The following is a 121,896-nucleotide window of genomic DNA, read 5'->3' on the forward strand; positions in this document are numbered from 1 at the left end:
GCAAGGTGGTTTGAAATTAATTATTAGTAATAGCTTCCAGGCTAAGTAAAATTAAAAAGGTAAAGGTAGTTCCCTGTGCAAGCACCAGTCGTTTTTGACTCTGGGGTGACGTTACTTTCACGTTTTCATGGCAGACTTTTTACGGGGTGGTTTGCCATTGCCTTCCCCAGTCATCTACACTTTCCCCCCAGCAAGCTGGGTACTCATTTTACCGACCTCAGATGGATGCAAGGCTGAGTCAACTTGGAGCTGGCTACCTGAACCAGCTTCCGCTGGGATCAAACTCAGGTTGTGAGCAGAGGGCTCTGACTGCAGTACTGCAGCTTTACCACTCTGCACCATGGGGCAGACATTTGTTTTTCTGTTTCTGCCCCACCACAACACCACCTACTCCAAAGACAAATTCCCCATTGCAAAAAGAGGAGGAACCCTCAGAATAATATAAAACTCAGTACCATTTTCTTTTGCCATTGTAAACATTAAAGACAAAAGACTCAAAACAAGAAAGAAGCAAAGGACATAAGGAACAAGATTACAGAAAAGAGCAGATTAGAATGAATTTGGTCAGGAAGGGTTTAACTGATTCATTTCCAAGTAATCTATGCAGCTGTTCCTTCCTTGAAAAGTTCCTTGAAAAACCTGCACATTTTCCCCTTACATTTCCACAATGAAAAGGTCCAGAGACTTTTAACATCAAACATGCGAATTCAGGAAGGATGCATGGCATATTTCTTGGGGGCCTTGCTCACATATGGCCTATACCTATTACCTATATGCCTGTGATTCCCATGACTTTCAGCCATAACAGATCTACCTTCCATGAATGTATCTGATGCTTTTAAATACCTATTATGTAAGGGGCACACTTGTAGCCCAACAAAATACATTTGGAGGGCTATTTTATATTCTAGTAGCCACCCATAGTCCCCATCTGCAGGTATTTAACTAAATGTTATTGTTACAGTGTGACTTGTAATCTGCCCTGAGCCCACTCCCAGGGAGGGTTAAAATAAAATAAAATAAATTTTTAAAAAATAGCTAAATCTGCAGATTAGGGCCATGCGGAGGATAAAGAGATTTTTTCAAAATAAAAAATAAATAAATACATAGGAGGATTTACCCCCCCCCCCCAATATAACTGTTGTCTGCACACACACAGACAATGCACTTTGGGAAACCACTTCAGCTGGCCACCGTGGTAGAAAAGGATATTAAATGTTTTTCTAGGCCTAGCAGCCGCAGACACCAACCACCACGGTGGGCTTGGTGGTGAAGGACAGTGGCAGCCACAGCAGACCAAGCCATAGCAAAAGTTTCTGGTAGCTGCTGTGGGCCTGGTCACCGCAGTGGTGGATGCTACCAGCCACTGCTGCCCCAGGATCAAGAGATGAAGACTCCAGCAGCCAACCTGGACACAAGCACCATGGCAGCAGACATCAACAGCCACTCTAGATCCAAATGTTATGGCAGCTGCCACCAGAAGCCAGGCCCAGCATGTAGGGTTCTGCTGCCCGAGGCAGAACCCCAACGCACCCCCCCACGAGTAAATTTCTTGCACACACACGAGGTGACATCATCATGAAGGACACTCAGTGCATCCCCTCCACAGCACTTGCTGAGTTCGGCAGGCACTGTGAAGTAGAAGCACCATTCTTTCTTGGCTTTAAGGGGTCGGGGGAGCTTTCCCTGACCTCTTAAAGCCAAGAAAAATACTCCCGGCACTTCCCCTCCCCAGCGCTCACCGAATTCAGAGGGCGCTGTGGATGGGAAGTGAGTCCGAGGTTTGAGACGGCACGAGCGGAGAGGCGGCACCCAACCCCCACCCCTGCTGGGAGTTGGCACCTTAGGCAGTTGCCTGGCTTGCCTACTTCCATGCACCGGCCCTGCCAGAAGCCACAATGGCCACAGGGGCAATAGCAACAGATGTTATCTGCCGGGCTCAGTGTTGGTTATGAGGTCTGGAGCCTCACTGGCTCAACAACAGGAGGTATGGGCTATTCCTTGTGAATCTCATGGGTCCTTCCTTACTCCCACTAATCAGCATGCTTCCCACTTTTATTTCTTTACTTTTAGGCATGCTTAGATCATGGCCTCCGCCCAGAAGTGATGGAAGTTGTTCCACAAAGCAACAGAACCTACCAAAACTGAACTAATGCTACAATTGCTGTTTCCACCCACCCCACCCTTAACAGTCATTGCTTACCAGTGCTGACCATTCCACTTAATTTGCACTGGCATCTACCACCATCTGCCTACATGTGCCTTGCAGCCAGGCCCGGTGCGTGGGAGTAGGCAAACTAGGCAATTGCCTAGGGCACCAGCTCCTGGCAGGGGTGGGGACGGGCACCCCCTCCCCGCTTGCGCTGTCCCTGAGCCCCACTCAGCCTTCCTGCACTGCCGGAAGGTTAAGGGGAGGCGTTTGCATGGAGGACTCCTCAAGAGGAGCCCTCTGTGCAGCCAAGGCCATCTGGCCCCACTCAGCCTCCTGTGCTGCAGGAAGATTGCGTGGGTGGGGGCGTTTGCATGGAGGGCTCCTTGAAAGGATCCCTCCATGCAAGCAGGGCCATCTGGCCTCACTCAGTCTCCTCACACTGCGGGAAGATTGAGGGGGGGGGGGGGGCGTTGGCATGGAGGACTTCTCAAGAGGAGCCCTCTGTGCAAACAGGGCCTGTTTGCACAGAGAGCCAGTTTGGTGTAGTGGTTAAGTGTGTGGACTCTTATCTGGGAGAACCGGGTTTGATTCCCCACTCCTCCACTTTCACCTGCTAGCATGGCCTTGGGTCAGCCATAGCTCTGGCACAGGTTGTCCTTGAAAGGGCAACTGCTGTGAGAGCCCTCTCCAGCCCCACCCACCTCACAGGGTGTCTGTTGCGGGGGAGGAAGGTAAAGGAGATTGTGAGCCGCTCTGAGACTCTTCGGAGTGGAGGGCGGGATATAAATCCAATATCTTCTTCTTCATCATCATCTTCTTCTGATTTGATCTGGCACTGGGGGCCCTCTCCCACTGGAGGGTGAGGGTGTGGAGCCTGCCTGGGGTGGCAAAAACTCCAGCAGCCGTCTTGCTTGCAGCACTGGGTGTGCTACTTTAGCAAGTACAATGTTTATTAAAAAAACAAAACTTCCATCCAGCAACATCATTCCAAATAGTTTCACATAAGTAGCCATGTTGGGCTGTAGTAGAACAGCAAGATTCAAGTCCAGAAGCACCTTAGAGACCAGCAGGGCCAGCCCGGCCACTAGGCAAATTGCCTAGGGCGCTGGCCTTTTGGGGGTGCCAAACTGGGTGCCCATGTGACTCAGTGAAATTACCAGAGCGGGGTGGGGGGTGGGAATCAGAGGTTAGCCTTGTCTAGGGTGCCAGACAGTCTAGGGCTGTGGAGACCAACAAGATTTCCAGGGTATCAGCTTTTGAGTCAAAGATCCCTTCAACATATATCCAAGCAAAGGAGATTTGATTGTCAAAAGTTTATACTCGGGAAGTTTTGTTGGCCTTTAAGGTGCTACTGGGCCCAAATCTTGCTCATCGTTCCAAATATAAATTTTGTAATCATAAGCCCTATGGTGCATGTGCCCAGAAACATTTAATACATGGAGAATAGGAGATTAAGAGTTTTAACAGCCTCAGAACATGAAAATGGTTCCTTTATAGCTTTTCAATCTATATTACTGTAAACAACATAACAAAGTTTGAGTTCAGTGGCCTCTTTAAGACCAACGAAGTTTTATTCAAGGTATAAGCTTTCATGTGCAAGCACTTCTTCAGATAGTGAAACAGAATTTCCTCAACCATTACATATAGGAAGAGAAAGGGTGGGAGGTGTTTAGTTGCCAGGAAGGGCCTGTTAGACACAAGACAGAGACAGAAACAAAAATGGAAATTACCAGTTTATACATATAGGTGAAGGGTGAGCAGTAAATTGCCATACAGCTTATTGAAGATGTTTAACAGACCCAGGGGTCAGACAAGAATAATATGAGAGCAAATTTTGAGACTAGCAGCACCTTTAAGATGAACGAAAGTTTGTTCAAGGTATGAGCTTTCGTGTGGAAGCCCACTTCTTCAGATTCATAGAAATGGAAGTTAACGTTTCAGAAATATATAGGCATATGCCTCTGCATAGGAGAACAGCAAATTAGCATACAGCTTAGTGAAGATGTGTTGATATATGCAAAAATGAAATAGTACTTATAACAAGTTAAGTTTATAATTCACAATATGGTTGGATTTAATTAAATCTTGCCATCCGTCTCTTCTCAAGCATGGAGGCGATTTTACAGCACATTCTTCTTTGAAGTAAGGCAATTGGCTGTGCAGATTTATATCCCCTTGTCCCCAGACCAGAGAAGTACATTCTGATTTTGACTATTAATTATGTTACATTACAATCTACTATTCTAATATATTATTACAAATAAGAGATACAATAAAATGGTCCTGTAAAAGCTGAATGGGGTTAACATATGTAGTGAGATAAGAATCCAATATCCCCATTACGTCCTGAGGATTCCATTGTTTTGAGTGTTGTAATAAGCTGCAACTCAGCAATTTCCCTTTCTAGTCTATTCCTGAAGTTCCTTTGCAATAAAACATCTACTTTGAGGTCACCCATTGAATTTCCTGGAGGGCTGAAGTGTTGTCCTACAGGTTTCTCAGTCTTGTGATTCATGATGTCAAATTTGTGTTCATTTATCATTTGGCATAGGGTTTGACTTGTTTGCCCTATGTAGAGAACAGAAGGGCATTGTTAGCATTTAATGAACCTACAATGTTAGAAGATGAGTAAGTGAATGAGCCTGAGATGGTGTAATTGATGTTGTTAAGTCCAGACCAGTTATTATATTGTCTGGGTTTATGTGGCAGCAAAGTTGGCAACTGGATTTATTGTAAGCTACATAGTATATTAAATGCTGTAGAAATCACCCAAGTACAGACCTACATGGCTGGCTGATTACAGCAGAGATAATATACTTAACAAGCTTCAGGTTGTATGCTCACTGTTTGTCTATGCAATATAGAGGGAATTGTCTCTTCTTTAGCCACAACGTATGTTGTTTTGTCTATGTAGTGAGCACATCAATATCCCAACTGCATTGGAAGCTTTGCACATGCTCTGTCTGACATTCTTGATTCTCATTCATCTGAGGAGACTGCAGTTTTAAGCACAGCGTTCTTGTAGCTGACGCTGCACAATCAGCAGAGTCTTTCTCAGACAGAGCCAAAGATCACTGCTATTTCCCATGAAACAGGGATACATGAGGCCATTTCCAAGGATTGTTTCTGGCTGGGTCTTTAACATGTGGAAGATGCCATTCCTCTTGCGTGACTGGCAATATATTTGCCTGGACAATAACTGGCAGCCGTAAATTTTAATTCAGGCCAGGAGACTGGCAACAGCAATGAATGTGCATGCCTCATTCATTAGTGTAATATAGGGGCTGTTGCTCTGGTGATCGCAGTAATGTTGTTTTCTTGGAGTACTTAGAGAAAATGCAATAGACAGAAATGGATTTTAGCACTTCGTCAGTGTTTGATCAACGTAAAGGTAAGCTGTTTGCTATTAATGCTGAAATACATTTAAGAACAAGCATCCTGATTGCAGTTGCCTCCTCAAGAACACCTTTCAGAACATTTCATGATTATAGGATGTCTCAGGCAACATGAATTCATCTCTGATTTTATCTGTCTGCACATGATGATTTTTTTTTAAGAGCAATTCCTATTCCATCTGTTTTAAGCGCAGCCATTGATATAGTACAGTCCATAGTTAACAGAAAGCATTAACTTGTTTTGAAAGAACTGGTTGTATTAAATGTTTTCCTCTCTGATGGGAGGTTCCAAATACAATAGCTTGCATACTGCCTTCTTTTGTAAAACAAAAATGAAAACAAAGGAATTATGTTGACTGGTTAAATAATTGATTATGTGGAATTATATGTCATACATATTTGGATGTTCTGCACCTGGAGATTTTCTTTTCCTTAAAGAAATCTTTATGTTGACTGAAGGAGTACTGAAATATTAAAATGCAAACCAATTCCTAAAGTAAAGGGGCATTTTCAGGAGGAAAAATTGCTATGGAAATAAAATTACAGACTCTGTTTAGAGATTATTGTATTTAAATTTCTATAACAATGACTTATTTGCCTGTTTGTTTGTGGTTTTCTGTTCAGTCTATCAATTTCCATACATGTAATTTGTGGACCCAATAAAGAAGGGAGCAACTCATATCAATCAGTCGTTCCTCTTGCAATGCAAGTCTTTATGCCCTCAACAGGGCTACAAAGCAAGTTGTTTGCAAGGTTGTACCTACGAAGTGTGAAAGCTGGTAAGAAAGCCCAGTCAGGCCTAAATCAAAGCATCGAACGTACAAAAAGCTAGTGAATTAAAATGCTTGCTCATTCTCTTTATCTTATCAAAAGCATCCGATTATCTATTCCTGTTCTCAGTGCCAGGACTCCAACCCTGTGATTTCTTGCAAATGCAGGGGCTGAGAATGGCCATGCAGAGTCTCTTCCGGTCTGTGCAACACGATGCCAAATTCCTTTCCACATGTGGAGATGCCCTTATTGTGGACATGAATGGGGATTGTGCTGCACTACAGTTGCCAGCTCTGGACTGGGAAATGCCTGGAGATTTGGAGGCAGTGCCTAGGGAAGGTGGAGTTTGAGAAGCCTCAGAGGGAGTTCAGCAGGGAAGTGATGCCATAGAGCACCCTCCAAAGCTGCTGCTGCCTCCAAGAGAACTGATCACTGTAATCTTCTGGAGATCAGTTGTTGTTAAGTCAGTCTTTTCCCTAGAAAGTCCATGGAAATATTGGACTGTTTGGGACAATAGCAGACACCTTGCAACCCCAACTCCAGCCCAGGCCCCATCTGAGGGTTAGCAGCCCTGTTGTACATGTATAAGAGCACTAGGAGATCAGATCAAAAGTCCACTTCATCAAACTTTCTGTCTCCTGCACAGAAACAGAGAAATACAGAGCTGGAAGGCTCTCCAAGGGTCATCTAGTCCAAACCCCTGCACAATGCAATAAATTCACAGCTACCTCCCCTCCCACTCCCCTAGTGACCCCTGCTCTATGTCCAGAACATGGCAGAAAACTTCCAAAATCCCTGCACCAACCAGGCCTGGAGGAAAATTCCTTCCTGACCCCTGACTGGCATCTGGGCATAAAAGAAAGGGCCATAAGAGTTGAGCATTGGCTCATTCCTTCGTGCTGTCCCTCTCACGATCTGCCTAAATTGATAGTGAGTCTTAGAATCAGCATTGCTTTCAAATGAGATAGTATCTAGCCTCTGTTTAAAAAGCTCCAATGGAGGAAAGTCCACCACCTTCCAAGTAAGCATATTCCACCGAGGAACGATTCTGTCAGGAAGTTCTTCCTAATGTTTATCTGAAAACTCTTGCTTTAATTTCAGCCAGTTGGTTCTTGTCTAACCCTCTGGGGCAACAGAAACAATTCCACTACATCCTGTAAATGACAGCCTTTCAGACATTTGAAGATGGTTTAGGGTTGCCAAATCCAATTCAAGAAATATCTGGAGACTTTGGGGGTGGAGCCAGGAGACTTTGGGGTGGAGCCAGAAGCAAGGGTGTGACAAGCATGACTGAATTCCAAAATGAGTTCTGGCCATCACATTTAAAGGGACCACACACCTTTTAAAATGCTCTCCTTCCATAGGAAATAATGGTCAATTTCGCACTAGACCTTTAACCCTGGTTTATCCCTGTCCCCAAGCTGACATTCTACACTAAAATAATAGAATCTAGAATCATAGAGTCACAGAGTTGGTTTCTCTGATTCTAATGTAGAATGTCAGTTTGGGAACAGAGTTAAACCAGGATTAAAGATCTAGTGCGAAATTGGTCAATGAAACATAGGGGCACCTTCTTTTGCGGCTCATAGAATTGAATTCCCTGGTCTAATCTTTTTGAAACTTGGGTATTTTGGGGAGAGGCACTGGATGCTATACTGAAACTCTGGTGCCTCTACCTCAAAAGACAGCCCCCCCCACCGCAGAGCCCCAGTTACCCATAGATCAATTCTCCATTATTTCCTATGGGAATGTCTCCATAGGGAATAATAAAGTTCCCAGTAGACATTTCCCTCCCTCCACCCTGCTTTCTGATTACCCTGATTCAGGGGGAGGGCCTCCAAATCGGGGGATACCCTGCCCCCACCTGGGGATTGGCAACCCTAAGATGGTTATCATATAGGGTTGCCAGGTCCCTCCTTGTAACTGGTGGGGGATGGTGGGGTCTTACCAGGCGTGGGAAGGAGGCCCAGGCAACATCGCTGGCAATGAGGCTATGTAACTTCCAACATATACTGGAAGTGACATCAAGTCATGACACTAGGGCAACGCTATGTTATTTGGGCAAAAGCTCTATGGTAAAAATGGCTTCTACCATAGAGTTTTTGCCCAAAACTAGAGCATTGCCTGGATGTCACCAACATGATGACATCACTTCCAGTGCATACCAGAATTAATGTCACCAAGATGCTTGCAACTTAGCCTAGGCCTCACTTTCTCTCTCTTTCTGTCTCCTAGTAAGTCCCCCTATTAGCCAACTGATCAGCGATGGGGGCACGGGGCCTGGTGGTAAGGGATCCCTGCCTCTACTGGGATTGTCTAGCAACCCTATTGTCATATTACCTCCCAGTCGTCTCCTCTCCAGGCTAAATATACCCAGCTCCTTCAGCCTTTCCTCACAGGATTCAGTGTCCAGATCCCTTAATATCTTTGTTCCCTGTTGTCTGCGGGAAAGCTCATAAACAGAGCACCAAGGAGAGAATTGTTCCCTGTTACTTGTTCCCAGCATCTAAAAACAGGCAAGCTGCCTCTGAATCAGGAAGCTCGATTCTTAGTTATTGAGCCCAATAGCCACAACAGGCTTGTCCTTTATTAATTCATCTCACTCACACTCATCAAAATCTCTGTGTATGTATCTTAATGAAATCAGAACTCTTGATCCTGGAAAAGTGCCTTTGAGAATGTGCAGAGTCCTTTTTCAAGTGCCCTTCAGTCTGAGAGTTTTCCTTATCATTCTAACTGGCTTGGCATTTTAAAAAAAGGCTGTGCTTTCATTTAGACAGTTACCAGCATTCATATACAGAGCTCAGTATGGTTTCTCATGACTTCCACTGTGCCATTTTCAAAGGATTTGAGAGTGTAAGAATTACACATTGTTCCTCATGTCACCTCATGATTAGGTTTCTGCAGGGCTGCCATTGCTGTTTGAGACTCTTGCACTGGACATAATTGTGGTACATGAGCAGGATGTAAGAATAAATGAGAGGAGAATCACATGCAAGTAGAAGCAAAGATCCCCTGCAGCAGTGACTAATAATGAATTCCATGATGGAGCCAGCATTTTAGAATTCTGCAGAGAGAAGGAAATATCACAAAGAGAATAGAATCATAGAACCATAGAGTTGGAAGGGTCCTCCAGGGTCATCTAGTCCAACCCCCTGCACAATGCAGGAAACTCACAAATACCTCCCCCTAAATTCACAGGATCCTCAATGCTGTCAGATGGCCATCTAGACTCTGTGTAAAACCTCCAAGGAAGGAGAGCCCACCACCTCCTGAGGAAGCCTGTTCCACTGAGGAACCGCTCTAACAGTCAGGAAGTTCTTCCTAATGTTGAGCCAGAAACTCTTTAGATTTAATTTCAACCCATTGGCTCTAGTCCTACCTTTTGGGGCCACAGAAAACAATTCCATATCATCCTCTATATGACAGCCCTTCAAGTACTTGAAGTTGGTGATCATATCACCTCTCAGCCACCTCCTCTTCAGGCTAAACATGCCCAGCTTCTTCAACCTTTCTTCATAGGACTTGGTCTCCAGACCCCTCACCATTTTTGTCACCCTCCTCTGGACCCATTCCAGCTTGTCTGTATCCTTCTTAAAATGTGGTGCCACAATACTCCAGGTGAGGTCTTACCAGAGCAGAGTAAAGTAACACCATCACTTCACATGATCTGGACACTATACTTCTGTTGATACAGCCCAAAATTGCATTTGCCTTTTTTAGCCACCACATCACGCTGTTGACTCATGTTCAGCGTATGGTCCACTAAGACTCCTTGATCCTTTTCACACATATTACCGCTAAGACAAGTCTCCCCCATCCTATAACCATGCACTGGATTTTTCCTACCTAAATGCAGAACTTTACATTTATGCCTCTTAAAATTCATTTTATTGGTTTCAGCCCAGTTTTCCAGCCTGTCAAAATCATCCTGTATCCTGTTTCTATCTTCTACTGTATTTGCAACCCCTCCCAATTTAGTGTAATCTGAAAATTTAATAAGCATTCCCTCTATTCCTTCATCCAAATAATTTATAAAGATGTTGAACAAAACAGGTCCCAGGACAGATCCTTGAGGCACTCCTCTTGTCACTCCTCTTCAAGAGGATGAGGAACCATTCACAAGCATTCTTTGGGTGAAATCTGTCAATCAGTTACAGATCCACTTAACAGTAACAGGATCCAAACCACATTTTACCAACTTGTCAACAAGGATAGTATATGGAATCTTATCAAAAGAATGGAAGACAAATGGTGTAGCATTACTGGCTAATTCTACAACAAATGACTTGAAAGCACCAGCACTGCCCTTGTGGCAAAAAAGCTGTTCCAGTGTTCTTTGGTTAACTGCAAGTTAACTACATACATGCTTTAAAAAAAAAAAAATTACTTTTCTCCCCAGTGGTGACTCAAAGCCCTGATCACTGCAATATCACTCTCTTCTCTTCCATTGTATCCTCATAGCAGTCATGTGAGGCAGGTTAAGCTGGGAGTATGTGACTGACCAAGGCTACCTAGCAAGCTTCCATAGTAGAGCAGAGATTCAAACCTGGATCGCCCAGATCCTACTCAAACACTCTAGCCACCATCCATGCCATCCACTAAGATGCTAGACAAATGGTAGAACTATATATGGAAACATGGCCTAGATAAGCTAATGGAGACTTTTCTGTTTGACCAAAGCAGTGGTGAAGAGAATGCCCTGCACTGTCTTCTGTCATGTGTATGAATACTTGCTTTACCTGTGTTGTTCATCTCGTTCATTCCTAACTATTAAAACAAATAGAAATGTTTTAATGATTTTATTGTACCTTGATTTTAACATTATGTTGTTTTACTTGTTAGCCGCCCTGAGCCTGTTAGGGGAGGGCGGGATATAAATGCAATAAAATTAAATTAAAATAAAATGTTACTATACAGTCCTAGTGTGTGGCTGTGTCCAGGAGTCCCCCGGGTCAAAATAGGCCGAGCAACAGAAATCCCAAGAACAGATCATCCAGCAGATCTGAGTAATAGGGTGGCATGCAGGCCATTGCACACTTGGGCCATTGCATGCTAAGATACTGGCCAAGACCAGCATACTTGCTCAGTTGCTTGTCTCTGCTTATTGATTCCTGGCATCTCAATATACTGATATTGCTATGTGATTACTGTTGCTACATCCCACTCTAAATTGCTGGTAGAGGGCATGTGATTCCCCATGTGCTGACCAAAGGCTGCAGCACAAATGAATAATTTCATTTGAAGCGAGGGATAATCCGTTGCCAAGCAACCTTTTGGTTTACCAGCAAGAAATATACCGAGTTGCTTGACAGTTGGAGCTGGTGGTGGCTGCAATCATGTAAATTGGTGAGAGAGGAGAGATGGGATTGGGATAAATGTTACTGATGTTACAATAGCAGTGGCTTTCTCTTATGCAGCTGTTCTGGACATTTGGGTAATTTTCACTGGTAGAAATCACAGGAGGACCAAACCCAGATGATTACCTCTACCTCCCTTTGAGCTTCCTGATAGCTTCTATTCTGCCAAGGCCAACAAAGCAGTTCAGAAAGAGAATGAAGTCATGCAGTCTTAGCAAACAGTTTACATTTACTAAAGAGAGCAGTCCCAAACTAGTCTAATCAAAATCTTACTCAGGTCTTTGCAGTGGGGGTATTATCAGGCAGTGGTCTTAGTATTGCAATGTAAAAGACTAATTCACTATGTCCAGAAAGCATCCTAGGACGTAAGAAAGTCTTAAGAAAATGACTGTAGGGGCTACAGTTGGGGACCTGATCTTCAGGAGATTTCTGCTTCAGAAATGAGTCAGGTTCCAAAATGGTTCAGACACTACCTTTAAGTGGAGCAGATGTTTCAAAGCCAGTTCTTAGTAGGAGTATCCTTCTACCACTGGGGGTTTTTTAAAGCAAGGTTGCTTCCACATTAGCCATTTACTCTGGAATGGATATCACATTGTTGCCATTCTGATGTATTCTTTTTCTGTGTTATTTTCCTATCTTTTCCATGTCTTGTTTGTGTCAATTTTGTTCAAAACTTACTGTGCAATTGCGGTGCCAGCCTCCTTGGCATGGATTGGCCATGGAGACTTTCCAGGCTAATGTACCTTTAAATTGTGCTCTTTCTCTTCTTTGTTGTTTCTGTTTCTCATTTAAATTAATCCCTTCCTGTTAACTGCCTGGAAGCAGCATTCCTCACTCAGTTCTTCATAGGTCAGAGATGTTCAGAGGTGGTTTGTCAATGCCTTCCTCTTCATAACCACCCTGGACTTCCTTGGAGATCTCACATCCAAATACTAACCACGGCTGACCTTGCTTAGCTTCCAGAATCTGATGAGACGGAGCTAGCTCGGGCCACCCATTATATTAAAAATATGAGATTATATTAGAGATTGCTGATACTTTGCAAAATAGCCTTGTCTGTCTCTGTCTCTGTCTCTCTGACTCTGTCTCTCTCTCTCCCTCCCTCCAGTCATCATGTTTCATCTTGGGGGGGGGGGGGAACAGTTCTGTGTTAACCTTTAATACACCCACATACCATGGCCTTTACTCTTATGTAACTATCTGCACAGGTGATACAGCTGAAGAAATTGACCTGACTCTGGTATACCAAGCAGCAGCCAACGGGGACGTTAATACCTTGACTGCTGTCATTCGTGAAGATCCTTCAATACTAGAATGCTGCGATAGTGAGGGTAAAGTTGTTTATCTTGCTTCTAGTTGCTGTAAGGCAAAGGTGACCAAACTTGCTTAATGTAGAAGCCACACAAAATAAATGTCCACTGTTTGAGACAGGAAGGCAGCCTGGCAAATAGATGGGGGGATAGAGAGAGGTGGAAAGAAAGCAACTTTAAATGCAAAGTAGTAAATAAATGCATTCTCCAAGCTGTTGGCAGGCTTGTCCTGGAGAAGTGATTTAAAGAAAGAAATGCCTTCTCCAAGTGGGTGGACAGGGTGTTGGGGGCTTCAAGAGCCTCACAATATGTGTGAAAGAGCCACATGTGGCTCCCAAGCCACAGTTTGGCCACCCCTGCTATAAGGTGTAACCAGTTGCTGAAGTTTACTGGTTTACTATCAGTTTCAACATGATCATTTGATATAAGTTCCTTCCTTAATATTGTTCTCATCTTCTCCATTCCAGAACTCTTGATATATGTGCAGTCATTTGCTTACACCTAAGTGAGACATACCCACTGTAATGCTGGCAATGACAACCATAATTATATTCTAAAGGCAGCAACTTTGACATTTATTTAGGGGAACTGTATATCTTCAGAATGAAAGTGGAAGACATTGATGTTTTGGAAATCTGAATACTCCCCCAACTGAAAACTTCCACCTATGTAGGACATGAGCAAGAAAAGGGTTTCCAGCCTAGCTTTGTCTCTGTCGTGCTGGCTTCCCAGTTTTACCTTGGCTGAGCTTTAAAAGACACAGTCTATCATCTGTATACCTGCTGTGGGTGGTTGTCTCTTAAAAGGAGATTTCTCTCAGCATTCATATTCTCAGATGCTCATTTATACATTTCTGTGTTCCATGTTTATGAGAAGAGTCTAGCATGCACAAGAAGGATGAAACTAAAAATGAGAATCATATTGCTTCCTCATGTCTGTGCTGGGTCACATCTTGGAAGAACCTCAGATATGGAACTAGTGCTTGGTTCCCACCTAAGGGTTGTTACAGAAGCTTTGTCAGTGTCTCAACAGGCCCTTTCTAAAGAGAAACTAATGAGGCCAGCATTTAAATAATGAGACAGTCTCAGCTCCCATCACTCAGCCTGAGCAGAGAGATGGGGTGACTCAGAGCCCTGAGTCCCCTCTAACACCCAAACCCCGGCAGGGGGGAGGAGTTCATAATCTTATACCGCTGAGGAGCTATGAACATTATAGGATCACTAACAGCAAAAAGAAAGATCCTGCCATATCAAAGTTGTACAGAACCACAAAATGTTTTAAATTGTATTTTATGATTTTTAAATTGTACTATAGAACTGATTGTTAGCCGCCCTGAGTCCACTTGTGGAGAGGGCGGGATAGAAATTTAATGTAATAAATAATAATCAAGAAGACATAAAATGTGGGTCCTCAGCTGAGACACCCAGTAGCTAACTTCCTCTGCTCAGCGTAACTTGTATAAGGGTCCAAAAAATGCAGAAAGAAACCTCCCTCTAAGACCACTAGAAAAGACCAGGGGCATAGTGGGAGGTTAAAGTGTCCCAGGTGTGAGCCAGGACAAGTAGTCCCTGGAGTGTCAAAAGGGCCACTTGGATCAGGCCTGGGTGGCAGTAGCAATGATGCACTTGGCTCACCTATTGCCTCCTCCAGGACTATTTCTAGACACTTCTTGGAGTGAGAGTACTTGGTGTTATGGTGGCTGGACATTGAGCTTTCCTCTCTCCCTTGTTCAGGTAAGAGTTTTAGGGTTGTGTCATTTGTTAATTGCATGCGCCTTGCTCAAGAAACATTGTTTCCTGGAAAGTGGATTAGAAATTTTCTCGACAAATATAAAAATAAAATAGTAATTATGGAGAAAGAATCAGGACTTTTTAGATAGGTGTCTAGGTTTTCAAACAGCCACATTGATGTGCAGCAGCAACAAAAATATCTCTTGCTTGTGCCTTGAATACATTAAATTCCTCCCCTTTTCCTTTCCAAGGCTGTACACCACTGATGCATTCTGTCTCAGGACGCCAATTGGACACAGTGAAACTGTTGCTGAAGATGGGAGCAAACATCAACACCCAAGATGCCTGCGGACGCACCAGTCTTTCTTTGGCCACTTACCTGGTATAAACATTTCTTTCTTTTAGACTGCATTCAGAAGTCATGACAAACTGTAGTTAAACAGATGTTTAATTAATTAAACAGAGCACACATATCTGCTGTGCTCACACACGTCTTGCTCCTCCCTCCCTCCTCCTCTCCACATCACCTGACTGAGTAGTTCTCATTTTGATCAAACTCCAGTTTGCTATGATGTTTGAGTGCAGGGACATCAGCAAATTGGAGTTTCTTTCCCTCACAAATTGGTATTCTAAACTTCTGTTAAATCCCAGTTTAGTATCTCAGCTTTGGAAACAGGCAGCAATCTGTCACAGAATCTATGTTAGATCGAAGTCCAGTCAAGTTCTCTATGCTAGAGGAAGAGGAGCATGCAAGCTCAGTCAAAAAGCTGAAGTCAGCAACTCTCTGTTTAATTCAGTTCTTTAATTGTTTAATTTAATTATTCTTTTTTTGGGGGGGTCACACATCTCTTCGAGAATCTGTGGAAAGCTATGTACCCCCTCCCCAGAAAAACACACTAAGGCATAACATTATGTGTGCAATCTATTTTAATTAATGGCCACTTGAGGGGGCGGGGAATGAAATAAATTCAAATCAATCAAACAAAATTTTTGTTTGGGGGACAGAAACGATTAAAAGTGGTGTTGAGACATTTTAATTCTGCTCAAAGGTAAATTTCGATGAGAAGGCTGCTATTGTTTGGTTTGCATAATAAACTGAAATTGTGAAGTAGTCTTTGACATGGCAGCTCACATGTCATCTTGACACCCAGTCGATTTTGATTTTCCATTTTGATGGTAGCAAGTGCTGAAAATCCTGACTCACAAAGGTATGTAGTAGAGAATGGAATCAGAGCTTTCACAGTTCACTTTGCCAAACAAGTATATATTTGTATCATGGACCAACAGAATTTTCCAAGACACTTCGACTAGAATTCATGTTGCACCATAAAGAAGATTTCCCTTCCCTCCTCCTCCTCACAAATAGCAGGAAGGAATTTGAAGGGGGTGAGAAATCCCTCTTTTTGCCTGATTCATGGGTATCCTGAAGCCCATCCTAGGGGCCCATGGACCACAGGATAAAACCCCTTATTTAAGTTATATGTTGATGTCTGAATACATATAGCCTTAGTGAAGAGTTAAATAAAAATAAATATATGGAGGGCAAAGCTGATCAAGTGCAAAGGTAGTTTAATGAGAAAATCATCACACTGGGTTTTGAAAATTTTCTTCAAAGGCATTTATGTAGTAGTAAAATCATCTTACAGTTTCCAGTTCTCTTGCCCTCTGCTTGCTCCATTGGCCCCAGGCACTAGATTGGCTCAGTACGGCTCATTCAGTGATGAGCTGTCTTATGGGCCCTGGTAGATTCTGCCTGACTAGTCCCTTGATGCCAGCCCTCACTCAGGGTCAAGCTAAGGAGAAACTGATCGTAAAATTTGTTGTGAATAATTACCTGTGCCTGTGACCTACCTGCCCGTTTAGAGTGGTTTTGTGGACTGTTTATAACTGATTGTGTTTTTTTTATTTTAAAAAAACCAGAAAACATAACATTCAAACAAATAAACTTATATGCACGGGGTGGGGAGATTTTTTTTTATAAAGGAAGACATCTTGCTGAGTCTTGAGTGGACAGGGAAATGCTTTCAGCATTTCATATGCCAGATGTATTTCTGCTTGGCATTTACATTGTAAAAGTAGGAGGTAACTGGACCATCCTGCAGGGAGGAAAATGACAGCAGCTTCTATTTTAATGTTAAATTTAGACCTTAATCACCCAAGCCTTAGAGATTTAAGAGGTTTTTTATTACTATTATTTCTGTCCATTATTTTTTATTTAAAGCTTGCTATATATATATATATATATATATATATATATATATATATATATATATATATATATATATATATATATATATATATATATAGCAATTGAGTTTCTATGCTTTTATGTTTTGAGTGCTGTAACTATTTGTCTTTCCTCCTCTCACAAATCTAGGGTTTTGGCGGGTACTGTTGTGGATTTGGGTTATTGTGCTCCCATCCAGTGTTGCTAATTTTGCTGGGGGACAGAAAAGATTAAAAGTGGTGTTGAGACATCCACATGTGGAGGAGCCAGTTCCAGGTTAGGAAATACCTGGAGATTTTGGGAGTGGAGCCCTAAGATGGCAAGGTTTGGGGAAGGAAGGAACTTCAATAGGGTATAATGCGATAGAGTCCACCTTCCACGATAGCCATTTTCTCCAGGTGAACTGATCTCTGTCGCTTGGAGATTGGTTGTAATCGCAGGAGATACCAAGCCATCAGCTGGACGTTGGCAACCCTACCTACAAGGGATTACAAAATATCTGGGAGCATATAAAGTTTGCATGCTAGCTGGTGGGAGGTGGGTAACACACAGGGTTGCCAGCTGCAAGTTGGGAAATCCCTGGACATTTGTGGGCAGAGACTGGGAAGGGTAGAGGAACATTTATTTTCCAGGAGACCCTAGGGGAAGGCCATTGCTTTCACATCCCAGAGGCCAATTCAGTATTTGCTATAAATCAAATCAGGAAATTTAATTTTTAGAAAAATGGATCTGGAGACAAATTCATAATACAGCTGCCTTTAGTTATCATCACTTTTTTTAAAGGTACATCTACTATTGAGACTAATGTTCCAAGCCCCCATAGTATTTTTTGTCTCTTTGCTCCACTTTTCAGGGGTGGCTCGAGGGTTGTGTCACCTTGTTGAGAAATGGTGCCAAACAGAACATCCCTGACAAAAATGGAAGACTGCCACTACATGCTGCTACTGCCGATCCCAATGTCAGGTATGACAAGACTTAAAATTAAAATATATCTAAGGGAAAGAGTTGCCTGAAGTATTGGGTGCAGTTTTTTTTAAAAATCTATTTCTTACAAACAAGGAAGGGTTGTGGTTCAGTCATAGAGTATGTGCTTTGCCTGTATGTATGAAGTCTCAGGTTAAATCTTTGATGTTTCAGTTAAAAATCTTGGGTCACAGGTTTTGCAAAAGACCTTTCTCTACCTAGGAACCTGAGAAGCTGCTGTCCATCTGAGCAGACAGTCTTTAGCTTGATGGACCAACAGCTATTTTTGTACAAGTCTATTAAAAGCATGCATTTCCTTTCCAGGTAAGGAATGGTTTAGTAGACTTGCATAATATGCAGGGTCCCCCCCTCCTCCCCGGGCATTTATTTCCTAGTTATTTCAAAAGTTTCTTCTACCTTACCAAAATGTTGAGGCAGCATACAAATAAGACCTATGGGGTTTTAATTAAATCCAACTCTGTTGTTAGAAAGTCATAGTGGCTATAAATTCATTTTTCCACCTTGTTTTAGCCCAAAACCTGTATTCTTTTTTAAGCACTCTGATCTCACTGATTCACAGCACAGTAATTGTGAGGCTTGACTACTATTTTGCACTTAGGGCTGCCAAGCCCCCAGGCCGGGCAGGAGTTCTCCCACCCTGGAAGTTCCCAATCTGCCAGCCCACATTTGGCCAGTGGGCGGAACCTCCCCCAATGTCGCCGGCGTGATGACATCACCTGGAAGTGGTGTCATCACGCCAGCACCACTGCACCGGCCACTCTAGGCGTTTCCAGGAAAACTCTATGGTTTTCCCAGATGCTCTAGCAATTTGGGAGGAAAACTCTATGGTACAATAGGGAAAACCATAGAGTTTTCCTGGAAACCCTAGAGCGGCCAGCGCATGTTGCACACACAAAAAAAAGTCCCCCACCGGAGGCCGCAAGGGACTTGGCAACCCTATTTGCACTTCATATGGGGCTGCCCTTGAACTTCAGTTGGTACTAAATACTGCAGCCCTTCTGTTTTCAGAGGCTAGGCACAGGGAGTATAATACTCCCATATTACAATCTCTTTGCTGGTTGCCAATTGATTTCCAGATTAAATTCATGGTACTAAGACTTTCTTTTAAAATTCTTATTATCCTTGAGCCTTCAGACTGGAAGGACCATCTCTCCTGGTGTGAACCTATGCAGCAACTCCACTCATCACAAAAGTACCTTTTTGAGGTCTCCTCTCCTCCATACATACTAAGGTTGCTTCTGTATAGAGGAATTTTTTTTAAGCATCCACACAACATTGTACTTTGAGCATTCACTTTCCAAACATCCCCCTGCTTTAATGTGATTTTTCCCAAACCTGATATGATCTTTTGGAAAAGGTCACAGTCAAAGCACTTTTGCAAGCCAGGTGGGTGGAAAGATGAGTGTTTTTAAGGTCCTGCTCATGCTGATGTCATTTTCCTTGCCTTAGTCCCCGCATAGCTTACATTGCCCCCCCACCAGAGGCCTTGTACTTTCTTTAAAAAAATCAGTGATTGCTCAATCACTATAGTGCAATAATATTATAATAATATATTTCCATTATATCCCTTCTAATTTCCCAGTTCTGTTTTTTTAAGTACATCCCAAGCCCTTTTTATTACCAAGACAGAAGGGGAAAGGTGCACCACTATATCTCTAACAACAAGGGCTAGAGACTTCTTCTTTATAAAAGTTATTTATTTATTTGCTTGCTTCATTTATATCCTGCCTTTTTCCCCACTGGGGATTCAAAGCTACTTACACCATTATGTCTCCCATTTTATGCGAACAAAAACACTGTGAGGTAGGTAAGGCTGACAGTATGTGACTGGTCCAAAGTCATCCAGCATGCTTCAGTGGCAAAGTGGGGCTTGGTAGATCATTGGCAATAGATTTTTATGATTCTATAGTGACCTAAGGGGTTGCCATTTTTAAAAATAGCCCTCTAGTGGTGGAGGTTGTGGGGTTTCAACAAGAAAAGCAGAGAGAATTCCATGTGGACGCTCCATTTGCACTACAAATGCCTCTGCATTGTCAGTGGCAATGACAGCTACATGGAGAATCACTGACATGCATGAACAGCCTAAGATGCAATTTGGTGCTGTCCATGTGAGGATAAAATGGAGGAGAGAAGAACGTGGTAAGCTGTTTTGGGGCCCATTGGAGAGAAAAGTGGAACATAAATAAGAAGTAAATTTTTTAAATGTGCACTACTGTGAACTCACTGGAGAAAAGGTGAGTTAAGAATGCCTTACATCAATAAATAAATGCACCCAGAACTGAAGTTCCAATAATACTGTACATTGTGCTCCCACAAGTATTATCTCATGCCTCGTTATTCTTCATACATTGCTTGCCTCCGCTTCTCCCAAGCAATCTCTCTGGTGCCTGCTTTGTTAAGTTTTTGCTGTCCTTCTACATCACTTGAACAGTATACTTGAAAGGTTTCAAGGCAACCAAGAGGGTGTTATCATTAAATAAAACCTCTTTAGAAAAGCAGTTCAACTGATATTTGGGAAAGGAGCAGTAATTTATTTTAGCAAAGCACAGAGTTTCCTGTGCATTTTTCTCCCTCATGGTTTCTATGGTACCCAGCAGAGCACAAGTGTGCCAGCTGCTCAGTTTCTTTTCATCTGTCTTATTAGCCCAAGTCAGCCAAATTAGTTCTTCAGACTATGATCACTCCATTTCCGGAAGGTACTCCTGAAGGATCCAAGATCTTCAGCCTGCATTTGTTTTTGTTTTTATCTTTGCTCACAATGGTAGTTTTAAAAACTGCACACACTGGCAAGGAGAGAGGACATGTATCTATAGCTAGAAAAGTAATAAGGGCTTCACAATTAAAAATAATGACAACAATCAAAATTCTGCCTCCAAATTATGGATATGAATTTTGCCAGTTGCATAAGTTATGTCCATCATCAAAAAGTGCATGTTTTTATCTGCTTTGTATGATTTAGTCTGCTTCTGCTGGGCAATTATACAGAGCACTGAAAACATACTACCTGACCACTGCAAATCTTTTTGTTTGTTTGCTTTTTCTTCTTTAGCTTCTGAGATTGACATGCTGTCCAGCCTGTCTTTACAGCCATAGGGACTAAAAACTTGTTTGTTTTAAACATTGAAACCAAATACAAGAAGCTGAATTTGGCACCCAGCATTACACACCTCAAGGGGGTAGGGGATTCTGGTTGCGCAGAACTGCAGGTTTTATAATAATGAATCAGTATAATAGAGGTCTGCAGCCATTTTACAACTGTGCTTCTCAAACTGGAAAGCAGAACACTTTGGGGGTGGGGGCATGAGGCACTTGGTGGAAGGTACAAAGTTCCAGAGAAGATAAGATCCTGAGGCAAGCAGTCTCTTTCTTCCTCACCAGCCATGACCTGGGTACTTTGCATATCCCCTGGAAGAGGCTTCTCTACAAGCCCCACTGGATTTGGGCTGGCTGCACTCTTCCTACCCATCAACCCAGAGTGATGAGGGAAGATGAGATATGCCAATTTAGAAGAAGAAGATATTGGATTTATATTCCGTCCTATACTCTGAATCTCAGAGTCTCATAGTGGTCACTATCACCTTTACTTCCTCCCCCTCTCACCTTGTGAGGTAGGAAATGCCTTCCTTTCATTTGGATATAATGAAGGATAGGGGCACTTTCTTTTGGGGCTCATAGAACTGGACCCCCACTCCAATCTTTTCGAAACTTGGGGGTGGTGGTTTGAGGAGAGGCACCAGATGCTATCAGGTCTGTAGCCAGAAAATTCCAGTTGGGGGGCACACAGAAAAACATTTTGGACAGAGGGGGCACCCCTCTGGTGACCTCACTCTCTCTGCTGCCACTTTTCTCCCTGTGGCTCTGACTGCCCTGCCCCCCTCTGAGCGGCACCTCCCCCTCCCTCCCTCCCACCCAGCCACCCACTCACCCACCGGGTGAAACTGTAAAGAGTGGGCTCCTGGGGCTCTTGCAAGGTGCCTCCCACTGATCATGTGATCAGCTGGAAAAGCCACTCTGAAGCTGGCAGTATCTACACTGGCTTTCCAGCGCAATCAGCAAGTTCAGCACTGAACTCGCTGATCACGCCGGAAAACCGGCGTAGGAACCCCCAGCTTCGGTGTGGCTTTTCCAGCCAATCACATTATTGGTGGGGATGGGGGGCGCCTTGCAAGAGCCCCAGGAACCCGCTCTTTACAGTTTCACCAGGTGGGTGAGTGGGTGGCTGTGTGGGAGGGGGAGGTGCCACACGGAGGGGGGCTGCCAGAGCCATGGGGATAAAAGTGGCAGCGGAGTAGGGGCTGGGGAAAGGAGAGTCTATAAAGGTTTGAGAGGGGTTGGGTGGAGGGGCCATGCCCCCTGGGGCCTCTGGTGGCTAAGGGCCTGGATGCTATGCTGAAAATTTGGTGCCTCTGCCTCAAAAAACAGCCCCCCCAGAGCCCCAGATACCCACAGATCAATTCTCCATTATACCCCATGGAAATCGGCCTCCATAGCATATAATGGAATGGCCAGGAGACATTCCCTTCTCCTGTTTTCTGATAACCATGAAGCAGGGGAAAGGCCTCCAAACCGGGGAATCCCCAGCCCCCAACTGAGGGTTTAGAAACCAAAGAAATGCTGCATATTAAGCACTGCAAACAATCAGGCTGTATCAGTGAATGCATTTATATCTAACAGGAATTTATATCAGTACAATTCATACTCTTTCAATCACTTTCAAAGTCCAAAATTTATAAACATAAACTGAAATCCAATCCGGATGCTTGAAATGAAGAAAAGAATGTACCGAATCCTGCTGTGCTCGTATATTTCCAGACGCAGGTAATACCATGAAAGCACTTATATTCCTTAAGGTAGCAATCCCCTTGTTCAGCCAGTGGGCTGACATGATATGGGCTATTCTTGTGCTAAAGCAACTGCTCTCATACGCATTAGCTCATCAACTTCAATTTGCATGTTAACGTGCAAATTGAAGTTGATGAGCATGAGAGAAGTTGCTTTAGCACGGGTTCCTAGATTACTAATGCGGCAGGTGGAAGAGGCAAATGAAACACAAGAATAGCCGATATCATGTTGCCGCCACACCAGTTGAACAAGATAATTGCTGCCTTAAGGAATATAAGTGCTTTCATGGTACTACCTGCATCTGGAAATACATGAGCACAGCAGGATTTGGTACCTTCTTTTCTTCATTTCAAGCATCCGGATTGGATTTCAGTTTATGTTTATGAATTTTGGACTTTGAAAGTGACTGAAAGAGTATGAATTGTACTTATATAGATTCATGTAAGATATAAATGTATTCACTGATACAGCATGATTGTTTGCAATGCTTAATACGCAGCGTTTCTTTGGTTTCTAATTATCTATACGCTTTGGTTTCCTGTTTGTATTGACCCAGCTGGGGATTGGCAACTCTAATCAAGGAGATGTTCTATTTCTTTTCTAATGCCATGGTAATATTGCCATCCTCACAACAACCTGTGAGGTTAGGCTGTGTTGGGGAATTTTCCTTGTTATTTCCTTATATTTACATAGACACTTTTTCGTAGCACTGTTTCTCAAAACAAAACTTATTCTCCCAGCATCTAATACAAGAAATGTGGACTCACTGTTCCATAAACAACAATTTGTCTCCGTATCTAGGCTACTTATGGAAAGGCAAAAAAAATTCCAATTATAGATAACAACCTTGCACACTATGCTTTATTTGTTAGAGACTCTTATAATTTTCTGTACCTGCTAGATTCTAAGACTGTTAAGCAATTCAGTGGCTACATCTCAGACTCTCTGAAAATTTTTCTAAGTGCTCTCAACACATATCTTTAAGAGATCTCTTAAAAGAAAATTGACTGGCACCTCAGGGAGCAGTTCAACTCTCTGAAATGACAGTGAAATATGAGAAAAATCTTGAGGCTTATATAGCTTTTAGCCATGAGAACCCTTCTCTTCTCACATACTTATCTCAGATAAATATCTTGCCTACAACTCTTACTTTGACATCTTTCTCTGCACCTGCTAGTGCAGATGGACTCCCATGTTGGCTAATGTCCCTTTAGATCTCATGCTGGACTCAGATAATGTCCAGTGGGAAATTTTTGCTATCTACAGTATCTCATCTTTAGTTAAGCAACACATCTTTCTTGCCAATTTTTACTCCTTTCCCATCTCTCCCATCTGAGATCTCCTTAGATAAACACTTCTGACCTAAAATACTCTTCTGGCAGCTAAATTCTACAAAGTTTATAGGCAACAAGTGATTTTAAGTGCTTCAATCAGTGTATGAATCTCAAGGGTTGTTTTCATAAAAGGGCCAACTCAGAATTTTTCCGCAACAAGCTGAAAGTATGTGACTGGCCCAGTCACCCAACCAGTTTCCATGGCAGAGGGTGGATTCGAATTATCATAGTCTGAAATGCTAACCACTACACCTCTCCAGCTCTTAATTTTGCTGAATTGTTTGTTTCTGAATTTTGTTTTAAATTTCAGTTTGCATAATGTACTTTGTACTCCATAGGCTTTTATCTGTGCTGCTACAGCAATCTGATCTGAGTGAAATTAACCATCAGGATGCCGAGGTGAGTAATCAAATTTCCCCTACTAACATATGTATTTACTGTGATTCGGATTGTGATTTAGGATCCCATCAGAGAAATCTTAGTTCACTTGGCTATCAAACAAATCATTAGTGCGTAGTTGGAAGACCCAAAAAGTAGAATAAATTTAGAAGAAAAAGAGCAAAGAGAATATGTGTCTCTTTTACAGAACACTAAGTAGAATAGGGTAGGGGCCTGCAACTTTTTTGAATTTGTTTGGCAGCATTGGAATTTTGGGAAGAAGTAGCAAAGACCACCATAATATGGCTGCCACAGAGGACACAGCCCACCCCAAAATGGGGCACAAGTGTTGTAAAGTTCTAAGCCAAGCATCTTCCAGCAGCCTGCCCAACACAGAGCCTCTCACCTAGTTGCTGGCTGTTCCTTGCTTTCTTCCAACTACTCCAAACACTGATTCCACAGTGCAGGAAGAGTCATTACCGCCCTCCCCCTTGCCTCCTTTCCCGGTGTTTGGTTCTTCTTTTGCAAAAGATGGGTTAGTGACGTGCATGGCATCACACTGCCTTCCTCCTCACTTGCTAAGAGCAACGCTTCTAAGGGAGGAAGGGGGTCAGTTGACATGGGCCTCGCCATTGAGAGGCCACCAGTGAGGCAGCTGCTGCCCACACAAGTACATGCCACTCAAAGTGTGCCACCATTTTGACCTGTCTCTGCTCACTGCACAAGTCTCTGCCCCCAGCCCGGCTGGGGCTATACGGGAGGGAGCCCTGCCTGCCTGTGCCAGCCCAGCCCAGCCAAGGTGAGGAGGAGGGGTGGCACAGGCAGTGGAGGAGGAGGAAGAGGAGGAATTGGGGTGGCAGAGATGTTTTGAAAGCTTGAAACAGCACTTGCTTTGCCAGCAGAAATGGGTGGGAGTTTTCGTGAGTGTGTACGTGTGGACATAGAGAATGGTTGGAGCAACTTCGTGGAAAGACTGGGTCTGTGTGTGTGAGTGGTTGTGACAGAGCTTGCAAAAATTTTCCAAAAAGTTGGAGGGAAAAGCATGAGGGAAGAAGAAGAAAGGGGAGGTGGACATCTTCCAGGCACTCAACTATGCTGAGGGAGCCAGAGCAAATGAACTAGGAGAGGGAGTATGTTTGTATTTAAAGTAAAAAAGGGTGAAGGGAGGGGGAGTATTTGTAATTTTCCTAGAAATAAAGTGCACAATTGCATCATCCTGAAACCATCACCTTTCCCCCACCCCTACCCTGGTCTGCGGAAAAATCATCTTCCACAAAACCAGTCCCTGTTGCCAAAAAGGTTGGGGACCGCTGTTCTAGACTGTTCTCCAAACCATCTTCTGCTCCAATGAAGAGAAGGAAAGACATGATTGGCTCCTTGCTGTATACAAGAACGATGGTTACCAGGAAACCTGTTGGTGGGCACTACGTGGAGGCCACTAGAACAACAAAAGGGTTTACATTGCCAAAGAGCTCTGATGTCCTGGCTTTATGATTTTCAGGGAATGACATCACTTCATTGGGCTGCATTCCATAATCGACCCCAACATGTTCAAATACTGCTTCAAAAAGGAGCCGATCCAACACTGGTGGACAAAGATTTTAAAACAGCTCTTCACTGGGCAGTACAGGTAGGTACAGTGGTCATCCCTTTAACACCATATTTTTTTTCCCTTCAGTTGATTGTTTCATGTCTACAGTGTGAGACTATTGAAAGAACAAGTGTAAAAATACTGCATAATGTGAACATGGAAAATACAGGGTTTCCAGTCAGAGTAGGATCCTACAGTGGTCTGGGGCCCTTCTGAGGGCAGTTCCCAACAAGTGTTCTCTCTAAGCTGAGTTAGCATAAGCTAGCTCACAGATTTTTACCCTCCAGCTCACATATTTTTGTCTTAGCTCAGGAAGGATGACCCCAGAGCAAATTAATGGATGCAGTAGCTCACAAATTTAATGCCAGTAGCTCACAAAGTAGAATTTTTGCTCACAAGACTGCAGCCTAGAGGGAAGATTGGTCCCAAACTTTTTGAGCCATCAGGCACTTTTGGAATTCTGAAACAACATGGTGAGCGCTCCCACAAAAGAATCGCCACAGCTAACCTGCAATTACACACTGAAGATCCATGTGCTGAAGTGGCAGCTGCTGCCAAAGCAACTTTTTACAAAATCTGCACAGCCAGTCCAATCTGCAGTGGCTAGTCAGAAGCTTTGCTGGGCAAAAGCCTCATTGAGCCTGCTCTCTTTCTAAAAATCTTTGGTGGGCACTAGGAAAGATGTCCGTGGCTGGTACAACACCCACGGGCACCATCTTGGGGATCCCTGCTGTAGAATATATGTAACATACTGGTTATATATAACATAATGGAAAGAAGGCAACTAGGACTAAAAGCAGCCATGAAACAAGCACACGGCAAGGAAGATGAACGAGTACCATTATTAAAATGCACAGAATTATGTTACCGTTTATTTTTAGTATTTCAACAACAATTATATATGTATTCCTGCAGCTGGCTTCAAGATGCAAAGAAATGATTCATCTTTGCAAGAATTGTACTGCCACAGACATGTAAAAAGATTGGTTTGTGGTTGGTAGGGGACAGGAACTTGAATCCACCTCTGAGACAGAACACACTGAAGTAACAGTCACTTGGGCCTCAGAGCTTCATCTTGTTAAGTGATGGTCTGAACCCCACCCCCACTTTCAATACAGTGCTGCAGTGAATTTGTTGAATTCCAGTAGATTGCATTTGTCATTATTGCTTTTAGATTTTTTCACAACTCAATTGTGGCATTTTTTAAAATTCAAAAAGCAGTTTAAGCGCCAGCCAGCCAAGCCCTGTTGGGGTGCTGCTCCAAGGCTGCAATCCCCAGTGTGGGTGCTTTGGCACCTACCAGCTTGTTTTTTATAATGGCATTGTGGCCTTTTCTCGAGATTCCAGAAATGCCCACAGGCTCAACACCATTCTTTTAAATCCACTTTGCTTCTGTTGTTTTGGATGTCATCCCTGGATAGACCCTTTTCTGCAGCAAAAAATAATTGTTCTTGTTTTATTTTTTATTCTTACAAACATTCCATTATTAAAAATAATCTATCATAAAAATAAAGATGCAGCAGATGAGAAAAGCAGTAATTAAAACTTTCTCCATCCTTTTATATACTCCTATGCCTATACTGTTTTAAAGATGCTTCCAACACTCTGTGCTTAATCGGTCACTTCCTGCTCTTTCATTGCTTCAGTGCCATGGCATAGCTAGATAGACTCTTAACTCCTTTTCCTTGAGCATAAATGGAAGGGTTAATTAGTGCATTTCTCTTCAGCTGCAAAGGTGCTCACTACATTTTTTTTTTGTAGTTGAATGATTGATAATTTTATAAAATTAAAAATTAATGAACAATTGCTTTTGTTGCAAAGGAAAGGGAAGTAATTAAAGTCTTCTGCCCCTCAGGGAAATTATTCTGTACTTATTCAGGAATGCTGAGGCAACAGAACCACAAGTGAACAGGAATTAATTAATGAAGCTATTGAGCATGGAGCAGTTACACATTTCATACAGCAGGATGTGTGCTGGATGGATTTCATTTCTGTGACATTTCTGTGCCAGTTTTCTTCATGAAAGGACACAAAGCTGCTTACAGAAATTTCCAGACCAACCAATTTAAACAAGGTAATTTTTTAAAAGGAGGCTGGCTATCAAAGCCTCCAGACTAAAAGCCAAGAGCCAAAAGCCTTTTGGATGTTGCCTTTCAGTGTACACCCAAGGGCTCATGCATCTGGCCACACTCATGCCAGAATACTTGCAGGGAAAGTAGATGTCTTAGGGTTGCCAGAATGTTTGGTTCTTCTAAAGGCTTGGGTGAGGACTGGGAGGAGCCTCAGTGTGGTACAATGCCACAGAGCCCATCCTTCAAAGCAGCATTTTCTCCACAGGACCTGATCTCTGCCAGCTGGAGATCAGTTGTAAAAGTGGGAAAAGCTGGCAAGCCTAACTGAGGCCCCTCCCCTCCCCAAACCCCACCTTTTCCTGGATCCACCCCTGTAAAGTACTGGGGTCAGCGCAGTAAGAGACCAGAGTCGGAGAGTGATTTCAGCAAGCTTTACTTCAGGAACACACACACACACAGACTGAGCTCTGTTCAAACTTCCCGCTCCTTTATACAATTCTTGCCCCCTTCTGATTGGTCCTTAACTATCTACACGGATTGGCTATTTACAGGGCCCTAAGGGCCTATCAGGGTACAGTATGAGCCCGGATGTTGATTGGCTACTTATGTTTCAATCCTTCCCCTGATTGGGCACGCTTAGGCCTTCTCTGGAACCCTGGTGTGGAGTTCAAGCTCTGGCTTGTTCAGCTTCCCTCCAAAAGTAACAGTTCTCCCTTTTGAGCCTAGGACACAACAACCCCCAAAGACTCCAGGTAGACCTGGCAAATGCTTGCAAATAGCAGAGAAAACAAAATCAGCATCCAATTAAGCATAATACTACTATCCTGCCATTGGGGATAGGTATTGTCAGGGTTTTATTTATTTATTAAAACACTGACGCCCAACGCAACTTGCATCTGACCGTTACATTGATTGTCAGAAACAGTAGAAAATAAATGGCAGAACTAATCAAGAAGAAGAATCCCCTAAATTCTATAAATGGTACTATTTGGGTGGAATGGTGGCCCAGAAATATTTCAAATAAATAAACAACAATCAGAGCAATCCAGTTTTTATTTAAAATATTTCAGTTGTAGGGGAAGCAACACTTCCTTAAATCCATCCTGATCAATCAAATATCTCAGTCCCCATTTCTCAAGCACAACTACAGGGCTCCTGTTTATTTTTGCTACTGTACACTAATATGGTTACCCCTCTGCAGGGCTTTTTTTGTACAAAAAGCCCAGCAGGAATCATTTGCATATTAGGCCACATCCCTGACAACACCCGAAGTGACATCACCCATTCAGTAGGTTATTTTTTGCTTATCGACACAGAACAGTACAGTGCCATCAGTTGCATTTCATGAATGTGTGTTCTCACACAGCCCAATGAGAGACCTTGTTTCTCCACAATTTCTCCACAACCAATTCTTTTAATAGTAAGCAAACCAATCAGTTATTTATAAATAGTGTTTTTAAGAAGCATTGACACTTGGTGTTCATTTTAGTTCAAGTTACTAAGTTAGTTCATGTTGCTGAGTTTTCACACAGCATACTGGAAGATGAAATCCCCACATAATATTATTTTACTCTTGCTTTATTTATAGTCTGCCTTTCTCACTGGGACTCAAATTAGATTAAGCATTGTACACATAACTCTGAATATGGCCCTATTTGCAGACTGATAAATTCACAGAACATGGTCATACAAAAAAGATAAGAAATATTTCAGCAAACTTGGGAGGACACCCAGTGTTGCAGAAAAACCTTATACATTTAAAACATAGGAGGAAGTGTTTTGTTTTTTTTTTAAGGAGAAGTGTTGTCTGCAGCACAGGCAATGTAAAAATAAAATGATTCTTGGTTGCCATTGCAAAGGCCCAGCTTCTCCTGGGATGGGGTGCTTGTGGGCGGCTCCATGTTTCTCACTCTCTTTGCAAGCCTGTTGAAGGCTGGAGGCAGTAGAGAGGACAGAGTGCACAGTCTGGGAGCACATGGGTGCCTAGTGCCTTCCCTCTGCCAGAGACCTTTTAAAAAAAAAATTAGAGCCCTGGCCAAGCCAGCTGGAACAGCATTTCTGTGTGTTCCTGCTCAAAAAAAGCCCTGCCCCTCTGGAATTATTGCTAATGAATAGGTTTGCCAGTCTCCAGGAATTACAACTGCTTTCCAGTTTAGAAGAAATGGCAGTTTCAGAAGGTGGACTCTGTAGTATAGCACAGAGTATAGGAGAAATAGGAGTCCCAGAGTGGCACATTCTTCAGAGCTCTCTCTCCTCCTCAAACTCTGCCTTTCTTAGGCACCACCCCCTGGATCTCCAATAATTTCTCAAGCTAGAACTGGCAACCCTAGAATGAGAGTATACAGAATGAGGCCATGAGGTATAATACAAGTGCCATTTTGAAGAGGTTGTAGGAGTGGGAATACTATGTCAGTAATTGTGTTGTTATTGTCGATGAACATTTTATGCCACATAAATGTGATTGATTTCATTCAGAGTGGAAACCGGTTCCTGTGTTCCATCATCCTGAGCCACCACCAAGGCCCATTGATAATCAACTATGATGATGAGAATGGGAAGACTTGCCTTCACATTGCTGCGGCTGCAGGATACAGTGACATTATCAGTGAGCTGGCTAAAGTCCCAGAATGCAGCTTACAAGCCCTTGACGTAGATGACAGGTGACCATGGAAACAAATGAAAAGAGCTACAGAGCTCTGGCTAAGGCTTGCATTGCTTTGACCTACAGTAAAGGATGTTTGGCTGCTTTCTCATGAAATGTGGCCTCTAATTAAATGACTCTCTCCATGGCTCCTTCTTGCTCAGCAACTCAGCAAGTGGGTGTCCTGACTTTTATTGTTAGAGCTCCTACTCATGTGAAGGGCGCTCAGTGTTATGAGGAAGGGCCTCTCAGTATTTCGTTTACTCCAATGTTAACCAGAGCTTAATTCATGGCACAACTCACCAGGTATTAGCCCTGTGATTTATTATGAGATAAAAATAAAGAAGGAAGCGCCTCTCACGCAGTTGGGATTAGAGAAAAAGATTTACTGGGTAGTAGGGTTGCCAAGTCCAATTCAAAAAATATCTGGAGACTTTGGGGGTGGAACCAAGATACTTTGGGTGTGGAGCCAGGAGACATTAGGGGTGGAGCCAAGATCAAGGCTGTGACAAGCTTAATTGAACTCCAAAGGGAGTTCTGGCCACCTTTTCAATTCCTTCCTTCCATAGGAAATAATGAAGGATATAGGCACCTTCTTTTGGAGCTCATAGAATTGGACCCCCTGATCCAATATTTTTGAAACTTGGGGGGTATTTTGGGGAGAGGCACTAGATGCTATACTGAAAATTTGGTGCCTCTACCCCAAAAATCAGCCCCCCCCCAGAGCCCCAGATACCCGTGGATGAATTCTCCATGATTTTATATGGTAATAAATCTCCATAGGGAATAACAGAGTTCCCAGCAGATATTTCCCTCCCCTCCCTCTGCTTTCTGATGACCCTGAAGTGGGGGGAGGGCCTCCAAACCAGGGGATCCCCTGTCCCTATCTGGGGATTGGCAACCCTACTGGGTAGTGGCACAATTTTTATTTCCAGGCAAAGTTGAAGGCCAGCTATTGTCATGTTAGAAAGTTATCTCTAATATAATTAGAAGGTGAACCTAGAATAAGCAAATATCAATTTAAAAGAAAAAAGTTCCAAAACACATGCAGAGAGAGAGAAACAGTTCACTCCTAAACAGGGAGAAGTTCCACTTAATTCAGTGGGAGTTTGTCCCAGGAAAGTGTTGTTAGGACTGCAGCCAGAAAGACTTTTTAACATCAATTTGGAATACTTGTATTGTATGATGCAAAGTTATGTAAGCTTTGTTTTGCAAAATAAAAATAATTAAAGATTAAATTCACCAGGCCAATGAATAGTACAGACAAATGCTGTAACTGGTGGCCTAGGAAGGGACCATTGTAGGATATGTTTATATTTTTAAACAAAGCTTTAAGTTCACAATATTAAATGTCTTGAATTTGAAATTTCAGAGCACATTTTTCAAATATTGTGTCATGAGGAAAAAATTAAGGCTCAGTTCAAAAAGTTCTGTTGTCAAATCTTAAATTTCACTAAGTGTAATATTTGTTGACATCAGCTAGGTTTTTCCACTCAGATTCTAGTTTAGGGACATGCTTAATGTTTTGAAGCTGATGCTTGATATACCAAGAGGGCACAGTGCTGACTACTGACTGAGGGTAGAGCTTTAATGAGGATATTAATTTACCACTTATAGAGCTATACTTTTTGTGTCTAGCATGGAGCTTGGTGGCATGAATGCTTAACTCTGGGTCTCTCTCTGCTGGAAAGAAAAGGTTGCCCTAGGGTGCAGCCAGACGTACCATTAGTGGCGATACAGCTCCGTTTCGCTGATGGATTAAATGTGTTCGTTCAGACATCCACATCTGGCAATCGAGCATATTCCAGTGTCATCCCAGCTTGCTACGCATCTATGGCGCATTAATTTGACAGCACATAAAGTCCGGTCCTTTTTCAAAAAAGCTGCACAAGATCGGCTTTTTCCTGTTTGGACAGCTCATGCGCGATACTGCCTCTCACCTTTTTTAAAAAAAAAAGCACCCCAGCAGACATGCGCATTGCCAGATTATCCGGGAATCTGAGGTGACGCTTCTGCTTCTCCAATCAACACAGGATCGGAGGGGAAGGGGAAATGTTATCCCACTATTTAGAACAGGGAAAAGTCTCTTTTTTTCAATGTGGAGGATTTCTGGAAACCTCTCCCCCCCCCCCCCGAAGTAACGTTTGATTTCCCACCTCCAAACAGTTGGGCGCATGTTTAATCGACCCCCCCCCTCCCAGAAATCACCACCTGATCATGCATGCGCCAAGAAAAGAGCGTGATAGTATTGGATGTCTGAACGCTCAACAACAAAATGAGTTGCATTCTTGGATGCTCGTCTGAATGGCCCTGCATCTAATCAATATTCAGCTGTTCAAATTTGAGCGCTACACACACGCTTTTAATGTGAGGTGTGACCACACCCCTAAAGTTGCAAGTGTCTCTGGAGCAGTTTCCTAGAAGAGAGTGCAGCTTTACACTACACATACAATTTGTAGGCCTGTTCTTACAGGCCTAAAAGGACACCCTAGTTGCACTTTCTTTTCAAAGCGCGTGCACACATGCATACATTTGCATGTGAGGGAGAGCCTGCAGGAAGTCATTTTGTGCATGGTCACTCAAAACCTGGAGCCAGCTTGGGCAAGATTTGATTGCATCTCACCACCACTTTGAAATTTTACCAGTCAAACTTTATAGCAGACGGAGAACAGTGGTAAGGCTGCCAACTTCCAGGTGAGACATGAAGTTCTCTTGGAATAACAGCTGATCTCTAGACTACACAGATGTTTCCCTGGGGAAATGGCAGCTTTTTAGAGGACACTGAAACTTCATACCCCTGCTGAGCTCACTCCCCCAAACTTCACTCTCCCTTGTATCCATGACCAGATTTCTAGGAATTTCCTAACCCAGAGCTTACAACCCTTGCCACAGCTTTGAAGTGTGTTATGATACCATTAAAATTAACAGTTACCATGTCCCCAAACTTAATTCCCTAGTGGTTTCGCCTTCTCATCTGTTTATCTGATTCATGCCATACATTTCTATAGCACCAGGTTATTAATACATTCCTTTTTCTCCTGTAGGACACCTTTACACTGGGCTGCAGCAGCAGGGAAAGCTGACTGTGTCAGGGTCTTGCTACAGCTGGGGGTAGAGAGCAGCCCAAGGGATATCAATGAGAACACCCCCCTGATATATGCAATGTACTGTGGGCACACAGCATGCATTAAACTGCTCTCCCAAGAGAACAGGTAAAACCAATATTGTCTTTTGACTTGATTTTTCATTTTATAGTCAGCTGGATAAGAATGATGTTAACCTTGGAATTCATTGGGTCATCTCTGAGTTGTGCTTGTTACTGAAGTATTTCTAAACAAGCAAATAACGATGTAAGCCCTTTGAATTCCCACTGGGGTGCTAGGTGGGGTATGCATATATTTGCAAATATATATATTTGCACACAGTCAGTGCACAGTTGCTACCAGCACAGTACGGAATACTCTTCAGTTCTAGGGAGGCAGCAAATTCTGTTAACTGGGTGGGGAGGAACACCTGATTATAGACTGCCTTTCAACTTTAAAATGTTCCCAAGATAGTTTACAGCAATAAGTACAGTAAATGTCAATAAAAAGCAGAAAAATACAACAAAATTCAATTAAATACAATCAAAATAAAAAAATGCAATACAAATCAGTTTCCCAATAATGCTACCCCACCACCACACTATTTCTGATTAATCTAAAAGTCCCCCTAGAAAAGGCAAGTCTTCAAATCTATCCAGATAGCTGTGGAAGAAGATGGTCTAACCAGTGTTCCTGTGAGCACCATGGTTCCCATCAGTGGGAGCTTTCAAATTGCAGCCATCTTTTGCGTTTTCCCACATGTTGTGCTGCTTCTGATGATTGTGCTATTGGTGGGATCAGTTCATGGGTTCCCTCTGTTCAGGGGGAGGGTTTTGTTTTGCACAGGTACTGAAGCATTTGAGCATCTCAGCAATCTTGTTCTCTGCCTCTCTTTTTTGGAATACATGGGAAAAGTGCAAAATCCTTACATGCAGATTTACATGAGAGTAGACCCATTGGATTCTGTACATTTACTCTCATTTATTTGCTCAATCATTTGAGCATTTTCAAATTGAAAAATTGCAAGAATGTAACAAAAAGAAGAAAGGTTTTCCCTACTAGGGAGAAAGCTGAAAAAGTTCCAGAGACAACCTGGCAGATCTTACTTGAGTGTGAAGCAAAAAGAGGACATGATCTGGCTTTCTCATGCTGCAGAGGAAGAGAAAAAGAGGCATAGAGGAGACCAGATGTGCATGCACAGACACACACACAGAGGAAAGTGCCCCCAATGTGAATGATAGCTTGTTTCAGTGCAGGCCCCTTCCATCATTTCTCTGCTGAGATGCAATTTAAAAAAAAAAAAAAAAACACCCAAACCTGCCCACCACTTTCTGGGCAGGTTTTGGCAGGCAGGTTGTGCTGGAAGTCACTAACGCAAGAAATCAATGTGAAAAATTTAGTTCAAATTAAGAATAGAGGCTTTGTTGGGAATATATTTCACTTTGTAAAAAAAAGTGAGGGATAAACCTCCATGATGGGAAGGTGGGGGGCAGGGAAGATAGGAACAGTGGTAGGATGTTACTAAGTTGCCTGAATAACCCCACCCCAATAACATCGGGTAATGCAAGTGAATTTTTAAGGCAATGTGAAAGTCGCCAGTGTGTTTTCGGGTTCTTACCCAAAGCACTTTTTTCCAAAAGCAAAAAGTCAGTCCTGGCTTTTCTCCATTTCACTACAGTAGAGTAGAAGATGCTGTCAGGGGAGGGCAGGATGCAAATGTAAAATAAATAAATTAAATAAATAAATAAGAGCCAAGGATGCATCATCTTTCTTTTTGCAGGGAGCACCCATTTGGAAATAGCTACATTCATCATAGATGATGAAACCTCTTAAAATTTTGAGAAACCTTCATGGTAGAACCCAATTCCTATATCAGGCAGGTTTTTTGGTCCCACTACCAGTCCTCAAACTTCCAAAAATGTCCAGGTTCAACGAAGTTGGAAACTCCTGGCCTATACCATTTAGGATTGTACAGGAAATCCCCAGCAAGTCCAGTGAAGTTGTTTTATGCCTGCCAAAATATGAACTCTGTCACTAGCTTTCTGCTGCATTTTTACAGCTATAGCTGTAGCTTCTGAACCATCTTCAAGAGAATGCACTCTAGTTTAATTCATTTATGCCGCACCAAACTGATGGACAAATGAATGAAAATAAAAAATGTCACTTAGCTTTTCTCCAGTCAGTTCTAACTGTCTTACTTCCCTCCCCTTGTTCTCCTTCCAGTTAATAATTAGCATTGTTTCCTGTGCTGAAAAGTTCAAGAATTAAAATACTTAAGCCATTTCTTTCCAATAACATTTCAGTAAACAACGTTTCCTGTAAGGAGTTACCAGAAAAGCCATCTCAATGTGGAGCTGAAGCCACACTATCTTAGCCTAGGATAACTGTTTGATTGGTTTTTCTTGAGAAAGAAAGGGGAGGGGGTGTCTCAGGAGGCCAATCCCAACCAGCTATGGGGCTTGCTAGTTGCAAACCAACTATAATCCCATATTAGGTATGCAAAATTGTCCAAATGCATCTGGTTCTATCACCATATTTAGTTTGTGGGCTTTTACATTCCTCAGTGTATGGCACTACTCTTTAGGTCACTGTTCATATTAGATATATTTTGATAGTACTAGGAGGGTCCAATAGAGACCCCAATGCAGTTTACAACATGATTCTTCCTGTTGTCCTTACTACAACTCTGTGAAGAAGGTTTGGCTGAGAGTTACTGCTGCACGGTGACCACTGGACTTTCATGGCAGAGTGGGTCTCTCAACAGTCTAACCCTTACACCACACTGGCTTTTAAATATGTACGTACACATTTCTGCTGAGATTATAAACAGTTGCATTTTTATTTTCTCACCATGGTTTCTTTTTAATTCCCAAAAGACTAGAGCTAGTTCATCAACTTTCCTCCCAGAACAATAAATTCTCGAAGAAAGAAAGTCGATTCAGTATGCTTAACCAAATTTTCTCATGCAAAAAGAAAAAGGACAATTGGAAGGCAAATCAGAAAGATAAAACCAGAGACAAATCTCAGAGGGAAGAGACCTCAGAAGTTGATGATATCATCACCACGTTTGATTGCATCATGGATGCAAACTGCAAAGGCTCGTCTGAGGAGTGTGTCATGGCTATAGACTTCAAACGAAGAAGCACAGACACGAAGTACCTCATCTCAGAAAATAACTCATTGGACTGCCATAGCCTTCCACCAATAAGAACTCAAAGCCTCCCACCCATTACTGTGAGTCATCCTTTTTTAACATCTTCTACGACAGCATCTAGCATGAATTTGGGTACTGATGCCCGCCATTTTGCACATTGCTCTCAAAAAAGCAGAAGCGAACATGATTTGTCAGATCAAAGGAACAACCGACAAACTTTGGACAACCCTTGGAAAATTGACACTAACCAAATACTAACATGTAAAATCTGGACAACAATGCCTTCTGATAATAAACTGGTAGATGGATTATTTCCGGAAAGATCCAGCCATGTTCTGTTGTGCCCTCCCTATCTCCCACACCTGCCTAACTCTCCATCAGGTATCTTTTTTCACTGTATAGTTATGGGATGGGGACTAGCCATGAAAAGGATTTTCATGCCACCACCACAGCTTTGCTTGCTGCTTTCCCCATGGCCGTGTTCATGCTGATCTGGGCTTTTTTTGTAGCAGGAACTATTTTGCATATTAGGCTACACCCCCTTGATATAGTCAATCCTCCAAGAATTTACAGACCTCTTCTTACAGGGCCTACTGGAAGCTCTTGGAGGACTGGCTATATCAGGGAGGGGGGTGTAGCCTAATATGCAAAGGAGTTTCTGCTACAAAAATAGTCATGATGCTGATAAGCCAAACCCTTATTAAAATGAACAGTGACTTGTCTCTTCAGAAGTGGGAACTACTATGATGAGGTCCAAGCAGTCATTGGTCCTCTTTCACTCATATGTGGCCTTTCTTTGGCCATAATAATGCCATTACTGCATTATCAGTTCAGTTTTACATCATTTTTTCAGTATATGATGTCATTGATCATTCTTTTGTCTTTAACCTCTGAATATTCCATTACTTTATGTTACCACTTTGGACAGTTTGTTTATTTATTTCACTTATCCCCCACTTTCTTCTAAAGTGGCATACACTGTCCTCCTTTCCTCCATTTTATCCTCACAACAACCCTGTGAGGTAGGCAAGGCTGAAAGTGTGTGAGTGGCCCAAGTTTGGGATCTGAACCTAGGGCTCCTGTCATTAACTACAAGCTGTTGGGCAATTCTGAGATCCCTAGCTTCAATTTCTGATTGAATCATGCCTGCAACAAACAGACAATCATCATGTTAGAGTGGAGATTTTGAACTTGGGTATCTGAAATCTTGGGACAACACTGTAACCAGTATGTCACACTGACTCCCTAGTACATAGTGATGAAAAGAAGTGCAGACATCTATAGTCATGCTAGAAGTTTATAAGAATCATCTTGGAAACTTTCACAGTTTGTACATCTTGAATTTACCTCCATTATATACCTCCCTCCACTGCCAGCTGCTGCCTGATGTACCAGCAGGAGAAAATGTGATGAAAATTAACTGGGGGGGGATTGCTAGAGTATTGCAGTGATACATGACATCACTTCTGGTTACACAGGAGGAAGTGATGTCACAGTGTTGCACAGCATTGTGTGATTCCTTGGGCTGCTCCTAAAAGCTCCCTAGATTGAATCCAGCCAGATTTTTCACTCCCATCTTTCTCAACTTTCCTTTTTACTACAGCTCCTGTCCTACATGCAGGTCCCATAAACACTAGCATAGCCATTTGGGGTGTCTCCTCCCCTTTTCTCCATCACAAAAGCTGGTTGCATCCAACCTAAGGAATAGCTAAGGCAATGAGATCATATTCCTGCCCATAACTTTGCTATAGAGTTAGGTTTCTGAAGGTTGTTAGCAAAGCTGCAAGATATGCTTTTGCTATTCAGACATTTGAATTAACAAGAAAATAATGCATATGTGCATTTTCTAAAATGTTATAGATAGGATTTATTGCAGAGGTCATGCTGAAGGTGCTGTGTACATTCTGCTGTAGGTGAGGAGAAGGTAGGAGGGTATTCCACAGTGTTATTCTCCTTATCTATTTGTAGAGCTACCATAATATACTCTTTCACCCTAAAGAGGGTTCCTATTAGCAAAGCATCTGGAAAAGATTATAGTTTATGTGTTTTTTTTTTAGAAATGGCATTTTTTCATGTCACAATGTCTAATGTGGTTAGGATTGTAACATTGTGAGTTCCAGTGCCTTACCACTGCAGGAAACTGTTTCTCTTGGCTTGCCTTCATGAATGTTGAGGTTAAAACATACATGATCTTATATTTTAATGAATACTTTTAGAAGTTGCAGCAGAAATTACAAGCTAAAATAGTGAGTTCTGCATTCTCTGGACTAGATATGGTATTGGATCAAGCACAAAATTTTCTTTTGTACTAGAGCTCAAACAATTTCTGACTACTCTTAACATAAATGCGGGGGGGGGGGGGAGTCCTAGGTGTTGCATGAGATCTTTCACAAGCAGAATTGTCCATTTATGTTTTCACTTGTACATCACTAGTTCCAAGCCATTATCTGAACCTCTTTGCATGGAATTCTGCAGCATAAGCTGCTGCTTTGGGTACATGAACACACATGAACACATGAAGCTGCCTCGCCGTAAATCAGACCATTGGTTCATCAAAGTCAGTATTGTCTTCTCAGACTGGCAGCAGCTCTCCAGGCTCTCGGAATGAGGTTTTTCGCTTTACCCTTTATCTGATCCTTTTACCTGGAGATGTCAGAGATTGGACCTATGACCTTCTGCATGCCAAGCAAATGCTCTGCCAATGAACCACAGGAGTAAGGTTGTGGATTAATTGTGCACAGAAAGATACAAATTCCCAGGGGTGGAATTCTAGCAGGAGCTCCTTTGCATATTAGGCCACATACCCCTGATGTAGCTAATCCTCCAAGAATTTACAAGGCTCTTTTTTGTAAACTCTTGGAGGATTGGTTACATCAGGGGTGTGTGGCCTAATATGCAAAGGAGCTCCTGCTAGAATTCCACCCCTGCATATTCCAGTGCAACCTCATAATCTGTTATGCATACTTAAGTTCTATAAATTAGATCTTCAGTCTGGGAAAAAGGTTAAATACATACGAACAACATCAGTATCTAATACAGATTGGTGGTGTTGTGTCTGTCATCTTGTGCCAGAATTATCTGTTTGGAGGAAAATAAAAATAGAATGAAACATGCTTACTTATATTTTCCCATACCAGTCACTCAGTCAGACTCTTTGCTTAGGTGTTATTGAGTATCGTCTTTACAAATGGTAATAAACACCAAAATAAGCAACACATTTATTGTTCTGTAGAAAAGGGAACAACCATGAGAAGAAAAATGGTAGGCATCACCAATGAGTGGGAAAAACAAGATATGGGTCAGTAACAATGGATGCTAGGAATCAGTTACTTCAAAGTATTGTTTTGGGGAAAGAACCTGTTGAAACTCAAACTCAGTGCATTTCAAATACAAACTCTTCTTCACAGACTATTAAAACCTCTTCAGTTGCTAGCAAAGAAGTGTTTCTTGTGCTGTATACAAAGACCCCTGTCAAGTAACTATAGAATCCACATGTGGAAACAGTAGTCTATACATAGATCTACTGATCTCCTATTCAAAAGAGGCAGGAAGAAAGAGTGAACAGATTCCCATGTGGACATTCACTTTCCCACCATCACCCTTCTGAATCACTACCCCCAGCCACATATCAGTCAGAATATCTTTTTGTTACAAACTCAATTAATGTTCTTTGTTCCCTATTGTGATTTGTAGGGAAACTCTTTCAACAGGCAACCCTAGAGCAGCCCAAAGTAAAAGACCTTACATCTGTGCGGAAGACCTTGGCTCCTTTGTTAAACCACTGTGTTCAGAAAGGTAAGGATAGCCTTCAAGTGGATCTGTAAAATGGACAATTACCAGCTATGTTCTAAATGTTTTGTTTTCATAAGTTCTTTCTCAAGGGGGAAAAGGTCTTCTTTCTTACTGTATAATAAAAGGTGATAATGATGAAGAAAAAGAATTGCAGATTTATACCCTGCCCTTCTCTCTGAATTAGAGACTCAGAGTGGTTTACAATCTCCTATATCCCACCACAACAGACACCCTGTGAGGTGGGTGGGGCTGAAAGGGCTCTCACAGCAGCTGCCCTTTCAAGGACAACCTCTGCCAGAGCAATGGCTAACCCAAGGCCATTCCAGCAGGTGCAAGTGGAGGAGTGGGGAATCAAATCCGGTTATCCCAGATAAGAGTCCATGCACTTAACTACTACACCAAACTGATCTGCTAACCGATTGCCCAGAGTAGGATGGGGAATTTTATGCACACTCCTGAGTTCCACTGTGGTATCAAACTTACATTCCAAGTAACATACTACAGGAAAGCTCCACTGTGAGGCCATGCCACAGTTCTACTCATTGTAGGTTGTCTTAAGGAAGGACCAACATTAGAGGAAATCAAGTTTTTCTCTCTTTCAAAGTGCCATCTAGTTGCAGACGACTTATGGCAACCCTGTAGAGTTTTCAAGGCAAGAGACAAACGGAGGTGGTTTGCCATTGCCTGCCTCTGTGTAGCAACCCTCGACTTCGTTGGTGGTCTCTCATCCAACTATTAACCAGGGTTGACCCTGTTTAGCTTCTGAGATCTGACAAGATTGGGCCAGCCTGAGCCATCCAGGTAAGGGCAAACTTACATGCACACAGAAGCTGCTGCTTGTCAAAGATTTCTCAGAACTGGCAAAGGACATGTGTGCAGCATATGATATTACATGTATGTAGCATTGTACAGATGAGTCACATTCTCTTCCTGCATGGCTTCCATGTTAACTGTGTGCCATGTGTGAAGCAGACTTTACAAATGATACTCAATGTGTGATTCAGTGGCTCTGGCATAAAGTATATATCAGGCTGCAGTAATGCCCTGTATCCTGATCGTTGGCTAGCCTGTTCTCTACTTCTTATTATTCCTGGGGCCAATACTGTATAGCTATAACTTCTTGCCACATACAGCCACTACTACTTATACCATATTGGTGTTTTTCTCACAAAAGTAAATTCATTTTCTTGGTAGCTGATCAGTGATTCCCAGGTTCCTCCAATTGTCAAAAAATTGATTCAGTGATTTAAACCAGTGACTAGAAATGTAAAATAGCATTGTCTCGCAGCAGTTCAACACTACAATCCTCTAAACATGACATTAAAAAGGTAAAGGTAGTCCCCTGTGCAAGCACCAGTCGTTTCTGACTCTGGGGTGACGTCACATCATGATGTTTTCACAGCAGACTTTTTACAGGGTGGTTTGCCATTGCCTACCCCAGATTTACACTTTACCCCCAGCAAGCTAGATACTCCTTTTACTGACCTCGAAAGAATGGAAGGCTGAGTCAACCTTGAGCCAGCTACCTGAACCCAGCTTCCACTGGGATCGAATTCAGGTTGTGAGCAGAGCTTGGACTGCAGTTTACCACTCTGTGCCACAGGGCTCCTACACACATGACATTACATGTGATGAAATGAATGTTGAGGGGAAGAAGACTCCGCCCCTGAACCCCTGCTCACTCACCAGCTTGTGAATATAGGAGACCAGATATTACATGTATGTAGCATTGTACAGATGAGACACATTCGCTTCCTGCATGGCTTCCATGTTAACTGTGTGCCATGTATGAAGCAGACTTTACAAATGATCTCCCAGCCTTACAACTGATCTCCAAAATACAGAAATCAATTCTCCAGGAGAAAATGATTGCTTTGGAGGGGAGACTCTGTGGCATTATATCCCACTGAGATCCGTCCCCTCCTCAAACCTCACTCTCCCTGGATTAGGAAATTCTTAGAGACTAAGTTTTGGGAGGGGAGGGAACTCAGTGGGATATGAGGCCATTGAGTCCACACTCCAAGGGAAGAGACCACTGAGTACTATACTAAGATCAAGATTCTAAAATACAAGTGCATATTGCCAACTGAGGAAGTAAAGGCTGGAATGTTGCCTAATTTGAGACAAAACATTAAAGCAACCTTTTAGAACTATAAAAATTAAAGGAAACTGAAAACAGAATGAATGTATCTGCAAAGAGGAAGCAATTAAAAATAGGACTGAAGAAGAGAAGTGGACTGTTCAGTGTTTATGATAATGTAGTCATCTTTGCATAAACAAAAAGGGATTTTCAAGATCTTCACAAACTTATTCTATTATACTGGGTGCTTGCACAGTAGGAGATTGTAAACCACTCTGTGACTCTGAGGGAAGGGCAGAGTTTAACCCAACTCCTCCTCTTCTCTCTGCCTTCTCCCCCTGCTTTTTATCAACAGAAAATAAAGCTTGAATGCTGGCAGCTCTATTGTGTTTGCCACACACTGGGACCATTTATTTCATAAAGTTATAGGTGATGCTTCCATTATTCTAATCTAGGGCATTTAAGACCCTAATGTTTTTGTGAGTTTTTTGCATTTCACACTTATCTGCAAATCTGGGGCCTTTTCAGATTTGTAGAAAGATCTGTGTTCATGACTCCAGTCTCCAGATTTAAATATCCACAGATTTGTCCATTTTGAAAATTACACATATTCATAATGTAATTCTGATCTGAAGCAAAAAAAAAAAATTCCCACCCCCTTTGTACATAATAGAAATAGCATCCATACAATATTTCTTTTTAATGTCTTTTATAGTTTTGGCTATAGATTCATGGATAGCATTCAAGACAGTCATGGCCTTCACACCAGTGCATATCTGATAATGTGTAATAGGCAACTGAGACAAGATGCATACCATGTGTTTGGTCTGTTATGGGAAAAGAGCTTGTTCCTTAAACACACATTTCAATTCCTGCTAAATCCTCCAAGAACACAAATAGTTCCACTACTAGTAACCACCCCTCCAATTTTTGCTGTATGATTCATCCAAACAAAAGTTCAGCTCCATGTAATTAAACTCAGAGACGCAGCATTTCTTTTATTCTTTATAAAAGAGAAGTAATGACCTTTCTGAAGGACTAATTTACAATGTATAAAGTCAATTTACATATAAGTCAGTCTGTTACATTTGAATGTGACCAAGAAACTGGATGGAGCTAGCTGGTAGGAGCAAGCTGCATAGGTAGGTTCCTTGGGTCTGCAGAGATGAAGGAATGAGAGCATGATGAACTCCCACACTAGTAGTGTCTCTGAGTAAATCCACTTTTCCTATATAGACATTATCCATTCTACGGAACACAGAAGCTGCTACACTTCTGAATTATATTAAGAAAACTAAATTAGTCCTCCATCTCTGTAGATGAGTGACTCAGAACAATGCAAGCTGTCCAGGAGTCCCTCCAATATATAAGCCTCTGTCTGCACATAGCCTCTGATAACAATTAGTATTTTTGCTAATTACGTAGTAATAGCAAACATTGCTTTAAAATATTAGATACAAAAGCACCTGGCTTACTAGACCTCTCTGCTGTCTGTTGCGTGCCAGAATAGAAGTTATGTACTTTAGAAAGGAGTAGAAGGTTTTGTTTGCAGAGTAGTGAAAAATAAACCAAAACGCAGAAGGGAACTTGCTTATGCAACTTTAATCAGAAGTCACGTATACTCATTCTGAAAGTTGCCACATTCAGCAAATAAAGAATTATCAGTCATTCTTCATGCATATAGACAATAAAGGGAAAATAATTTTAAGAACTTAATAACACATGAACTATTAGCAAAAATAAAAACATGAAGAACAACCTCTAGAAACTGCTAATTGATTAATTGTTTTAGCTAACTAATTTATAGAGAAATTTATTGTTGAATTGATTGGCTTTCAGATAGAATATATTTTTTTGGCAAATTAATTAAGGGTGTTTTATTGTTGGGGAGGGTTTCTATAATTAGTAAAGCCATTAGAATTAATTTAAGTATTTTAGCTAATTAATTTAAAAGGGAGATTGTGGGTTGGGCTTAATTGGTTGGTTAATTTTTAGAATTGGCAGGTCGGTAAATTAAGGGAATTGATTGGCAAGGACGGAGAGGATTGGGGAGTTAATTAATTGCAGGGTGTGAGTTGTGCTTTCTACATTGGTTGAGGCTGAAGTAGAGACCAGTGGGAGATGACAGGCCTGGAAATTCCAGTACTCCTGGGGAGGGGAAGGTATGACGGTGGAACAGACATCAATATAAGAGAAGGAGACTGAGACAAGGTGGTGCTCGGACACCTTCCGGTCTGTGTCCCATCCTGACAGTGACAGGTAGTGGGGCCAGGTTGAATTACTCGCCTCCGTCATTGGTGTTATGCAATGCCAGGTCCATAAATAATAAGACCTCCATCCTCCGAGAGCTTCTGCTCGAGCAGGACATGGACCTGGCTTGCGTGACTGAGACCTGGGTGCGAGAGGGAGATGCTGTGGCCCTCTCCCAAATGGTTCCCCCAGGTTACTCAGTCTTTCACCAATCACGGACTAGCGGACGGGGGGGAGGGGTGGCCCTATTCATATGAGAGGCTTACTCCTTTAGGGCTCTCCTGGCCCCAGAGATCAACGGTATTGAATGTGCCGGTCTGGCGTGGGATGTTGGGGAGGGGTTGGCGATTTGGCTGGTGTACCGTCCACCTAATGCACCAGCTAGCACCTTACCATCCCTGATCGAGGCCGTATCAGGCTGGGCATTGGAGTACCCAAGGCTTGTTATCCTGGGTGACTTCAGTGTCCATGCTGACAACGCGGCCTCTAGTCAGGCAATGGACCTAGTGTCATCCATGGCGACACTGGGACTCTCCCAATTTGTTACATCACCCACTCACCAGGTGGAGCACATGTTAGATTTGATCTTTGCAGTCGGAGTTTTGGTGGACGATATTACTGCAGAGGCAGTGCCATTGTCGGACCACTTTGCCCTCAAGGCTTGTGTGGATGTTCCACCCCAAGCCCGTTTGGGCAGCGAGCTTATTTTGGCTTGCCTGCAGAGTCTGATGGACCCTGAGCGGTTCCAAATGACTCTAACAGATCCCTGGCCCCCTGGTGACTCTCTTGATGATCTGGTTGAGTCCTGGCATGGCTGACTGTCCAGAGTCATTGATGAGATTGCACCTCAACACCTTCTGCACCCTTGCGTTAAGCTGGCCCCGTGGTACACCCCGGAGCTGTGACAGCTGAAACGAGGACTCAGACAGTTAGAGAGGCAATGGTGGCGTACTCAAGATGAAGCGACTAGAACATCTTATAGTGAGTATATGAGGTTCTATGAGATGGCAGTCAAAATCACAAAGAAGACTTACTTTGCGGCCAAGATTGCGTCTGCAAATTCGCGCCTGGCGCAATTGTTTAGGATGATTCGGAATCTTACAACACTGCCTCAAGGCAGACCAAATGCTAGGGAATTAGAGATAGGCTATGAGGGCTTTGTGAAATTTTTTGCAGATAAAATCGCGTCGCTCCACCACGACCTCCCCGCCACATTGGATACAGTATGTGAACTCGAGGCCCTGTACCTATCTTCCGGTCCAGTTCTGGATCGCTTTGGCACACTCAGCTTGGAGGAAGTTGACAGAATCCTCTCTACTGTACGCCCAACAACTTGTGTTCTGGACCCGTGCCCCTCCTGGCTAATTAAAGCTTGCCAGAGGGAGCTTAGGTGTCCTGTACGGGACATAGATCCCTCTTAGAGGGACTTTTTCCAATGCCTCTTAAAGAGGCTGTGATCTGCCCTCTCCTGAAAAAGACTACATCACGGCTGACGGAGACAGTGCTGGTCACCCTGGTGGATGACCTCCAGTGGCATCTGGATTGAGGTGGTTTGGAGGTGCTGATATTGTTAGACCTATCGGCTGTGATACGGTCGACCATCAGTTACTGACCTGCTGCCTCGCCGACGCAGGGATTCAGGGGAGATTGCACCTCAACACCTTCTGCACCCTTGCGTTAAGCTGGCCCCGTGGTACACCCCGGAGCTGTGACAGCTGAAACGAGGACTTAGACGGTTAGAGAGGCAATGGTGGCGTACTCAAGATGAAGCTTTCCTCTTTCCTTGATGGTTGGGGACAAAAGGTGGCAATTGGGAGAGAACTGTTCCAGAGGCATCCACTTAATTGTGGGGTGCCACAGGGGGTGGTGCTCTCCCCGATGTTGTTTAACATCTACATGCGCCTCCTTGCCCAGATTGCCCAGTGGTATGGGCTGGGCTGTCACCAATATGCTGATGACACCCAGCTCTATCTACTGATGGATGGCCAGCCTGGCTGCAACCGAGAAAATCTGGACCTAGCATTGCAAGCCGTGGCAGGATGGCTCAGGCTGAGTAGGTTGAAATTGAACCCAGCGAAGTCAGAGGTCCTTTGTCCGAGCCATGGTGGCCTGGAAAGGGAAATCCCCCTACCATCTTTTGATGGTGCACCATTGGAAATGGTGCGCAAGGTCAAGAGCTTGGGAGCCTTCCTTGTCAATGGAGGCCAAGATAGCAGCCACTGCTAAATCCGCCTTTTTTCATCTTAGGCGGGCGAGGCAGTTGGCCCCCTTCCTGGAGCACAAGGACCTGGCAACAGTGATCCATGCAACAGTCACCTCAAGCTTAGACTACTGTAATGCCCTCTACATGGGGCCGCCCCTGTGCCAAACCCGGAAACTGCAGCTAGTGCAGAATGCAGCAGCCAGACTGTTATTGGGACTCCCTAAGTGGAAACACATACAGCTGAGGCTGCGGGAACTGCAGTGGCTGTCAATTGTGTACCGGATTCGTTACAAGGTGCTGGTTATTACCTTTAAAGCCCTATATGGCCGAGGATCTGCCTACCTTAGGGACCATCTCTCCCCATATGTTCCCCAGAGGTTATTGAGATCTGGTTCGCAAAATCTATTGACAATCCCTGGGCCGAAGGAGGCCAAACTGAAAGTTACAAGAGAAAGGGCCTTTTCGATCATATTACATACTACAATGTAATAATATATATGTGAATTGTGTGTAACCTATGTTGTGTAACCAGTGTGCTTTTATTATTGTAATGTTGTATTTTATGTTATGCTATGTGAGCCGCCCTGAGCCTGCTTCGGCAGGGAGGGCGGGATAAAAATTAAATATTATTATTATAATTATAATTATTTAAAAAGGCTATTGGGTATGTTAGTATACTGGCTACATTTTAAGCATGCAAAATCTGTCCAGTATAAATCCATAAGGAAAACAACAGAAGCAATTGCATGTAATGTTTGTTCCATCTCACTCCCATTGTCAACTATCTCATCCCCATTGTCAGATTAGAGGCCAGTATACAGAGGAATGGGTGGGCGTATGCAGATAGGGAAACACACTTCATTCTTACTGGGTTCCTCTGAGTTCTGTGGAATGGGCTGGTTAAGAACTGGAAAATCTTTGAACAAAAGATTCCTCTAGTCCTTCATTTTCCCCACAGTGGCCAGCCAGGAATTCCCACAAACAGGTTAATGAAAGGAACAGCTGTTATACCCGACTTCAAGCAGCTGGTTTCAGAGCTAAACTTCTCTGACCATATGGGTTTAACAGAACCAGCATACCTACTAGCCATTGAGAGACCTACTCTTCCATGGAGGCAAGTCCCTTATCTGGGCATAGCAGATGGTGCTTTGAGAAAATAAAATAAAAGTTAAATAAAAAGGCCATATGCCATTCTGCTATACTTTTTAATGAGCCCTGGGGGATTCTGAAGCCATTAGATCTCCCAGGTATACAGTTTCCCTTTCATTAAGTGTTGTTGCCAGAGCATAAAATAGATTTCAGAGAATGAACACTTCTTTTCTCTGTGTGATTTTTCATTTTATTAAAGCGTGTGTAAAGTGAAGCCAATCATCCTGAAACCAAGCAGTGCTGTCTGTAGTCTCCAGGGCAAGGGCAGGGTTAACCTTATTTACTGGTCCAGCTCTTCAACCATTCCCTGCTGCATCCATCTTCCATCGCTATTTCCATCCGTCTGCTTCCCAACCACTTTTTCTCAGCTACCACTACTTTCAGACCCGATTCTTTTCAGCCACACACACACACCCAAAAAAATCTCGCTTGCTATAATATACTGTTCTTCATTATATACCCTTTTTCATAGGCTGTTCATGAGAGTCATTGACTCTGAAGTGGTTTGTTCAGCATTGGTTTCCTCAACAAGGGTGTTAGAAACCTGTTTATAATAATTTCCTGCTTTAAAAAAAAGAGTTTAATAGTTTAATTTTATAACAAATATAATACACTAAAAGTGCTACCATTCAAAATAAAGACAGAAAAATACAGGCTCTATTTAGGTATCATAAACAAATCAGGTTAATGGTTGTGCCTATTGCGTTGGTTCCCTTACCACATGTAGAGAATGTGGCTGCACATTTCCTTTGTTCCTTTTGGAAATGTTCCATCTGACTTTGTTGCAATACTTGAAAGCAAAGGTCTGGACACATTGATATTTTCCCTCTGAAAATCACAGTTTTTATCCTGCTTTGGAATTTCAGTTTCTCAAGCGGTCACATTTGGACATAATAAAAATTGGATTGATGACTTCTGAAACCAGAATGTATGTCCACAAGGAGAGGAGAGAAGAGGAAGCAGGAGTAGGGATAGGCATGAACCAGCTGATGAAGTAAAGTCCATCACCAATTTTAGGTGGTTCACAAACTGAAGAGCCGCCATGAACATCAATGAATTTTGATGCAGTTTGTGGAGGTCCGTGGCAATTCACAAACAGCAAAAAGCAGAAAAACAACTGAGAGAACTCCCTTAAACCCCTGCTTTCTGCTCCCCATAACAAACTACAGGGAATAGAAAGCAGGGGTTTTCAAATGGCTGAGCAGTGGGAACTGCTGCTCAGTTGTTTGGTTTAAATGGCTCCTAGCTATAAATCCAAAAGGAAGCTGGCTGATGCTGTGTTCCTTCCATTTCTGATGCCACTTCTCAGTCAGTATGGAGTATCCAATTTGATATGTTTTCTCACCTGGGAATCTATGTTTATCTCATATCATTTACTTCACGGAATGCAGTAGTCATGCTGACATTCAACTCTCATTGATCGCGAACACTGCATCAGCCAACTGCCTTTTGGATTTATAGCAAAATCAAAATATTCCCTGGAAAAAGGTTCATCTGAAACAGAGCAATATGGAATGGTAATCCATTGGGATTCATTTTTGGACATTTTGGAAAATTGAAGTAAGGACTTTACCTGGATATGTCTAATTACGCATATACATGGAGTACTCAATAGAAAGACTGTAGAAATTGTAATCTGAACCTTGGTAGGTGGTGGCATTTTGTATTTGAGTGTGTAATTTGTATTTGAGTATAAAAATTTTTTTTGTAAAAATCCAAACACAAGAATTCCAGTAAAACTTTATTTTGTATATCTAGCTGTTGACATGGTGAGGCACTTTCATTTTCAGATTTGCAGTTTATTTTCCCATGTGGTCCCGCTTAGTTCTATAGGCTCAATATAGGCATAATTTAAAAAAAAAGTTTGTTAGGAGAATGACCTCAGAAGTTCTCTAGCTTGCATACACTTTCTCTCTCTGTCCCACATGTGTGGCTTGGATACTGAAAACTTCCTGGTTTCCAAAAAACCAGTTTGTTGTGATGGAATGACAAATTAGTTTGTTCTCTTTCCTGTAAACTGGAATTCTGAAGCAGGATGAAACAGGCAGGCTGTAAGATAGTTGTCCAGTACAAAGAGAGAGAGGGGCACCCAAAGATCCACAGTTGCAGATGTAATGGTGCAGGACCCAACCCAGTTGGCTCCTCTTCTTGGCCTCCACCACAGGTTTCAGGGGCATCACCCTCCACCCTGCAGACAGCACCAGCACAAGGGCGCATGGCACCCTAGGCAGACTGGTGGACTGCTGCCCCCCTTCACAGTGCCTCCTGTGCCTCTTCCCTCAGGGCGCCGCACCCCCCCCCCCCCCCCCGCACGTCCTCCTCCCTCCCTTCCCTACCCCAGGTCTATTTCAATGTCAGGAAGGGCAATCAGAGCCGCTCTGGACTGTGTAAAGGTGACTCTCCCCCTCCCTTGCCAATCAGCTGATCGGTGGGGAAAACTGCACTGTGGACTCACTCAGCACCCAGGCAGACCAGCGGCAGCACGAATGAACCACGTCCCAAAAGGGCGCCACCTCTGCTCCCTCCTCAGCACTTTCAGGATGGGAAGGAAGTGGGAAGGAGGGAGCAGTGGCAGCGCCTGTTCGGGACATGGTTCGTTCATGCTGCCGCTGGCCTGCCAAGCACTGAGTGAGCGTGAAGCGCAGTTTTATCTGCCAATCAGCTGATCGGTGGGGGGGCACCTTTACACAGCCCAGAGCAGCATTGATCGCCCTTCCTGACATTGAAATAGATCTGGGGTGGGGAAGGGAGGAGGTGTGGGGGGCAAACTAGGTGTTTGCCTAGGGGGAGGCCGAATTTGGTGCCCCAACCCTGCCAGCACCCTAGGCAACCGCCTAGTTTGCCTAGTGGGCGAGCTGGCCCTGTCTGTAGAAGCCTCAGACAGAGAAGGGAGGGGTGTTCAGGTTCATCCTAATCTCCCACCTCCCATCAGGACTCTCCCTTTACTTTCAGTCTGTTCTCTCTGGATGGCTGGTAAGGAGAAAAGGGCCACCCTGACCATGTCCTCAGCCTAAAGAATTTGCCACTCCATTTGAGATTTTTCCAATCCTAAGCAGAGATCCAGGACCTCTGCTCCTCCATGGCCTGAGCCACTCTCCCACCTCCCTTCTATTGGCCCTTCTGGAACACCATCTGATAGTGGGGGCAGACCTTCCTCCAGGTCTCCTGGCCTTGGGTACTCCAAGGACACATGGCCCCAACCCCTAGTCAGGCAGCAGAGGTGTAGCCAGAGTCAGATGTAAGCCTTCCCCCAGTTTCCCAATCCCATGAAAGAAGCACACTCCCCAACCCCCTGAATTTTCCAAAGATGGTTACCATCCAGCAGCTGGCGACCAGCAGAAGTCCAGCAATGTGCCATCAGGTGACAGTGTTACATCACTTCTGGGGAGAATCCAGGAGAATTCTGCTCTGCCACCCATATGCCCAGCTGCACATACTTCCCAGTGCCACCAGGGAAAGGATTGTGAGTGATGTAGATGGGTGAGCGAGAGTGGTGGGAGGTCTCACAAGCAGGCAGGGAAAGACTCCCAGGCAGGTAGGAGATCTGAGGATGGGTGGGAGGAGGAATGAGGGTATGGACAGGGCCTGGTATTAGGCAGAAGATAGGAAGGTGGCCCTGGGAGCTGTCTGCCTGGGGATCTCCCAAAACCTGGAACCAGTCCTGTTTTAGCAACTACACTATACTTGCTGTAGGGCCTAACTTAAGTGAGCAATTGCAAAAATAATACTGACAAACCACATTATTTCACAATGTGGTCTGACTCTTCTTTTCTCTCTCTCTCTTTCATTTCCAGCCCCGTTACCACTTGGCCAAGTTTCTCAAGGTGGCAAGGAGTCAAAGTTCTTGTCTTTAAATTCCTTGAGGACTAGCAACTTGGTTCTCCCACCAGCATTTACTACAAAATCCCAGAAAGCTGGGCTTCCTCAGAATCACTTACTGCACTCCTTACCTGTTCTATCACAAGAGCCTCTCCGAACATGCAGAGTCCTGCCTTCCATTCCAAAGCAGAAGAGAACCAGCCTCGGAGGAGGAGAAGCACTCAGCCAATTTCACTGCACATCAAATAAGGACAATTAGCTCATGAGTTCTGGGTGGCTCCAGGAAATGGGCATATTATTTTATTTTTTAAAATACAAGCATTTCTAAGTGTTTGCTTTCTAATCCAGACAGTGTGTCCAATGTAATTACAGGGTTAGCAAACAGGCAATTTCCAAAGAAAAGGCATTTGTCATAGTAATCCATTGGGTGCATTTATATTTTTTAACTTATTGGAAATGTGCTAGTAAATGTGCAGTGGAAACAGAGGGAGAAAGCCAAGTGAAAACTTCACTATTTTATCTTGTGCAAGAGTGCCTGTTTCCTATCGGGAATGCCGAGAACCAGATCCAGTATGCATCATAATTCAGCATCCTCATATCTCATTAAGAACTTATATATGTGTGGTAGCCAAAAAAGACTTGCTATCCTGGATATCTCATGGGGGCATTCCGTGTCCTGGACATCCCATGTAACTGGCTGAGTCCATACTTATGCAGTGTTTGCGTACCCTGTCAGACAATCAGGTGAGCAAATATCAATTCATTGGCCAGTGCACAGGCCAGGTGCCCGTTAAAGATGATGTCCCACTATAAACTATACTTGTTTTAGGGACTTTTTTCCAGTCCTGTCCAATCAGCAGATGATATGTTTAAATCAGTGTAGGGCTTACATCAGTTTGTGTGGCCCATTGACTTCCATAGGACTTGAGCATACTCACAGTGCAATTTATTTTATTTTATTTTTGTTAACTTCTAGTCCACCCTATCCCATGAGTGGGCTCAGGGCGGATCACAACAGACTTAAATAATAACAATAGGCAAAGTCCTGTTTAGAGTTCCTCCAGACTAAGCCCACTGAAATAAAATGATTTTAATTGGAGGAACCCTGCATTTAGGACTTTTTTGGTAGCAGGAACTCCTTTGCCTATTAGGCATGTAGTCAATCCTCCAAGAGCTTACAGGGCTCTTCTTATAGGGCCTACTCTTGGAGGATTGGCATCAGGGGGTGGGGGTAGCCTAATATGCAAATGAGTTCCTGCTACAAAAAAAGCCCTGCATAAAATTGTACTGTTGATTTTCTGCAAATTGATCTTTGTGTGTTTGAATTCATAAAACAAGTATGGGCAACAGTTTGTTGTTGTTGTTTGTCTCATTTAAAAAGCAAACAAGACAAATATCCTTTAAAAAGCAAACAAGAAAAAATTCCTCGTCTGAAGAAGTGTGCATGCACACAGAAGCTTACATTCTGAATAAAACTAAGTTGATCTTAAAGGTGCGATCGACTCCTATTTTGTTCTACTTCTTCAAACCAACACAGCTGCCTATTTGGATCTAAGACAAATATCTGTCATGTCAGGTAATGTATTTCTTTTCAGAATTCTCCCTCTGAATAAATATTCTCTTTAGCATTTCTTGAGAAGGATCATTAAGATGTACACATTTTTGTGTTTTGAGAGCTGCTGGGGTTTTAGTGACCTCTGTGTGATTAAACCTAGCTGGTATCAATAACAGCAAACCAAAGAATGCTATTAACTTCTCCAAATCCTAGCTGGTGGTAAACAAATAAATAAAATAATTTCTTGCAAATGTATATATAATCCTCTCTCTATGCAAATATACAGTCTTGCATTCTGCATTTGTGCTTAGGGTTTTTCCACACAGTTCAAAGAGTTGTCCAGATGCTTTTTCTTTCAAGCAGTTATACCAAAACTCTTGCAGGGCATTACCTACAAGTATTCTGATATATTCTCTCCTCAATGATAAAGTTCTGAAGTTATTTCTTTAGCTACAAGAGCATACAACCTTAATAACATCATCTTCATTATTGTCATATTTAAATTTTGTTATTTTATTATTATATAGTATTGTAATTTTGTTATATTATTGTTATGTTTAAATTTTATTATTCATTTAGTTTATTTATATCCTGCTATTCTCCCCAGCTGGGACCCATAACAGCTTATTTCAGTATCCATTCCTCCATTTTATCCTCACAACAACCCTTCTTGAGAAGGATCATTTCACCCTGTGCCATTTTCCTTGAGAAGGATCATTGTAGGTTGGGCTGAGAGTCTGTGACTGGCCCAAGGTCACCCAGCAAGCTTCCATTGCAGAACAGGAATCTGAACCTGGATCCCTGAGAAAAGGTTGCCAGCTCTGGGTTGGGAAATACCTAGGGATTTTACTGGTGGAGCCTGAGGAGGGTGAGTTTTGGGGAGGGGAGCAACTTCAGTGGGGTATAATCCCATAGAGTGCAGCTTTCAAATCGGCCATTTTCTCCAGGTGAAGGGATATCTGTCATCTGAAGATCAGTAATAATGGGAGATCTCCAACCATTACCTGGAAGTTGGCAACCTCACTCCCTGTTCCTAGTCAGACTCTCTAGCCACTATGCCACCCTGGTTTCAAAACAAAGCACCATATAAATGCTAAAAGGAGACAAACTCTGAATGCAGGCTCACATTCTAATCACAAACTAAACTAAGCAGGCAATAAAGCAAGGTGGAGAAAAAGGGAAGAGAGGAAGGGGGGTTCCTTTGCCCTCTCTCTACAGTTTCTAAAATGAAACTAGACAAGGCAGTAGGAGATATGTAATCAGATTTTCTACAATAAAAAAAATTAAGGGAAGTAATGGGAAGGGACAAGTTAAATGATGAGTGCTGTAAATGCTGGGAAAGAATTTCACCCTGTGCCATTTTCCTGATTTGAATCACTCCTTGCCTGAAGCTGCTACTTGCTGCAGCAGAGAAAACACAGAGATACTAGCCATAGTCATGTATTGCTATGTTTTATAGAACCAACTGATTCTTTTTCTTCTTAAGGTCTGTCCATAGTATATACAAACATGCATTTATACTGTGCCACCAGTGTGGTTGGAACATTCCCACATAAACCCAAGATGCTTCCAATCAGTGTTCCCTTTAAGCTGCAGAGTCTTGTGAGCAAAAATTCTACTTTGTGAGCTACTGGTATTAAAGTTGTGAGATACTGGCATTAAAATCATGAGCTACTGCATAAATTTTTGTGCTCTGGGGTCATCCTTCCTGAGCTAAGACAAAAATGTGTGAGCTGGAAGCTAAAAATCTGTGAACTGGCTCACGCTAACTCAGCTTAGAGGGAACACTGCTTTCAATGTACAGTTTGACAGTGCAAGTGCCCTTTTGAAAAAACAACATTTGCAGCAAGCACCTGAGGGGGGTGGGGAGAGAAAACCAAAACAAATATCCTGGAACAATCATACTTAGTAGCACACTGGGGCAAGTTGGAATTTGTCTACAAGCTTGAAAAATCCTGCACTGCAAAATACACTCATATTTCTTTGATGGTGTGAGTGTCTTAAATTAGCCTTGGGACAAAGAATGGGCCCCAGGGGCATAGTGGACCAGTTCTATAAGTGTTATGGGAGTCTCAACGACATAAATCACTCTAACAATGCACTACTACCAAAGAACTGCAATGCTAAAACTAGGAAAAATAAAGGTTCTAGGCTCTAATCCCCAATAGTTAAAAGTATTCCCAGGTAAATGTCTCAGGTAGTCAGTGATGTGCAAAGCCTCCGTCTGAGACCCTGGAAAGCTGTAGCCCATCAGAGTAGGCAGTATTGACCTTGATAGACTAATGGTCCAGCTTATAAGGCAGCTTTGCATGTGCTCCTGTGAGTTCCAAACAATATCTGAATGTATCCCAAGTCTACTGCAGAAGCAACTGTGATGATAAACCCAACTCTGCCACCCTCTTATCTCTGGGAAGGTATGAGAAAAGTGGTGTTCTATGAGTCTCACCAAGAGTAAAAGACCCATCATTAATTTAAGTTCAGGATCTTCCCTTCTGTTGAATTTCTTCTTTATTTCTTCCAAGTTCCAGTTTCATAAACTGACAAGTAATCAGACAGTGCAAACATTCAGGACACAATTTATTCTCAGAAACTCCCTCACCAGAAATATTAACGCTTTGTTCCACTGGATAGGCCAATAATGCTGTTTTAGTAAGTGAATAAAGCAACTAGTTCTCAAACGGATTCTTTTCCCTGGAAATTGTGTCTCCATTTAATTTTATTGAGCACAATACAGTAAGTGATCATGTTCTTGACTGTATTAACTTCTTGGTCAGGCTTGTTCTGGGAGGCAATGAAGTGAATGTTTAATATCGACACTAATGGTTGTAAGTTGCCAAGAAATTCTTTTCTCAGAAGCTTTAAGAATGCATTTCCGCCTTTATTACAATTGTTCCAAAATATTCAAACTATTTCCCGGCAAACAGCAAATATTCATCAGGGACTCCCTGATGTTCATCAGAAACACCAGTCAAAATCTGTCCTGATCCTTGCTCTCATCACTTACCACCCACACCCAGCAAAAAGCCCCACAATGATAGGCAGACTGATTTCAGACACATTAGCGACAGGGGCAGTCTTAGCAACTGGACATTCCGGGCAGCTAACTGGCCTCATGCTAAGAACCATCACCACCTAGCAGTAGGATTGCCAGCTCCAGGCTGGGAAATACCTGGAGACTTGGGGGTGGAGCCTAAGGAGGGTGGGGTTTGAAGAGGGGAGGGATTTCAATGAGTTGTAATGCCATAGAGCCAACCTTCCAAAGCATCCATTTTTATCCAAGGGTAAATGTAAGGTGCTGCTACTAGGAAAATTTCTGAGATGTTGCTGAAGAACTGAAATGTTGCCTTAAGGATATGTAAAACCTATGAATGTTACAGTCAAGTTTGACTATTGTATTAGGATATGAAAATATTTTAGTTATATTATTCCGCTCTGGACTTGAAGAACAGTGTTGGAAATGGAGAAACAGGACTGAGCTTCTGTTGTCCTTGTTGAATTTGTTGCAATCTTATGTGCTTATGAACTTTCTATTGTGTACTTTATGTTGTTACACATTATTACAATTTATCATAATATTTGTTAAATAGTATTTGGTGATTCTTCAAACTTTCTAGCTCTGTATTTTTTTTAACCTTTCACACCACAGCCATTGTTTGAATGCCTACCACCTAGAGGCTAGCAACTCTGCCATGCAGCTAGCTGCCCCAGCCACTGCCCTGAAGTCCCTGCTACTGCAAACGGATTCTCAGTAATCTTTCTATCCAGGAATCTTAGGGTGGCATTCATGACTCTTCTGAGCTCTTTCTCAGTTTCACTATAACTCCATAAGATAGGTATGGTTGTCTTGCCTGCTCTCCTGCCCTCCCCCTTTTTTTTCTTCTTTCTTTCTTTCTTTCTTTCTTTCTTTCTTTCTTTCTTTCTTTCTTTCTTTCTTTCTTTCTTTCTTTCTTTCTTTCTTCTTTCTTTCTTTCTTTCTTTCTTTCTTTTTCTTTCTTTCTTTTTCTTTCTCTTTCTTTCTTTCTTTCTTTCTTTCTTTCTTTCTTGCTGAGCAGCCACCTATATCTATTTTTTCTTATTAGTTAGTCTATAGCTGTCCTATCCTGTCACATTATGTATTTTGAAGCTGGCCCAGCCCCAGGGACTTGATGGAAGAGACAAATCACCTGCTTCTATTCTATTTCTGTAATGGCACACAAGAGACTTTTGAAATTTTATTGATCTTGGAGGGGAAAATGTCAGGTGGAATCAGGGGTAGGATGCATGAAATGAACCAATAATAAAAAGTGAGGTAAGTTGGTAATCATGCTAAATCTAAATAATATTCTGTCCAGGGCAATTATGTCACCCAGAAATGATGTTGTAGTGCTGGGTACATTGCGGGGGAGGGGGGCACTCTAGCACTTGGGGGGAAAATTCTACTGCTATCATAGAGTTTTTTCCAAATGCTAAAGCATCCCCCATGCCAGTGCTCTTCACCAGAAGCTACATCCCTTTTTGGCTTGAGTGGGGATCTTCCGTGATTCTCTCAATCCTCTTTGTCTCCTTCTCAGCCCTCAGTCAGTGCAAAACTGTCTCTTCTTCAACTGTCAGTTCCCAACTGTCATTTCTTAACTGACTCTCTCCACAGAATTCTGTTTGAACAGCCTGTCATTCAAAGGTTCTCAGACTCTGTGAGGCATTAACTCTTGATAGTCTTTCACAGACTAGACTGAGAGAGAGTGAGATCCCAATGTTTCCCAGTGAGCTTCATGGGTTTTGAACCTGGGTGCCTCAGTCCTTGTCTAACCATAACACCACACTTCCACACTGCCCACACACATACAAACATGCACTCTAAAATTGGGTGGCCAAGCTCCAGGTGGGTCATGGAGATCTCTTGGAATTACAACTGATTTTCAGACTACAGAGATCAGTTCTCCTGAAAAAAAAGAGGGTGAAATATATGGCATTATAGCCCATAGAGGTCCCTTCCTTCCACAAACCCCAATCTTCTCAGGCTCCACTCAAGGAATTTACCAACCCACTGTTGGTGTCCCTACTCTAAATCTTAGTGTCTTGATCAGCTCTCTGTACCCCTTAGCTGTTCTCTGTCCAAGTACTGAGCCAATTATGTTTAGGAACCTGTTAGGAAGTTCTACAGTCCCAACCTTTCCATGCTTCTGAGTGCTACAGAGAATTCCAAAGATTCTCTCTTCCACAAACACTTATCAGCAGGGCTTTTTTGTAGCAGGAACTCCTTTGAATATTAGGCCACTCACCCCTAATGTAGCCAGTGCTCCTGGCACTTTCAGTAGACTCTGTACTGAGAGTCCTGTAAACTCTTGGAGGATTGGCTACATCAGGGAGGTGTGGCTTAATATGCAAAGGAGTTCCTGCTACAAAAAAACCCTTATTATTAGTATTACTAGTATTACTATAATGTTCATTGGTTCTCTTATGCTGTCTAATTGTACTGTATTCACCTGGAGTCTCAGTGAGAAGGATATTCTTTTCTGTCACAACACAACTCAGGTATAGCAATCCTGTAGGGTTTTCAAGGCATGAGACATTCAGAGGTGGTTTGCTATTGCTTGCTTCCATGTCACAACCTTGGTATTCCATAGAGGTCTTCCACCCAAATACTGGCTGGGCCAGCCCCTGGGCTGGGCTCTCCAGGTCAGAACAGAAAGATACATAAGGTAGATAAACTACAGCATATGCAGCCAACACATAACATGACTCACCTAGCCTCATGTTCCCTTATAGTGATCACGGCACCCAGAATCTTTCTACCTCCTCTTCTTCTAACTGACCACTGGAATGGTCTTCATCTGTTACCATCCTAAATCTGCCCTTGGCTAAGTTTGAACCTGTTAGGAAGTACTACAATCCCAACCGAATATGATGTATTGAAAACCTTCCTTGAAATGTCTTTCCATAATAAAGAAACATCTGAAGCCAAGTTCAACCCTGATAATTTCTCCATCTGCAAATACACAATATCTAACCCTTTTATCCAAATGGAACTCTTGAGCTGCGTTCTCTGAATTTAATCAATGCCATTGTCTCTTATTTTTCAGGATTTGTGTTATTCAGAACACTTTGTACATAACTCTTGCAAAAGGTTAGGTATAATCAATGAGAAAATGCACTCAAGGACAGGCAGTGTGTGTATTTTTTTTTCCATTCAAGGTCATGTTGACTGCAAAGAATGGCAACAGTGCCAGGCAGGGAAAAGACATGCCAGGGAACCACTCCATTGGAGCAGCAGGAGACAGGGAAATTTGACTCATGGCCATAAGTTTACATAACATTTGTATGGAACTGCTCACGCTTGTTGGTCTCCACTTTATCCTTTGAGCCTCTTTCCAATCTTTGTAGGCGTATTGCCAAAACAGACCAAATTTATTTGTGTAATCAACAAGAAAGCACTCAGCAGGAGTAAGGTTCTGGCTGAACTTTGATTTGCAACTTGAAAGTGGAAAGAAAGAGGAACCCTTGTTATATTAAACAGCAACTTCAGTGCAAGCTCTTTCCTTTTAAATTATTTTAAAATAAAATTATTTATGGACTAATCACAGGGATTATTTTTATCACCCCCCCTTTTCCTCTCCAACACAGGGTAACCATTTTTCTACATGGTATAGGCTGTGTGAAACATCAAACCAAGGTTTGTTTTATCCAGTATCCTGTTCACCAGACAAATGCTTCAAGGAAGCCCACTAGCAGCCCGTAAAGACATCAACCCTTTTCTGTTTTATCTCTGCAGCGTGGATCATTCAGAGACACACTGCCCGGGTGTTTGTAAAGTCTATTTTATCTGTTAGGCCTAACAATGAGTACCAAGCTTGCTGGGGGGGAAGTGTAGATGACTAGGGAAGGCAATGGCAAACCACACCATAAAAAGTCTGCCGTGAAAATGTTGTGAAAGCAACGTCACCCCAGAGTCGAAAACGACTGGTGCTTGCACAGAGGACTACCTTTACCTTTTTAATAGTATGTTGCTGTTGTCAGGGCTGTTGTGCTAGGGTTTTTGGTGCCCTAGGCGAGCTGCTCTCTAGCGCCCCTCCACAGAAATTTAAAAGCAGATAATTGTAGGAGAAATGATAAAACTTGAAACTATTTACATTTTTAATTTACAGTTTTTTTAATTTTAATTTTTCAAAAAAATTGTGAGATTAAGCAATAAAAATTGTGAGAATACTACTTGATTCTTTAGCTGGAAGTGCCAAGGCCAAGACCTTCACTGGGGAAGGCAGGTTCCCAGAAGCACACACGTTGCGCGTGGGGAGAGGGGGTGCCTGGTGGCACCCCCTAGGCCAGGTGATGCCCTAGGTGGCTACCTACTTGGCCTACTCCCATGCACCAGCCATGCCTGTTGTTTTGCTGTCAAGTCATAGTCAATTTATGGTAACCCCATAGGGTTTTCAAGACAAGAGATGAACAGAGATGTCTTGCCACTGCCTGCCTTTGCATAGCAATCCTGAACTAACAAGGGCTGAGTCTGCTTAGCTTCTGACAAGATCAAACTAGCCTGGGCTATCCAGGTCAGGCAATAGTCCAGTCCCACTGTTTATTTAAGCTGTGTTAGGAAGCAGCTGAGAAATCACTAAATACTCCCCTCCCATTAATTATTCACTCAGGAATTTAGTAAAACAAGTAAATAATAAAGCCAGCTTGTTTGTGTGTGTAAGTTTTGCCTCCATTTTGTGTCTGTTCTCACACATACACACATTTTTTGTGGTGTTGGAGTCAGCTCCTTCTCCTTTTAGTCTTCCACCCAGACAGTAATCAAGTTTCTGACTGTCACAGAGACAAAGGACAGAGGCTCAGCAGAGAAGGCAGGACTGTGCCTTATCTAATCACGAGACTAGAACAGGTGTCCTAAGAGAGAAATTTCGCTGCACCTGGTGTTTAGCCATCAGATGGTTAATCGAGGACCCAGAGGACAGGTTAGTCCTTGCTAACGGGCACCCTTCCCAATCTACTAAAAAATAACAACAGTAGACCACCCAATTGAAAGACAAACCCAGGGATCAATGCCTATAACAGACTGTCTCCATAAACCCTCCAATTACTAGAGTTGTTGGTTTCCCCCACCGGCCAGCTGGCTGGGGCAGCGTGGGGCCTGGAAAACTGGGGGTTCCCCCGCTGGGACCGGGGGATTGGGAAACCTATCATATGCAAATTTTGATAACCATGAGACCAGGCCTCCGTAAGGGTTGAGGATGATTAGCCTCAAATGCACATCCCAGTCCCCCTTCTACAGCTGTCTCAGAGCACAGTCTTACTACAGGACATGGCTGGCAGTGAAACTTCCTGCACAGTATAGCAAGCTGGGGAGTGTCTGCGCAATTGCTTAAATAATGAGAAAACATTTTCCTTTTCACCTCAGAGGGAGGAGGGGCTTTGTTATGCCTCAGTAAATATCACTGACCCCCTCCCCCCCCACGGCTTCTCAATAGTATCCAAAGTGGAGCAAATCAACCTGAGTAGAAGCCTCAAACCCTCCACCACCACCATGTAGAGCTAATAAATTACAGCTGGATCTCTTCCACACCCCTATAAAATCTAATCAATCTGCACATTTGTAAGTAAGAGGACTACTACGAAGACTCTACAAGTCTCAGAGCTTTCCGTATCTAAAGGCAGATTAACCCTGTAAAGGCTGTCTTGAACTTTCCATTACTTGAGGAACAGGAAGGAAGAACATTTAGTATTTGAACCTACAAATATATATTTGAAGCAAGAGGCTGAAGTAAATCATTCTACACCTATCTGACTTTTTACCTCCCACAAAACAATGGAAGGTCCACTCTTTTCTTGTTTTAATTGTTCTAACCTTTCAACTGAGAAGTTTTCTGAGGTTTTTTTTTTAAAAAAACTCTCAAAGCCAATTACAAGCAAAGAGGAAATAGACCAATTACAAACAAAGAGGAAATAGAGCAATGAATGTAACTTTCTAGCTGTAGCTTCTGTTTGCAGAAAGTGAAAATGGACTGTAAGGTTATGTCAGAATCAGCTTGCATTCTGACAATTTAAATTCATTTCTTTATTACACTGTAAGGTTATGCCAGAATCAGCTTGCATTCTGACAATTTAAATTCATGTCTTTATTACACTTGCGCCTGATATGGTAACTTACTAAGCAAGTAAGATGTATGAGGACAGAGTGGAACTATTTTGTAAAAAGGGCTATGCACTCTGCACATGTTAGAGGCATTTTTGCCTTTATAGTAGATGTAACATAGTGTGCAGCTGGTATAGCACAATGTTCATCTCTGTGTTAAATGGCATTGTCAAGACACTTTTGACTAATGGCAAACCTGGCTGAAGTTGAATCCATCGAAGATGGTGGTCATGTGGCTGGGAAAGACTGAGATGCTAGCTGAAGGGTCACTCCCAAGACTCGATGGTGTCCAGTTGACAGCTGCAGACTCTGTAAAGTCTGTCCATGGTAGCACAGTCAGCATTTTTTTTACTTGCTCCAGGCCTGCCAGCTGGCTCCTTATCTATCTGTCAGACCTTGCCACATTGATCCATGCAATGGTCACCTCCAGACTGGACTACTGCAATTCACTCTACATAGGACTACCCTTAGAAACACTTCAGAAACTGCAGGTGGTCCAAAATCCAGCTACCAGATTACTGACTGGAACATCATGATTATATTACTCCAGTTCTGAAGCAGCTGAACTGACAACCAGTTAGACTCTGGATCCAATTCAAGGTGTTGGTATTAACCTTCAAAGCCCTCAGTGCTCTGGGACCCTCATACCTATGGGACCACCTCTACCATTACAACTTCCTGCACTCCCTTCAGTCATTGTCTAGAGGCCTCTTCCTAGTCCCAAGATGGCTCAATTAGCTGTCATCAGAGGAAGGGCCTTCTCAGCTGTGGCCCCTATCCTGTTTAATGTATTCTTGAATGATACCTCTGCCCTGTAGGATTTGTTTAATTTCTCCAGGGCATGCAAAACTAAATCACTTAGGTTAGCCTTTGGAGGATAACCATGTGTATGTGATGTTTTAATAGTGGTATGGTGATAGCCACATATTTAATATTTTAATGTTACTATTTCATATCCTAATGTTACATGACATGTCCCAGTGAGGAATCCTGGAACTGAAACCATGTTTGGCAGCAGTTAAGTCTTGATAAATAAGGATGGATAGCCAGTCCCACAAGTCCCAGATGCTATGGGAGGGTTGGCATGTTGAAATATTGCACCAAGTTCCAAAATGCTTAAAGCCAGACTTGGTGTTCTGACTTGTGGTAAATGAACAAAGCATAGACCATCATGTGGTTTTCCTTTATTGATCATGTTTCTTAGTTCTAGCAGAGATGCATTACCATGGCTTTATTGCCAAGAATCCCAACCTCTATAATCCACTTTGCTGAGAAATGGTTGTATAAATATAGCCAAGTTTGGCTGGTGAGATGAAATGGTATATCAGCGGACACATGTGAAGATCTGTTTGTGATTTTTGTCCCTTCTGCCTGCCATTCCAGGAAAATAGAGAGGAGCTCATGGAAATCATTACCCTCCCTCACCCATAGTAAACATCCCTGTTTGCCAATGACTAACTGTGGTGCTGCCTACTCCTTTCTCAGCTGTGTCCATTCCCAATAAGAGCACACGTCCCCTTTTTAAAACAGTTGGAATGTTAATAAATTTTGCACCTTAACAGCCGAAGCCCATAACCAGTATACTTATGCCAGAGCTTGAAAAGACAATAGTTAAGAAGCGTTTCAAAGACTATACCCTGTTTTTACAAGACTTTCCGTCCCTTAAGTGATTGGTGGAGGCAAAGTGGCAAAAATGTCTTATTTTCTGCAAAAACATTATGCTCTAATGCTTTAATTTGAAACCTCACCCATTTTTTTATGAACACAGCAAATGTCCTGACAGGTTGTGCTAAGTAGACATTGATCTCACAGATATAAACTTAAAAAATATTAAAAATGGAGATGACTTCTAAATCAGAGTCAGAATGTCAGGGTCTCTGTGAATCATACAGTACTTGGGCTCTTCTGGGACATGAGAAGAAATTAGAGATGAGCTTTTGAACAAGCCCACCAACTTCTTTCTATTTGTTCATTCAGAGAATTGTGTAAGATGGTGATAAAGCAGTTCACCAGGTGCTGCTTCTCACCTGGCTTGCTGGCACCCATCTCTTCAGCCAAAATGGTCCTGGGACAGGAGTAGGGTCGCCATGCCAGGTCTGTGTTGGAAAATACCTGGAGGCTTTGGGGCTGGATCTGTGAGAGGGTGGGGTTTGGGGAGGGGAGGGGCCTCAGCCTGGTACAATACCATAGCGTCCACCCTTCAAAGCAACCATTTTCTCCAAGGGAGCTGATCTCTGCCATCAGTTTTAAAACCGAGAGATCTCCAGGTCACACCTGGAGACTGAAGGCCCTAGGCAGGAGGGAGAGAACATTCTTTTATATATTCTCCTCCTTGATTGCTGAGCCTCAAGGCAAACTACAAGTAAAGCAGTGCAATCCAACAGCAAAACACAACCCATGAACTAGGTAACAGAAATAGAAATGACAGAACCAAAGAATACTGTGAACAAGATACTATCTAAGTTTGTCTTCCAGCACTGGTATTCAGGGATTTTGTGTGTATTTGCTATGGGGCATGCAAAAGCTGGCTTCCATTGACTTGCTCGCACTAGGCAAGGCTCTGAACAAAGTGGCCGATTCACAGGAAACTGTTTTGCTGTGTGAGCATCACTGGCTCGGTCTTTATCTTGATACTTCACATGAAAATAGAAAGAGGGACTGAGGCAGATTTCCTTCCTCCTAATGCAGAAGGTTGTGTTCAGGATCATGGGGCCTCTTATTCTCACCCACATTTGTTTTAGGCCTTGCTCTCTGCTTTAATGCTTGGAGACAACTGCTGACAGCATGATTTGCCAATAGCACAAACAGCCCAGCTCCCATAGAGGTAGATATTATATGCAGTTATGACCTCTGAGCCCTGTGGCAGAGTGGTAAAGCTGTAGTACTGCAGTCCAAGCTCTCTGCTCAGTTTTAAAACCTGGGTTCGATCCCAACGGAAGCTGGGCTCAGGTAGCCAGCTCAAGGTTGACTCAGCCTTCCATCCTTCCGAGGTCGGTAAAATGAGTACCCAGCTTGCTGGGGGGGAGGGGAGTGTAGATGACTGGGGAAGGCAATGGCAAACCACCCCATTTAAAAGTCTGCCATGAAAACATCATGATGCGACATCACCCCAGAGTCGGAAATGACTGGTGCTTGCACAGGGGACTATCCTTATCTTTACCTTTATGACCTCTGAAACCTGACATTTGCTTACCTGGAAAGTCTCAGGTGGGTAAAAAACAGGGCCTCGCTTGCAATTCTGCTTCTACTGGGAATCACCATATAATGGAGGGGCTCATGAAGAAGTAATCCATTGGATGCTCCAAGGTGAGTTGTGACAGGGCTTCCATTTGGAGAAGTGGGCCTCCCTAAATGCAGCCTGCTCAGCATGACAGCAGCTGGGCTTTCTTTAATGTGCCATTCAAAAGGAACACTGATGCAGTTCAAAAATTCATCATGCATAAACTGCATTTTGTTAGCTTGAACATAACACTCCTTTGCATTAATGCAGGCAGATCCTTAATTCTGATAATTCCATGCACTCAGTATTGATGTATGCTTCAAAATATGGAATGTGCCTGAAAGCAACAAATGCATGAGTGCATGAACAAGGAAAATGCACAGGTGCATCTGAAGAGCAGAACAGCTAACATGGAATCATCCAGATGGGACAGAAGAGGCTACACTGGCAACCTATAAGAGGCCACTGTTCATTCAGTTCCACTAGTGTAAGATGTAGCATTGTAGCCTAAAACCTCAGCTGATGGAGCTTCAAAATAAAGCTTGCAGCATGGATTTCCTGCCACTAATGCTACTAATGCTGCCTGGGCAGCAGAAAGTCTGAGGACCTAAAGGCAAGGGATTTCCATTGCATTTTTCTTTATATGAAAAAGGAGCCAGCTGGGATCTACCTGAATATGAATAGTCCTTTTCAGATGTTGTGTGTGTGTAAAGTGCCTTCAAGCTGCGAATGACTTAAGGCAGTCTGTAGGGTTGTCACAGAGCAAGAGATGGCATGCTGTTGCCTGCCTCTGTATAGAGATCCTGGTATTCCTTGGTGGTCTCCCATCCAAATACTAATGAGGGCCAATCCTGCTTAGCTTCTGATATCTGCCCAGATCAGGCTTGCCTGGGTCATCCAGGTAAGGTTACAGCCACACATATAGCCACATATACCAGAAACCATCAACGGGTGGCCATTACGGTTGTTGTGATTTTTCTTAATTCATTAATGCAAGCTGATCTAAAAAAAGGTGTAATCACCTGTGCAAGCACCAGTTTCCAACTCTGAGGTAACATCTGATCTAGATTATTGTAATTTGAGAGTTTCTGATCTAGCTCTCTCTCTCTCTTTTAATAAACAAACTTTATTGAATGTTTATCAATACAGTGATTACATGTGCATACATTTTACAAAGACAAGATCAGTCTAATGTTAATGAAAACTACAAGGTCTTGCAGTCAATATAGCAGAATAAACAAAATTAGTTCAAGATCAAAAATAAATCAGTTTCTTGTAAAATAAATTCTGAGGTACAATATTATGTTCCATTAAATAAGAAATCAAAGGAAACCAAACAGATACAACACACTCTTCATAGTGTTCTAAAGATAATTCAAATGAGTTGCATGCAATTTTGTTAATTATAAACAGTTCCCATAATCTCTGAAACCAATTTTCTAAAGAAGGTGGAGAGGAGTTTACCCAGCTAGCTGCTATAAAAAGTCTGGCAGCTGCAATTAGGATATTTATTAAAATAGTACATTTCCTAAGCGAGAGATCTTTCCAATTGTGTAGTAGATAAACATCTGGTTTTAAAGGCAAGTGGTAGCCAGTAATCAGTCTTATTTGGGTTTGAATTTGTTGCCAAAATTTATAAATGTGTTTACAGTTCCACCAAACATATATATAAGTAGCTAATTCTCCACAATTTTTTGTACAAGTAGGTGCAATAGTAGGGACAAATTTGTGAAGTCTGATGGAAGGCCAGTAGCACCTCATAAGCATTTCGACAAACTGAAATTTAATATTTAAAATGTTAGTTTTATTACCATAAGAGTTCCGAATAAAACTCCATTCAGAAAAGTCAATTTGTCTAGGACAATCTGCATTCCAACTTTTCTGATATCCCATTGATTTAGTTTCAGCCATTTGAAGCAAGACTTTATACAACTTGGATATAAGTCCCTTATACTCATCTTTCAGGGTCTTTAGCAACTGTTCAAAACAAGTGAGAGGGCGAGTACTCATTATCTGGATAAGTGATTAATGAAACATATGTTTAATTTGTAGGTATTGAAACCAGTGAATGCTTAAGCCTGATTTTTTTTTCTAATTTTTGTTTGTCTAAGAATAAGTTCTTATCAAGCAGATCAATCAATCAAAAACGTCCTGTGTTAACATCCAGGAGTTAACAAAATTGTCATCTTGGCCTAAGGGGAACCATGATTGATTGAGAAAAGAAGGAAATAAAGACAAGTCTGTGACCAACTTATCTTTCTGTCTACACCAGATTGTAAAGAAAGCTTTCAAAAAGATATTATCAGCAATTTTCATTTGAACTATAAGTTTAGGATTCCATAAAGCATCCACTTTATGAAATGGCGTAGGTATACTAATTCAATCAGTTCCCAATCAACATTGCACTTGCTTTGAATAATAAAAATAGCTTGAGGATAATAGCTTCGTAATATGATCGTAGGTCTGGTTAATCTAAACCTCCGAAGGCAGCGGGACGAATCAAAGTCCTATGCATTATTCTGGTACGTTTATTGGACCACAAAAACTTGGTAAGGATACTCTGCCATTTACCTAGTGTGGAGTTTGAGATAGGTATAGGTAAGGCTCTAAAAAGGTACAAAATTTTTGGGAGAATGAAATTTTTTATCAAAAAATATCTGTCTGGCCAAGAAAACCGAAGATTGTCCCATTTTTTCAGCTGCTGATGAATTGAGTTTAAGAAAGTAACAGTTGACTTGAAACAGATTAGCAAGATCAGAAGGAATGAAAACTAATAACCTCCAAGTGGTCGATGTCAATTTGCTAAAGCCCATATCCTTGAGAACTTGCATAGTTTGTTGGGAAACTTGAATAGCGTATAATTCTGATTTCTCTTTGTTAAAATTGATTCCAGATATTAAAGAGAAAGAGGAAGATAAGTCTTGTAAAGCTTTTAAGGATTATCTGGGAGTTGTTAGAAAGATTGTTAAATCATCTGCATAGATGGCTACTTTATGACACTTGTCTCCTATTGTAATTCCTGAAATCTTTGAGTGTTGTCTGATGGCCTCAGCTAAAGGTTCTAGTGCCATTATGAATAACAGAGGGGATAATGGACACCCTTGCCTGGTCCCTCTTTGGATTTGAATTAGGAAAGAGGAGAGGCCATTAATTTTTAAAGAAGCAGAAGGATTTTTATATAAGGCTTCTATTGCATTTCAAAGCATGGGCCAAAACCCATCATATCTAAGACTGTCATAAGGTATGGAATCTCAACACTGTCAAAAGCTTTCTCAGCGTCAAGTGAGAGAATCAATGAGTCATATTTTTGTGATTTGCCATATTGAATTATTTTAAGTGTTTTGCGGATAGTGTCAGTTAGACTACAGTTAGGGAGGAAACCTGTTTGATCTATATGAAGGAAGAATTAGTTTTTTGCCTATCCGCTAATATTTTTGTAAAAAATTTATTATCTGAGTTTAATGAGGAGATTGGACGGTAAGAAGAGGGGTATAAAGAGTCTTTATTAGGTTTGGGAATCACTATAATATTTGCTTGAGCCCATGTTGAAGGCATCTCTCCTGTACTTAGAATATCATTACATAACTCTCTTAGTGGTACTATGAGCTCTTTTTTAAATAACTTAAAAATTCAGATGGAAAACCATCATTACCTGGGGTAGTCTGATTCTTGAGCACTTTGAGTACTGTTTACAATTCTGTTAATGAGACATCTGATTCCATAAAAGCTTTATGATCTTGGGATATTGTTTTAATGACTTTTAAGTTTTGCAAATAATTCCTTATTATACCTTTATCAAGAAAAGAGAAGGAGTAAAGTTTAGAATAGTATTCACTAAAATTTTGGATAATAGATTGAGATTGCATATGAATCACATTTTTAGAGTCTTTAATGGAATAAATATGTCTAGCATTTCTTTGTTCTTTGGCTTTCCATGCTAGGTATTTTAAAGATTTCTGTGATCTAATCCACTATTTTTGTTTAGTATAAATCAACTTTTTTTTAATACGGTCATTTTCTAAAGTTTCCAATAGATTTCTTTCAGCTGTTAGTTTTTTGTAAATAAATTTACTACCAGTTCTTTTATGTAGGGCTTCTAAGGATTTAATGCTGGTCATTAGATGTCTGATTGCTTCTTCTTTTTCTTTTTTAAGGTGAGAAGTAATCGAGCATCCCAACATACTGAAAGTGTAGTGTCTTGTGGAAAATTTTCTTTTTAAAAATTAGAAATGCTTTTAGCAATTTGCTGTCTAATGTCTTCGTGTCAGAAAATTGACAAATTTATCACCCACCGTCCTTCTCTAGTTTGCTGAATAAACGGTACAATAAAACACATCAACAGGGAATGATCAGACCAAGCTCTAACCTCGATGTCTGCCTGCAAGGTTTTATCAATCAGAGATTGAGAGGTTAAAATGAAGTCAATATGAGAGTATGAATTAAATCATTGCAAAAAGAATGTGTAGTCTCTAGTTAATGGATTTTTCAACCTCCAAATGTCACAAAGTTCATACTTTTCAAATAAAGAATGCAATAGGGTTTGAGAGGACTGAGAGTGAGTTTTTTTTACTTTATTTGAACCTGATCTATCCAAGATCTTATTTGCAATATAATTTAAATCATCTCCCCAAATTACCTCTCCTTCTCAGAAGTCCTGGAAATTTTTTAGAGTATGTTTCAGGAACTGAATCTGTAAAATATTAGGGGCATATATTGAACCCAGAGTTACTAACTGAACATCAAGGAGAACTTTTATAAAAACAAATCTACCATGAGGGTCAAAAAGAGTATTTTGGAGTTAAAATTGGACTGATTTTGCAATTAGAATGGCCGTACCTCTCGATTTTGAGGAGCCTGCCGCATGAAACTGGGCACTAAACCATGAAGCTTTCAATATTGGGAGATCGTTAGATTTAATATGAGTTTCCTGCAAAAATGTTACTTGTGGTTTAAATTTTAGACTATGGACCAGTATTCTGAGTTGTTTTATATGATTGTTAAGACCTTTGACGTTTAATAAAAAAAATGATATCCGTTGGACATGTCTATAACAGCAGAACTAATTATGAACTCTATAAACTAATCTTGCTAAGATTAAACACTTAAAATGTGCCTTTGACTAAAGAAAACTACTAAAATAACTCAACAAAGTACTAAACCAAACAAAATTGAGACCAACTATCCCCTCAATCATGCCCCCTCCCTCCCCATAACCTCCTCCAGTCAGCAAAACACTTTATGTCTTGAACCAAAAGCACTTTCAAGAATAAGTATAATAGCCTATCATTTAGCCTATTAAAAAACACCAAACAGGTTTTATATGCTTGTGGACAAAACATCTACTATCCAGAAAGAGTCACATAAGAGATTGGAAGCATAATAAAGGAAGTAATGTACCCACTATTAGGCACAACTATATCAACCTTAAGCTGAAAGAACTAGCCTCACATGCTAAACAATAAAGGCTATGGCAATATGCAAATACTATTACAAAAGGGACCATAGTACTAATACTATTAGTAATAATAATTATGTCACCTTAGAAATATGGGGAAAGGCATATAAATAGCTTGGAATTATTAAAAACATCTTTCACAATGTGTATTAGTGGCTTAAATAACAGTACAGATAAGAGTCATATAAAAAGCTTGGTTGTATCTTTATAAAATATCCTTTAGTATCTAAAGAGTCACTTTGACAGTATTAAATAAAACTTAAATAAGGCCACTATCTTGATAAGCCCAGGGGCTATAAAATCTTGCTGTGCAGAATCATGTAAAAAGCTTGGTGACTTACAGCCCAATCCAGACATACGTGGCGGGCGGGTGCTCGAGCGTGGGCGGATCTACGGCGCCGCTCGTTGGCTTCCAAAGGGGAGACAAAACGCCACGCTGGGAGAGGGAAGAGAGACCCGAGGAGCAAGAGAGAACCCGTCGCCATGGTGATTCTGCCCAGGCACATGCCATTGGCCTGCTGCCAAGGTGGGGGTGGGGAAGGTGCAGGCTCGCGCAGGACCACGGGATTGGCCAGCCCGTTGCACGTGACCAGGCGAGGGGGCGGAAAGCCCACGCCTGAGAGGCCGTCAATCCCCACTCCCTCCTGCTGTCAGAGACTCTGCCAATGGCAGGCTGGCAGCCAGGGGCATGCGTGGACAAGCAGGAAGTGCCAAGTGCAGAAGTTCCCTGTCCTAGACACAAGCTGGAATGTGTGTCTGGGAGCAGCCAGACCAAGTCCAAAAGACACCAGTACCTAGCCCCCCCCCCGGTGTTGCCTCACTGCCACCCTCCCTCCCACACTATGTGCAAGGAACACCTCCCCTGGGGGCCGCAGAACTCAGAGTGCAAGCCGCTGGGCATGCATCCACTTCAGGAAAAAAAACCCAAGTTCTCAGCGCACAGCAGCCCTGTGCGGTCAGGTAGGCCGTCAGCATGGGCGGGCTGAGGGGCGGCACCCCCCTCCCCTGTCCAGCCATGCAGGGGGCAGCGTGGTGGCTCATAGCCCATTCCCTGCCCCCAAGAACCAAGTCTGCCCACCCTCCCAGGCACTCCCTTGGAGAGGCCACAGATGGGGGGGTTGCCCCGGGAACGTGCAGCATATGCCAAGCAGGAGAGACAACAGAGGGCACAGCTCAGACTTTATTTTTCCATAACAGAGTGCAACAGTTTCCCTGGTGCACACTGGGCTGTCTCATGTGGGCGGGGCTCCACTCTGCACATTGGGCAGAAGCAGCTGAGAGAGTGGGGGGGCGGTGGAGCGGCACACGTGCAAGCCTCTGTGTTGGAGTCCCACCTGCAAAACGGAGACAGAGATCAAGAGCACCTGCAGGGGTGGCTGCTGAAAGAGCAGGCTGCGTTTCAGCCGGGCGCTCTCTTAAAGGGACAGTCTCTGACCCACCTTCCCGCAACGGGGCAGCTGCCCCACACACACACACACTGTGCCCCGCCAGGGCTTGGGAACGCGGCAGAGGGCAGATCAAGGGAAGGGATCAGGTGGCAGCACAGGGGAGCGAGATCAGCAGATGCCCCCTGCCGGAGCCCACTGCCTGGTTCCAGTGCCAGAGACACTCGCACACCAAGCAGTCGAGAGTGAGGGGAGGGGGAGGCTGGGGGAGCAGTGAAACTTACCCAGGCATGGGCAACAGTCCTCGCATGCAGAGCCTCTGGAAGCCCGGAACCTGCGGAGACCTGGAAACAAGAGCAATTAGCCCCAGGGGAGAGACCTCTCTCTCCCCCTCGCAAGTCAAAGATACTGTCAAAGCAACCGCAAGGTGCAAAACCCATCACCAATGTGCCTGCCTGTCCCTCACTCTAAGTTTGTATGGCTGGGAGCTCACCGAAAAAACTTCCTGCCACGCACTCCTCTCCCTAACAACTGAGTTGTGTGAGGCCAGAGCAGAAGTATTTCTAGGAGGGGGGAGACCGTGATTGGGTGCTCGGGAGGGGGGCTCGTCAGCCTGAGGCATGAGGAGATTGGCGAAGCAATCACACCACTCCCTAAGGGGTTTACGAGCTTCCGCAGTGGCAGAGGCAACCTTTGTTTTTGGTTTCAACGAGTGCCTATGGGGTATGCCGCCATTTTTGCAGGTGTAAAGTTGCACCTCTTGGGGGGGCGTGTCATGGGCCAAACTGCTCAGGAAGCTGCCTAAGCCTGGCTGCACCCCCAACTCCACCCCCTCCTCCGCCTGAACGCCGTGCTCCGCCTAATGTCCGCCCACACTCGGGTGCACCCCTCAGGCACCGCTGCCCTCAGGCAGAGCGGCGCTCGGGTGGCCCCCCACCCACGTACCTCCCCTCCGCTGTGGCGGCACCGGTCATACGTCGGCGCAAACCCTTCCTCCGCCCACATACCGGCTCGTCTGCTTCCAAAAGACTTTCCACCCCCCACCTCTGGATTGCGCTCTTAGTGATCTAGCTCTCTGATCAAGACCCTGAAGTAGACAACCTTGCTAACGACTCTAGCTTTGCAGATATCTTAACAGAATGCATGTTCATTCTGGTGAAATAAAGAAGTGATTGAAACCAAATGGATATTACATAATTAAAGGTCTAAATTTAAAATCACATTCTGCTATTTATAGTAATATGGATGGGATTTTACTTTTCCATGTTTTGGTCCTTGTTCTCAAAGTCACCTTCTAATAATACTTTAGCTGTATTTTATTTATTAACTGACTTTCAAATACACACAAAAATAATCAAAGGAAAATATTCTGTGTTAATCTTTTGTGTATCTGTTATGTATTACGTCAACCTCAACAGACTAACAGTGATCAACAGTAGCCAGAGTCTTTTTGGATGACCTTAGAATTGTTGAACGTCTGTATTTACAAACAGTGAAAGGATAAGCAAAGTTACACCATTCTCAACTCAAGCCAATTGATTTTACTTTTCCAACTGCAACAAAATCAACATTTGGCCTGAATTTCATACAAGATAATGCCCATGATTTGTATTAGCAAGAAATGATCACTTTGTTAAGGAAAATGTAACAGACTCTTAGCAGTTATTCACTCAGACTCTTCACTTCAAAACAACATATGAAAGTTGAATTTGAACAATTACCCTGATAAGTAGCAGAAAGCTGACAAAATGTGCTTTTGTTCTTTATAGACAAATATTTGACGCAGAAATTCAAAGTTATTGGAATGATATAAAGTATAAGAACAGGAAAGAAATGCAAGCAAATAAACACATATGGACAAATTCCTCAAGTATTTGGCGAAATAAATATGTCAAAGAAACCCTGAGAGGCTCAGGTCATATATCTGAAAGCAAGAGTCTGTGTGGTGTCTGTGGTTTATCATAATGTGTTTATAGCACAATGGCAAAGTGGTTGTACAATACAATGTCGTGTCCTTTGTTGGAGTGGCATTCATACACTCCATCAACATTGATGCCCAAGATGCCTGTAGTATGACTGTGGACACGAAAAATACATGAGCCTCTTTGATATGATTTGGCACCATGCCTGGCCAAAGTTTCTGAAATATCAGCTTCAAAATATATGCGTAGCTAAAATGCCAGGAAAACATATTCTTTTGTACATGTGGCCCTATGTCACTTGCCATACTAAAACAAGCTGAATTTTAAATTTCACACACTCAAGAAGTTGTGAGATCCAACTTCTTGCATGAGAAAAGACTAAGAGGACAATTCTAAGTATGTCTGCTCAGAAGTAAGATGTCCAAAAGCGTTTTTAGGATTGCAGCCTGTGGTAGATCAGATGATGAGTTAGCAGACACATTCAGCTGCTAGGTACACAATCAGAGAACAGTAGCAACCTGTCCACACTCAGACCCAAAGTTATGGGACCTAGTAAATAGTTGGTGGCTTTGCCTATGATGACAGCTATGCACAGATTTAGTCTGAGTCAGATCTCAGTCCAGGAATGTCATTGTAATACCAGTGTTTAACTTCCTGGTAGTGTTTCCATACCTTTAGCATATGCATCACAGGTGGAAATTCAACATGCAGTGCTTTCCAAACATTCAGTGTGTACCCTCTATTGAATTCCTGCTTATCATGGTAAGGTTGCCACCAGCAACATGGAAAATTATTGTCCATCTAACAAACACAAGTATGACACGAAGGAGCTTACTGTGAGTAAATAGAAAAGTTATATAAGTTGATTTTAATTTTATGAGGATGGAAAACAAATCTTTAATGCTTAGAGGTCATTATCGTCTCACATTTCCACTCAGCTACTAGACAGATGGGCAGACACACATAAACCTATAGAGAAGCCATGTGTGGTCCCCATGAAGATCAAACAATTTACACAACTGGCTAGGATAGACCCCCAAATCTGCAAGATCCAAAATATTTAAAACACCTGCAGACAACACCCCCCCACACACACACACAATGTCGCAAGCTCTGTCTGAAATGCATACAAGTCTATTCATGTGCTCTATCTCCTTAGCTGCGTCAGGGTCAATATTTCTATTGGGTTTAAAGGGAGAACAGGAAACTGAGTTTCCATTTGCAAATTTAACTTTCGATGATGAAATAAACAGACCATACAAACACATGAACATGTGGCATCCATTTCCCAGGTTTTCAGATTTGTTCAAGATACCTTGGGATATGTAGCCTGATCCTTGTTATGTATGCATGTATTTCCTCATATCTCTCCTTTTGTTGTTTCTTTGGGGTTTTCCTGCCATTTCTCCACTTCTTCCTATTACTCTCTTATTATTTCCTCTGCTGCCAACCACAATTTCTTCTCTTTTTTCTTTTCTCTTTAATGTAGCAATTTGCAAATGCTGTTGTATGGCTCCTTGGAGATCTGGAGCATGTGTGTCAAGGTCTAGAGAGGGGCAGGATCCCAACACAGGTGGTCCCTTCAGGCAAATCATGGTAGTTGGGGGAGAAATCTTAAGCAGGTCTACTCTCAGGAAAGTGATTGCAGGCTGCATGTTCCCTAGGAGTGGATCCCCACTGGGGGGAAAACTGATGACTTAGAAACGAGAACATCTGGACTCTCTCATAATCCTTTATGTGCAACAACCTATGTCCTCCAACCATTCAATTACACTTGTTTTATTTTTATTTTTTTGCATTCTTTTTTAATTAAACTTTTAAAAACAATATACAAGTGCAGTCAAATATTCACAAACTCTTAACCCTTTAAATCCCTCCTCCGCCATAGACAAAAACATATAACGACACATCTATACCATTACCCTAGGATCAGTCAGACAGGCGAACTTCAAGAGGCAGATACCAATATGATCAAAATAAAAAGCTGCAAAAATAAAGTCCCTACATACAGAATACATACTGACGAGTTCAAAAGAGCTCAGCTTATGGAATGCATGGAATGCACAGAAAAGGGAAGGGAAGGGAAAGGGAAGGGGAAGGGGGAAAACAAATAAAAATATACACAATAAAACCAAAATGCAATAGTAAAGGAGTGTCACTGCTTTTAGAAAAATATCAGATTATGATAAAACTTGTAACAACGCTGCGGTTCCGATTTGATGAAAGTAGGAATCCAGTAGCACCTTTAAGACCAATAAAGTTTTATTCAGAATGTAAGCTTTCGTGTGACGTATGCATGCATACCAAAACTTACATTTTGAATACAACTTTGTTGGTCTTAAAAGTGTTACTGGACTCCTACTTTGTTCTACTGCTTCAGACCAACACTGCTATCCACCTAGATCTAACCACTTTGATTAAGGTACTGCGTTGAAAAATTGACACATTAATGTGTGAATATTCTTCAGTCATTCTCAACGTATACGTGTGTGTGTTTGCGCGCGTGCCTGCCGAATGGGACTGTCTTCCAAAGACGGTATTTATTTTATTGCATTGCATTTATATCCCGCCCTCCCCTAACGGGCTCAGGGCAGCTCAGGTAGCCACCACCGTCCGCATATGCTGAATGTACGGCCCCGTTCCCCATGTACCAACACCTGAGGAAACAAAAGTGGGTTTCCAGATTGGGGCGAGCGGAGAATCCAAGCGGTTTTCAGAAAATCCCCACCTCCTGCGCGCAGGCGCCGTAGCTGCGATGCGGTCCGCCGCATTGGACCGGAATCTTTCCCCCGCCCCTTCCCTGGGGCCCTTCCCCCCTGTCCCGGAAGCTCCCTTGACGCGACGCGGGCCCGGAATCCTGGCAGTCGGAGGCCGGTTACGGGAAGCGCCTCTCCTCCCGTCTGCCACGCCCCCTGGAGGAACGTCACCGCCCTGCCTGCCAATGGCGGCCCGAGGGAGGCGCTCGAGCTCTAGGGGGGAGCCGTCAGTCAGGCTGTGGAGAGGCGCCTGAGGCGCGGTGGTCGTTGTGGTTCGGGAGCCCCGATGGTCGGGGGGCCTGCGGCTGCCTCAGGGCTCGCAAGGAACGTGGCAGCGGGCTGGGAGGTGAGTGGCGGAGGGAGGCGCGGCACCTTGTGGCGGAGTCGTCACGGTATCTTCGTTGGGAAAGGGCCTACGGCAAGAGCCAGGCCTGGCAACCGGGAGAGTTTGGCCATTGCTGGGGAACGAACGCTCACCTCAGGCGGCCGGGTTCTCCGGGATCGTAGGCAGCGCGGGAGGAGCGAGTCGTACGCTGTTGATTACCGTAATTCATTAGCCGGTCCCGACTTTCGGTAGAGTATCTCTCCTAACTCGCCTTTGCTGCTTTTCACGCGCTTTAGAACCCGTCGGGACGCCTGATCTTTTAACAAAACGTGACTTTGGGCAAAACAGGAGGAGTTCTGCGTGGTCACTTGGTACCCGCCAGTGTTCCATCTAAGCTGAGTTAGTGTGAGCTAGCTCCCAGATTTTTAGCCTCCAGCTCACAGATTTTTGTCTTAGCTCAGGAAGGATGACCCCAGAGCACACAGATTTGTGCAGTAGCTCACAACTTTAATGCCAGTCGCTCACAAAGTAGAATTGTTGCTCACAAGGCTGTACAGTTTAGAGGGAACATTGGTACCCGCCCGAAAGTCTCGTGTGGACGGAAAGACGCTTGTAGCTGCTGTGCACACAAGCTAGTCAGGTTCCAACGAGTCGCCGGGCGAAGTCCCTCAGCCAGCAACACCTGTAAATCGGGTCTCAGAGGGTGAGGTTTCCTTGTTCGCTTGCCTATTAGGTGAGAAATGAGGGTTATCCTATGTATGAACTGGCAAGGATCAACTCGAGGTAGTGGTTTTTCTGGACTAAATAATAGGTAATGCGGAGAGGATGAGAGGAGTAACCTGGTAATGCAGTGAGCAGGGCTTGATCTACCTTCTCACGTTTTTTTATCTGCTGCTTTTTGGAGGGAACAGGATAAGGCCTTTGCATGCCTTGCATCTCCTCCACATCTGAGTTCACAGTAGATAAACCTGTGGATGCTAAGATAAATTTTAAGTCAGTTTGGTGTCACTGGGAAGAACCCCGTGGCACAGAGTGATAACGCTGCAGTACTGCAGTCTAAGCTCTGCTCACAACCTGAGTTCGATCCCAGTGGAAGTTGGGCTCAGGTAGCCACCTCATGGTTGACTCAGCCTTATGTCCTTCCAAGGTTGGTAAAATGAGTACCCAGCTTGCTGGGGGTAAAGTGTAGATGACTGGGGAAGGCAATGGCAAACCACCACCCCAAAAAAGTCTGCCATGGAAATTTTGTGAAGTCATCCCAAAGTCAGAAACAACTGGTGCTTGCACTTGGGATTACTTTTACCTTTATGGTGCCACTGGGCTCATGTTCTGGTTTCTAGGCTATATCACTTCAATAGAGCAAAACATCACATTGCTATATGGAGAAAGTTAGCATTAAATGTTTTAGATAAATTACACTGGGAGATAGTGTGGTTGTTCTTCACATGTTCTTGTGTGGGTGTGTATTAAATGCATTTGGGGGGGGAGGGGACTGTTATTTTAAATTGGGGAAGTAGCATAACATTGTTTCCTTGCTATTTCTCCCAGCAAATTACCAGTCTCCTACAACTGTGCTTTTTGTTTGTTACAAAAGCACAGGTGCAGGAGACTGGTAAGTTCAGAGGTCTCATAAAGCGTAACAGGTTACAGATGGGGACGATATGACAATGCATGCCAGTGCATGTGTAAAGGAATTCCCAGCTTTCAAAAAACTACATGTTAGAAATATGGGTTAAAATGTTTCTCCTTTTTGTCTGTACTTCTCTATGCAGAAAGTTTGCTGAATATGTTTTTCTCAGTATAAAGTGAGCCCTGTGTACTGTCTGAATGGCACAACTAGGACAGGTTCACTGCAGTTGCCTGATGCACTTGTATCACTTCTATATCCAAATCCTTTTTGCAAACAGAAGTGAAGCTGAACTATTCATAACAGCAATTGCAGTTGGTCCTCTTTTCTCTGCCCTTTCTCTACCACTTTGTACATAGTACATGATAAGGCTTGTCAGGATTTTTTATTTTACTCTGTAAAGTGCTAGTGGTGGTGTTGGATAAATTATAACTATACATAATAGTACTGATTAGCCTATGCTAATCATGACATCAGCAGAACCAGATCATCCACAAAGGTGACATTTTCAATATATTTCAGTGTATATGTGAGACTTCTCAGATATGCAGCAAAATGACTTTGCAAATTAACTAGAAATGGAAAGAAGCCCCAAACTGGCCTGATAAAAACCCAGCATACTCTTAGAAGACACAAGAACATTGAGAGTAGTTAAAGGAAGATAAGCTGGGGGAAAGGGCCTGCTCAGGGAATTCATAGTTTCAGAGGGTACCAGCAATATTTCCATAATATAAGTGTGTGAGAATCAAAGCTCCCTGGTGAGAGGATCTTTGATTCTCTAGAGCTTACCTGTGAAAAATCTTGCTGGTCTCCAGGGAGTTTATAAAGTCCTGGAGGGGGAGAAATGTGTCCATGTGAGGAAAATTTCAGAATCCTATATCTTCCACAAGATTCTGCACAGGTCCACAGCTTATGAAGAAGAGTTGGTTTTTTATCCTACCCTTCAGTGCCCAAAGGAGTCTTGGAGCAGCTTACTGTTACCTTCCTTTCCTCTCCCCATAACAGACACACTGTGAGGTAGGCGGGACTGAGAGAATTTTGAGAGAACTATGACTGGACCAAGTTCACCCAGCTGACTTCATGTGGAGAATCAAACCTGGTTCTCCAGATTAGAATCCTTTGCTCTTAACCACTACACCAAGCTGGCTCTTATGACCATTTACGGTTTAAGGTGGGTGGCTTACACCAGTCTGAAAAGGAGCAAATACCATGTAGGAATGTCAGGGGTGGCCAGACTGTGACTTGGGAGCCACATGTGGCTCTTTCACATCTGTTGTGTGGTTCTTTCACACATATGGTATAAGCCCCCACTGCACTGTTGGCTGGCTTGGTGAAGACATTTCTCTCTTTAAATCACTTCTCCAAGCCAGTCAGCGTTTTGGAGAATGCATTTAAATTTAAAGTTGCTTTCTTTTAACCTCTCCCTCCCCTATCTATTTGCTTCCCTTCCTCCCTCCCTTCCATGCATCTCTCAAACATCTGATGTTCATGTCGTGTGGCTCTCAAACATCAGACATTTATTCTGTGTGGCTTTTACATTAAGTAAGTTTGGCCACTCTTGGTTTATGTACTCTGCAGGTATGCATAACAATTAACTATATAGGGGAGTGAGAGACCAAAAAAAAAAGGTCTGGACTGAGCTTGTTTAAGGAAGCATGGAATATTGAGAGCTGTTGAGAATCAACACAGAGAAAATCTTGTAATGTGGGGGGGGGGGGATTTCACAATTTTTATCCTTTTCTGGATTTCTTAGTGTGCCTAAACATATTGTTGATTTTAAATATTAATTGTTCCCCCATTCCAGGTGTCTGGGGTCACTGCAGAAGTCATATGATTTTGTTGAGGGGTTATAACCCTGGTCATTTTTATGCTGAAAAGGCAATGCATCCTTGTATTAGTTTTTTTCTGTGCCATCATTGTCCTTAGTAAGGGGATTTCCATTGTATTACACATGTTATGCTGCTGCTATTGAAGCATGACAGTGAGTTAGAATCATTTTCCTTCCTGAATAATTTTTGCCAAATCAGAATAACATACCGAGAATTACTTGCTGTTCAGGACAGTGTTGAGAATGGAGTTTCTCTTGTATGTGGTCCCTTTATCCCCACTTGAGTCATTTGTCTTTATGTGAAAGTGGGGGCGGGGAAAAGCATTCACTTTCTTATGACTTTGAGTTGCTACAGTGGGCACACAAACAAATTGGGGTTCCCGTCTGGCTGTGCAGATGGTGGATAATATTTTAACTTTGGGAAGCTCAGATTGTGGATCTCTGAGCATCTTCTCTGTTCTGATAGTCTGAGTTACTTATGTTTTTTTCTCTCTTGGCAGTACTAAAAATGACTGTATTTGGTCTTGTTTTTATGAAGCCTGGAAGACTAATAGGTATTACATGTGCTGTATGTATGGCATATATAACGTATGTTTTAAACAAAGTAATTGTTTTGTTTATAATATATATAGGAAGATAGGTATTTTCATGATTTATAAATAGGCCTTGGATATAGATATACAGAAACGTTAGGAAACAGCCTTGATTAGGACTGAATATATCACATTCACAGATGTCAGTAGAAAATGTCTAAAATCCATGGTCTTAGGACTATCTATATGATATTTAATGGAAATGTAAAATATAAGATCCCAGTAGAAAATAGATATAATAGAACATGACTTTAAAATGCAAATCTTTCAACTTCAGCGTGATGTTAGCAAATAACATTCTATAGCATCAGTGTTGGTCTTGGATTTTGTGTCTTAAATCTGAGCGCAGCCACATTGCTAAGTGTGGTGGAAAGTAAGATACCATATTTTTAAAAAAGATAACTTCTGTTAGGGTGCAGATATATTTTGCCCAACTTCACGTTTCTAACTGGTGTTATCCCATTATCATGCAACCAAGGAACAAGGGGGAAAATACCATTAGTGAGAGCTGAGGGGTCTGCCTGAACACAGCTAGGGCACCCAAATATATATCATAAAATGGGCTTTATGAATATAAAGTTGCTGAATAAAATAAAATTAACTTAGTGTTATGGGATACATTTAAAAACCCATATATATTGCTGAACCTGGCCCCTGTGCAGATTGGTAGACCTAAAGAATGGATGTGGTAGTCTTCTGCAGACATGGGAGACTCTCCCCCCTCCCTCAGAATGGAATGCAGTGAACAGGTAGGAGAAAGCTGAATGGAGCCATTAGAGAGCCCATCTCTGACAACACCTCTCTATGGCAGGAAGGTAGGAGAGGAAGAGAAGTGTGAGCTGCTATTGCATCTCCTTTGCCATAGCTGCCAGCCATGCCACTTCTGCCTTTCCTCTGCAAGGCAGGGGAAGAAGAGCAGGCATGTGAGCCAGACAGGCAAGAAAGGGAGTTACGGTGACCCTGTGGGCTGGTTGACTGGTCAGCCAGCAAGAAAGGGGGAAGTTGGAATTTGCCACCTCAAGACTTGTGGATCTCTGTGTTATTTCTTTCCTTTGAACTTCAGGTTAATAAGTGAGCTCAAATCTCTCAGTCAAAATTAAAATAAAACACACAATTTTTAAAATTCAGGTGTGAACTGAATGTTATACTGTGTGAGCATCTGATGAAGAATCTCGAACTGGTTCTTACAAAACATAAATATGCTTCATAATACTTACAAAGATCATTGTATATGTATGTGCTTTATCATTTCATGGAAATAAAACATTTACATTTAGGTGGACAAAATAGTGGTATTTAATAGATGCAGTATAAATGCCTATGAGCTTGCTGTTCCTTGAACATTTAATGCCACAGATTAGCTAGCATGAATTCTTCTTACTTTATTTCCAAGCCAAAAGCACAGTATTTGTGTCAGCTGTCTGCATAGCTTCTTCAATCTCCCTGTTTTCTTGTGATTCTTTAAGGTTAAATGAGGGCTCAGGGAGTACCTCCCTAAAATCCATATAAATCTCTGCTGCTTTCTTCCAGAAACTGCAGCAGGGGGAGTTTGTGGATTTATGTTGCCAGTCATGTTTTAAAATAGGTTTTGTTTCCTTTGGATGGGAACACACAAGAGTTATGAAGTATTTGTGATATTTGCTTTATTTAAAAAATGTCAGAGCATTATGAAGGCAAGTTCATCCCTATGTACATAAGAGGAGCCCTGCTGGATCAGACTAGTGGTCCATCTAGCCCAGTGAGCAGCCAGTTCCTCTGGAGGTCCTTCCGCTGATGTTGCTTTCTCACACTGAGAATCAGAGGTTGACTGCCTCTGAATGTGGATGTTTCCTTTAGTTACCATGGCTAGTAGTCTCTGATAGACCTATCCTCCATCAATTTATCCAATCCATCAATTTATCCTTTAAAAGTAACTATGTTTGTGTTGATCACCACATCCTCTGGCAACAAATCCCTCATTTTAATTGCTTGCTGTGTAAAGAAGTATTTCCTTTTGTCCATCCTGAATATACTGCCCATCAGCTTCATTAGATGCCCTTGAGTTCTATTTTGAGAGAGGAAGAAAAAGTTCTCTTTGTCAACTCTCTCCAACCCATGCATAATTTCATAAACCCCTGTCAGGTCCTCTCTTTGTCTTTTTTTCTACACTGAAAAGTCCCAGACTCTTCCCTTTTTCCTCATAGGTAAGGTGCTCCAGCCCCCTAATCATCTTGGTTATTATTATTTATTATTGTTAATAAATAATTAATAAAATCCCCAGACTCTTCAGCCTTTTCTCATAGGGAAGGTGCTCCAGCTCCCTAATAATCTTGGTTACCCATTTTTGTATTTTTTTTTCCAGCTCTGCAATGTATTTTTCTTCTTTGAGATATTTTTTCTTTGAGAGTGACTAGAAACTGCCCACAGTATTCCAAATGCAGCTGGACAATAGATCTGTACAGGGAGGTTATAATATCATCTGTTATTTTTCAACCCTGTTCCTAATAATCCCCAACATAGTTTGCCTTTTTCACTGCTGCAGCACAGCTGATTGACACTATCTACTACAACCCCAAAGTTTTTTTTCATTTTTCATCTCAGCAGGTTCAGATCCCACATGAAGTAGGGATTTTTTTTGTTCTAGTGTGTATCAGTTTACACGTACCAACATTGAACTTCATTTACTGCACTGTTGCCCACTCACCCAATTTTTATTTATTTATTTATTATATGACTTGTATCCCGCCCTTCCCATAAAAATGGCTCAGGGCGGCTCACAACAGATGATAAAACAGAGTTTAAATTAACATTTACATATATAAACAGTTAAAAAGTCAGACATTTAAAACCTTAAAACCTTAACATCAAATCTTATACAATATAATTAACAGGAGTCTAATAAGCTACATTTATTTCCCAGTCAGGTGAAGGCTAGCCGGAAGAGGGTTGTCTTACAGGCCCTGCGGAACTGAGTAAGGTCCCGCAGGGCCCTCACCTTTTGATGATACTCCTGTAGCCCTTCATAGTCAACCTTGGTTTTCAGCATACTAAATAATTTTGTGTCATCTGCAAACTTGGCAGCTACCCTACTCACCCCAAATTCCAGACTATCTTTTGAATAAAATAGTATTGTCCCCAATACCTATCCTTGTGGGACACTGCTGCTTACTGCCCTCCATTCTGAGAATTGTCCATTTATTCCTACTCTTTGCTTCCTGTTATTTAACCAATTTTCAATCCATAAGAGAACCCGTCCTCTCATGGCTGGTAAGTTTACTCAGGAGTTTCTGGTGAGGTACCTTGTCAAAAACCTTTTGAAAGTCCGAGTATATAATGTCTGCTCTGCCACGGTTGTTTACATGCTTGTCCACTTTCTCAAAGAAATCCAAAAGGTGGTTGAGGCAGGTCTTCCCTTTGCAAAAACCTGATTTTCCTGATTTTCAATTTTGCCGTTGTTTGGGGTTTTTCCGACTAAGCCTGGCAATGGGGCAAAGGAAGGGGCACACTGCCTACTGTGTGAGCCGCCTGTCCCCTCTCTGTGGTATACAAGAGGCAAGGATTCAGACATTGGTGGGGGACTCTCTGAAGTGCCTTTCCCCCGTCATTGTTAGCTTGCAGAGGCTCGGAAGACCCATAACCAGTGTTCCCTCTAAGCTGAGTTAGCGTGAGCTAGCTCACTGTTTTTTAGCCTCCAGTAATTCTATATTTGATTACAGCCTCTGCTGATTTGCCTGGGACAGAAGTTAGATTGAATTCAGGCCTGTAATTTCCTGGCTCCTCTTTGTGCCTCTTTTTAAAAATGAGTGTAAAATTTTGTAATCTCCAGTCTTCAGTACAATGGCTGAATTTAGTGATAAGTTACATATGCTGGTTAGTAGTTGCATATATGGCTTAGCAGACAGTACTGCCTTCATCAGATTCCTGAAGAACCCTGTTTGAAGTAGAAGCTCTAAACTTTCTCTCCCTTCAGAATATTTTTGGCTGTCCAGCCTCATTTAAAAATTCAAACTGATGAGGGATATCATTTAAAAAATCCTTCAAGAGAAAGACCCAGTATCAGGAGACCAATTCCTTTTTCAAAGTGGGTTTTTGCTCACAATTATACTACAGTTGCTTGTGCTGAAATAGATTGGTACAACAGTGCTTCTTGATTCTGAAGTGTTTAATCTGCAGTTTGCCTTTTAACCCTAGAATAAAAACAAAGCATTACCCTCAGTGTTTTTGTCTTGGATGAAAACTTGTGGTATTGTGTTAAATTAGAATATAAATACCTGGTGTGTGTTTTTTAGTTCACAGTCTTGTCATTCAATAGTAAGGATGGCAAGTTTCATGGGCTTTAAATCTTGACAATCCTGAGACAGTCATCTTAGGAGAGAGCGGCTACTTGATTACTTGCATGTTCTGTGTTCCTCCCTTCCTGTAGGAGCAGTTTGCCATTAGAATTGCACGAACCTCACAATACTTAAGATTTATGACTGGAAGGATGAATATGAAGCACTAATCTTTGAAAACAATTTGAACCACAAAATGCCCATGGCAAAACTTGGCTTCAGTTATAAACTTGTCTGGCCTTTTCTCAAAGGGAAGCAGCTAATAAATGTTCCCTACACACTTTGGTATTTAATTAATAGTCCTGATTTACAGAGTATTTTAGTCAATTTCATATGCTCCTCTTAAACTGTTTCAATTTCCCACCATATCTGCAGGCAGAAAATCTAAGAGGTGGATATTTCATAACGACTTAAATCCATGATCATACTTCATGGTCATAATCTCAGATTTAGTCATTCAAGTGAGAAAGAGAGTAGTAATATTGAAAAACCCACTCCCAATTCCTCCCTTGAAATACTGTTGGGTTGGTTTTTTGAAAACAATATTACTTAAGCATGTTGAAGGTTAAGTTCATTATTTTAAACAAAAAATCTTGAAAGCATTGGCAGGCAAAGTTATTGCTGCTTGGCATAAATTTTGAGAATCTTTCCCTTTTAAGGTAATCTGTTACTAATGGAAATAGTCAAACTGATGAGGTAATTAGTGAGATTAGAGATGGGCATGAACCACATTTTTGTGGTTTGGTTTGTGGTTCGTGACTGAACCATAAACCAATACACTGGTTTGTGAACTGAGCTGGTTCATATTGGTTTGTGAGCCATTTTAAACCTTTGCTTTCTGCTCCATGTGGCTTTCTAAAGGGAGCAAAAAGCAGAGGTTTCCAAACAGCTGAGTGGCAAGGACTGCCACTCTGCTGTTTGGTTCAAATGGCTCAGAGCCATTTAAAACCTCCTTTTTTTAAAAAAAAACTAGTTTTTCATGAAGAGCAGAAAAACCCTGCTTTCTGCTCTCCGTGAACAATCACTGACTGCATCAAAATTTGTGGAAGTTTTTCAGTTCACAGAAATCACTTTGTGAACCATAAACCGGCCAAAATTTGTCATTAATCTTAGTTCATCAGCCAATTCAGGCCTATCCCTAAGTGAGAAGGTGTCTGCATGCTTGTCAGTAAGTATCTGGGACTGCAGTGACATATACAAAAGGGTAGCTTTGGTCAATTTGAGAGAAACATTGTTTTACTTCTGGTTTTTCCCCTTGCATATGCTGAAACATGCTGTCCATTTAGATGAGTTCCAACAATGTAAGATATAAATCAAAATCATATGTGAGCATCTGCAGGCACCCAAAGGGTGAGGGTAGGCAGCTGTGCTTTCAGCGTGGTGCAGCCAAAAAAACAGGACAAACTTCAGGTGACCTCCTATGTTATCAACATGATCAGGCCAGCTCTGAGACTTCATTGGGGGAGTGTGCTCAGTATATACCAAACAGAATAGATTCCTGAAAATTAACTAATTGGTATTTGAGGGGTATTTATTTAGCCAAATCAGATTAGAGAATCTGATTTGGCTATCAAAATAACCTTGCCCAAATAAAAGCTGATATTATTTGGTTTTTTGCAGACTTGGCCAGAAGACAGCTGCTTTAAATGCCTCTGAGTTCACTTGCTGTGTTGTGCCACTGTAGCAGCATGACCTTCTGATCTTGCCAAGTCATGCCTTGGTGGCAGTGCAACTCAGCAAGTGAACTCAGAAGGTGTTTAAACTTTAAATGCCTTCTGAACTAGGGATGCGGATGAACCAGGAAAATTTAGCCATTTAAATCTAACAGTAGGATGGGTGACTCCATTCACTGTTAAACTGGAGGAGCGATGAATTGGCTTTCAGCCATTTCAGCCTAACAGCGGGTGGGCTTTCCTGCCCCGCTGTTAGGGAACTCAGAAGGCATTTATATCCCATTCCCATAGTGTATAATAAAGCTGAAAAAATTTTGTACTCCGAAATATTTATCTGAATCCCAATACAATACCAATATTGGAAATCAATTGGGAATACAGATTTTTTGGGGGGTCCAATAGATCTGAATTTTGGGACTTATCTCAGTACTATTAATAAAGTAAATTCTCTTCCTTAGGTGTTTTTTTTTCCTTGTGAAATGATAAGGCGATCTGAGTTTCTGAGATAGAGTAAAAAATAAATAAAAGTCCATTACATCTCTGGAATTATGTTGCTCATCTTCTTAGTTATATACCTACCAGGAAAAGGTTGTTGTCATTATAGTAGGTCACCTTTTCCTTGGGAGAGGGGATGATTTATAATGCCTTGGATTTTTCTTTGGCACTCACTAGCTAAAACTTTGTGCCAGAGGTGACTTGATTAGTTACATAGTATGTGGAGCCAAGCCATAGGCGGCTCAGTTACCACAGGCAATCCCCATTGTACTTCTGGCCAGCTCTGGCTGTTTCCCCACCACCACCAAGTGTTTTTATTGTGCTCTGAAGCCTACGCTTAGCACTACTTATTATTTCTGATTTTAGTCTATGCATTGGTTATGACAGTCTCTTGAGTACATTCCCTTTGCCTGACTTTACCTATATTTTAGTTTCTTTACAAAACCTTATAATTCATGCTTAAGAAATGTGGTGGGTGGGAATCACAACCTGCCTAGATGGAGGAATAAAATGGCTAAAGAGAAACTTCATAAAATATTTGTTTTTACAGTGACTTGGTTCAAGATGATCACAAAATGCAGTTGGTCAATACAAGTTGTATGGACTCTCCTGAGTATTTACTCCTTTGCAGGTAACTGTAAGAATAATTATTCAGAATTATGACTGCACTATGTTAATTGTGTGAATGCTGTAGACAATGAATCACGTTAGGTTTTAGTTCTCATTTTAAGAATGTTTAAGAAATGCTGTATTGCTAGTTCTGTGGCTTTGTGCAGGATTTGAATTGCTAGCTCTGTGGCTTTGTTTTTATATTCCTCCCTAGTTTTCTGGTTTAGAAACTTTTGGTCAGATTTCAGTTTAATTTTGTCTATATAAATATACTGAGTTATCTCTCACACCTAGTGTTAATAGGAAATGAAACATGCTCCCAGCAGCCTTTTTACTCTATTATGGTTTGTTCCCCTTCAGTTCAGCTGCTAATACCCATACTATCTTGGGGCCAGAATACACAATATGCCAGGCACACGTGGGGTTGTGGGTGTGCTTTCTGACTTGTAGTCAGGCATGGATTGGGGCAATACATCTTAAACAGCAGTCATTCACTTGGCACTGCAAGGGGGCACAGAGAGTGAACAGAAATGGGGAGGACCACTTTGTCTGTTGGTGAAAACAGGGTAAGGTAGGTGGGAGGTGGGATTTTGAAAATTCCTTGTCACCCCTTGCCACACAGAGCAAGCAAGCTCTGTTTAAGCCTGGGGACTGAATCAGGCCCCCCGGAGGGCTCCTATCAGGCCCCTGAGCAACTGGCTATCATCTACTTCCTTCTCCCTCTTTCTTGCTTCCTTCTGCATCACAGTTTGTTTTGCCAAGCTTGCTCAATTGCACAGGAGCTACAGGACAAAGCCTCTGCTTTCTCCATTGGCTGAGGCTCCTCCTTTGGGGAGGAAGGGGGGAGGGATAGCTTGCTTCAAAGGAAGCTCTGGCTCTTTCCTTCCTTCCCCAGAGGGGCCTCAGCCAATAGAAGGAAGAGAGGCTTTGTTTGTTGTTGTTGTTCAGAGGCTTGGATCAGTGCAATTAAGAGAGCCTAGATTGCATAGGAGAGATACAAAGAAAGCACCTTCAAAACCAACAAGTGCTAATGTTTTAAGCATACTTTATTTTCATTTTTTTATAAAAAATATTTGTGTTTGTGTCCTTTATAAAGTTTATATCTCTGCTACCTGGTATTACATTTTATGACACACATGGCCTGGCCCAGCAAAGTCTCATTTATGTCAGATCTAGCCCACATAAAATATGAGTTTGATACCCCTGGTTTAAGGTGAGCTCTCCCAGTGTATGGATAGCACACTCATTACTCAGCATGTGCCTGGCATATTGTATATTTTGACCTCTGGCAACCTTTGAAGCACATGCTTTGCAGTTACCATTTAGTCTGAACAGGAAATACAGATAGCAATGAGGAAAACAGAATTTCCAGGGACAGTTTTGTCAAATACAGGGCAGATTATTTTTCCCCCTAGCATTTCTAGTTGCTTTTAGTAGCAATTGCTATTTTCAGTAATTATTGTTAGAGTTTACTTACACCAATAACAATATACAGTTATAAAGTATTAAAAGCTAATGGGTTTTCTTTGTTTCAGATGGACTTGTGAAATTATGTGGCCTAATCACTCCAGAGTCTCCAGTGGTGGCAATCGGCTCCAATTTTACAGCAATATGCGTTCTCAATGACAGTTGTCAGAACAATTACGGCAATGTTCATGCTAATCAGATAATCTGGAAGACTAAAAACAAAGTGGTTCCTAAGGAACAGTATAGTGTAATAAACCGCACTGCTTCTCAAGTAACGTTTAATGACACCTCTACGTTGGTTTCTCCTCTGACGTGCAACATCTTAGTAGCAGGGAACATTGAGCAGAATATCTATGGAATTCAAGTTCAGTTGGGCTGTAAGTAGGTTCCCTTAAACTTTTGGTTGTGTTCCTTGAGAAAACTGCATGAAATTTTACTGTCTGCTTAGATAGTGATAGCTTGTTTATTTTCTATATAACACCCCTAAAGGGTGTAGACATTTTTCAGCATAAAACTGGAAAATGAACATTTTAAAAAGCATATCATTATTTTTGCAAAGATATTAAATAGAGCCAGTTTGGTGCAGTGGTTAAGTGCACAGACTCTTATCTTGGAGAACTGGGTTTGATTCCTCATTCCTCCACTTGCAGCCGCTGGAATGGCCTTGAGTCAGCCATAGCTCTCGCAGACCTGTCCTTGAAAGGGCAGCTTCTGTGGAAGCTCCCTCAGCCTCACCTACCTCACAGTTTGTCTGTTGTGGGGGAGGAAGGAGACTCTTAGACCAATTTCCCACTAACATTGCTCTGCTCACACACACACCCCTCCCCGCAGCTCAAGTGAGCAGTTTCCCCATCAGTTGCTCTATTTTGAGCTGTGGCAACCTCCAGTTCCCTGCGCCAGTTTTAGATGCTGTCTTTTCAGGATTACGTTGCTGTGCAGAGAATTGGAGGTTGCCGTGGCTCAGAATACACCCGCGGAGCAACTAGTGGGAAATCTATCACTTGCTCTGAAATCTGGGGGCAGAGCAATGCTAGTGGGAAATCGGTCTGTGATTCAGAGTGAAGGGGGGGATATAAATCTTTTAAAAGAGAACACAAAATAGATAAAATAGTATTTCATGTTATTCTGTGACATCAGGTGACATAATAATAAAGCGGAACAAAGGGCATTTTCTTGCAAAGTTTAATGTTTCACAATTCCGTGATTATAAGTACAATACTGTTTGCCATGTTGACCTGGCAGACTTGCAGTGCAAAACAGAAAACTAGGAGTCTTCAGCACAAGTACTCCAGCTTTGGACAAAGTATTAATTGCATCAGAGCCAGGAAAGTTCATTTCTGTTTCCCTTTGGTTCAGGATATGCCTACTAGTAAATTTCTTATTTTATCTGTTTTTTCTCTACTGCAGTACCCCCAGAAAAGCCTAGAAATTTGACTTGCATTATGAATCAAATAGACAAGGACACATACAATCTGCCATGTACCTGGGAACCTGGAAGGAATACTTTTCTGAACACCAAGTACTATTTAAAACATCGATGGTAAATTCTGTTCTGTTTTTAAAAACTAATTTGTTTGAATGGTGTATACAGAAGCTTTGAAGAATTACTGTACTTTCATCTAGTTGTGTTTCTTTGGGTAGTTTTCTAGTTATATGCAGTACACGCTAGCGTTATTTAATTCAGCACTTTTGATAAGCATGTTGGAAATGCTAACTACATTCAGATATAACAATAAAAATCTCAATTTCTTATATTGTCAATATGTTGCCAATCCTAACTACTTCATTTGCTGGAGGACCAGATACTGGGATTCCAAATCATGTTTTCCAGCTTTCTCCTAAATGTGGTTTACCATGACACCCAAATTCAGAACCCCAGCTGAATTCCAGCTTGTTCGATAACACTGCTCCCTAGATACAATATCACAGCTACAGAATGAAAAAAAAAAACCTTGCCCCTTGTGCTCATTGGCTTTCACCGGCACTATCATGGAACATGGCCTTTGCTTCTCTTGCTGCTCTCCTGCTTTCTTTTCAAGCCCCTGCCTGTTAAGTCTTATCAAGTATAATTGCACTTCCAGCTTTTGCCTAGGGGAGATGAAGGCAGTGGGACACAAGAACTCACAGAAATGCATGCTTGTATTCATCTTGCCATCGTACACAATTGGAACTCTAGAAGATCATGCACACTTTGTCATACAGTTTGATGGAATGACCAGCTGGATGGTGGGGTCTTTAAATCGTGTGGGGAGACATGAGCAGCTGCTTGTGCTGCTCTTTCTGTGCAATTTGAATTGCTGGCAGGTGCTTGAAGGCCACCCCCACTGGTGATGCAGATCACACAGGAAGAGCAGCAGGAGCAGCCACATGCACCTCCCCGCAGGATTTAAAGACCCTGCCAACCAGCTGGTCAGCGGGCTCTTTATGGAGAGGGAGGCTGGCCCAGCTGCTTCTGCTGGTACTCCCAAGCAATCAGGGGAGTGCCCAGGAGCAGGCACTGGCCTCCCAGGCAATTTAAAGGCTCCTCCGATCAGCTGAGTGGCGGGACCATTTACTGGCACAGGGAGGGAAGTGGCTGTTCCTGGGTGTCCTCTCACATGATTTAAATTGCCCAGGAGGGAGGGGCAAGCCCCACCCTCCCAGCCTAAGGTGCCAGAAAGCCTGGCACTGGCCCTAAGTGGCTGAAACACATTAATTGGTTAGCTGGTCTTGAGTAGGTATTCCTATGCCATAGGAGTCATACCTTTCTCCATAGTTGTGACCATAATAAGACTAGTAAATGAGTTGTCTCTCTCCTCAGTGCTAGCCTAATTAAACAGCTACAGCTTCTCTGCTCCTGCTTGAGAGCTTCTCAGTCACCTGCTTTCCTAGGGACTCTTGCTGTTGCTCTACATGTTATGGCACATTGCAGAGATCTATCTGATGCTTCCTAATTAGTTCTGAACAAAGAAAAATCAGTGAGTCTCTAATGTGATTTGTACAAACCATCAAATGCATTTTTGACTATTACATTTGATGGGATGGGATAGTGTAGCATTGGACAAAAGTCGATTTGGAGTGGCACTTTGCAGGGAAAGGAGAGGGGGTGTTAACCTTTTCATTTTCACACCATTGCGCAAATCAAAACTAGAGGCCTTTAAAAGAAGGGGATAATAATAGAAGGAGGAGATAGTTTTAGTTCGTAAAAGTATTCAGAGTGAAAGTTTTAGGCACAGAGTCATCCCCCCCCCCCCCCCAGTCATTCCTCTGAGGGACCTGAGCCCCTCCCCCCCCAATTGAGTCATTCTTGACCCTTTTTTTACAACAGAAGTTCTTAAGAGCTGTATCCTTGCAGGATGACTTTTAGTGAAGGAAATGGGAACTACAAAGAGGGAGGAAAGCTGCATACGGCGGGGAGGGCGGTAAAAGCAGTTAGGGCAGGGGTGATTTCCCACAGGAACCCAGTATGAATGAGATAGGCTAACAAGTGCCTCTTTCCTTGTATCAGTTCTTTTTCCCTGTAAATCAGCCTAAGCAACTGCACTATATAAAAGAACAGTTGCAAAAAAAAGAATTTCTGAACTAAACCTTTAGAGTGGATCCAACAATCCACCAGTGTGAAAAAAAGGTATTCCCCTGTGCAAGCACCAGTTGTTTCCGACTCTTGAGTACCACTCCGTACCATGGGGCTCTGAAAAGGTAGTCCCCTGTGCAAGCACCAGTCATTTCTGATTCTGGGGTGACGTTGCATCACGACGTTTTCATGGCAGACTTTTTACGGGGTAGTTTGTTGTTGCCTTCCGCAGTCATATACACTTTACCCCCAGCAAGCTGGGTACTCATTTTACTGATCTCGGAAGGATGAAAGACTGAGTCAACCTGGAGCCGGCTACCTGAACCCAGCTTCCGCCAGGATTGAACTCAGGTCGTGAGCAGAGCTTCAGACTGCAGTTCTGCAGCTTTACCACTCTGAGCCCCGGGGCTACCTTCCACCAGTGTAAGGCACTGACAATTCAAGCCCTTTCCTTGTTCCCTGCTCCTCCAACAGTCCTTTTCAGTCCCAGGAAAATTGACTCGTGTGGCTGCAAGACTCATATGAACTAATAGCCAAGTACATCATGGGCTATGTTAGGGATGGGGTGCAAAATCACATCTGCCTTATTGGTCAGCAGAACTTTTGTTTTAAAGGAGTTTAAAACTAAGAACTAAAGGGAGTGGAGAAATGGGTTATGTAGTAACTGAATAGCTGTGTCTTGGCAATTCTTCTGATGCTTTGCAAGTATAATGAGAGGTTACTATAATAGATTAATAAAAAGTTCACTTTACATCCCTAATAGCAAACATTTTATACTTTATTTTAGTGCTTCGCAATAACTGCAAAGCGTGAAATGGGAAATGTTTAGCTTATTTGTGATATGTTACTCATTATGCTATAGCACTAAATATCTTGGTCATTGAGTCATGTCATTCTTCACCCTTCGTATTAATGTTCAGTGTAATGTGTATCACTCATAAATCTGTATGATAACAAAAATACTTTATTTTCTTCTGAGCCATCTATATCTCAAGTAAAACAACTATTCTGTAATACTGTGGAACTGAGGCACTTACTAGAGAATGTCCTACTTAACTATTTAGGACTTCTGAGTATATATATATCTAGTATCATGTTTTAGGGAACTATATTCAGGATAACCTTACATGTGTATATGTAATAAAGATTACCTTTCCAAATTTAGGGTCGATGAGGTTTTTGATGACTGCATCCCCAATGGCATAAACAACACTTGCACCATAGAAGATGGCATTACGTTTTTTGTCAACACTGAAGTGTGGGTGGAAGCTAATAATGATCTTGGGATGACTGAATCTGAACACATTAAATTTGATCCTTCAACATGTGGTAATTCCCTTTATTCTAAGTATAATGGGGGGAAAGCAGTAACATTTGTGAATGCTTTTAAAATGGTACGTGCAAACACTTTGAGAAAAGTCATTCATTATGTAGATGACAAAAGAAGATGCAGGGGCCACTACCACTGGCACATCTCCATTCTGAAGTAGAGGGAGCATTTGAGGATAGATGTCCAAATGTTTCCCAAGTTCCATAGCCTTGTCAATAGTATCTTATTGTTGTTATGTTGGCCAGGGCTTTCTGTCTGGAGACATGGGCCACAACCTTGCTTGTTGCCAAACTTGGGTCAAAAGCCAAAGTGGTGGATTCTTTTTTTAAAAAAATTATGATATCTCAGTATTTGGAAAGCTGAAGGATGGCTACATGGTCATCCCCCAAAACAAAGGAGTTTAGGACAACTGCAAACTCCTTCTCCTTTTCAGTCAAAAAGGAGCAATCTTCTAAAAATGTCCTGCGTCTCTCAGGATGCCCCCCTCACCTGAGTTGAGACCAAAATCAGGTTATGACACTTTGCAATCTGTGAACACATTTGCACTCAAGTCATGAATCCCTTGAGGTAGTCTGATCTAATATTGTAATTGCCTTGGTGGGGATAGAGATAAAGGGTGAAGATATGCCATGCATTTAAAATGGAGAGAACAGTTTGTTGTAGTTTTTCCCCTCAGTATAGTGGCTTAAAACCAGCCAACCATCAGCAGGAGACTCTCCATATTTTCCTCCCCAAGTATTCCTTTTCAATCCCCAGAAATATGATTCCTGGAATCATGGAACCTATGCAGACAAAAAAAGCCATGAGGATCACAAAGCTCTGGTGAGGAGTGATGGAAGAGGTAGGAGGGCTGGATTCTCCCCACTTCTTCCACTGCAGTTCCCATAATGCCATGTCTTTTGCAGCCCCTGGAATCGCTTGTATGGATGTCAGAAAGGAACACTAGGAAGTGGGGGAAATCTGCAACACTTAGAATCTTCAGTTGATGGTTGGATCCTAGTCATTCTGCAGTATCAAATATTGGGCTTGGAATAATTTACAGTAGTCTTTTTATCATGGATAAGTAAAAGAAGCCCAACAGAAAATATTTGTCCTGTTACAGCTTTCTCTCCAATCCATGTAGCTGTGCTTTTCCACCTATACACCTGACTAATTAAAATTTGAATTAAGATCAAATTAGAACAAAGATCAAATTAGAATTATACGTATATATATTTTCTCCTAGTGAAACTTCTACCTCCACGCGTTTCAGTCAGCGTAAGTGAAATTCCCACGGTCCTGAAACTGTCATGGGAAAATTGGCTTGGTTCAGAGTTGGATTTGGAATATAACATTCGGTACAAAGTCATTGATAGCTTGGACTGGCTAGAGGTAACCCTACATCAGTTATGTGTTAATGCTTTTCTGTGATGCTTTTTTCCAAGACTTAAGTATAGTGCTTGTTATGTAAATCCCAGTAATTGAAAAAGCTATACTTTATCCACTGGAATTGTATGAGATTGAATAGAAAGGTATATTTGGGGTTTCTCAAATGTTAAAAAAAAACAGTACATGTTTTTATTTTGAAAATTGATAAAGAAACAGCAGCCTGGAAACCCTTTATGTTCTTAGATAGTTTTCACAAAATGGCACTAGCAGATACCTGTCAGGTTTCAGAAAGACCCTGGAATAGATGACTTAATTGTTACAATTCTCTACTAATTAGTATCTGTAAGAATGATGGATGTTAGGAATGCTCTCTGTTTAGCTTGTCTCCCACTTGAGGCAAGAGTGTATGGCCATACATCTTTATGTGGTTTCAGAGAAAGTTATTTTGATTGTTCATATACCATTGCATTGCCCATTAGTTCTAGTATGTCTCAAACATTTTGCTTTCTCAACTGGTCCCCTTCTAAGTTTACACCATATGCTAGGGGACCTGCAAGCCAGTACCAGTTTATTCCATGAGTAAATTGTAAAACTCCTTGCTTGCACTTATGTGTTTATGACCTACTACTGTGTGGATTAGGTGTGTAATCCTGTTCTGGTATTGGGAATAGAAATAAAGCAAAATATTTCTGACCTCTATTTTAAGCCTTTCACAAAGAAACATAAAAACCAAATGGCTTTATTCTGAGTGGTTTTCTTCACAGGTTACATTAGGATGATTCATTCATTTATTTAAATGCTTATATTCTACTTTATCTCATTAGACAAAGCAAATAACAAAATGACACATTGCATACATTAAAAACAATATAACTGCATATCAGCCCTCACCATGAAAGAGCATGTCTTGACCAATACATAATTTTCATGCAGCCATCAAAACAGATTTAAGATTAAACGAACATTTCTTAGTTACTGGCATGAGCATAGCTTGTTGCTGTGCTTATGCATTTTCCCTCACTTCTCCGGGGAGGGCGGGATACAAATAAATATTATTATTATTATTATTATTATTATTATTATTATTATTATTATTATTATTATTATTATTATTATTAGTGTGGGGAGGTTTGATTTAAAACTTGCTTGTTTTTCCTTCTGAGATTAAAACTCAGTCCACCCATCTTAGGGATGGCCATGAACCTCTTCATGAACCTAATTTTGTGATGAATATTGCCAGTTCATGAAACAGAGATTCATATTAATCCTATTCATGACCCTCCATGGTTTTGGAGAGGTTCCTGGGGTTCATGTTGAGAAGCAGAGGGAAGCTTGAAATGGCTGATGCAGCAAAGGGATTGCTGAAATGGCTTGCATCCATTTCAACCTGTAAGGCTGAATGTTCCCTTTAAATGGCTTTTGCAAAATCTTCCTTCCATTCTCCTGGCCTTGGGAAGCCACTGCCAGCAGAAAGGAGTGAGGGAAGATCTCCCCTGAACCTCACAAACTGAACCAGTTTGGTAAATGGGAAGGTTCAGTAAATGGGAAGGTTGTGCTATGTGACCTCACAAACCAGAATGAACCTCCATTTCCCTGGTTCATGCCCATGCCTAGTCTGTATTCAAGTGCCATGGTGAATTAAAGCTCTTTCAAACCAGAACGTTTTCAATTCAGCTTTGAACACAGAGGATGTGGGATAAGTATGGAAGGTGCACAATGGTAGCAGAAAACTGCGTATGTGCCCACCAGACATATCTTGGTCTGTGTTAGAATGCAGCCATATTAAGCTTTCTTATATTGGGTGAGACCATTGTGCATCTAATTCACTATTTTCTATCTTGATCTACTGATTTAGGATAAAGATCTCCCTATTCATAGGCACAGTTAAAAATGTGAAGGAATAGAAGAAAACCCAGAAATATTTATTCAAAAACTATTGTCCCTCAAGAGCTCTTTCAGTTTTTCTGTAGGACATGGGGTGAGAGACATTAAAAAAACTCCAATGAAATACTTTGGAATTAACAGAATGCTTTTTAAGACAAAATTTATAGTATGGTGGTTATCTTACAAAAGATCTGTAGCCTGAGTATAGCAGACATGTACAACATTCAAATTCCAGGTGTGTTTTTTGTACTTCATGAGAGGAACGTAAGAGAACTGTTTTTTGCTTGTAAATTGTTGCATGCCTTCCTCTGGTTACCTTTAAAACAATAAGTGATGTATGCTTAGGTAGTTTAGGGTGCAGTAGCTTGCATCTCTTTCCTTCTTTCCCATTTATACTTTTAAATTCCATAAACAAGACAACCTTAGCCAGTTGCCTTTTGACAGGTTCCTCCTGAAGACACAGCAACACGGAGAACTTCTTTCATTCTCCAAGATTTGAAGCCACATACCAAGTATGTATGTCAGCTGCGTTCTAAGGTTAAAAACTGGACAGATATGATGTTGAGTGACAACTGTCAATCTCGTTGGAGTGAATGGAGTAAAGAAGTAGTTGGGGTCACAGCTGAAGATAGTAAGTAATACTGTCTGTCTACTCTTTGTTACAGGTTGCAAGTAAGCTGAATAAGTATATTTCGTTCTGACTAAAGAAAGGGCTTCACACAGCCCATCCTTTTAAATGAGAAGAGTGTGAAGTGGGGTAGATGGAGTTACTACAAAAAGCTGTGAACAAAACTATGGAGGCTTGTAGTAATACCTATAGAGGCACCATCATGCTGAGCAATTTTGCTATGGTCATCACCCACATAGGTGGGCGTTTTCATTGAGAGACTGATAAACGTGGCATCATCAGTTCTTTGACTAGAAGTCGGTGCAGAAGAGTTTGCAACCTCTAACTGGTTAGCTGCCATAACGTTTAGACTTAATTTACTTCATTCAGTATCTCTCCTTCCATTTTTGCTCTGATTACATTCTGGTTCTTTTTTTAATGCTTGAAGCCAGCTGTTGGATGCCAAAATTATAGAAGGAGGTTTCACTATTTCAGGCTTGACTGAGTTAGAAGTTAGTAGAACTTGTACTTTGGTTAAAAAAAAACCCCAGCAATTGAATTACTTGATTGGGAATATCATATAGCAGATGCCAGATAAATTTGCTCTGTGTTGCATTTAGCCTTTATTTATTTATTTAGAATTTATATCCCGCCCTTCCCACGAGTGGCTCAGGGCGGCTTCCAACAATAGATCCCACATAAAATTAACAATATTTAAACATATTAAAACATATGCCCTCAACACCTTATATTGGATAACTACACCTTCTTACTCTTCCATCATATCACCACTTTTTCTCCTTGACCTGTTTGAATGCAGTACCAATTTTAGATTTATATGGTAGGTTCTCTAACACTTTGCATCACCAAAGGATCTATCGATAGGAGCTTCAGGTCTTTTCCTAAAGATCCTACGATAGTTTAAGAGCTCTCCTGATAACTCCCTTTATTGTAACATTCCTTGACTCTTCAGATGATTATAAAATACACTTGTCTGGGAATGAAATTCACATCACTTTGGCTGTTATCAAATAGATTTCTGCTGTAATTAACATTTAAACAATTGAAATTAATTTTAACATTGATGTAATCAAAAAGCAAGTCTGTCAAATTTCAGTGTTCTTTATGCTATTTTGATTTTTGCTATTTTAACATGTGTTTTTTTAAAAATCAGCAATTATATTCTGTTCTTTTGTATTTAACAATTTTTATTTTTTTGGCTAAAAGCCAGTGTGTTATATAAAGCCTTTCTGGAATAAACAAAGATAAATGGCCCATTTTAAAGAAATCAAACTGGCTTTAAAACTGATAGGAAGCCTGAACAGTCTAGTCAGTCTGGGGATGTGAAAGCATGAAGTTTGTTTATTTTAACAGAAAGCAGATATGCTTGAAAGGAAAAGGACAGTAGACTAAAATGAAACAACTGCCTCTTGGTTACAGAAATATTTGTTTTTCCTCAGAACCATCTAAGGGGCCAGATTTGTGGAGAGAAATAATTGCTTCTCCATCAGGAAACAGAACTGTGCAGCTGACCTGGAAGGTAAATAGTGTCATACGTTTACAAGGCTGTTGAGTGTTCAGTACACCTGTTGCAACACTGGTGAATCATCATGGATGCATGTAAAGTTGTCATTTATATCAAACTGCACTGGTACAATGATCAGTTTCAGCTGGTGGAGGTGAAACATGTTGCTCTTGGCTATAGATGTCAGTAAAGCATTCATGACACACATTTTTGCCCTTCTCCCTGATTTTAGTACTGTTATTGTTTGTATTTTTATTTAATTATTTTATAATTTTATATGTTTCTAATTGTTTTTTGTTTCAAACAATTTTATTAGTAACATATGGTAGTATATTCAATTTCTTACATCATTAATAACTACTTTTTTTCTTCTATCCCATATATTACTTTCTAACCCCCACTCCCCCCGTTACTTGACCCCCGCCAGTGTACTTTACTTAAAATATTAGTATTAAAGGTACCCTTAATTAATAAGAACCAAAATTCATATCCTCCTCCCTCTTATACTTAGGCATTCTCAAAAATTGTCCGGTGTCCTTTTATTTTCCGCTCTTTTTCTACGTATCTTCTGAACTTTTTCCGCTCCCATCTTAAAAACTTCTAAATCATAGTCTCTTAAGGTTCTTGTTAACTTGTCCATTTCACTTCATGTCATAACTTTTACAATCCAATCCCATTTCTCTGGTATTTTTTCTTGCTTCCACAACTGTGCATACAATGTCCTAGAAGCTGAGAGCAAGGAGCAGATTAAAGTCCTATCTTCTTTTGGAAATTTCTCCATTTGTAATCCCAACAGAAAAGTCTCTGCAACTTTATTAAATTCATATCCCAAGATCTTAGAAATCTCTTGTTGAATCATCTGCCAATACTTTTTCGCTCTTTCACAAGTACACCACATATGGTAAAAAGAACCTTCATGTTTTTTACATTTCTAACATCTGTCTGGCATCTTATTATTCATTTTTGCCAACTTTTTAGGAGTCATGTACCATCTATACATCATTGGCAACTCTTTCATAATTCTTATTCTGCTTTCTCCCACTATCAATGTCTTTTCAAAATTTTTGTTCATGATTTTTCCCACCATTTCTTTTGTCATAAATCTTATAACCACATCTCTTGGCAGATTGTTCTTTTTTGCATAGAGTGAGTTCACTCTATACATATAATCATACATATTTCTATTCCCTTCGAGATCTTCCTCCAAAAATTCTGCAATTATTTTTATGATATATTCTTTCAAATCAGATCCTTCATCTTCTGGTACACCTCTCAGACGAATCTGTGTCTCCATCAACTTGCAGTCATGTATTATCACCTTTTCTTGTAATTTTAACAAGGTGGAATCATGTATTTTCACTCTCTCTTCCACCTCTTGTACTTTTTTTGTTATTACTACAGTCTCATTTCTGAGATTCTGTATCTCTTTTTTTAATGCTTTTTTTGAGTCCTCAATGTCCTTTCTTATTTCTTTTTTAGAGGCAGTTATCATTTCTTTCACCCCCTTCATTATCCTGGCTTCCATTGCATCTAATTGGGCTTGCATTTTCTCCATTGAAGCAGACCTAGTACAAATTTGCTTCGGGTCTGACATGTAAAAAAGATCGAAAATTTTTATCTCACCAAATTAAATTTGGACCATCAGGTTTAATAAAGTGAAGCTTGCCCTTTCCAATGAACCCAATTTCGCCGTCCTCTGGGCCTCCCAGGCTCAGGTATTAATGTTTAAAGTTTTTATTTTCCCCAAAATGGCGGTTGCGACTTTTGCTTCACTTTAAAAAAAATTCCTTCTTTTCCCTTATCCTATTCAGATCCACTTCACCACTGTCCAATAGTCCTTATTTTAAAATTATATGTTTCTAATTGTTGAGATGTTTTTGTGTTTTTACATGTGCTACCTTGGGGGTTCTGATTGGAAAGGCAGCATAAAAATGCTTTAAATACATGAAATAAATATACTGCTCGCCCCATGGCGCAGAGTGCTAAAGCTGTAGTACTGCAGTCCTAAGCTCTGCTCACAACCTGAGTTCAATCCTAGGGGAAGCTGGGTTTTCAGGTAGCCGGCTCAAGGTTGACTCAGCCTTCCATCCTTCCAAGGTCAATAAAATGAGTACCCAGCTTGCTGGGGGGAAGTGTAGATGACTGGGGAAGGCAATGGCAAACCACCCCGTAAAAAGTCTGCCATGAAAATGTTGTGAAAGCAACATCACCCTAGAGTTGGAAACGACTGGTGCTTGCACAGGGGACCTTTCTTTCCTTGGTAAACCATGCAGCTGTAGTCTGCTTGCCCATCCTCCCCCAGTAATTTCACCACAGTAGTTCTAATTTGATGATTTAGGCATAATAAAAATATAGTTGAGAGTATTAACAAAGAATGTAAGGTTTCCTCTCCTTTGTGGGGAAAGGACCTGATTTCAGTCAGAGTGTATATGTTTCTCATTGAAATGGGAGCCACCAAATAACCTTATCCCCCTTGATTTCTCTCTCTCTGTTTTAAAATTTTACTTTGTGTATCCTGCCTTCCAAATAGCTGAGTCTGGCACGTTAGCTTCTCAGTTGCGCTTTGGGGTGAGTTAGTCTAAGAGAATGGGACTTGCTGTATTCTTACTGTCACTGATAAGTGGTATTTGAAGTTTTTTTATTTTACTTATTTAAAACATTTTATGCTCCCTTTCCACCCAACCAGGATTCACAAGGCAGCAAACATAAAAGCATTAACACATCTAAACCATTAAAAATACAGTTACAATTCTAAAAATTCAATGAGAAGCACACAAATGCAGCTTAGTACTAGAGCTTAATACCAGAGTGCATAGTTTTGTATGCAGAAGGTTTGATCCCTGATAACCTCCAGTTAAATGTATCTGAAGTAGCAAGACTGGGAGAGATTTGGAGAGCATACCAGTCCAAGTAGACAGTGCTTGGCTAAATGTGTTCCACCACAAGCCTAAAATCAAGCAAGTCTCTACTTTTGAACAGGAATTGGATCATTCTGCTGCCAATGGAATAATTTTAAGGTATGAAGTAAATGTTACAGCAAAGCCGCCACTTTCTTTGCCACCTGAGTTCTTCAGTTTGAATGCCACTGAGCTGACTCTTAATCTACAGAATGGGACATACGAAGTAAAGCTTACAGCATATAACAGCGTTAGTGGGTCTCCTATATCCGTTTTGGTTATCCCAGGACCTAACTCAAAAAGTGAGTTTCCCATGTGATTGTATAAATGTTTTGTGATTGTATAAATGTCTGTAGTTTTTATTAAAGGAGAGGATGTCTTCCAGATGTTAGCAATGGAGGAGTCCTGGTTTTCCTAAATTTCAGTTTGCTTTTTGAATAATCCTATTTTTGTACTAAAGAGAATAGATAAAGTCACTCTATAATTGTATTTATTACTGTACTGTACAGCATGTTATTCTTCTTAAAGGAGATGACTTCTTAGGTAGCTAGAATGCTTCTTCTCAAGTATATGTCATCAGCAATCAATAGGAACAGAATTCTGTAAAAATAATAAGCCTAGCATCTGTTCCACAGTTGATCTGTTTAATATAAAGAAATATGTTGCTGTGTTGAGGATAGATAAGTAGATGAGGCAATACCTTTTAACAAACCAGTGTTTGAGAATGTGTAAGTTTTGAACCTTTGCAGTAATTGCCAGTTCTTTAGGAGAAATGAAAAATAGAGTAAGTATATTTTAATACATGAAAATCTGGAATTTTCCTGATCTTAGAGGTCAGACTTTGCTTTCCTTGACAGTTCTTCTTTTTGTGTGCTGCCTTGGTTTAGATAACTGTAATTTCTGCTCAGGCTAAGTTGCAGTAAGAGTGAAATTAACTTAGTCATTACTAAGGATTGCAGCCTTTTAACTTCTAGGTGAGAAATTCCAACCCAGTGCTACAAGATCTGCTGGACCTGGACAATAGGTCATACCTGTGAGGCAGAATCTGCCATCATAGTCTGTCTAATTTTAGATTTTATATATTTTAAACTGGTCTTTTATTGTTTTTACTGTTGACTGTTTTTATGATGTAACCCGCCCTGGGCCTGTTCTACGGGAAGTGCGGGCTAAAAATCGAATAAAATAAATAAAACAATTGCTGTTGAAACTAGGAAGGTTTTAGAATATTAAAACCTCTTCCATGCCTTCTCCAAAAATGAAAACTTCTAATTTTTTTTAGCCCTTTCTGCTCCTGTGAAAGATGTTAAAGTGTCTCCTAAAGAAGACAAGCTCTGGGTGGAGTGGACAGCTGCCAATGACTATGCCAATAAATACATACTTGAATGGTGTGAACAGTGTGACAGTTCGAGCTGCAGTTTTGAATGGCAACAGGAACCTGGAACAGCTCAAGGCTCATTTATAAGAGGTAACCCTGAAGAGTCATGCTGGAAACCAGTGTACCAGAGGCAAATGCAATCAAAGATTTATAGCATAATAAAGCTTTTTCTAGAAATGCGGTGATCCTTTCAATATATTGCAGCTTTTAAGAGCAGAGTTTAGTATGAATATAAAAGAAAATATAAATACTATGTATCTGTAAGATTTGGACATCCGTGTTCCTAATCCTTTGTTCCAACTGGGGCAGATACCATCTCTGTGAACTTACTTTGGCTTACGGGTAGGGAACAAAAGTGCAGAACTGGATGACTTTGACTTCTGTATACCCTTCTAAGCCATAGGCTAAACTGCTGTGATGTAACACAAGGAATGCATGAAAGCTTATTTATGGCTTTTCAGTGATCTTGATTGTATTTTGAACAACGAGGGTTATTTGTTACAAGCCCTCAGGTAAATCTAGGTGGACAGCCATTTTGATCTGAAGCAAAATTTGAGCCCTGTGGCACCTTTAAGACCAACAAAGTTTTATTCAAGGTATGAGCTTTTGTGTGCATGCACACTTCCTCAGATACATTGAAATAGAAGTTACCACTCCTTACATATAGGTAGAGGTTGAACAGCAAATTAGCATACAACATAATGCTCCAGGTAAATACAAGTACTAAAATAATCCTGTTTAGACATATTCCTCTCAGTTGTTCTTTCTGTGCCAGAGGGTTAAAGTAATTTTTTCCGTTATGCAAAAACCAGCTATACAGTGGGCTATATGTGCCTACTTTCTCAAAATCACAAACAGTGGAAGTCTTCTGTTGCAGTAGTTGGAGGGATGTGTATGTAATGTTACAATTACATCAGCCAATCCTTTTTCAGGATTGTAGTTTTTGGCCACCATGAAAACATCATCCATTCTTCTGTTTTCTAGTTCCTTCCTCGCTGCAAATGAAATCGATTTAAGAAAACATTCTTGGTTAGGAAACTCTCTAGCATTGTGTTTACTATAAGTAGCTTTATAGATTCTCAAAGAAGTGCTGCTATCCTGTGCTCTTCCCCTGCACCCTGCACAAGAGGATGGGCAGGAAAAAACAACTCTAATGTGAGCTGTGTTGTAAGCCACTTTTGGGGGTAGCGCTGCCTTTTTCCTGAGCTCCCGCCTCTCCCTGATACCATATCCTTTCTGGCTTCTGAGGAGGAAAACATACTACTAGTGTTAGTTAATGTGACAGCATTCTGATAATGTTGATTCACCACTGTGTGGCGCAGAATTCTGGAAGTCTAATACTGAGAGTGTCTGGCAGTGTTTTCTGTGTGACAAAAACAAGTACTACTTGCATTTAGCTTTGGATAATACAATGTTGTATAATTCTTTGAGAAACCTTGGAGGACTGGTGATGGGCTGGTGTTGTCCCACTGTTCAAACAGAGGAGAAAGGTTTATTAATTAATTAGTTTGTTTATTTAGTAGATTTATATTCCGCCCTTTCCCATAGCGGGCTCAGGGTGGATTACAGACGTAATAAATAGCAGTTAAAAACCCAACAATAGAATAATGATAAAATAATCAAAAACAAATACAACAAGATAAAATATAACATAGGTGGTGCAGGCACATTTTGCAGATTAAAACATGGATTAAACCATAGATTCCTTCTGTGATCCTACCTGTTGTTCTTACACCACTAGAATGAAAGAAAGACTTAAGTCTCTGGTTCCATTTAGGACTGCCTGCCAGCAAGCAAATCTTGAGCTTTCAAATCCTCCTATCCCATAATTACATATGGGAGATCCTCTATGCCAGGGGTGGTCAAATGTGCTTAATTTAAGAGCCACATAGAATAAATGTCAGATGTTTGAGAGCTGCAAGACGTAAGCGTCAGATGTTTGAGAAAAAGAAGGAAGGAAGAGGTAGAAAGAAAGCAACTTTAACTTTAAATGCATTCTCCAAGTTGCCAACTGGCTTGGTTTGGAGAAGTGATTTAAAGAGACAAATGCTTTCTCGAAGCCAGATGATGGGGTGGCGGGGGCTTCAAGAGTCACACAATATGTGTGAAAGAGCCACATGTGACTCCAGAGCCACAGTTTGACTACGCCTGCTCTATGCATTTGGTTGAAAATGTGAACATCTGAAGCTTAATTTTTTTTCTCTCCTTAGGAAATATAAAGCCATTAACATGTTACTTGATAACTGTATATCCATTATATGCCAATAGTCCGGGAGTTGGGAAATCAGTGCAAGCTTATCTTCAGCAAGGTGGTAAGTTGAAAGCGCTATCAGATGCCTTTTCCTCCCCCCTCCCCCAAACACAGTTGATATAACCGCAGATATGATATGTAACTCAGGCAGTTTGAGTACATTTGCAAGTTCTTCTTGTTTTGTATTTGCATTCCTAGGCCATTTTATTCTTGTTTTTTTCCGAAAACAAGATGCCATATCTTTTAATTGAAATCATATTTTAATACTGGAGAGGTGTCTTTTCTCCTTCATTTTTAATTTTACTTGTTGATGGAGCAATTTACTTGCCAAAGTAGTTCTTATTAAGAATTTACTTTTAATATGCAAAATGTTTTTCATTAATAGAACCTGCAAAAGGTCCCAGTGTTCAAACAAGGAAAGTTAGAAAAAATGAAGTCATTTTAGAATGGAAACCTCTTCCTGTGGCAGAACAGAATGGATTCATCAGATATTATTCTATATATTATAGAATGAATAATGGAAATGAAACTGGTATGTATACACTTGTGTCTCTTTATGATTGAACAGTACCTGGATATTTTATATTCAGCTTTATTAACCAGACATGAGGCCTTTGTCCTAGCATTTATGTCTGCGGAGTTGTTATGATTTGAGATCTTGTACAAATTAGTGTACTAATTGGTTTTCTTGCATACGTTCTGCTGATTCTGGTATCCCTGGGAACTCAGTTTGGTGTAGTGGTTAAGTGCGAGGACTGGGGTTGATTCCCCACTTCTGCACATGCACCTACTGATGTGACCTTGAGTCAGCCACAAAGTTCTCTCAGAGCTGTTCTGCTCAAGAGCAGTTATGGGAGAGCTCTCTCAGCCCACTTTCCTCACAGGCAGTGTTCCCTCTAAGCTGAGTTAGTGTGAGCTAGCTCACAGTTTTTTAGCATCTGGCTCACACATTTTTGCCTTAGCTCAGGAAAAATGGCCACAGAGCAAAGTAATGTATGCAGTAGCTCACAATTTTATTGCTTGTAGCTCACAAAGTAGAATTTTTGCTCACAAGGCTCTACAGTTAGAGGGAACACTGCTCACAGGGTGTCTGTTGTCGGGAGGGGAAGAGAAAGGAGATTGTAAGCCTCTCTGAGACTCCTTCGGGTAGTGAAGCGTGGATATAAATCCAATTTCTTCTTCTCTTCAATACTTTGATTCAGTAACAAATAAATAAAAGGCCTATAATCTTGAAGAATCAGAAAGCTCTATCATGAATGAAGCATGGCCTCATTAGTCAACTGAGGGTTATGTGTCTGTGGTAATAGAAAAATCATTTGCACCAGCATAAAATTTTAAAATACAACAACATTCTGTTGGGATATCTGCATATCATTTATAAATATAGGTGGAAGTAGGAATGTTTGTATAATGGATGCCCGTTACAGCTGAAATCCTGTTTTGTTTACTAAAAAGCTTCAGCTGAATATTATGGAAGTGCATGCAGATTGTTTGTATTTTAAACATTTGTATTGTATTATACTCTATTTGCATTTGTTTGTAGGTCATATACTTCTAGTTAGATTTCTATTCCTACCACCTGAGAATTTAAATCTTAAGCCTCATGACAAGAATTGCTTAGTTTTCATTTGTAGTCATAAAATTGAAAATATTGGTTGAGACATATCCAGATCTTTCTAAATATTCAGATGTTCTTTCGATTTGAATTGTGAACGTTTTTGTGATCAGCTTGTATGGATTTAATGTAAAGAAGATGTTCACAATGTTTATATGACACAAATTTAAAAGATAATGTTTTTCTCTCTAGTTATTAATGTGGATCCCTCCAAAACAGAATATATACTGTCATCCTTATCAAGTGACACCTTATATATGGTACAGATGGAAGCAGTCACAGAGAAGGGAAGAAAACGTGGTCCCCCTATCACATTTACCACTCAGAAGTTTGGTAAGTTTCAACATAAGTGTTCCGGTTTTAAATTACTTCTTTTGTAACTGAACTCTTTATTTGCGTATACCTACCTTCCTAGTTGGAATAAATACTTACAGAGCTCTTCTTGACTTCATTTGTTGTTCCTATACTTGTAGGATACTCAGGGCTGCCACAGTTAGTGTACATTTGAAGGACAGTCTGCCTAAATGAACACCAAGCATATGAGATAAGTGCTCTAGTATCAGCGTCAAAAGCACCATTGTGATTAAGAGTGCCACAGACTTCTCTGGGAAGGGCATAACAATTACTAGGGATGTCAGCACAAAGGATGCAAGTGCTGAGATGTGTAAGGAACAGTGGATGGCATTTAGTGCAAAAGGAATAGCATTAGCACAAAGAACAGACACTGAATGCCACTTGGAGACTGCAACAGTCCACTTGCTGTTGCTAAATTCTTTTGTGTCAAATAAACCTTGATTGACTTTATAGAAGTTTTATTGGCTGTTCTTGACATGTTTTGCCATCTTACACCAGTATCAGATAATTTTCATTAGGGGTGGTATGCATTCAATATAAATTGAGCTGGAAAACAATACCCAAAAATGCAGGTGGTATTCAGGTATTTTTTTCAGCTGGGTATCAGCTGGAATCTGGCTCTCTGATATGGCTGAGCCTGAAAAATCCCAAAAATATTCAGGATTTTTCAGGGCCACCAGACAACTGGTGCTAAACGGTGCTTAAAGGGATTGCATTCCCTTTAAACACCTTCTGGGTGAAGCTGCAGCTTGGAGAAGGCATTTCAAAGGACCGCGAGCCATTTAAATGTCTTCAAAGTTCAGCTGCAGCTACAGCTTGCAAAAGGCATTTAAAGGGATCACATTCCCTTAGCGCCCCCCCCCCCCCCGAGGGCACCTTCTTCTGGTGCTCATAGAATTGGATCCCCTGGTCCAATCTTTTTGAAACTGGGGTGGGTGGGTGTTAAGGAAAGGCACTAGCAGCTATGTGGCAAAAATCAGCCCCCCAGAAACTCCTAGATCAATTCTCCATTATAGCCTCTGGGAACCATTGACTATAATGGTCCCCGTGGGATATAATGTAGCCGAACAAATTAGGCTTTCCCGAATATTTACTGAATCTGAATACCAAACTGGTATTGGGATTTGGGCATATCAGGAAATACTAATATTTTTCAAGTTCTGTATACCCAAACCTGAAAAATATCTTTTCCTTTTTTTTTTACACACCCCTGATTTTCATTTAAACATACCACCTTGCTTATCCATTTGAATTTCTGGCCTCTCTCATCATTCATTATTTGTAACTGACAACTGTGTTTCAGACACAGAGTTCACACTTTGAAGTCTTATTATTCACAGCTGACACTTCTGCATCCTTTTTCTCTGCAGAAGAGAGCATTTACTCTTGACAGATTCATGAGGGAATTGACCATCTGCCTTAGCCCCTCCTGTTTCCAGTAACAGAAGGATTTTGATCGTCCATGTAATCTTCTCTAACCTAGAAATGCTCTTTGCTACTTCTAGAACTGTCATCACTAAATTTTGGAAGTGTGATAAAAGGCTCAGTGTCAGATTGTATTGTGAAATTGAAGGAGTTTTATATTATGGATAACTTTGCAGATTCTATATCACAAAATGAATTAGACCCATACTAAGGCTTTGAATTCAGCAGGAACTCACAGGAGCACAGCTCCTGAACCTTTCTGAGGGTTCCCCCTCCTCACCCTCACCTATCTTGTCCATTGAATAGGGGGTGCAGCTGCATAACGATCCCTGGATTAGGAGAGCGGGCAGCTAGCCAGCCACCAGGAGCTTTGCCACACCCCCAGCAGCCCTCATTAACCCCTGGAGAAGCCCACGCCACCCTTTCTTCACTTCTTATGTGATTTTGAGTGGCGGGTGGCTTGCTGGCCTTTTGATTGGGGAGTGCTAGCCAAAGAGAGCCCCAGGTGAGCAAGGCCTGCTTGGGCTGGCTGGTTCTCTAGCCAGCCCAAGCAGGCCTTACTTGCCTGGAGTTCTTGTTTCTTGTGTCAGGTTGCTTTTGGCTGGTGGGGGCGTGGCATATGCTAATGAGCTCCACCATCTATTTTTCTACAAAAGACCCCTGCCCATACTCATCTTTTGTGACTGGTTATCTGTTTTGGGATTTCTGTCATGAAAACAAGAGTTTAAATCCACAGTAGATTCCATCAACGTGATTTATTAGGTTCTTGTAACTTCTGTAGTTCCTGTGTACCAACCTATCTTATCTTTGTTACGTTGCCAGTTTTTCTGTATAACGTTTTTAAGGTGTATTCTTGCTATGTTTTTATTGTATGTATGTTTCCTTTTGAGTTTATTGTCTAATAAAATGTTGGGGGGGGTTTTTTGGGGGGGGGGACAGAAGGATTTCAAGTTTGGTTTCCACATGAGATGTGACATACAAAAGCTAATATTGAAATAAGCATTGTTACTCTTCAAGCTCTCGTTTTTCTTCACCAAAAGAGGAGAAGTGCCCCTGCTTTAGCCTGGTGAGGCTGTTCTAACCAGGATGTCCTTAGAAACAGAGGAACAGGGCACAGAATGCTATCACCTCATTTACTTAGAGAATGAATCTGGGCTAATTGAGAATTCCTTAGTTTTCGTATTCTAAATGCTGAAATTGATGGTTGGTCCTTCATTCTCAGAGTTGTCTGGCTAGTTCATACAGGTGCATGTGCAGTCTATGCAAACCTTCAGTCTGTGTTCTTGCAGGAGGATCATGGAGAACTGATATATGAACTATGGTAGGGACGTTCATACTTACACAGGATTTCTAGCCATGGTTTGCTTAATGGATCTCTTAAAGTCTTCCTTAAAATGTCACTACACCAAAAAGCAAGAAACACTTAATCAAAAACAATCTGCAATAGTTTCTGGATTCCATCCCCCCCCCCCCCCGCGGTGCTGCATGGTCACTAAAATAAAAATGCTTTTCATTGGTGGAAAGCACCAAAAAGAAATCAATAAATATTGGTTACAATATGTAGTATCCTTGCTATTCCAATTTTGGTTGTGTATGCAAAAATGCCAGATACTGAGAGATCCCATGTATGTATGTTTCCTGCCTCTAGGGAATTTCTGCTTCAAACATTATTCAAAAGTGCAAAAACAAAAAAGTTCAGTTCACTCAAGCTGTGTTCTGATTCCATCTCTCATCCAGATGTCTTGAATCTGCACTAGTTGTTTCTTCTAAAGGATGTGGTATTAGTGCATGTGCTGCAATGATGGGGATACTGACTATTTTATAATAGAATTATCGGTTATAATTTTTAATGGTTTTTCATTATTTTTCTCTGAATTGCTCTGCTACTACCATAGTCATTTGCTTTATATCAAATGCTGTTAAATTTGTAGTGCTAAGGATGCTGTTATGTAGTAACATTGCCAAGGAAATAAAGTGTGAATTCCTTTTCTTGTGTTTACCTTTTAGGGGAAGGAGAAATCGAAGCAATAGTTGTTCCTGTGTGTCTAGCATTCCTGCTATTTACTCTCCTGGGAGTACTGTTCTGCTTCAACAAACGAGATGTGTGAGTGTTCTTACTAAGATTATGTACAACATGCTATATTGTCTCTGAAGGGGAGATATTAAGGGGTCCTAGAATCATGCACAGTGCAGCAGGCTTGGCCAGTTGGGACTTAAAAGTTTAGAAAGGATTTGCTGAATTACACCCCACCCATGTCTGACCAGCAGGATAGTTGAGGGCATAAGTGTTAACACATTCCTTTCTAAATAATATGTATTTATACTCTTTTGTGAATATTCAGTGCTTCAGAATGGGGACAGCTTGAAAGTGTATCTTATTTGCTACAGGCTGTCCACACACATCTTACAATCCTATGTTTGTTTGCTTTAATGAGGCGATTTTGTTCTTTGATAGGGTCTTTAACAAGGTCTTCATTGCACTGCTGATTCATAACACTGGCTAAAATTTCAGAGTTTGTTTTTTTCCTCAAAAGAGATAGAACACTGAAACCATTAAGGAAAACTAAGCTGTATTACCAAGTGAAAACAAATTGCTGTGTACTACTTTTACTTTTTGTGATTTTAAACTCTAATTTTTTTCTAAGCACTCTTACTGGTGTATATTGGACTGAGTGTGCAAATGACATAGTCAAAGTTTGTACCTTGGTTTTCATTTTCAAGTCTGGTCTTCACTTCAGATCATACTTCATCCACACTGTCTGTCGTGTTTTAATTAGTTGTTATGTTACTAGTGAAATGACCATTGTGATGATGAAAGGGATGGTCAAAAGTATTTCAGGGTTCTTCAAAAGGGAGCAATGTAACTGTGCATTCTGTGCACCAAAATTCTGAGTCTGTTTACCCTCACTCTGACTCCCCAGCTTAAAATGTCACCTCCATACTGCTGTGGCCTCAGTATAAGACTGTGTTAGTGCTACTTGCAAGGGAACAATGCTCTTCCCCCAGCCATAGTAATAGTCATCAGACAGAGCTTTCTTTCCCTGTTGCTGAGGTGGAAACAAGGGAGAAGTTGTCTTCCAACCTCTACATAACTACATAATGCTACTCTCAATGCGTGTGACCAGAACACAGAGCCTTAAAAATAATAGTTCTGACTTCAGCTCCTTAACAGCTATAGAAGTATTAAACATCAAAAATGTATTCAAACACACAATATAGCATTAAGTATTTTAAACTGTAATGGCACATAAAATCATTAACATGGTAGCTGATCATTATATACTAAGTAAGTTCATGTGGTGACAATTCAATTACTTGTCTCTTTTAATCTTTGCCAGCATCAAGAAGCATATCTGGCCTAATGTACCTGATCCTTCCAAGAGTGTAATTGCTCAGTGGTCACCTCAAACACCGTCAAAGGTAAAAATAAAAACCCTTCTGAATTACTCTTCTCTTTTCTGGCAGTTGTATACAACTATAGGCTGAATAGCAGGAGTGCATTTAGGGATGGACAAGGGTGAAATTACGCACCCTGTAAGTTTAAGGAGATGGATCCTAATCATGCTTTCAGCAGATGGAAGTCAGGGGACTTTTGCTGCTTCCTCCCTCCACACACATACGCACACATCCCAACCCCCGCTTCAGTTCTCACACTGTTTCTGGGAGTCCCATTATTTCAGAGGCATAATAAAATGCAGGATAAAATTTTACTTATGCAAGAACCATGCCAGTTGTAGTTGGTAGAATCCTTTAATGTTAAACGATGGCTGCACTGAACTGAGTACCACAAATAGTTTAGATATAGATGGTATGCTGGCTACAAGAAGTAACTACAATCAGCTCCAACATATGGGCCACAAGAATTACATGATTATTTTGCTGTATTTCAGTATGCAGGAAACTGAAAGACTTGGACTACACATGAGAATATGATTTCACAAGTGGGGGACCTGCAAGCACTCACAAGGATTAATTTTATTTCCCCCTCCCCCACTATTTCCTCTTTCCCTTTGTGAAAGCCCCCAGTAGCCACTACCCATTTCCTGCTCCTTCTCTTCTTCTGACCCACCAGCCAACCTTCCTTTATCTGCCCCCATCTTCAGTTTTTCTTTCTTCCCTATCTCTGGCAGCTTCTGCCTGGGAAAACTCTGTGGGGTTCTGGCTCATGGGGACTTGGAGGGGGGGACCTCACTTTCCCCTTCCCACACTATTTCTTTTTTCTGTCTTCCTAGCAGCCCCCATATCCTCACCTTTCCCTGGTTCCTTTTCTCTTACCTACCTACCCACTCACCTTTCTCCATAATGAGTACCCAAAGCACCCTACATAATTCTCCTCACCTTCATTGTATTCTCACCCTGTGAATTAGGATAGGCTTGAGAGTGTGTGACTGATCCAAAGTCACCGTGAACTTCCATAGCAGAATGAGGATTTGAACCTGAGTCTCCCAGATCCTAATCTGAAACTCTGATCACTAAACCACAATCCTTTTTGACTGCTGTTGAACAGTAGCAAGTAACCAGGCCTGGGGTAAGCCAAGCAAGTTACGTGACAACAGATTGCCCATTGGTTGTTTGCAGGTCTGGCTTCAATAAGTCCTCACACAAGGACCAAAACATCATCGAAAGGGCCCTTGCTCCTCCTGCTTCAGGATCTGAAGCCTTTTGACTTGCTTAAAAAGGAGAAAAATGCCTCGGAGGGCCACAGCAGTGGGATAGGGGGGTCCTCCTGCTCTGTACTGTGTGGTTGCCTAGCAACTGAGGGTATTTGTTTCTTAATAGTACAGCTGCTTCTTCTGTTGTTTGAGGAGAATATTACCACCACCACCCCTTTCATAGATTTCAGATATTTCTGCATACCTGGGACTTTTGGGGGGTTTATAGAAAGACCAGTCTTTCTGTTCATGGCACCAGCCTCTGGATTTAAGTATATATGGATTTGGCCATATTGAGAATTAGATATACTGATTTCTCTCCCCCCCCCCCCCGGGAAGCCCCCAAAATGGTAGATGTTTTGTGTAATATAGCACACATGTAATTTTATTAAACAGTTAGTGAGCATGAATCTGGTATATGATGGAGAGAACAGAATTTTCTAAGGAAGGAACTGAATAAGAAACATGGTAGCACATGTGAGAAGAGCGTTGGGTTGAAGTTCTTCCTGTTTGTTTCTGAATAATGCAGTTTGGGGCTTTGTGGAATGGATGCAGTGCAGAAATGCTGAATGATTCTTGCATTAACTTCCCATTCAAGAGAGGCTTGTTTTTGGAAAGAAAATCAGTATGAGGCAACACCATGTTAGATACTAACTTTGTTTGCAATCCGGTTGCCCCAGAGGTTTCCATAATTCTTGTTTTGTGTTTCTTTGTAGCATTTTAATTCCAAAGAGCAGATATATCCAGAAGGCAGCTTTACTGATGTCAGTGTTGTCGAAATAGAAGCTGATGACAAGAAATCCTTTTCCGAACAGGATCTGAAGCCTTTTGACTTGCTTAAAAAGGAGAAAAATGCCTCGGAGGGCCACAGCAGTGGGATAGGGGGGTCCTCCTGTATGTCTTCTCCTCGGCAGAGTGTTTCGGATAGTGATGAAGGTGAACCTGCTCAGAACACTTCCAGCACTGTGCAATATTCAACTGTAGTGCTCAACGGCTACCGAGACCAGATACCTTCCGTTCAGCCCTTTTCCAGGTCCGAATCTACTCAGCCCCTGCTGGATTCTGAGGAGCAGCCAGAAGAGCAGCAAGTAGCGGATAGTGGCGGCGGGGGCTCAACCCCAGTGCATCGCTATTTCAAACAGAATTGTAATCGGGAGGAGCCCTTCGTTGATGTGTCTCATTTGGAAAGAGTGAAACAAATCTCTCCAATAAATGAAGAAGATATTGCTGGACTTCAGGCCTCACAAACGTGTGGCTCAATCCCTGGAAGGGAGGAACAGGAAGCTGCTTTTGCAGGTGCCTTCCATCCAAGCCCTGAAGGACAAACTGAGCAGTTTGAAACCTTGGGCATAAATGCAGTAACTGAGGATGAGATGCCAAAATGCTATCTACCACAGACTGTGAGGCAGGGTGGTTACATGCCCCAGTGACTAAGACTGCCTCCTGCTAGGCCTCACAGCCTCCTTTTTTTAAGTTAAAATGTTGGATTTTTTTTTTAAAATTGTGCTTCAGATGAACCATTATCTTAATGGAAAGGAACTTGTAGGTTTGAGAATTTTGGAGTAGACTTCTTCCTTCAAGCACTACATCTCAGTCAGGTTTTCAGAGAAATGCTTTTTGACCCTGTGGCATCCTGTTTCATTTTAATGTGAAATGGAAAGTCACTTTCATTTTGCCACAGCAGTAAAGGCATAGAGATGGGGACTGATTGTAGGTACCTTCTTACCATTAGATTCTGAAGACATTAAGATTGTTACATGATAAATGATTTCCTTTTTGCTAGGCCAGAGTCTGCCTTTTAAAAAATAGGCAGGAGTTGCAGTATCTAACCTAGAAAAACCTTTTAAAAAATTAATCAGAGACCAGAGCTTTGACAATCTCTGGCTTGAGGTAGAATGCAGTAGCTGGAATTGCACAGATTCCCAGATTAACTGACTAGAAAGGCTCCACTTATTTGAGGGCCCTCTTCCATCCGCACAGTTCTCAGGAAACTATGGAATTGCAAGAGATTCTATTCATAGCCACAAGGATAGATTACTTTAAAAGCAGATCACACAAATTCATGGAGGAGAGTTTCATCAGTGGCAACTAACTGGTGGATACTTAGGGAGCCTCCATATTCATAGTCAGTAAACTTCTGAGTACCAATACTGGGAGGCAACCATAGGGGAGGCCTTGTTGGCCATCCTGAATAACTAGTTGGCCACTGTGTGGTGTAGAATCCTGGATTACATGGACCACTCACTTGGTCCAGCAAGGCTCTTCTTACATTCTTATGTAAGAATCTTCAGTGAGCCAGGTAAAATATGTACCACGTAGTGAGCGTGGTTATTATTCAAGCCTGAATGCTAGTATAGCTTTCAGTATTGCACCCCTCTGTTTAGGCTTGCTCTTAATCGGAGCCAAAGCATAATGAAGTGTGGATGTTCTGTTTTGAATGTGAACATTTTTAGGCTGAATACTGACCTGAAAATCTCATACACATGCACTCTTCTTTTTCTTTCATTCTCACCAGGTTAAGCTCTAGTAAAATAAACATTTCAATTGATATTGCATAATAAAGTTTTATAAGGTAAGCATTGTGTTGTTTGTGAGAGAGCCTGCTGCTCTTTTACAAACTGCCAGTACAAGGTTCAAGTATTTCTTGCTTCCACTGGCTGCTGTTATGGATTTCTAGAGCATTTTGAGGAAACTATTTAAAAGGGCACCAGGAAGAACCACAAAGCCTCAGCACTTTGCATGGGGGCGGGCATTCTCTCCCTTCTGCCTAGAGCTTTTCAGTTCATAACAAAATCTTTCCTGAAAACATTTCTTGTGGTCCTATCTGTTTTCATGATAAAATCATCCAAGACAGTTTGGTTCCTATAAACTGACGAATCTAATTGGTTTTGTTTTGTTTTGCATTACAGCATTAATAAGCTGACGTTCATTCTGAGAAAAAGCCAAAAACACTACAGCTGTTTTAAAGAGAAATAAAAGGTTCTTTTTAATTGTTCCTCCAAAATTTAATGACACACAGTAACTTACATTTTGAAATCTCTGTGATTAGGGAGCAATCATTTCTGTAGATCATCGTTACTTCTCAAGATGTTACCCTGTTACTACTGGTTGTATAGAAGGCTAGCTGGATCAGCACACTGTTATCTTCAAATTATTCATGAATAACTTTCAAACCCTTACAGAGTTTATCTACAAATCTATTCCAATTTCAGCCGCAGTTCATTATTAGTGAAGTTGGTGATAATGTGTGCCATAACCTTGTATAAATCCTTCTAGGTTAGGATGTATTTACTCTTGCTTTTACTATTGGGTTTCTTAACTGCTCCTTGTATATATTACAATATTTCCATCTAGTGTTTTGTAAAAGTGTAATGATTGGCAGCCTTTTTATTTAGTTTGTAGCACTTTCTGCTTTGGCAATTCAAGCTTGCTTTCTCTTTTCAGGAGCCTTTGGCTGCTCATAGTGAAGTGCATGTAGAATGCTATTCATGAATAGCTTACTCTGCCCTGGCAGAATGAATCAGTTGTAAAACTGGGGCGAAAAGGGGTGACAGTGTGGAGTGGAGGACCTTGCTACATGAAAATGCAGCTCTTTTTTTAAAAAAAATGTCCCGTGCAATCCTGTTAGATTCTTTTCCAGTCCTTATTTACCTTACTGTTGCACACAAGGTTGGTCTTTTTAAAAAGCAGTCTACCCTGATCCCAACTCTCGTCATGATCCTCAGATGAGATGGAAGAAATTGGCAATGTTAGGTAAATGTCCATGTAGTTCCTTGTTAGCTAAGCTAATATCTTAAATCGTGCTGCATTTTAAATGTGGGTACAGATTCAGTCCCCAGCATACCCAGTTCAAAATGTATTGGGTGGTAGGGGATGTGAGAACTCTGCTTGGAGAGGCATTATCAATCAGAGCAGACAATGCTGACCTTGGTTGGACCATTAGTCTAACTTTATGTAATGCAACTTCATGTATCCAGCGTAGCTTAGTAGGCTTCTCTCTAGAATATTTACCAGTAGGAAACAAGTGAGAAAGGGACTTTCTAATGGGTAGCAGGAGTCTTTTGATTGAGTTACTACACAAAGTATTAGGAAGCAATACAGCAAAAGATGGGTTTGAAATGGGAGGCTGTTCTCATACAAAAATTCTAATTACTAGTGTTTAAAAAAAGGTTGGTCCCATTGTACTAAGGGTTTTGTTTTTGTGTATTCTTAAAATGGGAGTAGAAATCAGATTGGCTGGGTTGGGGGACATTTTGGACCACAGTAGGGGAAGGGAAAGCAAGAAAGTTGCACTCTTCCAAGGGCAGTTGACTTAATGTGTGTTCTGTGCCCATCAAGCTGCTTTGGGCTTATGGCAACCCTATGAATGAATGACCTCCAAAACAGCCCATCTTTAACAATCTTACTCATTGCTTGCAAACTGAATACCATGGCTCCCCTAATTGAGTCAATCCATCTCTTTTCCTAGCATTGTCTTTTCCAGTGAGTCTTATTTTCTTCTACCTTTCCTAAATATGGCAATTGGAGAAACCTAGGCTGCATGCTGAGATTCTTGAATCTTCCTTAAAGCAACTTAGAGGAAAGGTGCCTCAAGCAGTTGTTCATGACACCAAGAATATAGGTTACATATCCCTTGTCCGTGTTTCACCCTGAATTGTACCCTGTAAGGATGCCAGTTACTTAGGTATTGGCACAATCCTATGGCGATTGCCTTCCCACCCACCCCCAATACACTAATGGAAAACAGGCCTGCAGTGTGTGGGGACGGGGGGAGGGAAGAATCCCATTTTGCATTGTGCACTTGAAAGCAGTTTATAAAATCAGTGATTCTCAGCTATGAAGCCAGTTTTCAATACACATGTTTAAAGAAATGTGTAATAAAATTGTACACATGGGCAACTTTGTATGTTTTGTATTTCAAGCTCAATGATGTGCTGCTGAATGTAACTTTTTACTAGCATATTGCATGGCCTTAAACCCTATGTAGCATAATCCTACGCATGTTGACTCCAAAGTATCACTGTGTTCAGTGGAACTTAATTCCTCCCCCCCCCCCAGTGAGAGTGAACACAATTGCAGCCTTAGTGACATTTGGAATTCATGCAGTTTAAGGGAGATCCAGACTTTCTTGTTGAACCTTGAAGGCACTGAAGCAGTCCACCTTGGCACGTTTACATAGTTCACGCAAGAAGTTTGCATGACTTGTGTAACGTCATGTTTCCCTTCCTCAAAAACAGCTCCTTGTAGCTTGATTATGGGCTGAAGTGGCAAGCTAAACTCCCATACCCTTGTGACTCAAAGCTTGGCCAGCTGGATGTTTGGAAACCAAATCTATGTTGTTTTGTGAATGGAGCAGCATTTCTAAAAAGTGATCACAGTAAATGTTATTTGGTTTCAAAAATCTGACAGTTCATGTTCACTACCTGTATTATGGCTTGTTGCTCATTATGGTTACATATCCAGTGTTATTTGATGTATCTATGCAAAATTCTTAGGAATTTGTCAGGGCTTCTCTGTACTGGAAATCAGTGCACTTGCAAATATTTACAGTAGTTGCAATCTCTCTGTGCATGAACATGTATTGTTTCTAAAGTGAGAACCCTATTTGCGGAAGGCTTGGAGAGACATTCTGTGTTAAATGATTTTACCACAAAGAGCAAAGGAGTTTGAATAGTGACTCTGAAATGGATCTACCCTTTATTTTTGGTGTTAACAGAAATGCCACCTAGCTTGGTTATATGGTTTTGTTTTGCACCAGCTAGGAAAGAAAACATCAAAGGCCAGGTATTTCCTTGGAATTCTGTATTTGTCTCAACATTTTTTAAAATTATGTTAGGTTTCAGAGGAGCCCCACCCCCACCCTCTGCAGAGCTATGCAAGCACACCTCCTTGTGGCATTTTGAGTAACTCCCAGGTGGTTTTTCTAGATAGCTTTTTCAGCTAAGCACAGTCAGCTATTAAACGGGAAGTGTAGACAACTACTTGTACATTTGCACAGAAATGTCCGGTACTCATCCTGTCTTCAAGGTGCACATTCATTGTCATGTACATGTTATGAAAGCTATTCTGTTACTCTTTGTATTAGTAAATGCCTTCCTGGGAGGACCACCCTTTACTGTATATGTATGTTGCCTTTAAAAAACAAGCTAATATACAATTATAAAAGTAACCATTAAAAATTAGCCATTGCTTGTTTCTCAGTACTTGTTGGTATTATCCTTAAGACTATCTGTATGTAATAGTGCTATAAGCAAATTGATACCAATTGGCTTTAATTTTATCTCACCTCCCAGGCCTAAACTCTCCCATAATCACATCTTACTATTGCATCTCAAAGCAGCTGCTAGATGTAGAGTCTAATCTAATGGGAAAGGTCTTTTAACCCACACACACACTTGCTATCGGCCCCAATTT

At 41.7% G+C, this 121,896-nt stretch overlaps 2 protein-coding genes across 2 annotated transcripts; both read left to right on the forward strand.

The window, feature by feature from the left end:
- The first annotated feature begins 5,120 nt into the window (after positions 1-5,120).
- ANKRD55 (ankyrin repeat domain 55) lies at positions 5,121-52,624 on the forward strand. The gene is made up of 11 exons (XM_060235973.1): positions 5,121-5,543; positions 12,887-13,009; positions 14,970-15,100; positions 17,799-17,908; positions 24,444-24,504; positions 25,985-26,113; positions 30,622-30,806; positions 33,832-33,999; positions 36,747-37,405; positions 40,718-40,819; positions 52,293-52,624. The coding sequence occupies exons 1-11, from the start codon at positions 5,504-5,506 to the stop codon at positions 52,574-52,576; spliced, it is 1,992 nt and encodes a 663-aa protein (XP_060091956.1). The 5' UTR covers positions 5,121-5,503; the 3' UTR covers positions 52,577-52,624.
- Positions 52,625-77,840: 25,216 nt separating this feature from the next.
- IL6ST (interleukin 6 cytokine family signal transducer) lies at positions 77,841-121,685 on the forward strand. The gene is made up of 16 exons (XM_060235974.1): positions 77,841-78,065; positions 89,121-89,201; positions 90,715-91,023; positions 92,054-92,186; positions 95,365-95,528; positions 96,755-96,900; positions 99,226-99,412; positions 100,849-100,928; positions 103,893-104,112; positions 105,090-105,275; positions 107,396-107,497; positions 107,822-107,968; positions 109,244-109,384; positions 112,838-112,934; positions 114,169-114,250; positions 116,199-121,685. Exons 2-16 carry the CDS (start codon positions 89,135-89,137, stop codon positions 116,910-116,912), a joined length of 2,775 nt encoding a protein of 924 aa, XP_060091957.1. The 5' UTR covers positions 77,841-78,065; positions 89,121-89,134; the 3' UTR covers positions 116,913-121,685.
- Positions 121,686-121,896: the final 211 nt, after the last annotated feature.

This window comes from Heteronotia binoei, chromosome 4 (assembly GCF_032191835.1).
Source record: "Heteronotia binoei isolate CCM8104 ecotype False Entrance Well chromosome 4, APGP_CSIRO_Hbin_v1, whole genome shotgun sequence".
In the NCBI taxonomy this organism is placed as follows: domain Eukaryota; kingdom Metazoa; phylum Chordata; class Lepidosauria; order Squamata; family Gekkonidae; genus Heteronotia; species Heteronotia binoei.

Excerpts from the sequence above, each read along its gene's own strand:
- ANKRD55 (XM_060235973.1), top strand. The coding sequence starts at position 5,504 with ATGGATTTTAGCACTTCGTCAGTGTTTGATCAACGTAAAG. Across the intron at positions 5,544-12,886 it reads AGTGTTTGATCAACGTAAAG|GTGATACAGCTGAAGAAATT; the intron begins GTAAGCTGTTTG and ends CTATCTGCACAG. Across the intron at positions 15,101-17,798 it reads TTTCTTTGGCCACTTACCTG|GGGTGGCTCGAGGGTTGTGT; the intron begins GTATAAACATTT and ends TCCACTTTTCAG.
- IL6ST (XM_060235974.1), top strand. The coding sequence starts at position 89,135 with ATGATCACAAAATGCAGTTGGTCAATACAAGTTGTATGGACTCTCCTG. Across the intron at positions 105,276-107,395 it reads TCAAGGCTCATTTATAAGAG|GAAATATAAAGCCATTAACA; the intron begins GTAACCCTGAAG and ends TTCTCTCCTTAG. Across the intron at positions 107,969-109,243 it reads GAATAATGGAAATGAAACTG|TTATTAATGTGGATCCCTCC; the intron begins GTATGTATACAC and ends TTTTCTCTCTAG.